This window comes from Lissotriton vulgaris, unplaced genomic scaffold (assembly GCF_964263255.1).
Source record: "Lissotriton vulgaris unplaced genomic scaffold, aLisVul1.2 SCAFFOLD_1449, whole genome shotgun sequence".
Lineage (NCBI taxonomy): Eukaryota > Metazoa > Chordata > Amphibia > Caudata > Salamandridae > Lissotriton > Lissotriton vulgaris.
In genome coordinates, this window is record NW_028249667.1 from 108,103 (window position 1) to 252,281 (window position 144,179).

Consider the following 144,179-nt stretch of genomic DNA (forward strand, 5'->3'; position numbering starts at 1 on the left):
ATAGAGCTCAGCAGGACTTGGCAGAATTGGGCTCCACTGCCCTGCAGCTTTGTTCGGCCCTGGTGACGTCACTGGTGATCTTCTACCCCTCTAAGAGTGTCCGATGCCCCACCTCCACCATCAAGGACTGCTCTCAATGGACACTACTAAGGACATGCATTGGAGATGCCCAAGAAAGACTGGGTGTAGTTTATCTTCCTAGAGTCAGCTGATCTAAAGCTGCCTTATGGGCGATTCTCTTTTGTTGTGAGAATTTTGACTCATGCAGCTGTGTACCTGTCATGAAGTGGTGCCAGCACAGAACAGGCTTGGTGTGATCTGTGCAACTGTCATGAAATGGGGTGTCAGCACACGCTTGGCGTGATCTGCGGAACTGTAATGAAATGGTGTGCCAGCACAGATTTTGCGTGATCTGTGGAACTGCCATGCAATGGTGCCAGCACAGGCTTGGTGTGATCTGTGAAACTTTCATGAAAACGTAGACCAGTGCAGGCTTGGCGTGATCTGTGGAAATGTCATCAAAGTGTGCCAGCAGAGGCTTGGTGTGTTCTGTGGAACTGTCGTGAAATAGTGCCAGCATGGGTTTGGTGTGATATGTGCAACTGTTATGAAATGGTGTGCCAGCACAGGCTTGGCGTGATCTGTGGAAATGTCATCAAGGTGTGCCAGCAGAGGCTTGGTGTGTTCTGTGGAACTGTCGTGAAATAGTGCCAGCATGGGTTTGGTGTGATATGTGCAACTGTTATGAAATGGTGTGCCAGCACAGGCTTGGCGTGATCTGTGGAAATGTCATCAAGGTGTGCCAGCAGAGGCTTGGTGTGTTCTGTGGAACTGTCGTGAAATAGTGCCAGCATGGGTTTAGTGTGATATGTGCAACTGTTATGAAATGGTGTGCCAGCACAGGCTTGGCGTGATCTGTGGAAATGTCATGAAGTGGTGCCAGCAGACGCTTGGTGTGTTCTGTGGAACTGTCGTGAAATAGTGCCGGCATGGGTTTGGTGTGATATGTGCAACTGTTATGAAATGGTGTGCCAGCAGAGGCTTGGCGTGATCTGTGGAAATGTCATGAAGTGGTGCCAGCAGAGGCTTGGTGTGTTCTGTGGAACTGTCGCGAAATGGTGCCAGCATGGGTTTGGTGTGATATGTGCAACTGTTATGAAATGGTGTGCCAGCACAGGCTTGGCGTGATCTGTGGAAATGTCATGAAGTGGTGCCAGCAGAGGCTTGGTGTGTTCTGTGGAACTGTCGTGAAATAGTGTGCCAGAACAGGCTTGGTGTGATCTGTGAAACTTTCATGAAAACGTGTGCCAGCGCAGGCTTGGCGTGATCTGTGGAAATGTCATGAAGTGGTGCCAGCAGACGCTTGGTGTGTTCTGTGGAACTGTCATGAAATAGTGCCAGCACAGGCTTGGCGTGATCTGTGGAAATGTCATCAAGGTGTGCCAGCAGAGGCTTGGTGTGTTCTGTGGAACTGTCGTGAAATAGTGCCAGCATGGGTTTAGTGTGATATGTGCAACTGTTATGAAATGGTGTGCCAGCACAGGCTTGGCGTGATCTGTGGAAATGTCATGAAGTGGTGCCAGCAGACGCTTGGTGTGTTCTGTGGAACTGTCGTGAAATAGTGCCGGCATGGGTTTGGTGTGATATGTGCAACTGTTATGAAATGGTGTGCCAGCAGAGGCTTGGCGTGATCTGTGGAAATGTCATGAAGTGGTGCCAGCAGAGGCTTGGTGTGTTCTGTGGAACTGTCGTGAAATGGTGCCAGCATGGGTTTGGTGTGATATGTGCAACTGTTATGAAATGGTGTGCCAGCACAGGCTTGGCGTGATCTGTGGAAATGTCATGAAGTGGTGCCAGCAGAGGCTTGGTGTGTTCTGTGGAACTGTCGTGAAATAGTGTGCCAGAACAGGCTTGGTGTGATCTGTGAAACTTTCATGAAAACGTGTGCCAGCGCAGGCTTGGCGTGATCTGTGGAAATGTCATGAAGTGGTGCCAGCAGACGCTTGGTGTGTTCTGTGGAACTGTCATGAAATAGTGCCAGCATGGGTTTGGTGTGATATGTGCAACTGTTATGAAATGGTGTGCCAGCACAGGCTTGGCGTGATCTGTGGAACTGTCATGAAATGGCGTGCCAGTGCAGGCTTGGCGTGATCTGTTGGAACTGTCATGAAATGGTGTGCCAGCGGAGGCTTGGCGTGATCTGTGGAAATGTCATGAAATGGTGTGTCAGTACAGTCTTGGTGTAATCTGTGGAACTGTCATGAAATGGTGCCAGCACGGGCTTGGTGTGATCTGTGGATCTGTCATGAAATCGTGTGCCAGCATAGGCTTGGTGTGATATGTGGATCTGTCATGAAATGGTGCCAGCACAGGCTTGGTGTGATCTGTGGAACTGTCATGAAAACGTGTGCCAGCGCAGGCTTGGCGTGATCTGTGGAAATGTCATGAAGTGGTGCCAGCAGACGCTTGGTGTGTTCTGTGAAACTGTCGTGAAATAGTGCCAGCATGGGTTTGGTGTGATATGTGCAACTGTTATGAAATGGTGTGCCAGCACAGGCTTGGCGTGATCTGTGGAAATGTCATCAAGGTGTGCCAGCACAGGCTTGGTGTGATCTGTGGCACTGTCATGAAATTGTGTGCCAGACCAGGCTTGGAATGATCTGTGGAACAGTCATGAAATGGTGTGCCAGCACAGGTTTGGCGTGATTAGTGGAAATGTCATGAAGTGGTGCCAGCACAGGCTTGGTGTGATCTGTGGAACTGTCATGAAATTGTGTGCCAGCACAGGCTTGGCCTGATCTGTGGAACTGTCATGAAATGGTGTGCCAGCAGAGGCTTGGTGTGATCTGTGGAACTGTCGTGAAAGGCTGTGCCGGCAGAGGCTTGGTGTGACCTATGGAACTGTCATGAAACAATGTGCCAGCACAGGTTTGGCGTGATCTGTGGAACTGTCATGAAATGGTGTGCCAGCACAGGCTTGGCATGATCTGTGGAACTGTCATGCAATGTTGCCAGCACAGGCTTGGTGTGATCTGTGAAACTGTCATGAAATGGTGTGCCAGCACAGGCATGGCGTGATCTGTGGAACTGTCATGCAATGTTGCCAGCACAGGCTTGGCCTGATCTGTGGAACTGTCATGAAATGGTGTGCCAGCAGAGGCTTGGTGTGATCTGTGGAACTGTCGTGAAAGGCTGTGCCGGCAGAGGCTTGGTGTGACCTATGGAACTGTCATGAAACAATGTGCCAGCACAGGTTTGGCGTGATCTGTGGACCTGTCATGAAATGGTGTGCCAGCACAGGCTTGGCATGATCTGTGGAACTGTCATGCAATGTTGCCAGCACAGGCTTGGTGTGATCTGTGAAACTGTCATGAAATGGTGTGCCAGCACAGGCATGGCGTGATCTGTGGAACTGTCATGAAATGGTGTGCCAGAACTGTCTTGGCGTGATCGGAGGAACTGTCTTGAAATGGTGTACCAGCACAGGCTTGGCATAATCTGTGGAACTGTCATGAAATAGTGTGGTAGCACAGGCATGGCGTGATCTGTTTAACTGTCATGAAATGGTGTGCCAGCACAGGCTTGGCGTGATCTGCGTAACTGTCATGGAGTGGTGCCAGCAGAGGCTTGGTGTGATCTGTGGAACTTTCATGAAATGGTGTGCCAGCACAAGCTCAGTGTGATCTGTGTAACTGCAGATAAATAGTGCCAGCATGGGTTTGGTGTGATGTGTGGAACTGTCATGAAATGGTGTGCCAGCACAGGCTTGGCATGATCTGTGGAACTGTCATGCAATGGTGCCATCACAGGCTTGGTGTGATCTGTGGAACTGTCATGAAATCGTGTGCCAGCACCGGCTTGGCGTGATTAGTAGAAATGTCATAAAGTCGTGCCAGCAAAGGCTTGGTGTGTTCTGTGGAACTGTCATGAAATGGTGTGCCAGCACAGGCTTGGCATGATCTGTGGAACTGTCATGAAATGGTGTGCCAGCAGAGGCTTGGTGTGTTCTGTGGAACCATCATGAAATGCTGTGCCAGCAGAGGCTTGGTGTGACCTATAGAACTGTCATTAAATTGTGTGCCATCACAGGTTTGGGTTGATCTGTGGAACTGTCATGAAATGGTGTGCCAGCACAGGCTTGGCGTGATCTGTGGAAATGTCATGAAGTGGTGCCAGCAGAGGCTTGGTGTGTTCTGTGGAACTGTCGTGAAATAGTGCCAGCATGGGTTTGGTGTGATATGTGCAACTGTTATGAAATGGTGTGCCAGCACAGGCTTGGCGTGATCTGTGGAAATGTCATGAAGTGGTGCCAGCAGAGGCTTGGTGTGTTCTGTGGAACTGTCGTGAAATAGTGCCAGCATGGGTTTGGTGTGATATGTGCAACTGTTATGAAATGGTGTGTCAGCACAGGCTTGGCCTGATCTGTGGAACTGTCATGAAATGGTGTGCCAGCACAGGCTTGGCCTGATCTGTGGAACTGTCATGAAATGGCGTGCCAGCGCAGGCTTGGCGTGATCTGTTGGAACTGTCATGAAATGGTGTAGCAGCACAGTCTTGGTGTAATCTATGGAACTGTCATGAAATTGAGTGCCAGCACAGACTTTGCGTGATCTGTGGAACTGTCAAGAAATGGTGTGCCAGCACAGGCTTGGCGTGATCTTTGAAACTTTCATGAAATGGTGTGCCAGCACAGGTTTGGCGTGATCTGTGGAACTGTCAAGAAATGTTGTGCCAGCAGAGGCTTGGTGTGATCTGTGGAACTGTCATGAAATGGTATGCCAGCACAGACTTGGCGTGATCTGTGGAACTGTCAAGAAATGGTGTGTCAGCACAGGCTTGGCGTGATCTGTGAAACTTTCATGAAATGGTGTGCCAGCACAGGTTTGGCGTGATCTGTGGAACTGTCAAGAAATGTTGTGCCAGCAGAGACTTGGTGTGATCTGTGGAACTGTCATGAAATGGTGTGCCAGCAGAGGCTTGGTGTGACCTGTGGAACTGTCATGAAATGGTGTGCCAGCACAGGTTTGGCATGATCTGTGGAACTGTCATGCAATGGTGCCAGCACAGGCTTGGCGTGATCTGTGGAACTTTCATGAAAACGTGTGCCAGCGCAGGCTTGGCGTGATCTGTGGAAATGTCATGAAGTGGTGCCAGCAGAGGCTTGCTGTGTTCTGTGAAACTGTCGTGAAATAGTGCCAGCATGGGTTTGGTGTGATATGTGTAACTGGTATGAAATGGTGTGCCAGCACAGGCTTGGCCTGATCTGTGGAACTGTCATGAAATGGTGTTCCAGCACAGGCTTGGCCTGATCTCTGGAACTGTCATGAAATTGGGTGCCAGACCAATCTTTTAGTGATCTGTAGAACTGTCATGAAATGGTGTGGCAGCAGAGGAGTTGTGTGATCTGTGGAACTGTCATGAAATGGTGTGCCAGCACAGGTTTGGCGTGATCTGTGGAACTGTCATGAAATGGTGTTCCAGCTCAGGTTTGGCGTGATCTGCGGAACTGTCATGAAATGGTGTGCTAGCACAGGCTTGTCGTGATCTGTGGAACTGTCATGAAATGGTGTGACGGCACAGACTTGGCGTGATCTGTGGAACTGTCAAGAAATGGTGTGCCGGCACATGCTTGGCGTGATCTGTGGAACTGTCATGAAATGGTGTGCCAGCACAGGTTTGGCTTGATCTGTGGAACTTTCAAGAAATGTTGTGCCAGCAGAGGCTTGGTGTGATCTGTGGAATTGTCATGAAATGGTGTGCCAGCAGAGGCTTGGTGTGACCTGTGGAACTGTCGTGAAATGGTGTGACAGAACAGGTTTGGCGTGATCTGTGGAACTGTCATGCAATGGTGCCAGCAGAGGCTTGGCGTGATCTGTGGAACTGTCATGAAAACGTGTGCCAGCGCAGGCTTGGCGTGATCTGTGGAAATGTCATGAAGTGGTGCCAGCAGAGGCTTGCTGTGTTCTGTGAAACTGTCGTGAAATAGTGCCAGCATGGGTTTGGTGTGATATGTGTAACTGTTATGAAATGGTGTGCCAGCACAGGCTTGGCCTGATCTGTGGAACTATCATGAAATGGTGTGCCAGCGCAGGCTTGGCATCATCTGTGGAAATCTCATGAAATGGTGTGCCAGCGGAGGCTTGGCGTGATCTGTGGAACTGTCATGAAATGGTGTAGCAGCACAGTCTTGGTGTAATCTGTGGAACTTTCCTGCCAGCCAAAGACTTCCAAACTGCAGTACAAGCTCTAGTTATCCCTCGAATTGAATACGGCAGCATCGCCCTTTGCGGTCTCCCGTTAACCAGCACTGCACCCCTAAGAGCCTCTCTAAACGCTGCAGCCAGACTCATCACTGGATCAAAAAACACTCACACATCACCCCTGATCTGAAAACACTGGACTGGCTGCCTTTTGAAGCCAGAATACATATGAAAATCGCCTGCATGACACACAAGGCTCTACACCTGAGCTCTCCCAGATACCTCACTCAGAAGCTGTCAATCTCTGGCGGCTCTAGAATCACTAGAGGCACAGACAACCTTCTGCTAAAACCTCGAAGATTCCGGAAGGTAAAAACATATAAACGCTCTTTCTCAGGAATGGCACCCAGGATCTGGAACTCACTCCCCCCTGAAACTAGGCTCATCTCCTCCTTCACTCTTTTTAAGAAAGAAGTAAAAGCCATTTTTATGGCCAAATACACTTGACCGATTAGCGTGGTTTTCGGAAGACCCTACTCCGACCTGTATTACTTTGCTCGAACTCTATGCATGTATGATCATGTATGTTTATGTATTTCACCTGAATTATTGTTGCTACTACCATCTACGCACACATTTAAATCGCTGTTCGAACTTTATGACTATGTATCTCACCTGTATTATCGATGCTACTGACTATCTATGCACACATTTAACTGTTATATTTGTATTATTGATGTGTTGTTCTACCTATGTGTAACCCCAATCTCTTGCTGGCATTATCGATGCTACTGACTATCTATGCACACAGTTAACTGTTATATTTGTATTATTGATGTGTTGTTCTACCTATGTGTAACCCCAATCTCTTGCTGGCATTCCCAGCCGTGTAAAGCGCTCTGATATCTGCAAAGATCCTGTTCGCGCTATATAAAACTTTCAAATAAATAAATAAACTGTCATGAAATGGTGTGGCAGCAGAGGAGTTGTGTGATATGTGTATCTGTCATGAAATGGTGCCAGCACAGGCTTGGTGTGATCTGTGGATCTGTCATGAAATTGAGTGCCAGCACAGGCTTGGCGTGATCTGTGGAACTGTCATGAAATTGTGTGCCAGACCAGGCTTAGAGTGATCTGTGGAACTGTCATGAAATGGTGTGCCAGCACAGACTGGGCGTGATCTGTGGAACTGTCAAGAAATGGTGTGCCAGCACAGGCTTGGCGTGATCTGTGAAACTGTCATGAAATGGTGTGCCAGCACAGGTTTGGCGTGATCTGTGGAACTGTCAAGAAATGTTGTGCCAGCAGAGGCTTGGTGTGATCTGTGGAACTGTCATGAAATGGTGTGCCAGCAGAGGCTTGGTGTGACCTGTGGAACTGTCGTGAAATGGTGTGCCAGCACAGGTTTGGCGTGATCTGTGGAACTGTCATGCAATGGTGCCAGCACAGGCTTGGCGTGATCTGTGGAACTGTCATAAAAACGTGTGCCAGCGCAGGCCTGGCGTGATCTGTGGAAATGTCATGAAGTGGTGCCAGCAGAGGCTTGCTGTGTTCTGTGAAACTGTTGTGAAATAGTGCCAGCATGGGTTTGGTGTGATATGTGTAACTGTTATGAAATGGTGTACCAGCACATGCTTGGAATGATCTGTGGAACTGTCATGAAATGGTGTGCCAGCACAGTCTTGGCCTGATCTGTGGAACTGTCATGAAATGGTGTGCCAGCGCAGGCTTGACGTGATCTGTGGAAATCTCATGCAATGGTGTGCCAGCGGAGGCTTGGCGTGATCTGTGGAACTGTCATGAAATGGTGTAGCAGCACAGTCTTGGTGTAATCTGTGGAACTGTCATGAAATGGTGCCAGCACAGGCTTGGTGTGATCTGTGGAACTGTCATGAAATGGTGTGCCAGCACAGGCTTGGGGGGATCTGTGGAACTGTCATGAAATTGTGTGCCAGACCAGGCTTGGAGTGATCTGTAGAACTGTCATGAAATGGTGTGCCAGCAGAGGCGTGGTGTGATCTGTGGAACAGTCATGAAATGGTGTGCCAGCACAGGTTTGGCGTGATTAGTGGAAATGTCTTGAAGTGGTGCCAGCACAGGCTTGGTGTGATCTGTGGAACTGTCATGAAATTGTGTGCCAGCACAGGCTTGGCGTGATCTGTGGAACTGTCATGAAATGGTGTGCCAGCAGAGGCTTGGTGTGATCTGTGGAACTGTCGTGAAAGGCTGTGCCAGCAGAGGCTTGGTGTGACCTATGGAACTGTCATGAAACAGTGTGCCAGCACAGGTTTGGCGTGATCTGTGGAACTGTCATGAAATGATGTGCCAGCACAGGCTTGGCGTGATCTGTGGAACTGTCATGAAATGGTGTGTCAGTACAGTCTTGGTGTAATCTGTGGAACTGTCATGAAATGATGCCAGCACAGGCTTGGTGTGATCTGTGGATCTGTCATGAAATGGTGCCAGCACAGGCTTGGTGTGATCTGTGGATCTGTCATGAAATGGTGTGCCAGCACAGGCTTGGCGTGATCTGTGGAACAGTCATGAAATTGTGTGCCAGACCAGTCTTGGAGTGATCTGTAGAACTGTCATGAAATGGTGTGGCAGCAGAGGAGTAGTGTGATCTGTGGAACTGCCATATAATGGTGTGCCAGCACAGTTTTGGCGTGATCTGTGGAACTGTCATGAAATGGTGTGCTAGCACAGGCTTATCGTGATCTGTGGAACTGTCATGAAATGGTGTGCCAGCACAGACTTGGCGTGATCTGTGGAACTGTCAAGAAATGGTGTTCCAGCACAGGCTTGGCGTGATCTATGGAACTGTCATGAAATGGTGTGCCAGCAGAGGTTTGGCGTGATCTGTGGAACTGTCAAGAAATGTTGTGCCAGCAGAGGCTTGGTGTGATCTGTGGAACTGTCATGAAACGGTGTGCCAGCAGAGGCTTGGTGTGACCTGTGGAACTGTCGTGAAATGGTGTGCCAGCATAGGTTTGGCGTGATAGGTGGAACTGTCATGCAATGGTGCCAGCACAGGCTTGGCGTGATCTGTGGAACTGTCATGAAAACGTGTGCCAGCTCAGGCTTGGCGTGATCTGTGGAAATGTCATGAAGTGGTGCCAGCAGAGGCTTGCTGTGTTCTGTGAAACTGTCGTGAAATAGTGCCAGCATGGGTATGGTTTGATATGTGTAACTGTTATGAAATGGTGTGCCAGCACAGGCTTGGCCTGATCTGTCGAACTGTCATGAAATGGTGTGCCAGCACAGGCTTGGCCTGATCTGTGGAACTGTCATGAAATGGTGTGCCAGCGGAGGCTTGGCGTGATCTGTGGAAATCTCATGAAATGGTGTGCCAGCGGAGGCTTGGCGTGATCTGTGGAACTGTCATGAAATGGTGTGCCAGCACAGACTTGGCGTGATCTGTGGAACTGTCAAGAAATGGTGTTCCAGCACAGGCTTGGCGTGATCTATGGAACTGTCATGAAATGGTGTGCCAGCAGAGGTTTGGCGTGATCTGTGGAACTGTCAAGAAATGTTGTGCCAGCAGAGGCTTGGTGTGATCTGTGGAACTGTCATGAAACGGTGTGCCAGCAGAGGCTTGGTGTGACCTGTGGAACTGTCGTGAAATGGTGTGCCAGCATAGGTTTGGCGTGATAGGTGGAACTGTCATGCAATGGTGCCAGCACAGGCTTGGCGTGATCTGTGGAACTGTCATGAAAACGTGTGCCAGCTCAGGCTTGGCGTGATCTGTGGAAATGTCATGAAGTGGTGCCAGCAGAGGCTTGCTGTGTTCTGTGAAACTGTCGTGAAATAGTGCCAGCATGGGTATGGTTTGATATGTGTAACTGTTATGAAATGGTGTGCCAGCACAGGCTTGGCCTGATCTGTCGAACTGTCATGAAATGGTGTGCCAGCACAGGCTTGGCCTGATCTGTGGAACTGTCATGAAATGGTGTGCCAGCGGAGGCTTGGCGTGATCTGTGGAAATCTCATGAAATGGTGTGCCAGCGGAGGCTTGGCGTGATCTGTGGAACGGTCATGAAATGGTGTAGCAGCACAGTCTTGGTGTAATCTGTGAAACTGTCATGAAATGGTGCCAGCACAGGCTTGGTGTGATCTGTGGATCTGTCATGAAATGGTGTGCCAGCACAGTTTTGGCGTGATCTTTGGAACTGTCATGAAATTGTGTGCCAGACCAGGCTTGGAGTGATCTGTAGTACTGTCATGAAATGGTGTGCCAGCAGAGGCATGGTGTGATCTGTGGAACAGTCATGAAATGGTGTGCCACCACAGGTTTGGCGTGATTAGTGGAAATGTCATGAAGTGGTGCCAGCACAGGCTTGGTGTGATCTGTGGAACTGTCATGAAATTGTGTGCCAGCACAGGCTTGGAGTGATCTGTGTAACTGTCATGAAATGGTGTGGCAGCAGAGGCTTGGTGTGACCTATGGAAATGTCATGAAACAGTGTGCCAGCACAGGTTTGGCGTGATCTGTGGAACTGTCATGAAATGGTGTGCCAGCACATGCTTGGCGTGATCTGTGGAACTGTCATGAAATGGTGTACCAGCACAGACTTAGCATAATCTGTGGAACTGTCATGAAATAGTGTGGCAGCACAGGCATGGTGTGATCTGTGAAACTGTCATGAAATGGTGTGCCAGCACAGGCTTGGCGTGGTCTGCATAACTGTCATGGAGTGTTGCCAGCAGAGGCTTGGTGGGATCTGTGGAACTGTCATGAAATGGTGTGCCAGCACAGGCTTGGCATGATCTGTGGAACTGTCATGCAATGGTGCCAGCACAGGCTTGGTGTGATCTGTGGAACTGTCATGAAATCGTGTGCCAGCACCGGCTTGGTATGATTAGTAGAAATGTCATAAAGTGGTGCCAGCAAAGGCTTGGTGTGATCTGTGGAACTGTCATGAAATGGTGTGCCAGCACAGGTTTGGCGTGATCTGTGGGACTGTCATGAAATGGTGTGCCAGCGCAGGCTTGGTGTGATCTGTGAAACTGTTATGAAATGGTGCCAGCACAGGCTTGGAGTGATCTGTGGAACTGTCATGAAATAATGTGGCAGCGCAGGATTGGTGTGATCAGTGGAACTGTCATGACATAGTGTGCAAGCACAGGCTTGGCGTGATCTGTGGAACTGTCATGAAATGGTGTGCCAGCACAGGCTTGGCGTGATCTGTCGAACTGTCATGAAATGGTGTGCCAGCACAGATTTGGCCTGATCTGTGGAACTGTCATGCAATGGTGACAGCACAGGCTTGGCGTGATCTGTGGAACTGTCATGCAATGGTGCCAGCGCAGGCTTGGCGTGATCTGTGGAAATGTCATGAAGTGGTGCCAGCAGACGCTTGGTGTGTTCTGTGGAACTGTCATGAAATAGTGCCAGCATGGGTTTGGTGTGATATGTGTAACTGTTATGAAATGGTGTGCCAGCACAGGCTTGGCCTGATGTGTGGAACTGTCATGAAGTGTTGTGCCAGCACAGGCTTGGTGTGATGTGTTGGAACTGTCATGAAATGGTGCCAGCACAGGCTTGGTGTGATCTGTGGATCTGTCATGAAATGGTGTGCCAGCACAGGCTTGGCGTGATCTGTGGAACTGTCATGAAATTGTGTGCCAGACCAGGCTTGGAGTGATCTGTAGAACTGTCATGAAATGGTGTACCAGCAGAGGAGTGGTGTGATCTGTGGAATTGTAATGAAATGGTGTGCCAGCACTAGGCATGGACGGATTTTGCGGATTCGTAATCCGCGGATTTGCGAATTTGCGGATTTGCGAATTCACAAAATCCGCGGATTTTGCGAATCCGCGGATTTGCGGATTTTGTGGTGGGGGGGGGGGTCTTCTGTGCGAGTTCATGTGCCTCCTTGGCAGACCTGTGCCTAGCCTACTCATGTAACTATTTTACTATGGCGCCAGCAAGCTGTCAGCGCCGTTGTAAAATAGTTACAAAGTTAGCTTGCACAGGAAGCACTTAGATAAAATAAAGCAGCACCTGCTTCGTTTTATCTAGTGGTTCCTGTGCAAGCTAACTTTGTAACTATTTTACAACGGCGCTGGCAGCTTGCTGGCGCCATTGTAAAATAGTTACATGAGTGGGGGTTCAACTTTTGAACCCGTTACGTCCGCGGATTTTTTTTGCGGATTTTGCGGGAAATCCGCAAAATTCGCTGATTGCGGATTTCCCAAAAATCCGCAAAATCCGCGGGCGTAACGGATTTCCCGCTCATGCCTAGCCAGCACAGGTTTGGCGTGATCTGTGGAACTGTCATGAAATGTGTGGTGTGGCTCACTGGCTAGAGGCGGCAGACTCGTAAGCAGAGGACGGCCCGGGACCAGGGTTCAATTCCCGACGCGGCAGGGTTGTGGACCATGGTCAGCGGGCTCGATAATTCTCGCCTCGGTGCCTACTCCAGTCAGGGACCACACTCGGCAACTCTGGGCATTAGCTTGCCTCATCTTCACAACGGCCCCCCCAGACCGCTGGGGATGCTTGGTCGCACCTTAGAGATACCCATTAGGGTCCATCTCTCAGGGTGAGCCAGGACGGGTTCCCCAGCGGTCGAAGCGCGGAGATACTCCTCCGGGAGTCGATTCCTAGCGCTATATAAACCCACAATTAAATTAAATTGGTGTTCCAGCACAGGTTTGGCGTGATCTGTGGAACTGTCATGAAATGATGTGCTAGCACAGGCTTGACGGGATCTGTGGAACTCTCATGAAATGGTGTGCCAGCACAGGCTTGGCATGACCTGTGGAACTGTCATGAAATGCTATGCCAGCACAGGGTTGGCGTGATTGCCTATGTCTGTTTTGGTCCGTGTTTACTGGAGCGGTTTGTGAATGTGTGTGTGTGAGGTTCTGTCTGATGAAGTGTGCTTTAATGCTTCGAGGAGCTAGGCTGCGTTGGTGCCAGAGGGCCGGTGGGTGAAGCTGCAAGAACCGTCGTTTGTGTCACCTGCTCAACAGATTGCGCAAGCGCTTTCATTGCTGGGAGTCATTCCTACCACAGCGCACCCTGCCGAAAGCAACCGGACAATTCCTGTTTTATACCAATCATTATCCAGCAAGAAATGAAAAGCTGCGGTGACTCTGACATTAAAAAACGTGCACACACGTGCTGGGGAGCAGAGTCAAATGTCTTACCCACTGAGCTGACAACGTGACCGGAGGTGGGGGGGGACGTTGGAAGGTGTGAGACTGCAACAGGTGACCGAGAGAGGGCGCTGTTGTATTTTTAACATCATTGCTCAGTGACACCCGCTTAAAATGCTGCTGCTTTTTAGGTCGAGCCTGGGCAGCGCATGCTGTATTCAGGTATGGGCTTGAAGATCCGCCCATATTTTTCATTGGTTTGTGTTATTGTTCATTGTAAACTGTGGCTGTTCATTGGTCAACAGGCTTAGTAGTCCCTCCTTTGTACCGCCATGTCCCATTTTGTAATCTCCAATGGCAACACCCCCTGTTACATGTGTTGTTACTCGGTAGGCTTTCATTACAGCCTCCAAGCACTATTTTCTCAAATAGCTTTGCACTGCCTGCTGTTGCAGACAGGACAAGCTCTCTCCTAACGCTTTATAAAATGTTTTATAGCACAAACGCATTTGCATTGCAATAGAGCTCTCATTTGTGAAAGTTTAAGCTATTGGCTTTGTAAATGAGGATACTTTATATTTATCTTTTTTTAAAACAACACATAAATAAAAGGCATCGTCATTTACAATCCCAATAGCTCAAACTCTCGTAAATGCGAGAACTATTGCATTACAAATGTTTGTTCACGTTGACATATGTTTTTCATCACGGAAGCGTTTTATTTGCGGCACATGGAAACAGGAAGCACGTTTTTGCTTGTAATGGTTTTACTAGTATATATAAAATGTGTATTGCTGTGGTGTCCGCCATTTCTCTTTTCTGCAGTAGTGACTACTGGCTGCGATCCTTTTTCCACTACAATCCGTCTCTCTGGGCAACATGGAAGACAACTGTAGTGATCTCAGAGAACACAATGTAAAGGGTCAGCTTGTTCATGTAGCGCCTCGAGGAGGAGTGAGACAGCAGGGGATCACCTTTGGAATAAGCACCATTAAGAGAGTGACTTAGCTATTATTAGTGCAGTAGGTGAAATGGCGCCAGTGTCCAGAGCACCCTAATCACGGATGTCAAATGCGAGGAGAAGGGCTAGATTATTTATTGTATCAGAGCCCACAGATCTTTCTAGGCGCTATACCCAGAATTAGTCCTGGTGAGCTTCACATGTGAGGCAGTCTCCACAGCACTATTTGTGCCAATTGTTGTCAGTGGGCCTCAGCAGCCCCAGTTTTTGGGGAGTGGGACTCTTTTCAGTTGTTTCCACATTGTCCTGGTTTGGTTCCTAATCATTAAAGTGTGTTGGACGGTATCAGCAGGCTGCCCTTTACCCCTGCTTGCCGACTTCTGGTGGCCGAAAGCAAGGCTGGCTTAGCTGAGCAGGGCAGGCTGTGCATGTGCTCAGTACACTGTCAGCTCTTCCCTTCAATAGGTGGCCATGGTGGCCTGACTGTGAGCCCAGTCGTGTGCGCTCACGGCCATCAAACAGAAACTGAGATGAGTAGCAAGGCAGGGCCATTGAACCACAACACCCAACAACCACCGCCCACGGCAATATTGGTAAGCAGTGATATGACGTTGGTCACTGGCACCTATTTAGTTATTTATTTATTTATTTATTATGCATTGGATTGATGAACAGATGTCAATTAACTGAGAATACTTTGAGTGTATATGAAGAGTTAGGGCTGGAGGCGTGAGGGGTTAGGGCAGAGAAATGCTCTGCACTCTGTTGAATGTTCATGTTTGTGGAATGATTTTAAAGTTCTCGACAACAACTGATAGGGGTTTACCCCCAGGAGAGTGCCTTTTAGAATGTAGGCGCTCACTTTGAGTTTGGTCGGCAGGGTATTCTGTGTCCGCCAAACTGACAGTGCCCCTTCTAGCGGAAAAGTTAGACCATCTGCCTTACTCATTCACAATGGCAATAGCTCAAATTCTTGTAAATACGAGAACTATTTCACTTCAAAGAAGCGGCCGCCATTGTTCGTGGGTGCTTGAAAGTGAAAGTGTTCATGGCGAGGAAAGCATGCCTGCAGTAGGAGATACCCATTAAAGAAACGAATGCTTAAAGACTAAATAAGACACTCCATGTAGCAACAGAACAGTCGCCATGGGATGTTACAAATGCAGACAAGGCGGTACCAAAGAGGTACTAACAAACCTAATAACAACTCACAAGCCAGCGTTCATGAAGGACAATGACACAATCCAATGGCATATATAGGCGGAGAGTGGGCGGAGCTTCAAGTACATACTCCAATACTGCATGCCTCGCAGCAGTGCATGCACTGCCCAGGCTTGACCTAAAACAAGCATTTGCAATGCAATAGATCTCGTATTTGCGAGAGTTTAAGCTATTTTTATTGTAAATGACATTGCCTTTTATTTATGTTTTGGCTATTGAAACATAAATAAAAGTCTCTGTCATTTACAATGCCAATAGGTCAAACTCGCGTAAATGTGAGGCCTATTGCATTGCAAATGCTTGTTCTATGCTTTATCTCTCTCTTGTAAAAGAGACCTCTACAGTAATGCGTCTCTGCTTGTAAAGCACGTTTGTCCTCTAAAGCACTTCTTGTATTTTTATTAGTCTCACACCTGCATTTGCCACTGGCTCAGTAGGATGGGATTAAATTATTTGAAAACAATAATAAAAACAACAATCCTAGTGTCTGGTGTGGGTAAAATTAGTTGTAGATCTTCAAAAGCTTAAGAAAGATACTAGGTTAGTCACTCTCTCGGTCTTCCACCAGGTATGTAGCTATATCCATGGCACACATTACACCACAATACTTCTAAGCCACACAAGGGGACTGTCCCCTACTAATATGCCCCTTTATTTACCTCAATTCTAGTCCAATATGGTCAACACTCTCTCAATGAGCAGCAGCTATGGGTACACTGGGAAGGCACTGGCCATACTGGAGTACAATGGCTTTCATACTGTCAGTAATTCTCTAGTCCATCAGTCTCTAACTGGGCTGTACAGAGACACTCTGCAGTCTTTAACTTGAGTGGGTCTTCCCTGATTAGGATGGGTTATATGAATCCTTGCATGTCCTCAGAGAGTCTGTCTAGTTAAAGATTTGTAATAAATGCACCTGCCCATGTGATGAACTGGTGAGAGAACTGGGACGTAGTTCCTATGTGTGAGGCCTTGCAACTTAAATATTTAATGGGGCAGAATTGTTGCTTTACTATTTTTGTTTCAGCAGCAAATGTATTTATAATATTAATATCTTTGCGTGATTAATTAAAAACATTGCAACAGTAAAACAACAATACCAAACGTCTCCATGTTGTAAGACCATAATTAAAATTAGGTTAAAACCTTTACATCAGTAAAACAGTAATAGTCAGATTTTCCGAGCTGAATGCCAGCATTTGCAGTTCGTTTTAGCCAAGGCGGCGTTCTGATGAGGCTGTGGGATTCCGGTATAATGGGAGACAAGAACTAACCGGTTGAAGAAATGAGAGACCAGATCAAAACAATGGTGGCGGGAATACCCCTGTCGAAAACGCAGAGGAAGTGAAACTGAAAGCAAGAAAAGAGTAGGCAGGCAGCGAGCTGATGCAAATAGTGAGCGATAGGAATGCGCAGAGAGTAGGGTTCGCCAATGTGGATGCAGGGATTGTGCATACCGAGGTGAGCCTGTCCGAGCCAGAGCTGAGCCTGCACCGGTCGCTCTCCCCCAGGGTCTCCTTCCAGTATTTCCAGCTCTTCTGGTGTTCTCGGGTAGAACTGCGGGATTAGTGTGTCTGCCTTTTTCACCCAGCCTACCTGCGATGGAATCTCCGCTCTGCACAATGCAAGCTCAATGTTACGCAGCCCTTGTTCTCCTTGGCTGACCTCTCCTAGCAACAAGCACTGGCTGCGGGGAGCAGCAAACAGCGTCTCTATTTTTGGAAACAGGCTATGCCGAGCAGATTATCTTCACGTTCAGTTACAGCAGCCATAATGCTGGAGCAGGGCATGGCTGCAGAGAAGAAACCCAAAATGGGGGGTGTCCCCTCGCCGAGACCGTTATCCCCAACAACTCATGCACAGTTAGTCCGTTTTCGCGGTCCTGGAATAGTATTGTTAAATTAGACTCTTGTACGAGAAAAAACGCATTTAAATGTGTTTGGGGGGAACATTCTTATTGTAAGCTTGTCCATGTCCCCGGTTCCCCTGTGTCCTGGATGTTTTCACTTGAGCCGAATCTCAGAGTCTGCTTTACGAACATGGGCAGGGAACCCTAAGACCAAGAACCAAACAATAACTACACCGAGTCCAAAGCTTTGTGACAGACTTTTCTCTTTTTGAGTGGCCCACTTGGACGGGCTCGTCTGACTTCCTTTTGGCGTAAAAGGTTTCTTATCTTTATGTGGCCATGTTGGCCCCATAAAGATAAGAAATCTTTTACGCCAAAAGGAAGTCAGACGAGCCCGTCCAAGTGGGCCGCCTGAAAAAGAGAAAAGTCTACATCACAGAATGCTCTTTCCCAATGGCTGGCCACCGTTTAGCATAAACGGTGACGCTGGCCAATGGGAAAGAGGGGCGGGGCATAAAGCCCGTCACTGAAAAAACATAAAATGTTGCCAGCGAGACTGCGCATGTGCGCAGCCCACGCAGGCAAGACCTAAAAACTAGCTCTTATCTTTATGATGAAAATTAGGTTCTTATTTCACATGTGATCGTCCACAGGGGTTCGCCTTGCGGCGCCTCATGATGGAGGCATGTGGTACCCAGAATGCCTCGCAATGCTGCTCTGGGCTGCTTCTGTTTCCAGAGCCTCATGATGGAGGTACGTGGTACCCAGAAGACCTCTCCAGGCTGCTGTGGTCTGCTTCTGTTTCTAGAGCCTCATGATGGAGGTACATGGTACCCAGAAGGCCTCGCCAGGCTGCTGTGGACTGCTGCTCTTTGCATAGCCTCATGATGGAGGTACCTGGTACCCAGAAGGTCTCGCCAGGCTGCAGTGGTCTGCTTCTGTTTGCATAGTCTCATGATGGAGGTTAGTGGTACCCAGAGGGCCTTGCCATGCTGCTGTGGTCTGCTTCTGTTTCCAGAGCCTCATGATGGAGGTAGGTGGTACCCAGAAGCTTTGCCAGGCTGCTGTGGTCTGCTGCTGTTGTCTGCTTCTGTTTCCAGAGCCTCATGATGGAGGTAGGTGGTACCCAGAAACCACGCCAGGCTGCTGTGGTCTGCTGCTGTTGTCTGCTTCTGTTTCAAGGGCCTCATGATGGAGGTACGTGGTACCCAGGAGGCCTCGCCACGCTACTGTAGACTGTTTCGGTTTCCAGAGTCTCATGATTGAGGTACGTGGTACCCAGAAAACCTCACCAGGCTGCTGTGTTCTGCTTCGGTTTCCACAGCCTCATGATGGAGGTAGGTGGTACCCAGAAGGCCTGGCCATGCTGCTGTGGACTGCTGCTATTTGCATAGCCTCATGATGGAGGTAAGTGGTACCCAGAAGGTCTCGCCAGGCTGCTGTGGACTGCTGCTCTTTGCATAGTCTCATAATGGAGGTACGTGGTACCCAGAAGGTCTCGCCAGGCTGCTGTGGTCTGCTTCTGTTTGCATAGTGTTGGACTCCAGGGAGCTCACATTGGAGGCTGACCCTTTGGTGGATTCCAGAGGGTCTGAAGAAGCATTGGGGAGTGATTCCAACAAGAGTGGCTCAGGTAACTTCCAGTCCTGTGGGATGGAAGGGATTCAGTGTAGCTCAGCTAGGTCCCAGTATAGCGGGAAGGGTGTAGGGGCTCATGTCCTGTCTCAGAAGAGAAGGAGTGAGTTTGGGTTCTGTCCCAAGGTACCCGAAACCCAGTCTCAGGGCCTGGATGGTTTCTTAAGGGAACATCAGGTCGAGGGCCTAGGCTGTACTTGTAGGCCATTTGAGGAGGATCTACCAGTGGTTAGAGAACGTGGAGACTCTGTAAACAGAGCTCCAGTAGTTCTGGTGTCTGGCAGTACCGCTCCAGTTGGGAGGGTGCAGAGGTCCAGATGGAGGGGTGAGAGGGGGAAAGAGTCCCCAGTGGGAGAACCAGTGGGTCAGAGGCCAGCCAGCAGGGCTGCATCCCCAGGAAATGACCATGGTGATACCACTTTTGTCCAGGGGGATCTCGGCGTACTGTCAGATGGACAGGGGGCGGGAGATCTGCGCCAGACTGTCATACTACACAGGAAGTATGTGTTACCCTTGGGGGGCATGCGTGCTCCCAACGAAGTCCTGGTGCACGAGGCAAGTGTTCAACTGCAGGGTTGGGTCCCTGAGTTGGGAAGCCAGGTTCAGAGGTTGTCTGACCTGGAGAGCAGAACCACTGTAATCAGTGTCCTGGCCCATGTCGCTTCTAGGCGTACCACTCCAGTTGGGGGTGGGCAGTACTCTGGAAGGGGGTGCAGAGGGAGGGAGTCCTCGCCTCTGACCCCGGTTCAACTAGAGTGTTTAGACCCTAGGTTAGAGGGCCAGGTGCAGGGTGTCCCCCCTGACCTGGCACCCCAGTTGCAGGATAGCACCCCTGAACTGGTGGGGGAATTGTGCAGGTCACCTGCCACAGGTGCCCTGACAATTCTGGAAGGGGGTACCACTCCAGGTAGGAGGGTACAGAGCCCCAAGGAGGAGGAGAGGGTGTAGGAGAGCCCACCCCAGTCTTTGGTCCAGCCACCGGGTACAGGCCTGGGGCTGGTGGGTCAGTGCCAGGATATCATACCTGACCTGACAGGAGGGAGAGTGGACAAAGGGTTCCAAGCACATAGGGCTACTGCCCCCCGCTCTATAACGCCACAGAGGTTTGAGAGCCCTGAGAGGCATACGGCCTGGGTCTCATCCCTGACTACTGTCAGTGGCCACTGTAACTTGCTGTCTGGCTGTTGGGACACATCTGTGAGCAAATTAAGGTTAGAGGCTGCACAGGTGGTGTCCACAGGTGTAGAGAAGGGGGTCCCATGGATTGGCTTGGAGGACCCTGAGAGTATGGACAGAGGATTTGAAATAGGTTCAGATTGGCGTAGAACTGGAATGTGCCCCTGCTGTTGCGGGCCAGGTCCATATTCTATCGCCCTAAGCAGGGAAGCCCATCACAGTAGTGATTGGTCTACCCTGCGTTTTGGCTGGAAGAGGGTTGTCTTGGACTTGGCCCTCTTGGCAGGGTCATCCCTGAACTTTTTGCCTTCCTCCAATATTCTCTCTGACCTGTTTTTGTTGGTTTAATGACTCTGGGCACTTTACCACTGCTGACCAGTGCTAAAGTGCATATGCTCTACCAACTGAAAAGTGTATACATTGATTGGTTTCCATGTTTGGCTTATTTGGTTTACTGTCAGTCCCCATTAAAGTGCACCAGGAGTGCCAAGGCTTGTAAATACCAATACTGCTAGTGGGCCTGCAGTGCTGGTTGCGCCACCCACAGAAGCAGCCTTTTAAAATATGTCTAGGGTCTGCCATTGCAGAACCTGCGTGCAGTCTGGTACTGTCATGCTGACTGCGCAAGTGTACCTACTTGCCAGTCCCTAAACCTTCCCTTAACTTCATATTAGTCACGCCTATGGAAGGCCCAAGGGCAGGGTGCATTGTAAGCATAAGGTAGGACAAGCCCTGATGTGTGTGACATGTCCTAATAGTGAATTACAGCTATTTTCTTTTTTCACTATTGTAAGGCTACCTGTTCTCATAGGCCAGAATGGGCTGCTGGAATTATTACACTTTATAATCCCAGCAGGCTCAGGGAACATGGTAGAAAGTCAAGTTTAGTATGCCTGAACTCAGAATAATAAAATACTTCTTTTAGTAAAGTTTATTTTAATATCCTGTGTTTGCAAATGCTACTTTTAGAAAGTTAGCATTTGCTTGCCTAACCATTTCAGCCCGCCTCTCCTAGGATGTGTATCTGCTGTCTGGGTTGTGTGAGTGACAGGGCTGGGGATGACAGGTGGTGAATAGAGGGATTACACCAGAGTGGGTGGTGGGAGTGCCCCTTGACTCTCAATAGGGCTGTGCTCTGCCACCACAATGCTGGCTCTGCCCCCTGGGGAGCGACTCATGACTCTGCCCTGCACCTGGCCCAGGAAGAGGGAAGACTGTCAACAAAGTGCTCCTGACTGTACTTGTCATCACAATGCTGGCTCCACCTCCTGCGGAGCGTCTGATATACCTGCCCCACACACTGAAAGAAAAAACCAGAGCCTGGAAAACAAAGTGCTCAGAGACTGACTGGATTAGGCAAAGGCCCCCCTGGCCTGCGGGAACAAAATAAATGTCCTATAAAAGTAGGAGCCCTGCTCCTAACAAATCAGATCCTGTTTGCGCTAAGAAGAAACTCTGCCTGAAGAGAAGGACCTGGGAAAGCTGCATGGAGGACTACTGTCTCTAATCCTGAGAGACTGGCCTGTGGTGGGTGCCTTGATGCAAGAAGGAGAGAAGATAAAAGACTGAGAAAGACTTTATTTATTCAACTTGTGCATTCTTCTACAAAGATCTCCAAGGGCTTGCTTGTGAACTTGCCCCCTGAACTGCACCCCAGGAACAGTGGGCACTACCCCCTCCCTGAAGGAAGAAGCTGTGGCGTGTGCTGCTTATCCCTGCAGCGCTGAGTTAAGGAGAGCTGAGAGCGTTGTGCACCCTCGCCGCACTCTCTACAAATCTGTGCTTCTGTGTCCCCTGAGCACCGTGACTGTGGCCTGATCGTGTCGTCAGCCGCAAAGTAAAGATCAGCCCCCACACTGGTACAAGCACCGTGACTGCACCCGTTCCGAGCCGTAGCTCGCACCGTGAAGAGGGACCTGTCTGGTCGGGGCACCGCCGCCTACTGATCTACGTGTCGCAGGCTCCCCAGTAAAGACGGACTCTGCTAATGATTGTGCCCTCCTGACCCGTGCGCTGAGAAACGCTCCCCGCAGCTATTAAAGGGAATCTCTGTGGGGCATAGTACGGCTGGTACGTCGCATCCTGTTGACCATACCACCACCTGCACCGCCTGCAGCCGCTCCCCCTTCTGGGTTGAAGCGCACGCTGCGGGTACGCCTGCCCCCGGAACAATGCACCGTTGACCTACGCCGTTTCTACCAAGCCTCGCGCAATAAACAGACCACGCAGTGTCAGCGTAAAAGGCCATTTTATTAGACCAGAACTGCGTAATCTGTACATAACAGTAACATAAACATAATAATAACAACAAACCCCCACTCACACTCCCCTCTCATTCATTTCACTCGTTCCGCTTCATCACCAAGCCCTAGAAGCTCCAACCATGCTTTATTCTTGCCCCTCAATCACTTGTCATCCAGCCCACTCCTTGCGTCCTGCCATTCACGCTTCTATCCGCCCTACGAACTCCCCCCCCTAAGCGATGGGTGTGCCCGCTCTTGACCCCCCTTGTCTCTTCAAATCCTGCCAACCAGTGAACCCCCTGTAGGGCGGTTCACTGCCCCACCCCCCTTCCAGGTCCGCCAGTCCGCAACACACACTCCCGCATTCACTCCCTGCAAAACCAGATAGCCTCATTCCAAAAGTTGCTCACCACATCTCTCATCTCCATCATGTAATACGCATTGCCCAGCTGGGACAAGTGCACCCCGTCGTCCCTGAAAACTAAAGGCTCCTCCAGTCGTATCCCGCCATGTGCAATAACCTTAATGTCTTTGTCACCACAGTAGAGTCTCATTGCCCTATTGAGCTTCCTTCGTGCTTTCTCGATGGCCCCATGCTTCATAGCCCCTCTCCACACTTTCCTGGGGACCAACTCAGTCCAGGCAATGCAGGTCCCTGCAAGCCTCGCTTTCAAAACCTCCAGGTCCCGTTGCATGAGTTGTAAAAGTGCCAATCCGGACAGTTGCACCAGGTCATTCTCCCCCAGATGAATGATCAACAAATCAGGACATCCCCTCTGTGGGATCATCTTCGCGAGCCAGGGCAGTAGTGCCCCCCATCGCATGCCACTTTTGCCCCACCATTGTACCTCGTGCAAGTGTCCTTTCAGTCCCAGGTTACGGCCGTAAACCTGCTGCTCCGCATATTTGGATGCCCAATGCACGAAGGAGTGCCCAACAATCCAAGTCACCGTCTTACCGCCCGGTCCTCCCACGTAACCTACGAAGAAAAAGATGTTAGAACAAGAAAAACAGTCTGAATCAACCAGCATCCTGCCTGGGACCACCCTACTTCCTCACATACCTCTCACAACAGCGCGACTTCCATCGCCCAAGTCTCCTAATCCTATCCCAGGACCAACCCAACCTGGCCGCCGCTGTCGCAGCCCCAATCCGGAAAGAGTGGGTCCCAAAACCAGCCTCATCCATGCCCAACCGCCTCAAAGCCTTGCGCAAAACAGCCAACAACTGGCCCACCGTCACTCTTGCGCCAGATGCATGACAAAAAATTTCCCTACAACGCACACTCCCCGTCCCCAGGAAAGTCCGCCATTCCAACACCGGGCAAACCGCCCCGCCTGTCTCATTCAACCACACCCACTTGCCCCTGCCCAACTGATCAGTCTTGGAGCACCGCAGCCAAATACCCAAGCGCCCCCCATCCACTCGAATCTCCTCAAAGAACCTGCCAGCCCCTCTCCTCGTACCCAAAAGCTCAGACACCCGAAATGCCCCGAAAAACATCCACACCATACACAAGCGAAAAAGACCCACCTCAACCAGGTCATAACAACATTCCGGCAACACCCCAACCAGCCGGACCAATAACTCAAACGTCACCGCCTCCCTCAGTCTACCCCCCCCCAATCCATCGCTCCCTGCCCCAGCCCCGCAACATTCTGCTCAGTATCACATCCTTGGTCGGGTCAAAGCCCAGAAACAAAACACAGTAGAAAGATATCCCCGCCAATTTACCAGATATCGTAGCCGCGGTCAAACCCCGATCCATGCAATCCAACACATAACCTCTCAGCCCTTGTTCCACAGCCGACTCCACACCCACAACGCCATTCACCGTCCAGCCCATAAAAGCACTAAATTCAGACCATGCCAAACGATAAGTCCTCCTTGTGGTCTCAGCCAGCGAACCCTCCACCAGTCCAATCATCCTCACTCACCCAAGGCCCAGATGCCGGCAGGCAGCTCGGTCTTGCATGTATCCGCTCCCGGTGCCAGGTGTCGAAACCGCTGCCACTGCAAACGAGACAAAGCATCCGCAATGTCATTATTCGCCCCAGGGACATGCTTAGCCCGAAACACCACATTCAACCATAGACACGCCAACATGAACCTCCGTGACAGCCGCAACACTCTCAGGTCCCTTGCCCTCTGATGATTCACCAGCTCCACCACCGTCATATTGTCCACGTGGAAGAGCACAGACCTGTTTCGAAATTCCTCCCCCCACACCACCAGTGCCACCAGCAAAGGGAAGAATTCCAAGAAGGCAATTCTCCTGCCCTGTTTGATCCAGGAGGCCAGCCAGCTCTCCGCACACCACCTGCCGTCCCAGAAGACACCAAACCCTGCTGACCCAGCCGCGTCTGAGTAAATTTGGCATTGCCAGACCGCCCTCTCCTCGTCAAATTCCAAAGACACACCGTTGAAGTCCTGCAAGAAAGTAATCCATGTCCTCAAATCCGTCCTCACTCCCATGGAAATCCTGACCCTGTGATGTGGAAGCACTGCCCCCGACATGGCCATGCCGAGCCGCCTGCAGAACGTCCGCCCTGCCCGCACTACCCTACACGCAAAGTTAAGGAAACCCAGAAGTTTCTGCACTGCCCCCAAAGAAATCCGCCGTTCCCCCACAGCCCACTCCAGACATGCCAGGATCTCCGTCACTTTGGCCGCAGGAAGGCGCGCCAGCCACTGCACTGAGTCCAGTTCGATCCCCAGGAAGGTGAGGCAACAGCTGGGACCAGCCGTCTTCTCGGGCGCCAAAGGCACCCCAAACTGAAAGGCCAACTCCTGGAATCGCGACAGGGCCCTGCCGCAATCTCCGGTATCCGACCTCCCCAGGAAGAGGAAATCATCCAAGTAGTGAGTGACTTCACGACACCCACTAACATGCACCATGACCCACTGCAGAAAAGTGCTGAACAGCTCGAACAGAGCGCAGGAGATGGCGCACCCCATGGGAAAAACCTTGTCCACGTAGATGGCCCCCCCAAACTGCATGCCCAAGAGCGGAAAATCCGCCGGGTGAATAGGCAGTAAACGGAATGCAGACTTGATGTCACACTTCGCCAATTCCGCTCCCGTCCCACACACCCTCACCAGACGGATCGCATCGTCCACCGACGCGTAGAGCACTCTAGAATCCTCCACTGCAATAAAGTCGTTCACTGACTGGCCCTCCGGCCATGACAGATGGTGAATCATCCTGAACTCCCCTTCCTCCTTCTTCGGCACCACCCCCAAAGGGGATATGATCAGGTCCCGCAACGGCCAGTCAGTAAACAGGCCAGCCACCCTTCCTTCCTCTACCTCCTTCTTCAATTTAGCAGACACTACACACGGCAATTCTTTGGCAGATCTCAAATTTTCGGCCCAACGTCGCTCCCTGGGACCCTGGTAGCCCACCCTAAAGCCCTCCGTGAAACCCCAGAAAAGCCGCGCCGCCGCCTCCTGATCCGGGTAGCACGAGAGCCACGGGGCCATCGCCTCCACCCTAACCGGTGTAGGCGCCCTTCGGTCCAGGGTGGCCCCGCCCTCTGGCGTTCCTCCATTGCTCCGAGGGTGTGGTGAGCGTGAGGCACTGCGTAAGGGCATGCTTCCCGCCGCACTTCGAGCACTCGTGTTTGAATTTACAGGGGTACCGGGAACAATACCCTTTATTGTAGCTCCAACAGGCCCCGTGGCATAACCCCCTGGCTTGGACTGCTGCTCTGAGACAATGGTGCTGGGCACTGTTCCACCCCCCACCCCGCCTTGGGCGGGATGCGGCGGAAAAGACCGATACACAACCGGTAGGCCACTGGCCGTGTGTGTGGACGCAGTGGAGTGCGAAGACGCCATCCACTGAACCCAGAGCTCCTGATCCACCTCCCCCCAACTCTTCTCGGGATTCGCGCTAACCCTGGCTCGAAACGCCTCATCATAGCTCAGTCAAGCAAAACCCCCGAACTGCATCTGGGCCTTGCGAATGATGTCCATGTATTTGAAAAGCGCGATTGCCCTGTCCAAATACTTCTGGCAATAAACGCTGGCATAGATCAAGAACGCCGACGTCCAGTTCTCCATTGTCACCGGCACCCTAGGGCGCCTCGTCAGCTCCCACTCTTCTTCCTTAGACCCCTCCTTAGCCTGCACCTCCCTGTGTAGCAACTTAAAGACATCCACAAACTCATGTTTCCAGATCCGATCCTTGAGCTTCTCCGAGAGATGCGACCCCAAAGGCATCGCCAGCCCCATATATGGTAGGTTCCTAGGCACCTTCACTCCCTTCTCCTGAGGTACTGGTTTTTTCTCGGAACCGATACTACTACAATAACCCAGCGGTGTCAGGGCAACACCCAAAGACCCCGGATTCCCCAGTCTTGGCAAATAGAGACACGGGATACTTCTTGATGACGTCAAAGACCAAAGTTTATTGGTTGCAACCAGGGACAGAGGTCTACGAAGTACACACGGGTAGTTCAACAGAGACTGCACCATCTCAATGAACAAAACTCTTTTATGCCGAAAATTACGCTTCTGGCAACATCACAATTTACATTTGGTGCATACAAAACTGACCAATGAACAAGTAGCATTTCAAAAAGTAGCGAATCACGACAGTCAAAGTTAATCCCACTTTCCGTTGTCCAGCCCACCAAAACGATCGCACATATGCTAAGTTTCCTGTTCGATCAGGCCGGACAAACCCATCATAAAACCTTCAACCCAGATCGATGAACATGTCGTAAAGGAAAGGCAGAAACAGATGGAAAGGAGCTAGAGTAGTGGGAACGGTGTGCCATAAAGTCAGGGCACGTCCTGTTCTTTGATTTTGGTCAGGCCAGCTGCTGAACAAGGAACTGGCTCAGCGGGATTCGCCCCAGGCGAGGAGTCAGTTCGGCCAGGTCAACCAGAAGTCACCTAAGGCGTACGTGTCAAGGACTCGTTCGGCCACAATCATTGGGCCTATGTTAGGGCAACCATACAAGATGGCTGCCACATACAAAAATGGAACCCGAGGGTTCAAACTAAATCCTCAAATGCAGAGTGTTCTCCTATATCGATTCATACGAAAACACTCAGACACGTTACACTCGCCATTTGCGGTCTGTAGAGACCAAAATCGTCCATTTCCGACGATCTTTATAAATCGGGTTTCGGAACTATCGAACCCAATTCGGACCACGGAACCACAGACCCTCCTTTTGCCCTATCATAGGCAATAAACCCAGACCCATTTTAATCTGAATCCGGATCTATATTCATCAAGTCATCGATATGCTGTTGTAGCATCATCTTATTACTATGCATTTCTCTCCGGACAGGTTTCCGTACACACAAAGTAGCACAAAGGCCACAAATAGCCGGGGCACACTGTACACAGAGACAAAACATTAACAGAATCGCTAAAACCACACCAATGACCATCAGAATCTTCCAACCCCAAGTGGATATCAATCCCCATAACCATCCCATCAACGACCAATCCCCTTTGTCCAGATGGGCAGAATCGGAGATTTTATGCAATTTGGAAATGGCCTGGAGGACTGACGGAGCATTGTCAGGAATAAAAACGCAGCAGCTCGGTTGAATCAATCTACAAACTCCCGCTCGATCTGCCAGAATAACGTCTAGGGCAACTCTATTCTGAAGTGTCATAAGTCTATCCGACTGGAGCTCAGCAGTCAAGTTACCAAGGGCACCGGCGGTCTCAACTATGGTGGACTCAACCACTCTCGTAAGTTGACGAATGTTCCTACTGTTAGCCATAGGTCCCCAGAACGGCAGAAAACCCTTGAAGAAATCACCCAATTCTTGTCCTGCAGTGTCTTCTTGGCTAAAGACACCTCTAGCAATCCTCGTCTTGTGGTAATCTGCCGCAGCTGTAAAAGTGGGGGGGGTAACAGAAAGGAAACAAAACATGTGCCCGAAAAGTCGGCGGGCAACCATGTATACGCTTTGTCGTAACAAACAAAGTAAGTACCCTTAGCAGCTAAGAATGCGGGGGAAGACTGAGACGGAAACACATAAGTCTCAGCGCAAACGCTCTTCCCTAACTGAGCCTTCGGATTCTTACCGTTGCCATGTAAACAATAGTAGCCCTGATGGGGCACTATCCAGATCGGTAGGGGACTTTTCGCTCGCTGGTTAATACTCAGACTAACTCCATATCCAGTTACGTTCCGGGGTTTCGGCTCCTTCTGATGGGCCAGCATGTGTTGGTTCGGTCGGACAACTCGTGACGGTGGCCTACTTAAATCACCAGGGCAGTATCCATTCTCGGTCCCTGAACGCGGTGGTGTCCCCCTTGTTTTGCTGGGCGGAGTGCCATCTTCTGTCCCTTGTGGCTGTACATGTCCTGGGGGTGGACAATGGGGTGGCGGATGCCCTCACTCATTTTTTTCCTGCCTCCCTGGAGTTGGCCTTGACCCCGGTGGCCTTTCATCAGGTGTGCGTGAGGTTTGGTCTTCCCTTTCTGGACCTCTTTGCTTCCCGGCTCAATGCGCAGCTTCCCCGGTTCTTCTCCACTATATGGTTGTCTCTCATCTTTTGGAATAGTCTCTACTGCATTAGTCCCTTTAATCATGTCGACTATACCTCTAGCTATAGGACTATTCTTCGGATTATCTCTCGGTGAACGTAAGGGGTCAACACTGTGGGCATATATGAACATGGTTCTATAAGCTTGAATCGAACCATTCAAACTAAAAGGCAAGACCAAATAAGGAATTCCCTTATCGGTTGTATGAGGCATCAAACCACAAATCCAGCAGTTCGTTGTATTGATCACTAACTGATGCTGGTGCAAAAGCTGTATGAAGGAATTATTAGCAAATTCCTTACATTTGACTACCTCATATTCAGGCAAAGGGTTGATTTATCGGCAGCGTTCGATACCATTTCCCATAACATCCTGATCGAACGACTGACTGTGAGTGGAATCGGCGGGAGGGCATTGGACTGGGTTAAAGGCTTCCTCTCCAACCGCACCCAATGTGTCACCATGGGTGATTTCAGATCTGAAGAGGTCAAAATCACCAAGGGGGTCCCGCAAGGATCGTGTTTAAGTCCAACTCTTTTTAACACATATGTGGCCCCCTTGGCAGAAATAACTAGATCCTTTGGCTTTTGTCCAGTGTCCTATGCTGACGATACGCAGCTACTTTTCCCCTTCAAACATCTGACCCCTGAGATTATACAATCTTTCTCTGATGGGATGAAGGCAGTAGCACGATGGATGTCTTCCAATTTTCTCCAATGCAATGTTGGGAAGACTGAAGTGATGCTCTTCGGTAAAGCTAAGATCCAATGGTCTCCTGATTGGTGGCCTCCAGATTTGGGTCCAGTTCCTGAGCCCAAATCAATAATTAAGAATTTGGGGGTACGTCTGGAACCGGAGCTGACCATGAAACAGCATGTTAATGTCACTGTAGGATCATGTTTCCACGTGATAGGTCTCCTCCGCAGGATTTTCCCATTTCTCCCTGACTCACATAGAAGAACTTTAGTGCAGGCTCTAGTGATCAGCCGACTAGATTACTGCAATGGTTTGTTAGCAGGAGCAAATGAAGAGGTTTTAGATCGTCTGCAGGTATTACAGAACACAGCAGCCAGGTTGGTGCTCAATGCACCCCCCAGATCCCCTTCCAAACCTTTACTGCGTAAACTTCATTGGCTGCCCATACGCTTACGAGTAAAGTTCAAGACCTGCTGTACTATTCATAAAAGCTTTCATGAATTAGGACCTGCATATTTGACAAAAAAAATTGTCCCATATGTTCCTGCCCATACTCTCAGTGAACAGCTACTATTAAATGTACCTAAAATCAGTAAAACCAGGCTAGGTGGCAGGGCCTTGTCTGTGGTGGGCCCCAATTGTTGGAATATGCTTCCATTACCATTGAGACAATGTTCCGATCATCTTTGTTTCAGAAAGAATCTGAAAACATTTCTGTTTGGCTCATTTTAGTGAACCTCCTCCTCTTCTGATCTAGCCTAAATATATATTTTAGATATTTCTGCTACTCTATAGCTTTTATAGGCCGGCTGTCATAAGCGCGGAGATACTCCTCCGGGAGTTTATTCATAGCGCTATAAAAACCAGCAAATAAATAAATAAAGAATGAGAGGAAATAGTAGGTGAGGGTGTAGGTTGCACAGTGGAATTAGACGTTATTTTAAAAACAAATGCTACATAACCAACTATGAAAATCACGAAACTCAGTAGCAAAAATATGCATGATATCAAAAAGCATTTCTTCAACATTATTTTGCAAATGCGTTTTCTAAAAGTCAGTGTCTGCACAGGTCTCTCCAACTCAAAGAAATCCATCCTAAACTAAAGTTGCTGCCCGCGGTGGTTGGTTGATTCTGCTTGGGAGTGCCTCTGCTGCACCCAGGAAGACTGCCTCGGACCAACAGAACCCAAGACCAAGGGGCATATTATCAAGGGGGTTTATCTCCGCTTTTTTGGCTTTAAAAGCCAAGAAAGCGGAGATAAAATGATCTCCCTATTACCAAGCTGTCGCTAACACCAGTTAGCGACAGCTAGTAGGAGATAGCGACCATCTTGGGCCCCACTTTGCATGTCAGTGATATTTATCACTAATGAGATGCAAAGTGGGCGTGCCAAGATGTTAGAGACTGAAAACAGTCGCTAACATCGCTATCTCCTATTACCAACTTTTGGAGATATTCGCGCTAAGCGGGAATATCTCCAAAAGCTAACACCTGCCCTGAGCAGTTCTTAGCCATGTTATCCAATGGGAGGTGGATAACATGGCTAAGAGCATTTGCTCGATAATGCATGAATATCGCTGACTTTTCAGCGATATTCATGCATTTCGGCCGTTTTTTATCGCATTTGCGATAAACCTTGTTAATAGCAAGGTTTATCTGCGATAAAAATCGCCGATGTGCGGCGATAATTTTTGTCTCTAAACAAGTTAGAGACAAAAATTATCGCTAGTTGTTGGTAATATGCCCCCTAGTGTCTCAGGCTAACACTCCCAAGACTGGTAGCAACCGCGACCGTAGCAGCAAGAACCGGATGGCGGTTCAGAAAAACAAAAATACGTAGATCCTTGGTGGAGAGTTAACCTGCAAACAGTAAAAAAAAATCAACTTTATTAATTTTTATTGTCCTTAGTTCTCGATCTCAAATTGTATCTATTTCTTCCAGGTAACTCTTGATCAACAAACAAAAGATGAGGCTTGGTAGTGTCCAATTGATCTGCAGGAGGTATTGATGCTTGCAAAAGTCGATCACTCTACTGTTCTGAGTTAGTCCCAATCAAACGAGCATCACTGAACGCTACAAATTTCGGGATTGTCTCAGTTTCAGAATCTGCCAGACCATCCTGAACCCACTTGTCATACGGCAAAGGTAAGGGTGCTTTCTTCGTGTGGGAGCCGTGTATCCAGTGACGCTTTCCACGTACTCGCACCGCAGATCTTGTCGACAATAGGACCTGGAAGGGTCCAGTCCAACGGGGCTGATTATTCTTCGTACGCTGAAAGTTCCTAATGAAGACCCACAAGCCAGGTTCGATCGCGTGGCCTGGATCTTCTGTAGCTTGTGGGAGAGAGCCGTATACCTGTTGGCGTAAAACACTCATTTTAGTTGTCAATTCACGCAAGTAATCAAGCAAACAGGGTATTCGAGGTCACTAAACCTTGTCGGTCTTGGTACGCCCCAAATGTTCGCCGGGCGACCAAAAACTACCTCATACGGACTCAAACCCTTTTGTGAGTGCACAGTCATTCGAGTGGACAAAAGTGCTAATGGCAAAGCATCTGGCCATTGTAAACCAGTGCTCTTTTGAATTTTGGCCAACTTAAGTTTCAGAGTGCCATTATAGCACTCGACTAAACCAGCTGATTGGGGATGATTTGCAGCGTGGAATTTCTGCTTAATTCCGAGACCATCACACACTCTCTTCATCACATGACCCACAAACTCACTTCCGTTATCACTCCAAATGATTCTCGGCAAACCAAATCTAGGGAAAAACTCTTTTATCAAAGCTTTCGCAGTGGAAAAAGCAGTGTTGTCCTTAAGGGGGTAAGCTTCTACCCATCTAGAAAAAGAGCAAACAACCACTAACACATACTTTAAGTTGTTGCATCTTTCCATATGGATAAAATCTAGCTGCAAAGCCTCAAACGGATACATAGGAGGAGCAAAATGACCAGCTGGTGTTGGGGTTCCCTTGCCAGGATTATGCATCAAACACACCATACAATTCTTGACCAGATTCTCTGCACATCTAGGTATTCCCACATTCTGCCATACCGGAGCCAACAACTTGCAAATCCCTTTCACACTAATGTGTGCCAATCCATGCGCTATTGTAACAACTGGAAGCACATACGGGTTTGGCAGCAACCATATTTGATGTTCCGACAAATCAGTCCAACAACCATTCGAATCCAACCTACCCTTACTCTGAGGTTCCGTGACAATTGTAAGTGGTGTTTTCGACTCGCACGAATATGGTCGAGTCTGGTATCTATGAACCGCAAATGACGAGTTTAGTAAGAGTGCGCAGTTTCGCTGTGCTAACTTAAACCGTTCGTTTGTTATGTGGGTTTCTCATCTGTACCCACGGGTTCCATCTTAGATACGGCATCCATTTTGTCTCTTGCCCTCAAGTAGCCAGCGAACGGACGCTGTCCGCTTCGCGACCCTGGGACTCTCAAGATATTTGCGGAATGACACATGTTCTTTGTAAGTGTGTTTATGACGAGGGGGTTGCTACTGTAAAGCAGATGGCGCCGCTCGAGGCTCATCTTGCTGCACGGACTTATTGTCTCAGCCGTGCATCTCATTAGGCACGTCCCTTTGATGCCTGTATCTCGTGTTTCCCGTTACCTCCCCTTTGACACCCTTTCCGATCTCCCCACTGTCTCCGTCTTCCTCTACACCTGTCCTTGTTCCTATTTTCGATCTGTTTTACTGCTGATTGGAATTCGCTAATGGTGGGAAGATGGTTTTTACAGTTGGGAACCGCCAAATGTTTCCGCACTTATGTTCCGGACCTCATGTGTTTCAAAGTGACCAAAGCGACCCCTCTGGGGGATAATGGTGGGAACCGGGTTGTAAACTTTTGTGTTCAATGTTATCCTATGGGTAAAAACTGTATAAAAGGAGCGATCCACAGAACCAATTTGAAGCAGTCTCCCCAAGTTGCACGTGGTGTACTTGTCGTGATCTCTGTGTTCCCTGCAGCAAATAAACCTTGAATCTTTGACGTCGAAGGAAGTGTCCCGTGTCTCTGTGATCCGTACGCCGGAGCAGGTTACCCACAAAGGTTTCAGGTGTTGTGCCCTGGCACCGCTGGGTCTTAAAGAACCCAGTCCTTCAACTCTCTCTCCATTCATCCAACTCTTTCTCAGTAGCCTCACTCTGAATAATCTTCACGCTCTCAATAGTGTCTTCGCACATGCCCTTCTCTGGAACCCATCTCGCAGGACCCACAACATACATTCGACTCGTCACATTCCTAGCAGTTTCTTTCGCAACTTCATCCGCAAACGCATTACCACGACCAACATCATCCGTGCTCTTCTTATGGGCACTGCATTTTACGATCGCTATTTGCAAAGGTAGCGTAAGAGATTCAAGAAGTTCATTCACTAGCTGCCCATGCTGGATCTTTGTCCCATGCGATGTCAAAAATCCACGTGCACGCCACAATCATCCAAAGCTATGAGCCACTCCAAAAGCATATTGACTATCAGTATACACATTCACTCATTTCCCTTTCGCCAAAACACATGCTCTCGTAAGTGCAATTAATTCCGCCGCTTGCACGGAATTGTGTGGGATACGTGCAGCTTCGACAACTGTATGTAAAGTCGTCACAGCATATGCTGCAGTGGTATCGCCATTCAGTAATTTAAAACACGAGCCGTCAACCCACAAAGCATCATTACAACCAGGAAGAGGAGTATCTCTTAAATCTATCCTCCCTTTTGTCTCTTCTTCTGTTCTCAAGAAACAATCATGTTGCTCTTCGCTATCATCGTCTGTCTCAAGCGAAATCGGCAACATTGTAGCCGGATTTAGGGTATTGCACCTCTTGATGTGCACATGGCTTGCTAACAACGTAAGCTCATACCCCGACAACCGAGCACTAGTCAAGTGCTGTGTCTTCGTCCGATTCAACAAGGTATCCACTGCATGTGGAACCATAACCACTAACGTATTGTCCATAACTAAACCAGCAGATTGTCGAATCGAAACAGCCGCTGCTGCAGTTGCTCTCAAGCAACTCGGCAACGCTCTAGCCACAGGATCTAATGTTGACGAAAAGTACGCACATGGGCGTTGCTTCCCGCCAAATTGTTGAGTCAAAACCGATAATGCACATCCCTCTCTCTCATGGACATACAATGTGAAAGGCTTGCTGTAATCGGGAGTACCCAACACAGGAGCCGAACACAACGCGTTTCGTAGTTCAGAAAAACTCTTTTGGCATTCCTCAGTCCAAGGAATCGGATTTGGAGTATCCTTAACTGTAAGAGCTATCAAAGGTTTCGCTAAAAGGGAAATATTTGGAATCCACTGTCTGCAGTACGACGTAATACCCAAAAACGCACGTACTTCTCTCTGTGTCGTAGGGACACTCCTTCTCGCAATAGTTTGGATCCTTTCTGGGGTCAATTTCCTTCCCTCCTTCGATAAGAGGTGACCTAAATAGGTAACTTCTTGGCGACAGAATTGCAATTTCGAGAGAGAAACTTTGTGATGGCATTCAAACAAATGAGACAACAAGGACACAGTGGCTTCCTTACATATGTCTTCTGTATCTGCAGCGACCAACAGATCATCAACATACTGGATAAGGGCTGCACCTTCAGGTAAGACTAACAAGTCAAGTTGTGTCTTCAAAGCTTGACTATAAATCGATGGACTCTCGCAATAGCCTTGAGGAGCGCGCTTAAAGCGGAAACTTCGTCCTCCTAAAGAGAATCCAAAAATATCTCTACTCTCTATGGCAATCGGGATGCTGAAGAAAGCATTCTTCAAGTCAATCACCGAAAACCAGGTAGCAGAAGCTGGAATCAATGTCAATAATGCAGTAATGTCGGGTACAACAGGGAATTGTGGAACAACAATTTTGTTCACTTCACGAAGGTCGATAACAAACCTATATACAGGAGGCTGTGAAGAATCAGTCCTCTTCAAGACAGGCAAAACCGGACTATTACACACATTACCTCGAGTCTCTTCGATAACACCCTTGTCAATTAGATCATAAATGATCGCCAAAAGTGCTCGTTCGCCATCACTTGAAATACAATATTACGGAATGCGTGGTAACTGAGCATTCACTTTCAACGTCACAACATACGGAGGAATGTCTAACAAGCCCACATCATTTGGACCCGTAGCCCATAATGAATCTGGTAGCGAAGACAATTCAGGTGGAAGACAATCTTTCGAAACATATATCGGGGAAATCACATTCTCACCCAAAGTAAGATGTACTCCTGATGGAGAACAGTACAAGGTCGCATATAATCTCTTCAACAGGTCAAGGCCTAGCAAGTTCTCATTACAACCTGTAGTCAAAAGAAGGGGTGCTTCAAACCTACGAGGACAAATAGAAAGAGGCAATGGAACAGAAATCGGATTCATAACGGGGGCGCCAGAAAAACCTATAGAAACATTATTAAAGCCAGACAAAGGTGCGCCAGGGAGTTTAGAATGCATAATAGAACTCTTCGTAGCACCAGTGTCTAGCAGAAAAGGCTCTGACACACCTGATGCAATCACTTCCACGTAAGGTCCACTCTGGTCTACCGGAACTGAAACAACTCCCTCTCTTTGTCCATGGCTGTCCTAACAATCATTACCTTGCTCTTCGTCGCCTTCAGCACAGTAATCATCTACGTAGTACTGTGTAGACCTACCAGACAAATTCTGCTGTTGATCAAAACTTTTCATTGAATTCTGCGGAGGAAAAGGGCGCATGTTTTGTCCGCAACCTCTACCTCTAGGCGCTTGTTGAGCACCTCTACCTCTAACACCCGGAGCACTATTAGCACGTTGCAACAAAACCGGGCAACTAGTCTTGTAATGGCCCTCTTCTCTACAATACACACACTGATTAGGACCATACTGAATATGCTGTTGTTGAGGAGTCTCGTCTCTTTGCGAGTTCCTCGAATACTGTGGTGATTGCTGATAATCACGCTGATTATTAACACGAGGTGGATAAGCTTGTTGTAGAAGAACCTTAGTCTTCAATTCCTTAGTCTTCTTATCCGCTCTCTCTAACTCATCCTTACGCCTATTCTCGTAGTATTGAGCCGTAGCAAGAATTTGCGCCGAAGTAGAAACAGGCCAAGAACTCTCGGAATTCTTCAAATTAGTACACAACTCAGGAAGAAGATTGTGCACAAATTTATCAACAAATAATCTCTGGCCACCTTCGGTAGCCATATCCTGACCACTATGATCAACAAACGTTTCTTCGAAACGCGAGAAGAAGTCTGAAACAGACTCATCTTTCTTCTGCGTACAAGCTGACAACTTGTCCCAATTAACACGGACCTCAGGCATTAAAGTCTTCATGAAAGTGATAATTCTACCAGGAAGTTCAGCAATAACATCTTCAGGCTTAGCACCTCCAATTTGTCTATCGTTTGCTGCAACAAGATTCACCCACGAACCGCCTAATTCATTGTCATGATCTGTATATCGAATAACATTCCAAATGGACTGTGGGACAACATTCCCAAACAACATATCTATATCCGCCAAATTCATGACGCACAAACTCACAGTTTGCGTAAGTTCTTTATAATATCCAGCAGGATTCTTTCGCAGATCTGGTAAAGTCTGCTTAAGCGCTAGCACTTCTGCACGCTTCCATGGAATATGAACCCACACTCGCTGAAAGTGCGCAACAACAGGTGGATGAGCATTAGCATCAGCAGGTCTCCATATCGGAGGAACCTCTTGCATCGGATATTGACGCGCATGTCTCCTAACGGATGAATCTGGCTCAAACAGCCGTTCAGTAGGGACATCGCTTTGCAGCGACAGTAACGTTGACACCGCTTTCTCAATGTCGTGTAGACTCACAATCGTTCCCCTAGCAAACTCTGAACGTAATCGGGACAATTCTGCAGGAACTCTACCCAATTCGTCCATCCATTGTTCATGGAGGAACGCACACATAAGCTCAAAAACGTAACGCTGCTTTGGTGCTTCCCATTGTCGGAAAACATACATAATACCTTCTAGATCATACTGGGACTTATACGTCACCCATCTACGTGCCATATGATCCAAAACCACTCGCTCATCTATATCGGGCAATTGGCTACGCGACTGTCTACGCTCACTCACAGGAGACATACCCATTTGTCCCAACAAAGGAGTTAGAAAATTAGAAAAGGCAGCGGTCACCCGCTGTCTAGGAGAAGGAACAGTCGGAAAGACAAGAGGAGACGAAACAGTAGTGGAAGGATCCATAGTCGGAACAGGCATAGAGGCAGTAGTAGCAGGAAAAGGCAAAGTCGGCAACCCTTAAGAAGGCTGCGTATAAGGAACAACGGCCAACGAGGAAGCTGGCTGTGGAGGAATAACAGGAGGCAAAGCAATAGGTGCTTGCGCAACCACAATCGGTTGTGGTGGTGCCGTAGCATTCTGCGCATAAAGTGGTGGTGAATTTAACAATTGCGACATCAAAGGGTCTTTCACAAGCTCCTTATCGTCTTTCTGCTCTTTAGCCGGCAAGACTGGGTAGCATCTGTCTACCGCTAACTTCCTCACTCTAAGCATCTGCTCTCTGTTTTTCTCTTCTTCATCATCTCTGTATGCAACGGCAGCTTGCACCATTGACATACCCTTTCTATTCTTTTTGGCTAACTTAATTTCTTTCTGTTTGGCTTCTTTACGCCATATGCGGAAAGAGTCAAACATTGCCGGCCGGGCTTTCTTCTTGAACAACCTCACTTCAAGGTTATCTAAGACTTCTGTCTCAAAACTACCATAACGGGGCCACTGTAGGACACCGTCATTCTTCGTATATTTTACCCAAATCTCATTGTAGCTAATAGGACCTACTCCATGTTTCACATACAACTCATATGTAGGAGTTCCGATCGGAGGAACCGGACACGAATCCTCTAGCCGGGAATCCCTCAACGTACCACAACTAAACACATTCCTAAGACTGCTAAAACCAGGCATCTTGCTCACTAGTTTAGCTTCAAACAACAAGGGTAATCTAAAATCGATAAACTCGTGAATACACGAATCCCTTGGCTTTGGGGCCTGCAGGTACCAAATCAAAGCTATCCACTAAAGGATACAAAAACTAAGAACTAGGAGACGCTCCCTTTATACTTAACTGAGTTGTCGATGGCGTCACCAGAAGACCCATCAATCGTCTCGCTCAACAAACGTCTAAGGCTCCAAAACAGGGCGACAGTCAGGGCAGCAGTCCTTCGTAGCCGTCGGGACGCGGGAAACCTCGCAGCAAAGACCTTCGGAACCACGTCAACATACAGGGGTCGCTGAAGTGGCTGGCCAACCTCTGGAATTTCCTCACGAAGCTCCTCACGAACCTCTGGCTTGGACCGGTACCACTGAAGTCGCCCCACGTTGGGCGCCAATTGAGGTACTGGGTTTTTCTCGGAACCGATACTACTACAATAACCCAGCGGTGTCAGGGCAACACCCAAAGACCCCGGATTTCCCTGTCTTGGCAAACAGAGACACGGGATACTTCTTGATGACATCAAAGACCAAAATTTATTGGTTGCAACCAGGGACAGAGGTCTACGAAGTACACACGGGTAGTTCGACAGAGACTGCACCATCTCAATGAACAAAACTCGGTCTTTTATGCCGAAAATTACGCTTCTGGCAACATCACAATTTACATTTGGTGCATACAAAACTGACCAATGAACAAGTAGCATTTCAAAAAGTAGCGAATCACGACAGTCAAAGTTAATCCCACTTTCCGTTGTCCAGCCCACCAAAACGATCGCACATATGCTAAGTTTCCTGTTCGATCAGGCCGGACAAACCCATCATAAAACCTTCAACCCAGATCGATGAACATGTCGTAAAGGAAAGGCAGAAACAGATGGAAAGGAGATAGAGGAGTGGGAACGGTGTGCCATAAAGTCAGGGCACGTCCTGTTCTTTGATCTTGGTCAGGCCAGCTGCTGAACAAGGAACTGGCTCAGCGGGATTCGCCCCAGGCGAGGAGTCAGTTCGGCTAGGTCAACCAGAAGTCAACTAAGGCGTACGTGTCAAGGACTCGTTCGGCCACAATCATCGGGCCTATGTTAGGGCAACCATACAAGATGGCTGCCACATACAAAAATGGAACCCGAGGGTTCAAACTAAATCCTCAAATGCAGAGTGTTCTCCTATATCGATTCATACGAAAACACTCAGACACGTTACACTCGCCATTTGCGGTCTGAAGAGACCAAAATCGTCCATTTCCGAGGATCATTATAAATCAGTTTTCGGAACTATTGAACCCAATTCGGACCACGGAACCACACTCCTCCTTACCATCCCCTTTGTCCGTCTGCACCCCCAAAGACACCGACTTACCATCCACCTTCTTACCATCCTCGGGTGGACCGCCCGATGGCTTCTCCGCCTCCCGCACCGAACCATCACCCACTCCCACCGACCTGCAAGTCCTCCTCCGCCCCTCCCCCCCCGGGGAACGTCTTCCCAGGCCGCCCACCAGGCTCCCTCACCTGTGAGTGCCGTGGTCCGCTCCCGGGGCCGTCCTCTGGACTCCGTCACCTGGACCGCCGCCGTCCCGGCCTTGGTCTTCGTCACCACCTTGTCCTGCAATACACCAAGGTCGCCGTTGTCCGCAGCACCTCCTAAGCCTTCCAAGTCATCCCGCACCTCCCCGTCCTCCAGCTCATTACTCTCCGCACCATAATCCAACTCAAGCACCGGTTCCAGAACCACACGCAAATTGTCCACCTCCTTCACCGCTCGCTTCACACCTTTCTGCACACTTCCCCGCACACGCACGCCAGACTCCACACGCGCTGCAGGAGCCCGAGTCCTCGATGGAGGGACAGCTGCCGCGGACTGCCCTACTGCTTCCGTCCTGCGTCTTGGAGCCGTCTTGCGCCCCGCCAGGCACCCCCGGGCTCTGCCGACAGCCGCCGGCTTGGATCCCCTCCCACCCCTCAGGTCGCTCCAACCTGAGCGGGCACCATCGGGCCTCAAAGCCGTCCTGGCCGTCCCTACTCCTGCCATACTCCCCTTCGGGGGGTTGTCCAGCGCTGCCTTCCTGGCCCTGACTCTCCGTAACTCTTCCTCCAACTCCGCTTCCCTTTCCTCCTCAGAGGTCGGGTGGGAGGGCCCTCAACCTCATGGCCCCACACAGCACCCACCCTGGCCCTGGTCTCCTCGGCCCACCTGACCTCCTGAATCTGCTCCAAGATCCTTTCACCCCGGGCCCTATCCTCCCAGGAAGTGACGCCCCAGATCTGGGGGGAGGGGGCGGGCAGTAGCCAAAGAATTCAGCCTCCGGGGGGAAGAAACCCGCCTGAGAAAAACCAGGAACCCAACCAGGCCCCCCTCCCATGGGAACCAGGGTGGAAGGCCCACCCCGGCCCCCCAGGTCCCCCACCGCCGCCTGCCTCGCTGGGGCAGGGGTGCCAGCCCTGGAGCTGGTAGACAGTTCGATTGGGCCTCCTCTTCCAGTCCCCCGTCCTCCCTCGCGTTGTCCCCAGTCAAGCCAGCCCCAGGGGTGGTAAGATCAGCCTGCCCGTCGAACTCAGAGGCCCCGTCCCCACCCGGGGCTCCCTTTAGCACCAGAGCAGGCCCAGAAAGGCTGTCTGCCTGCCCCTCCCCCTGCACAGCGCCGGCCGGCACCTGCAGAGGCCCCAGGGGCGGGAGCGCGGGGGGCGCGGCCCTCACAGCAGCCCCCGAAGCCCCAGGCAAAAGCTCGATCTGAGGGTAGGCCCGCGGGGGCAGGCTCTTCCTTTCCCGCCCCTCGCCGGGTCCCTGGGCGCCCCGCCTCCCTCCGATCGTGACCCTGCCCTGCCGCGTCAGGCTCGTCCTCCTGACAGCAAGACCACTGACTCATTGTCAGTGAAATTGCTATCCCACCCTCGCAGCTCCACCATTAAGTGAGGTGCCCCTGCCCCTGCACTCTTCAGTGTTGGTGATTGAGGCCCTCCTCCACCCGCAGGTTTCCCTGCGCCTCATCCCTGGTGGTCCAGTGGACCTCTGTCTCCTTTCCTTCTTTCTGCTCCTTCACTCGTTTTTCCCCCCTTTCTATCTTTCACCTTTCTGCACCTCTGCTCTTTTGTGCCTTATTTCTGCCCATTTTCCCTTTCTCTCCCTCTGCTCCTTCACTCGTTTTCACTCGTTTTTTTACCCTTTCTATCTTTCACCTTTCTGCTCTTTTCTGCATCTCTGCTCTTTTGTGCCTTATTTCTGCTTATTTTCCCTTTTTTTCTTTATCCCTTCTTTCCTCCCTTTACCTTTCCCCGCCGCTGCTGCCCCCGCGGCCCCTCCCCCCCCAGCACGACCGGCCCAATCCAGCTCCCCTCCCCGCCTCCCAGCTGCCCAGCCCTCCCCGACCCCTACTTAATGGCGGCCACTGCGCGGCCGCGGGCTGCGGGCGCGCCGCTGGTGCACCGAAGGCGCGTCAAAGGCAAGCACGTCTGCGCCCGTCTGCGACCCGTCCGCAACCAGCTCCAGGAACCCTGGACCTCCACCCCGCCAACGCTACGACCCAGCAGCACTCTGTGAGAAGTTGGCCCGATATGCAACGTTCGCTATTCTAGCGACTGCTATGTATCGTTCCAACGACCCTTATGGTGTTTGGTTGTAAGTCAACCTATAGACCAGCTATCCTAGTAGCGTGGATACGAGCAGTCTAAGGCTAAAGACTCGAGAGGGCGTGTTAAGCCAGCTGTTTACCACACATGTACCCCTTGAACACCAAGTGAAAGGACACCACACAAGTGTTATGAAAATAAACAGGATATTTATTAAGATTCACAACAGCCCTGTGCTCTTTATGAGGACAGGGTACTAAGCACAAACCAAATCTCTTAGGAAAATACTTCAAGTGCACAATTAAAACAAGTGTCCGAGGACACGGAAAGTTTAAGGTCTCGGGCGGACCCGATAAGGCAAGTCGGAAGCGAGGGACTCGGGACCCTAGAGTAAAGAGGCTATGCAGGCACTGAAATGCCGAGTTACCTAGCCACGAGGGCTGCGGCTGCACAAGTCTTACAGGCGTCGGGGTCTTCGCTGACGAGCCAGGAGCCGTAAGAAAAGGAGTTGCTGGCCGGCGACCAGTGATGAATAGTTCGTAGAGATCCAAGCCTGGATCAGAGATTGATGATACCTGAAAGCAGAGGGGACCAAGTTCGTACTACTAGCCAGTAGTCAGAGGGTACCAGGAGGGCACCGGTTGGCCGTCACCTCGACCAGGTGAGTGGGCGACGCTAGGCTCTGCAGCCTCACGGACCAGGAGGCGTTGTCGGCGACCACGGTGGAGGTGTGAGCTGTCCCACGAAGGATGATGCTGTCGGCGTCGCTGGGCCCAGGATGGGGCAACAAGCCTTGGCAGATCTTATTTATTTATTTATTTTGTGTACTTATTAAGCGCGACCTATCACCCAGAGGGCATCTTGGCGCTTTGAACTTCGGCAGACACACAACTCACTGCTCAAACAGTTTTCGGGAACAAATGCGTTTTCAGCGCTTTCCTAAATGGTAGGTAATCCTTATGGCTTCTCAGAGAGAGAGGAAGGGAGTTCCATAATCTGGCCGCCGCAACACTAAATGAGCGGCCACCCATCCTGACTCTCTGGAACCTCGGGACCACCAACAAGCTGGCTGAGGATGAGCGGAGGGGCCGCGAAGCAGCATACCAAGCAAACATGTCGCGAAGTGGTATTGGGCCCTGTTGGTGTACAGCCTTGAACACCAAACACGCGGCCTTATACATCACTCGCAAATGCACCGGGAGCCAGTGCAGGTCTCTTAAAGCCAGAGTGGAAGAGCTAGATCTAGCCCGCGAGAGAGCCAGCTTGGCCGCCATGTTCTGCACCCGTTGTAACTTCCCTACCAGGTTTTTGGGGGCCTCCAGAAGCAGCGCATTGCAATAATCTAAACGACTTAAAATAGTACTGCGAACTACCTCTGGCCTGGCCTGGGCGGGGAGAAGGGGCAGAACTTTGCGCAACATGCGTAACAGCATCATGCACGTAGAGATAGTTTTGTTTACGTGCAGGTCAAGCTGTAGGTTCGGGCCAAAAATAACCCCCAAGTTGCGGGCTGATTCCGCCGCCGCTACTGGTTCCGGGAAGGCAGTGGGCCAGAAGTTCTCTGGAAGAGCCCGCGGAATTCGGTCACTGGAGCAGTGGAGCACCTCCGTCTTAGAGCTGTTAAATTGGAGGGAGTTGGCTCGAAGCCAATCTGCTGTAGCTGCCATACAGCGATGGAAAGTTTCCAGTGAGACCGCGTTGTTACCTTCCAGAGAAAAGACCAGCTGGGTGTCATCGGCGTAATTAAAAGCCGAGACACCGAAAGATTTAATAAGCTGGACTAGGGGGCGAAGATACAGATTGAAAAGTATCGGGCTGATGGCCGAGCCCTGTGGAACCCCCTGTCCCACTTTCCGAGGCTCAGAGCGGAAAGGAGGAAGCGAGACCAACTGTTGCCGGCTACCCAGATAAGAAGCCAACCAATCTCTTGCGCTACCTGTGACCCCGCACTCCTCCAGTCTTCTGATGAGGGTTTGATGGCAAACCGTGTCGAACGCGGCCGACATGTCGAGCAGCACTAAAAAGGCTGCCCGTCCACTGTCGACACGCGTCCGGAGGTTGTCCAATACGGTAACCAGTGCTGACTCCGTCCCATGCCCGGGGCGGAAGCCAAACTGTGCCTCGTCAAACCAACCGATGTTTTCAAGAAAACCAGAGAGCGAGCGGGTCACCCATTTTTCCATGATCTTAATAGGAAATGGGAGCAAAGAGATAGGCCTGTAGTTGGAGAGACAGGCAGGGTCTAACGTTGGCTTCTTAAGCAGTGGAGATACCACTGCTAACTTCCAGCAATCAGGAACCCAAGCCGACTCCAAGGACTGGAGACAGATGGCATGCAACGGCGGAAAAAGTTCTGCATGGAAGATCTTCCAAAATTTGGGAGGTAGTGGGTCGAGCGGAGAGCCCGAGGCAACCGTTTGTGCCAAGCAGCAGAATTCCTCATAAGAGGGACGGGGAAACTGTCTTAGTTGGGGTCGACTGGATAGAATATCCGGAACACCCAAACAAAGACCAAGGTCACTCGAGTGGGGTCGACTGGGTGTTCCGACCGGAGCTCCCAGATTGGGACCAAGTGAATCCACCTGGGGTCGACTGGAGGGATCACCCGGAGCTCCCACTCCAAGCGAAACCTGTAAAAGGCCTGCGTCATTCGGCTGGGGTCGACTGGGTGACCCGCTCGGAGCTCCCGGGTCAGGACAAGACCCGACTGACCGAGGTCGACTGATCGGGCTAACCGGAGCTCCCAGACCGAGGTCTGCTGGCAGAGGGTTTTTTAAGCCCTCTAGGATCTTGGCAGTCTTCTCCTCAAAGGCACCCGCCAGTGCATCGCACAGGGTTTGCGACGCCACGACCGTGTTGGCCACACAAGCTGGATGAGACAGGTCCCTGACGATTTTGAACAGGGCTTGCGATTTATTAGGCGCCTTGTTCAAGGTGGATTCCAAAAAGGCCGCCTTGGCCAACCTGATCTGCGCCTTGTACCCCAGCAAAGCAGCCCTAAACGAGGCCTTTGTCGATGGCAGATACTGCTTCCTCCACGCCCGTTCAGCACGTCTACAACCCAGTTTAAGCAGTCGTAGCTCTTCCGTATCTCAGGGCCACGTGGTGGGCCTAAGGTGGCGTCTTGTGTGGACCAGGAGGGTCCGGGTGCTTCTCGCAAAGATGGAAGCAAGGGCCGGTCTGGAGCAACCAGACCAGCAGTGTTGATTGTCGGATGTCGTCACAGAAGGGCACAAGCCAGCGGCTAGTGGCCAGACAACGTGCTGAGCAGCGAGCAGAAGGGCCCCACGCAGATCGTGGAGATGCTGGGAGACTGCACTTCGGTGCTGGAGCGGCTCATGGTCGGGGCTTCTCGGACCCCAGAGTACTCACCAGAGAATTGCTTCGATGGTCGTGCTGGTTAAGAGCGTGCAGGTTCTGATGATGGCCGGTCCCTCGAGGTCTCGTCGCACCCACAGATCACAGCTGAGCTGATGACGTGGGTAGAGGTCAGAGGTGCCAGGGAAGCCGGTTCTCGTCGAGCTGGGCCGTCGGATTCCTTGAGGAAGGACTTACAGCAAACCGCAGAGTTCTTAGATGGTGCCCGCTGATGCAGGGTGACTACTCCTTAGTCACAAGGGAGAAATCTTGAGAAGAGTCTTGAATGTCCTTTCGTAGAAAGTAGTTCTTGATTCAAAGATGATCTAATTTGGAAGGGTCCCCGCTCCGGCCTTTATTCTAAAGAAAGGGGTGGGTACATGACTAGGTCCTGCCCTAAGGGTGGGACCAGGAAGGGGGGTAGTTACACCCCTCTCCCCTGCCGGACTTTCCCCAGGCCAGGGCTGGTGCGCCTGGAACTGGTTCTAACCGGCAGATGCGTAGTGAGCACCGGGGTGCCACTCCGCAGTCACCTTCTCGCAAAAGCCCTACCTACCCAGAATACACAAACCCTGTCTGGGACGGTGCGAACACCGCCCTCGACAGGAAACCCTTTGTCCAAGCTCTCCTCGCTGGAAGGACTCCCAGCAGCAGGAGGTCAGACTCGTGTCTGTGGTGGCAGCATCCATTTTGTGGAGCTGAGGCTTTAGTTAACTTTAACCGGGGTTCACAGTTCGTACATGTCGTGTCCCTCTAGAAGGGCGGAATGCTAACCTCGTCGCCAGAATTGGTGAGGGGGCAGCATCCCGATTCGTATGACACCTTACTCGACATGCCTTGATAACGCGACACCGAAGTTACCGCTGTGGTACGCGTTATCATGGAACAGCCATTGGATCTTGACTCCGCAAGCTGCAACCGGGCTCGGCTCGGGCCAGAACCTAGTTCACACGAGCCCACGCACTCTGCATTCAGGATTGTTAAGGCCTGCCATAGGAGTGACTGATAGGAACTCGGGTGTCCATTGTATGGTTAGATATAGAGCTACTATACCTAAAGCAAAGGGTGATTACACGACTTTGCCCCAGCTGTCATGCAGCCAGTTGTGTCAACTTCAGGAGGCCAGCCAGGGGTGGCATAATACATGCTGCAGCCCCTGGCGGCCCTGGGTACACCTATGCCCTGCGTTACGGGGTCTGATAAGGTGGCCCAGTACCAATTGGTAAATGCACCTAGGGTACATATCGTAATTTAGAAAGAGAACAGCCAGGCTGTGGGTCTGATTGGCAGGCCCACAGCCAGAGAAAGTCGTAAACCAGTGAAACAAAAGCAAAAAATCTGGGTGATCATAGGATTGCAGACCCTACTCTCCTACATGACCCACCCCCAAACGTCGGAACAATAAGCTAACCTTGACCAGGTGAGTCTTCTTGTTCTAAGTGGAAATATCTGGAGAGCCCATCGGCATTGCCATGATCAGTACCAGGTCTATGTTCCACTGTAAAGTCCATCCCCTGTAGGGAAATGGACCACCTAAGCAGTTTGGGGTTTTCACCCTTCATCTGGTTTAGCCATAAGAGGGGCTTATGGTCGGTCTGAATCTTGAAGTGAGTGCCAAACAAGTATGGCCTCAGCTTCTTCAGGGCCCAAACCACAGCAAAGGCCTCCCTCTCAATAGCTGACCAATTCTTCTCTCTAGGGGTCAGCCTTCTGCTTATGAAAGCAATGGGCTGGTCTTGACCATCAAAATTCAGTTGAGAAAGAACAGCTCCCACACCCAACTCAGAAGCATCTGTTTGGACAATGAATGGTTTGGAGTAGTCCGGACTCTTAAGGATAGGCGCCGTGCACATGGCCTGCTTTAGGTCATCGAATGCTTTTTGACAGCTCGCTGTCCACTGAACCTTCTTTGGCATTTTCTTGCTTGTCAGTTCGTTTAATGGTGTCACGATGGAACCATAGTTCCTGACAAACTTCCGGTAGTATCCAGTCAGGCCCAAGAAATCTCGAACCTGAGTCTGGGTGGTTGGAGGAGCCCAGTCCCTGATTGACTGTATTTTGCTCTCCAGTGGCTGAACCTGGCCTCCACCTACAAGGTGGCCCAGGTATACAACCTGTGTCTGCCCTATCTGGCACTTGGTGGCCTTGATAGTGAGGCCTGCTGCTTGCAGAGCCTCTAACGCTTTCCGCAGGTGGACCAGGTGATCCTCCCAGGTGGAGCTAAAGACAGCAATATCGTCCAGATACGCCGCACAGAAGTCATCCAGCCCAGTAAGGACTTGATTCACCAACCTTTGGAAGGTGGCAGGTGCATTTTTCAGACCAAAGGGCATCACCACGAACTGATAATGCCCACCAGGGGTTGAAAATGCGGTTTTAGGCTTGGCGTCCTCAGCTAACCTGATTTGCCAATACCCAGCTGTCAGGTCAAACGTACTTAAGTAGTTGGCCGAAGCCAATCTATCGATAAGCTCGTCTGCCCTTGGTATTGGGTGGGCGTCAGTCTTAGTGACTGCATTGAGACCCCTGTAGTCTACGCAAAACCTCATCTCTCTCTTACCACCCTGGGTGTGAGGTTTCGGCACTAGAACTACGGGACTAGCCCAAGGGCTATCCGAGGGTTCAATGACTCCCAGCTCCAACATTTTCTGCACTTCACTCTTGATGCAGTCTCTAACGTGATCAGGCTGCCGGTAGATTTTACTCTTGATGGGCAAGCTGTCACCAGTGTCAACCTCATGGGTGCACCAATCGGTCTGACTGGGTGTTAGAGAGAACATATGTCTGAAAGACTGAAGAACCTGTTTACAGTCTTTCTGTTGATGTTCGGAGAGGCTGCCACAAAAGACAACACCATCGACCGATCCATCGTCAGGATTCTGAGTGAGCAGGTCGGGGAGAGGGTCACTCTCCTCTTCCTGTCCCTCATCTAGGGCCATGAGCAAACTCATGTCCTTCCTGTCGACATATGCCTTGAGCCTGTTGACATGAAGCACCCTGTGGGGGCTCCGGGGAGTTCCCAGGTCGACCAGGTAGGTGACCTCTCCCTTTTTCTCCAGGATGGTGTAGGGCCCGGACCATTTGTCCTTGAGTGCTGCTGGGGCCACTGGCTCCAACACCCACACCTTCTGTCCGGGCTGGTAAACAGTCAAGACAGCCTTTTGGTCATGCCAAGCTTTTTGGAGTTCTTGGCTGGCCTTAAGGTTTTCAGATGCCTTCTCCATGTATTCAGCCATCCGCGAGCGGAGGCCAAGCACATAGTCCACTATGTTGGCTGCAGGCTTTTTGAGAGGTCTCTCCCATCCTTCCTTCACCAAACATAGGGGTCCTCTCACAGGATGCCCGTACAAAAGTTCAAAAGGGCTGTAGCCAACCCCCTTCTGTGGGACCTCTCTGTAAGCGAATAAAAGGCAGGGAATCAGGACGTCCCATCTACGCCGAAGCTTTTCAGGTAGTCCATGAATCATCCCTTTCAGGGTCCTGTTGAATCTCTCAACAAGCCCATTGCATTGTGGATGATAGGGTGTAGTGAACTTGTAGTTGACACCACATTCCTTCCACATAGCAGTTAAGTAGCTCGACATAAAGTTTGCACCTCTGTCGGAGACGACCTCCTTAGGGAAGCCCACTCTGGAGAATACTCCAACTAGGGCTCTTGCCACAACAGGTGCTGTAGTGGTCCTAAGGGGAATAGCTTCAGGATACCTGGTGGCATGATCCACTACCACCAGTATAAACTTGTGTCCTGATGCTGTTGGTGGTTCCATGGGACCGACAATGTCGATCCCCACCCATTCAAAGGGCACCCCCACCACAGGCATTGGTATAAGGGGGGCCTTTGTCGTGCCACCTGACTTACCACTGGCTTGGCAAGTGACACAGGAGCGGCAAAACTCCTTGGTATCTTCGTTCATATGAGGCCAGTGAAAGTGTGAGACAAGCCTGTCCCACGTTTTCGTCTGGCCTAAGTGACCTGCTAAGGGAATCTCGTGGGCCAAGGTAAGTAGGAAACCACGCTGAGACAAGGGTACAACCAGCCTCCTGGTCATGCCAGGCTTGGGGTCTCTTGACTCAGTGTACAGGAGTCCATCTTCCCAGTATACCTTGTGGGTACCTGTGGCGTTCCCAGCAGCCTCAGCAGCAGCCTGCTGTCTGAGGGGTTCAAGAGAAGGGCAGTCTAACTGGTCCTTCCCCAGGTCTTCCCTTGAGGGTCCCCCTGAACCCAAGAATTCAACTTGATCAAGTTCGAACTCCCTAGGCTCAGTTTCCCTCAATTCCTGTAGGTCAGCCTCCTCTGAGACTTGATCCACGACCTGGGGCAAGGGGGAAGGCGCAGCCTTAACCCTACCGCTCTTTTTCTTGGGAGGTGTCTGGTCCGTTGTTCCAGGATCCAGCACCTGTTCAGTGGGGCATTTCCTGACCTGTGACCTGGTCACAGCGAACACATGTGCTGGCAAGCCTAACATTTCCATGTGAGTCCGGTGCTCCACTTCTGACCATTGTGATGACTCCAAATCATTGCCCAACAAACAATCCACTGGGAGATCTGGACTAACTACAACCTTCTTTTGGCCAGTTACCCCTCCCCAGGAGAAAGCTACAATTGCCATACTGTGATTGGTAGTGACATTGCTTGCATTGGTCACCAGGAATTCTGTACCTGGCATGATCTGTCCAGGGTCCACAAAGTTAGGTGTCACCATGGTGACACTGGCACAAGTGTCCCTATAGGCCTGAGCCATTTTTCCATTTATGAAAGGCGTCTGTCTGTATTTGCCCAAAGTATTGGGACTTACGTCAGGGGACATATCCACATCCCCTGTACTGACAAGGACAGCCTGAGTGAGTGTGCCAACTAAGTTGTCACGCCCCTCAGAACCCAGGGTTAACCCTACTAAACCCTTGGGAGGCGCACTACCACTGCTGGCTGTACTAGGGGGCACAGGTGCCTTAGGGGCTGCAGTGGCAGGAGTCTGCCCTCCTCCTTTCTTGGTGCACTCACTAAACCAGTGAGATTTACTTTTGCAGTACTGGCACCATCTTTTGGATTGGCCTTCTTTCTTCTTTTGGGGAGCCTGACCCCCACCCTCTTTGGGTTGTTGGGGACCTGTCGAAGACTTCTGGTCATTTTGTTCCCCCTTAGAATCTTTACCCTTCTGGTCTGCTTTCTTCTGACCACCTTGATTCTGGCCCTGGTTCTGTTTAACTCTTGTACGAACGCATCTGTCTGCCTTCTTTCCCAATTCTTGGGGAGAGGTCAGATCCGAGTCGACAAGATGCTGATGCAACAACTGGTTCTGACAATTGTTTAAAATTTGTTCTCTCATCATCAAATTATACAATCCTTGGTAATCAGTAACCTTACTGCCCAGCAACCAGCCCTCAAAAGCCTTAGTGGCACAATCGACAAAGTCAGACCAGTCTTGAGACTGCGTCTTCTGGGTATCCCGGAACAGCACCCTGTACTGCTCCGTGGTTAGGCCAAACCCTTCGACGAGTGTATTCTTCAAGACGTGGTAATTATTAGCATCCTCTACCCTTGTGGTGAGGAGCTTGTCTCTTCCTTTACCTTCAAAGGAGAGCCACAAGATAGCTGCCCACTGACTCTGGGGAACACCTTGCACAGTGCAGGCCCTCTCCAAAGCAGTAATCCATTTGTGGATGTCGTCCCCTTGTTTAAAGGGGGGCACTATCTTACCAAGGTGTTTCGTATCAAAACTCCTTTATTTATTTATTTATGGGCTTATATAGCGCTATGAATAAACTCCCAAGGGAGTATCTCCGCGCTGTAACAGGCCGGTGCAAGACTGAAATTAGGGAGCGCATAGTTAAAAATGCTGTAAACAAGGGACACTCTAAAATGAACCAAACAGAAACGTTTTAAAATGTTTTCTGAATTGACAGTGGTCATTACATTTCCTTAGTGACAACGGAAGTGAGTTCCACAATTTGGGACCCACAACAGATAATGCTCTTCCACCCAACCTGGTTTTCGTGATCTTGGGAACGTTTAGTAACAATTGGTCACTAGATCTAAGGGCACGGATGGGAACATAAGGAATAAATTTGTTCGCCAAATACTCAGGTCCCAGTTGGTTAAGGCCCTTGTGTATAGTACAGCATGTTTTAAACTTCACTCGTTGACGTATTGGCAACCAGTGAAGCTCATGAAGTAGTGGTCTGGAGGGGGATCTAGGGGGTGCATTTAACACCAGCCTAGCTGCCGTGTTTTGCACCACCTGCAAACGGTCCAGAACCTCCTCGTTTGCACCTAGTAGAAGGCCGTTACAATAGTCAAGCCGACTAATGATCAGAGCCTGAACCAGAGTTTTCCTGTGAAAATCAGGGAGGAAAGGGAAGATTTTACGAAGGAGGCCAATCACATGAAAGCACGCTCCTACAGTGATATTAACATTTTGCTTCATGGTTAGCTCTGGTTCAAGCCTGACGCCCAAGTTCTTGACCGTAGTTTTTGGCACAGGGACTGGGCCCAATTCGGAGGGCCACCATTAAGGAGACCATTGAATCCTGGCTTCACCAAAGAGCATCACCTCTGTCTTTCCAACATTGCATTGTAAAAAGTTGGATGACATCCACCTTGCAACTGCCTTCATCCCATCGGAAAAAGAATGTAAAATATCCGGGGTGAGAGATTTGAAGGGGAAGAGCAGTTGCGTGTCGTCTGCGTAGGACACCGGACAGAAACCAAAAGCTCTGGTAACATCTGCCAAGGGGGCCACATAGGTGTTAAATAGCGTTGGGCTCAAACATGAGCCCTGTGGAACCCCCTTGGAAATGCTAACTTCCTCCGATCTAAAGTCACCCATGGTGACAGATTGGGTGCGATTGGAGAGAAAGCTTCTGATCCAGTCCAGTGCCCTACCGCCGATTCCACTCGCAGACAGTCGTTCGATCAAGATGGTGTGGGAGATCGTATCGAACGCTGCCGATAGATCCAGTAACACCAGGACAACAGAATAGCCTTTGTCCTGGTATAACCGTAGATCGTCAGTTACCGACATTAAAGCTGTTTCAGTACTAAATTTAGGTCTGAAACCTGACTGCGAGGGATCGAGACTACCAGAATGTTCTAGGTAGGTAGATAGGTGCTTATTGGTGTGCTTTTCGATGACTTTTCCTAAGAAAGGTAGAAGGGAAATAGGCCTCAAGTTGGACATGTTAGACCAAGGAATCGATGTATTCTTCCTAATAGGTCTAACTAGGGCTTTTTTCCAGGCCAATGGGACCACTCCAGATGCAAGTGATAAGTTTACCAGTCTCTGCACAACTCTGCACATACCTATTGCTAGGTATAATGCTGCCACCAGTGGGGACTGCCCCACTTAACTGTTGCTCTCTAGCAAAGGCAAGCCTCTCTTTGGCCAGGGCAAGTTCTTCCCTTTCAATCCTCAGATTAGCTGCCCTTTCTTTAGCTTCGTATACTCTCCTCTGAGGGGACGTCATCCCTCTTTGAGAAGAGTTGTGAGAGCCATTGGTTTGAAGGGATCTGCCAGAGTCTCTTGACAGAGATCTGGCTCGTCCATTCCCAATGTTAAGCTGACCTGATAGTGGCCCCAGGGGTCCCCCAGTACCACTGTCATGTTTGCTTAAGTTGGACCTGCTTAGTCTAACGACTTCTACCTGTCCCTTATCTGCCTCATCCCCAGAGGGATCCTCATCCTCATCATCCTCCACATCTTCGTTCTCAGTTGCGAGGTGGATGAGGTCAGGATCGTCTCTGGTTCCCTCGAGGGGAGGCATGTCTCCTTCTGGATTAGAAGAGCTGGGAAGGGTCTCAGCTTTTCTGGCATCATAAGTCTCCAAGAGACCAATCAGAAAGGACGTTGTGGGGTTAGACCCCTGCTTGATCTTCCTGGAGTGACACACTTGTCTTAACTCCTTGAAGCTCAGCACAGTATATCTTGAAGGGATGACCTGTGGAGGGTCAACTGACACAAGGGGAGACTCAGAGTTTCCTCCTTTGTCCGACATACTGTTTCTAGTGTGGTGTAAGTGATGCACCTACCTACACTAGGTGTTTGCCTACTGATCCCTTGCTAAGAGTTGCAGCCAAGGTGTGCTAAGCCTTGAGGAGCTACAACAGCTGGTTCAGTAGAACTCAGAGTATTCTAAGCTTTAGTTATATGTACTAACAGTACTTATGTGATCTTTCAACAAGATATTCTTAGGATACGTGTGGTAAAACAACAGCAAGCTCAAATCCCAACCGCTGCTCACCAATGTGAGAAGTTGGCCCGATATGCAACGTTCGCTATTCTAGCGACCGCTATGTATCGTTCCAACGACCCTTATGGTGTTTGGTTGTAAGTCAACCTATAGACCAGCTATCCTAGTAGCGTGGATACGAGCAGTCTAAGGCTAAAGACTCGAGAGGGCGTGTTAAGCCAGCTGTTTACCACACATGTACCCCTTGAACACCAAGTGAAAGGACACCACACAAGTGTTATGAAAATAAACAGGATATTTATTAAGATTCACAACAGCCCTGTGCTCTTTATGAGGACAGGGTACTAAGCACAAACCAAATCTCTTAGGAAAATACTTCAAGTGCACAATTAAAACAAGTGTCCGAGGACACGGAAAGTTTAAGGTCTCGGGCGGACCCGATAAGGCAAGTCGGAAGCGAGGGACTCGGGACCCTAGAGTAAAGAGGCTATGCAGGCACTGAAATGCCGAGTTACCTAGCCACGAGGGCTGCGGCTGCACAAGTCGTACAGGCGTCGGGGTCTTCGCTGACGAGCCAGGAGCCGGAAGAAAAGGAGTTGCTGGCCGGCGACCAGTGATGAATAGTTCGTAGAGATCCAAGCCTGGATCAGAGATTGATGATACCTGAAAGCAGAGGGGACCAAGTTCGTACTACTAGCCAGTAGTCAGAGGGTACCAGGAGGGCACCGGTTGGCCGTCACCTCGACCAGGTGAGTGGGCGACGCTAGGCTCTGCAGCCTCACGGACCAGGAGGCGTTGTCGCCGACCACGGTGGAGGTGCGAGCTGTCCCACGAAGGATGATGCTGTCGGCGTCGCTGGGCCCAGGATGGGGCAACAAGCCTTGGCAGATCTCAGGGCCACGTGGTGGGCCTAAGGTGGCGTCTTGTGTGGACCAGGAGGGTCCGGGGTGCTTCTCGCAAAGATGGAAGCAAGGGCCGGTCTGGAGCAACCAGACCAGCAGTGTTGATTGTCGGATGTCGTCACAGAAGGGCACAAGCCAGCGGCTAGTGACCAGACAACGTGCTGAGCAGCGAGCAGAAGGGCCCCACGCAGATCGTGGAGATGCTGGGAGACTGCACTTCGGTGCTGGAGCGGCTCAGGGTCGGGGCTTCTCGGACCCCAGAGTACTCACCAGAGAATTGCTTCGATGGTCGTGCTGGTTAAGAGCGTGCAGGTTCTGATGATGGCCGGTCCCTCGAGGTCTCGTCGCACCCACAGATCACAGCTGAGCTGATGACGTGGGTAGAGGTCAGAGGTGCCAGGGAAGCCGGTTCTCGTCGAGCTGGGCCGTCGGATTCCTTGAGGAAGGACTTACAGCAAACCGCAGAGTTCTTAGATGGTGCCCGCTGATGCAGGGTGACTACTCCTTAGTCACAAGGGAGAAATCTTGAGAAGAGTCTTGAATGTCCTTTCGTAGAAAGTAGTTCTTGATTCAAAGATGATCTAATTTGGAAGGGTCCCCGCTCCGGCCTTTATTCTAAAGAAAGGGGTGGGTACATGACTAGGTCCTGCCCTAAGGGTGGGACCAGGAAGGGGGGTAGTTACACCCCTCTCCCCTGCTGGACTTTCCCCAGGCCAGGGCTGGTGCCCCTGGAACTGGTTCTAACCGGCAGATGCGTAGTGAGCACCGGGGTGCCACTCCGCAGTCACCTTCTCGCAAAAGCCCTACCTACCCAGAATACACAAACCCTGTCTGGGACGGTGCGAACACCGCCCTCGACAGGAAACCCTTTGTCCAAGCTCTCCTCGCTGGAAGGACTCCCAGCAGCAGGAGGTCAGACTCGTGTCTGTGGTGGCAGCATCCATTTTGTGGAGCTGAGGCTTTAGTTAACTTTAACCGGGGTTCACAGTTACGTACATGTCGTGTCCCTCTAGAAGGGCGGAATGCTAACCTCGTCGCCAGAATTGGTGAGGGGGCAGCATCCCGATTCGTATGACACCTTATTCGACATGCCTTGATAACGCGACACCGAAGTTACCGCTGTGGTACGCGTTATCATGGAACAGCCATTGGATCTTGACTCCGCAAGCTGCAACCGGGCTCGGCTCGGGCCAGAACCTAGTTCACACGAGCCCACGCACTCTGCCTTCAGGATTGTTAAGGCCTGCCATAGGAGTGACTGATAGGAACTCGGGTGTCCATTGTATGGTTAGATATAGAGCTACTATACCTAAAGCAAAGGGTGATTACACGACTTTGCCCCAGCTGTCATGCAGCCAGTTGTGTCAACTTCAGGAGGCCAGCCATGGGTGGCATAATACATGCTGCAGCCCCTGGCGGCCCTGGGTACACCTATGCCCTGCGTTACGGGGTCTGATAAGGTGGCCCAGTACCAATTGGTAAATGCACCTAGGGTACATATCGTAATTTAGAAAGAGAACAGCCAGGCTGTGGGTCTGATTGGCAGGCCCACAGCCAGAGAAAGTCGTAAACCAGTGAAACAAAAGCAAAAAATCTGGGTGATCATAGGATTGCAGACCCTACTCTCCTACACACTCCACACACTCAACCCAGGCTGCAACAACAACTGCAAGCTAGCATCACCAGCCGACACCCATGGACCCTTCAGCTGTCACCGCTGCCGGCACACCTGCAGCACCGCCAAGAACACGGATGCAGCACAACCCGCCCACAAGAACACAACCGAACCGAAGACCCTGCAATGCATCCTCCTCAACGTCCGATCCCTCCACAAACACGAAACAGAAATCTGGGACCTCCTCGACAGCACCACCCCAGACGTAGCATTCTTTACCGAAACCTGGACCAACACCACCTCGGGACCGGACATCGCCATCGCTATCCCCCAAGGATACAAGATCTCCAGGAAGGACCGCCCCATCCACCCAGGAGGAGGAATCGCCATCGTCCACAAATCCAGCCTCAGCCTGAGCACACTCCCTGACGAGTCCACAGAACTGATGGAACACCTTCACTTCAAGATACTGGCCAGCCCCACCGCCGCCCTCCGAGGAACCCTCATCTACCGACCCCCTGGACCCCGCGGACCCTTCGCCAACTCCATCACGGACATTATCTCCCCGCAGGCCATCGCATCCACCAACTACACCCTGCTGGGAGACCTCAACTTCCACCTCGACAATCAACTGGACCCCAACACCACATCCCTCCTGGACAACCTCCACAACATTGGACTCCGCCAGATCGTGACCGAGCCCACGCACTCAGCAGGACACACCCTCGACCCCCTTTTCACTACAGGAAACTCCATCACCTTCAGCCACACCACCAAACTCCCATGGACCGACCATCGTTGCGTCCACTTCACCTTCAGAACACCCACCATCCACAGACACCAGCACCTGCTTCCACAAAGAAACTGGACCAAAATCACCGATGACCAGCTCACCTCCTCACTCAACAACTCTACCCCAACCATTGCGGAAAACGACGACCCCAACACCGCAGCCCGAACCCTGCATAGATGGATCTCGGACAGCACCAACACCATAGCCCCCCTCAAGAAAAACAATACCCCTGCCAAGAAAGCCAGATGGTTTATCACCGAACTTCGAGAGTCCAGGCGCACATGCCGCCACCTTGAAAAGGCCTGGAGAAACACCAAATCCACAGAAGCCCACAACAACTTCAGAGCCGCCACCAACGCCCACCATCAACTCATCAGAGAAACGAGGAAAAAAGCGATTGAAGACAGTATCTCCACCCACGCACACAACAGCAAGGAACTCTTCAGCATCATCAAGGAGTTTGCCCAACCCACCAGCGAGTCTACCGACATCCCTCCCTCACAAGACCTCTGCGACAAACTCAGCATCTTTTTCCACCACAAAATCAAGAGCATCTACGACAACTTCGACGAAGACAACCAACACACTGAACCCTCACCAACCACCCCTGACACCCGGAAACCAGCGATTGATGACTGGACAGCCCTCACCACCGAAGACACACTGAAGACAATGAAGTCAATCCACTCAGGGGCCCCCACGGACCCCTGCCCCCACCACATCTTCAACAGAGCCGCCAACACCATCGCACCGATGCTCCGCCAAACCATCAACCGCTCCCTGGCGACCGCCTCGTTCCCCGGCGACTGGAAACCGGCCGAGGTCAACCCCCTCCTAAAGAAACCCTCAGCGGACCCCACCGACCTCAAAAACTACAGACCCATCTCCCTGCTCCCGTTCCCAGCGAAAGTCATCAAGAAGGCCATCAACAGCCAACTCGCCACATTCATTGAAGAACACAACATCCTCAACTCCTCCCAATCCGGCTTCAGAAAAAACCACAGTACGGAAACCGCCCTCCTCGCCGCAACAGACGACATCCGCACCTTACTGGACAAAGGAGAAACAGTAGCCCTCATCCTCCTCGACCTATCAGCGGCGTTCGACACAGTCTCCCACCGCACCCTAATACGCAGACTTTACGATGCAGGAATCCAGGACAAGGCCCTCGACTGGATCTGCTCCTTCCTCTCCGGCAGGACGCAGCGGGTCAGACTCCCCCCTTTCCCCTCGGACCCCACACCGATCACCTGCGGAGTCCCCCAGGGCTCCTCCTCAGTCCGACGCTCTTCAACGTCTACATGGCTCCACTTGCCCCCATCGTCAGAACCTACGGACTCAACATCGTGTCATATGCAGACGACACCCAGCTCATCCTCTCCCTATCCAACGAGCCCAACACCGCCAGACGCAACTTTCGAGAAGGCATGGAAGCCGTCGCCAAATGGATGAAAAACAGCTGCCTTCAACTAAACACCAACAAAACAGAAGTACTCATCATGGGCCCAAACCCCGACGCCTGGAGCGACACCTGGTGGCCCACCGCCCTCGGAAACCCGCCAACCCCCATAGACCACGCACGCAACCTGGGAATCATCCTGGACTCCGAGCTCAAAATGGACCGCCAGATCAACTCTGTCTCATCTTCCTGCTTCCACACCCTCCGCCTCCTTCGTAAGACCTTCAAATGGATCCCTCTCGAACACCGAAAGACAGTCACTCACGCCCTGGTCACCAGCAGACTCGACTACGGCAACGCACTCTACGCCGGAATAAACAAAAACCTCATCCGCAAGCTACAGAACATCCAGAACGCCGCCGCAAGACTGGTCCTCAACCTGCCAAAACACTGCCACATCTCCCAGCACCTGCGCACACTCCACTGGCTCCCCGTCGAGGCGAGAATCACCTTGAAGATGCTCACCCACGCACACAAGGCCCTCCACGGCACCGGACCAGCATACCTGAACAGCCGACTCAAATTCCACGCACCCCAAAGGACCCTACGATCAGCCCAGCTTTCCTACGCCGTGGTCCCCCGCACCAGAAAGACCAGATCGGGAGGCCGCTCCTTCTCCTTCCTCGCGGCCAAAGCATGGAACGCCCTTCCGCTCCACCTCAGACAGACAACATCGCTCCCCATCTTCGCAAGAAACCTCAAAACCTGGCTCTTCGACAGACCCCCTCCTTGATGGAATGGAACCTGCACCCCCCATCCCCCCCCCCACCCCTAGCGCCTTGAGACCCTTACGGGTGAGTAGTCGCGCTTTAACAAACTCCTGATTGATTGATTGATTGATTGACACGCTACTACTGCAGCCTTAACCCTGGCCGAGGCAGCGCGCGTGCCCCTGGTGGCCCCCACCCACGCCTGATCTAAAACCCCCGGCTGGATAAGGTCCTCCCGCCCGGCCCTCGCGAGCAGCAACAAGGCCTCCCGGACCTCCTCTGATGACACCCCCAACATCTTGCCAAACACCACGCTTCAGGCGGGAACAACTGAACCGGCTGTCGTGTAACAGCCCCGACGCCGATCGTCCTAACCCAAAACCTGCAGACTACGCTAAAACACTAGAAAACCAGCCCTAAACTAACCTCCCTTTTCAGCTCCCTCCCGATGGTGCCAGGCGCAGGAAGAGGAAGTTCCCTTCCTCCCCTGCGCCTAAATACCCACCCCCTAACTCCTCCCCTTCCCCCCTACCTGGCCTATCAATGCGCGAATGACCCCGGGGGAAGACTAGTCTGCGGCTCTGCTTCCCAGCCTGGTACGACTCGTACCACTGTTTTAACCTTGCCGAATGTGTACGCGTCTCACGCGAGATGCGTGAGACTTGGTAAGGCCTTCTGCCGGTAATCATACGAGGCGCACAGGGGCACTCCGAGGCATACAGCCTTAACAAATATTGCCAGAACGAGCCGCAATAACAATCTTAACAGTGCCTGAAGCCCAGTGAACCGGCTGTAGAAGTATTTAACCCCTTCTAGGCCCCGACCTTTGCAACTGAGGCCTATATCTTATGGTTGAACATTGTGGCATTGCTTCTGAAGTGAATTGAGCCATTTTGAAGTACTGAATATTACAAATACGAACTGTGGCATCATTCTAAAGAGTAACTGGAACGTTTAAAGATTGTATGTACAAACCTGCTTAAGAGTTATATAACTGATATATTTTTACAGAACCAACAGTCTTGTGTCATTGTGTGGTGGGTTAATGAGTTATTGTGTGTGTTATTGCAAATGCTTAACCACATGTGCTCCTGAGATTAGCCTTGACTGCTTGCGCCCCACTACCTAGAGGGTAAGCAGGGGTTATTTCTGGAGAGTAATCCCTTGCCCTGAGTTAGAGGAGAGGGTCCATGCTTGTCGCAAGTACATACCTGTGCCAACCAGCGACCCCCAATTCTAACACATAGCCTCATGATGGAGGTGGGTGGTACCCAGAAGGCCTGGCCATGCTGCTGTGGTCTGCTTCTGTTTCCAGAGCCTCATGATGGAGGTAGGTGGTACCCAGAAGCCTCGCCAGGCTGCTGTGGTCTGCTGCTGTTGTCTGCTTCTGTTTCCAGAGCCTCATGATGGAGGTAGGTGGTACCCAGAAACCACGCCAGGCTGCTGTGGTCTGCTGCTGTTGTCTGCGTCTGTTTCCAGAGCCTCATGACGGAGGTACGTGGTACCCAGGAGGCCTCGCCACACTACTGTGGACTGCTTCGGTTTCCAGAGTCTCATGATTGAGGCACGTGGAACCCAGAAAACCTCACCAGGCTGCTGTGTTCTGCTTCCGTTTCCACAGCCTCATGATGGAGGTGGGTGGTACCCAGAAGGCCTGGCCATGCTGCTGTGGACTGCTGCTCTTTGCAGAGCTTTGCTCACAGTTTCCCTGATGCCCCTCCAGTCTCTGTCCACGTTCCCGCGGTCCAGCCTGGGCTGAGGTGGCACATTCCGTGGTGTGGTTTGTGTGGACGTGTCTGCTGCAGGCATATGTTTCAAAACTCAGCTTTTTGTGTTTCACTCTTTCTATGATTCCATCTCTCTGGAAAGATATATTCTGGGGTCCGGGAAATGTAGGTTATTTAATGAGTAATGCAGATTTTTCCATACTAACGCACAAGAAAGGCATCCTTTCATTAAAGATATGTGGGCTGACATCAAGCTATACATTTTGAAGATGAGGAGGAGGGCATTCATAGAGCACATCCCTATATACAAACAAACAGTGGCAAAGCCAATAGGTGCAGCATGGCTAAAATTAATTTTAAAAAGTGCTATGGTATGCACGAGAGACTGGCAAAGCAACCACCAATTCTGTGCACAAGAGCGTCAAAGGGGTGCTCATAACTGCTGTGCACAAGCGCTTAAGTCTATTGCTACTGCTGTGCACGAACACCTAGCAGGGTAGGCAACACTATTATGTGCAAGAGTCTGGAAGAGGGGGCTTCACTACAGTGCATTAGAGCCTCTGAAGCCTCTGCCACTGCCGTGCACAAGAGCCTGGAAGGGGGGCATCACTACAGTGCACTAGAGCCTCTAAGGCCTCTGCCACCGCCATGCACAAGAACCTGGAAAGGACCACCACTGGCACCTGTGCAAAATAGCATGGCATGTGAGCTACTGCTAAGCACCACGGTGAACAAGTGACTTCCAAGTGAGCCGCAATTAGTGAGAACAAGCAACTATCAAAAGAAGCATCCACAGTGAAATGCAGCTTTCCAGGGGTCCACCGCCACTATGTGCAAGCAACCACAAAAGGAGCCACCATGTGCACAGGCCTCTGTCACAGATAAAACGATCACTACTGTGCAGAAGAATCCGCCAACATGTCAGCCACCACAGAGCAGAAGAGTTTTCCAAGTGTAAGACTTCACCAGTGCACAAGAGGCTGACAATTCCCTCTCACTACGATGCACCAGGGCCTGGGAAGTGTGATTAAGATGATTAAGATTGCGAACAGTCTTTTGTCTCCACTGGTGGTTGGTCAAGGCGTCCCTCAAGGTTCGATCCTTGCTCCCACTCCGTTTAATCTTTATTTAGAACCATTAGGGAACCTCCTAAGCAAATCTGGAATCCTCTACCATCTCTATGCGGATGACACCCAAACATACCTCAAGGTGTCTTCCCCTCATGATCTCTCACTACTCAGCTCTACACTCAACGCTATTCACAACTGGATGTTAGTGCACCAACTCATTCTGAATCCCTCCAAAACTGAATTCCTCCTCTTATCTAGCTCTCTCTCCCCACCTCTTGTTCAATCCTGGATGGATCAGTTGAATTTACTCAACAGTAAACCCATCATTGTGGACTGAGCTAAATCCTTAGGTGTCATACTTGACAAAAGATTCAACCTAATCTCACACATCAATTCCATGGCCAAGAGCGCACGTTATCAGCTGCGCCTTTTATGGGGGATTCGTCGGTTCTTCCCGGAGAATGACCTAAAAACTCTGGTCCAATCGCTAATTCTTTCTAGATTGGACTATTGTAATTCTCTTCTTTGCGCCTTGACGCCTTCGGGCAAAGTTGCGCTTTACAAATCGCCATTCAATCTTCTGACTGGCCTTCCCAAATCTCACCTCTCTCCCCTCAAATCCGTCCTCCATTCACCAGCTCGCTTCATTTCAGGGTTCAAACAAAGTGACCACATCACTCCTATCCTGTCTTCTCTCCGATGGCTTCCCATTGAGTCTAGAGCTAGCTACAAAACGGCGTGCATCACCCACAAAGCTTTACACTCTCCCTCCCCTCTCTATCCGGCGAATAAACTGAAATTGTCTGGAGGCTCAAGACCTTCTCGGAATGCGGAAAAGTTCCTTCTTGAGCCCCCCTCCTTCAAAAGGGAAAAATTGATGGCACAATCGTTCTCAGGTAATGCTGTGAGAATCTGGAACTCGCTTCCTCCTTCGCTCCGCTCCGTGACATCACCTCCATTCCAGATCTTCAGAGCGGACCTCAAATCTCTTTTATTCCAAAGACACTTTCAGAACTAATTCCCTCCTTCTCAGACCCCGCCAGGAAGTTATTTAGTCATTGTAAATTTGTCACATATATTTATATTTTTGTTTGTACATCCTGTGCTTGTTGCGTTTGATATTGTGTTCCTTTTGCCTGCGTTGTTTTGAGTCTATGGCCTGCTATTTTTCGCCAGGAAGTTCTTTAGTCATTGTATAATTTGTCATTTATATTCATATTTTTGCTTGTACAGTAGGTGCTTGCTGTGCTTGAGATTGTGTGCCTTATGCCTGCGTCGCTTTGATTCTATGGCATGCTATTTTTATTTGTTCCATTCCTGTAACAGTTCTCTCATGTAACGTAACTGGTTCTATTGTACAGTGCTCTGACACCTTCAGGTAAAATCTGCGCTTTATAAGAATGCATTAAATAAAATAAATAAAAATAAAAAGAGAACCACTGCGCTGTGTCACTGCTGGTCACTACACACTTCCGGTCGGGAGCCGGGCGGTTGTGCTCCGGCTCGGCTCCCGGTCCGCGCGCACTTCTGGAGCATCTAGCGTCGGTTCCCTGGAGCACCGGGGGCTGAAATTGGTCGCAAGGCTCAGCGGAGTATGTAGGATGTAACTTGGGAGCACTTACCTGCCATGGCACCTGCGGGAACTTCCTCGTCCGACGCTCTCGGCCCGCGATTGAAAATAGCGGCTGATGATCGCCTTTGAACACCGGCTCAGTGGAGGGCGACGCTTCCAGGCTCTGGGTTCCCCATCATCGACTCCCGCACCCAAGGTGAGCCGATCTCCAGAGGGGACTTCGTGAGGCGCTACCTGTTTTGCTGCGAGGGGCCCGTCCGACGGGGGTGCCATGTGGTTGCCTGACTCTGCAATGGTGGCGCCTGTGACCCAGCAGCGCTGATAATTCTCGCTGCTCACTGTGTGGACTCCTGGGACCTGGTGTTGTGTGGAGGGCCCTGGGGGTGGCAGCGCGACTTCCACCACGAGCCCTTGCTTGCTGCTGTGAGCTCGTCATATGGCTCTGTCACACGGGACCCATGCCTGATTCTAAGATGGCGCCTACAATACACAGCTACCGCTGTCTCTGCCTGCTCATCAAGTGTGCTGTTACGACTGTGGGGGTCTTGTGCTGCCGGCTAATCCTGGAGGGGACAGACATCTTGCACACCATGCTCCCCTGTGCCCTGCCCTAGCCCAGGACCCTCAGCCCTCCCAGACACCGGAGCTCACATTGTGCTTAACTGGACTCTGGTGAGAGGCCCCTCCTTCCCTTTGCTTCAAACTTTGCTGCCTTCCATCTCTGCCTGGGTGCCTGTGGTCTCTCTCCCCTGACCCTCCTCTGGTCTCCGGATTGATCTCCTCTGCCCCAGCTCCTCTTGAACGATGAGGCTGCGACTTTGCTACGGACTGCCTTTCTCCCCCTGGACCTGCTGGCTATGCCAGCCCTCTTCCTGAACTTTCGGACTTGGACCTTCGTGCTCCCCGCCATTTTCTCTGTATGACTTGCCTCTTCTTCTAACTTTCTCTTCCGCCATTTTAGTGATCTCCCACTGACCTTTCGACTTTCCTATTGTCTCTCCTGTTGCCTCTGACACACTCCTCACTGTCTTTTTCACCACTCTCTGCTTCCCTCTCTTGTTTATCTCACGTGCCTGCCTTCTCTGTGACTCTTAGAGTATATCCAGTCCTTTCCCTTCCCTATGTATATAGAGATAGCTCTAATCACTGGTATATACTGTAGAACGTTGTGCTCTCCACCATTCCTATGTGACTCTTAGAGTATATCCAGTCATATCCCTTCCCTATGTGTATAGAGATAACTCTGACTAGTCTCCCATGTGATTGTTAGAGTATATCCATGTGTATCCCCTCCCTATGTTGATAGAGATATTACTAGTATAGGCCTAGAGTATATCCATTTGTATACCTTTTTGTAACGCTTGTAATCCTAAGTCCGTATGCTTTTAACTGGTTCCTTTGTAATGCAAAAAATGTGCAATCATTTTACGCATGTAACCGTCAGTCCTTATGTTTTCCACTGGATCCTATGTAAAGCGCTCTGACACCTTCGGGTAAAGTTCGTTATCTCTCGTGCCTGCCCTCTCTTAGAGTATTTCCAGTCCTTTCCCTTCCCTATGTATATAGAGATAGCTCTAATCACTAGTATATGCTGTAGACCGTTGTGCTCTCCACCATTCCTATGTGACTCTTAGAGTATATCCAGTCATATCCCTTCCCTATGTATATAGAGATAACTCTAACGACTAGTCCCCTACGTGACTGTTAGAGTATATCCATGTGTATCCCCTCCCTATGTTGATAGAGATATTACTAGTATAGGCCTAGAATATATCCATTTGTGTATCTTCCTTGTGTGATTCTATCTCTTGTACATTTGCAATTTTTTTCTGTTTGTACCTTTTTGTAACGCATATAATCCTAAATTTTTTTTATAACGCATGTAATCCTAAATCCGTATGTTTTCAACTGGTTCTTATGTAAGTCAAAAATTTGCAAATCTGTTTTTCCGATTGTAACCATCAGTCCTTATGGTTGAAACTGGGTCCTATGTAAAGCGCTCTGACACCTTCGGGTAAAGTTCGCGCTATATAAAATCGCATAAATAAATAAAATAAATAAAGGGAGCCCACAAAGTGCAAGAGAACTTGATGGAACATTGGTCGCCCCTTGTACACGAATTCCACAACGGCACAGCAAGGTAAAGATGCCTAAGACCCGTTGAAGTGAGCCCCACCCCCTTCAAGGCCTCCGCCACTGCCAAGGGTAATGGAATGTGAAGAGGACCCCACCACACACAAGAGCGTACAAATGTGCACCCCCATGCACAGTATCCTGCTATGGTTTGATTTGTTTCTGTGCACTAGCAAGGGGCACGCGTGCCACCATTTTGGAGGAGAGCCTTGCAAAATAAGGCTACCAACTGGAGCCACTCACAGGCATAAGACCCTGCAAAGGTGCAGACCGCTTTGCGCAAGAGCTGGAGAGAAGAATGTGGCGTAATGGCTAGAGCTACCGACTTTGGAACTGAGAACCGAGTAGTGGGGGCATTGGGTGAAAAAAAGGGGAGCTGGGGAGGGCGGGTGGTTTTGGTTGAAATAGCCAGTGAAAGGTGACAAAGAAAAGGATAACTCCACAGATACCAGGAGGAGAAGGAGAGGGACTACAGAGTGTATGCACGTAAGTTAAATACAAATAAAACAAAAAAGGAGTACCTGCGGCCAGTGGAAGCACATCGACCATATGAGGCATTTCTTGGTCCATGATCCATGGCATGGATGAAAATGCCAAAGACTTCAAAACCCAAGAGGAAGCCAGAGGCCAGGAGGAGCACCTGACCAATGGGAAGCAAGTAAACAAGAGTGACGTGGGAGCCAACCAATGGTAGGAAAAATAATGTAATGATTAGAAGGCTGTAAACCCCTTTTAAGATTTTATTCACAAGACATTTTGCAAGCACAACACAGGTGAGGTGCAGGCGAAACTAAAAAACACCTCTAGGCACTTTTGGGTGACTCCAGTAAGTACTTAAAATGATCAAACTACATATACCCTAATGGCCAGAGCTGACGACTTCGGAGATGGGGGCCAGGTTCCAGGCCCAGTGTCTGTTCATTATCCTGTGATTCTGCTTAAATCACATAATCTACCCATGACTAAAAAAAAAATGAACCCAATCTCATGTAATGTAATTTGTAGCTCATGTAAAGCGCTCTATTACCTTGGGCCGAGTTTGTGCTATATGAAGCTGCAAAAAAGAGAGTGAATTCTTAAGGCCAGTCCATACTCATTCATAGGTGGACGCACCTCCGGGCACTTTGGTAATTCCTGTTGTCTGACAGAATATTGTGGGCAAAAATATCGAGACACAAACATTGTATACTAGAAGCGTATAAGTATTTTGTTTATACTTTTCCCACATCAGGTTTCTTTAACGTGTCTACAACTGATGTTCTCCCTACACTGTGTCCTGAAGATGGTCTTGCATACTCACTAAAAGACTGACACGTCAATGTCGTATCCAGTACAACCTCTTCATAATGGACTACAAGTTGACGTTGCACCTGAGACAATGGTTTTGTCCCATGGACTCTAAATAAAACTGTTGCATAGTTGCCTGTTGGATCAACAAGGGTGTGCTTTTATTTGACCTGATGGGAGTACTCAGATCAACAAAGGATAAATAGTTAAAATATATATCTTTTCTCTTTACACCCGTGGTGACAGAGCAGGCTGCATATTTCATATTGATTGTATTATATACTTTTATTTGTTAACTGGGATCAGATTCATTAGCCTCAATCAGAAAACTAAGGCATCTTTTTGTAAATGTCTCCTCCAGGAGTCAGCTTGTGTTTTGATCTTTATGTACCAAGTCTCCTGGGAGATTATTGGGTTGCCCTATTGTTCATGCATATGTGCAAATACAACATATAGTTTGTTGAACCATCCATGTAGTCATGCATTTATGGAAACCAGGGGTGTTGTGAACCCCTCGCTTTAGCAGCTTAAGTGGGGGTAGTCAGTGCTCCCCATGGCCTGTTAGTTGTGCATTGGCCTCTTTGCTGTGGAGTGCTGAGAAAAGCTTTAACAAGCATTGGCAAAGCCAATAGGTCTCGCCTTTGGAACCATTATAAGTGTTAAGTTATCCAGCACAATATCCTTGGTGCAACAACATCCACTGTTGCATGGTTAAACACTTATAAGGTCCAAAAGGCAAGACCTATTGGCTATGCCAATGCTTGTTAAATTTTACAGCCATGTGAGAACTATATGGTAGTTCTGCTGGCCTACACCACGAAGTGGATAGTAGCCACATGTCTTGGTGCGTTGACTTCCACAACTGTAATTGATTTTTCTAAGAAAGAGTTTTCCAGGTAAGCTATTACCAAAGTATTTGTGACAGACAAAGCTACAGAATTTGTTTTACCAAAAATGTGAGAATTTCTAGATAGGTTGTCGATTTCACATCAGAGGAGAGCAATTTATTTCCGACCGGCAAATGATCTTGTGAAAGTCATGAATAAGATGGTGAAAGCATGTGTGCAGAGAGCTTTGTAGTGCAGAATGTCTCTGGTGGAAACACGGAAGAGACCTGTGGCCACATAGGACCAACACCTACTTCGGTGGCCGGGATTTCACAGTTTCAGAGCATAACAACAAAGCAGAAAACAAACTAGCCCAAGTTGGTTATCTCTGGGAGGTAAAGTTCTGTGCTCTGGGCGAATGAAGTGAATGGAAAGGGCAGAGTTCATAAGGAAAAGTATAGGAAACTATTTGTTTCCTATCATGGAGTCAAGTGTGGAAAAGTGAATGTAGGCAACATGGTATGCTTGAAGAAACCGAGGTTCCTGAAGAAGGAAACTACAAGCTTCATGGGTCATTATAAAATAACTGAAGTAAGAAGTAATGTCGTACTGTTGGAAACAGTTGACGTATGGAATATGTCACAGCTGGTGAGAGTCAAGAGTGAATTGAGTCATAAAAGAGACATCTGGGGTACGACATGGCACAGGGTGGGTTCTGCAGAGAAATGGATGGGGAGTAGAGAACATGGTTCTGGACTGAGCGAGGCAAAAAGAAACTGGAATGGATGAAAAACTTTGTCCAGCGTTGAATCTTTAATTACGGTGGAAGTATAATAATTTGGTGTGGTGCCTTTAGTCTTAGATTTCATGTTAAGGAAAATGAATGTTCCTTTCCATTTCGCTTTTCTAGATCGTTTTTCAATCTGTATTGAATTCACATGTCAATCTGTGTTTATTCATCATGTTTAGTGACAAGGAGGAGGTGTTAAGATTTGACCTGATGGAAGGGTTAAAACACGGACACCAGCAGATTTCATGATGGACTGGGGGAGTTCATTGTGACAGTATGCGGGGAACGTTGAAGGTATTCAGACCTGCAAGTCGTTTGTAGGGATTTATTTAATCAGAAGACTTCACCTGCAGTCTGAGAGTTTTATTCACACTAAACAAATATTGCCTGGTAAGAAAACGATTTCAGCATTGTGTAAATCATTATCTAAATCCTTCCTGCACCAGACAAACAATCAAGTAAAACTAGCTGGCAATGGGCAAGCCAGCACGCTACGTTGCAGTCTGTGGAGAGATCAAAACAAGCGGTGTTCACTTTTCAAGCACTTGCACTCGTGCTTGTGAATGCGTGCCGCTGCTCGCTCCCGCAAGGTGGATGCCGCCACAAGTATGAGTGCAAGTGCTTGAAAAGTGAAGACCGATTGCTAAAGTTCCTCTCCTACAGCACTGCATGTGCGAGCTGCCTAGGCGAGACCTAAAAATGCTTTAAAAGATTAGCAGGACTAGCCTTGGGGATGGGGAAGTCAGGGGTGTCTAAGCGGGCCAAGTTCAGTGAAAGGCATAAAGAAAGGATGAAATCGTGCAGAAAGAACAGAGGGCAGTGAATGGAACATATGGGAGAAAAGGAGGTAAGAAAGAAAAAAATGTGAGGAAAGAAAGAATGACGGTAGAGGGAAACTGTACAGTAAGAATTGGATATTTCAGAAACGGTCAAAGTAAGGAAGTGTGAAAAGAAGGAAATATGAAAGGAAGGAAGGAGGGTAGGGTCTAAAGAACAAAGGAAGGGTGCAAGGCTGGAGGATTGGAAGGATGAAAGGCTGGATTGAAGGGTGAATGCATCAGTTGGTGAAAGGATACAAGAAACGGAAAGTGGATGGAAAGGTAGAAGGATGAATGGATGGGAGATAAAAAGTATGGATGGATTGAAAGGTGAAAGGCTGGATGGATTAATGTGTGAACGGATGGATTGATGGCATTTCAGTGGATGATTGGAATAATGAGGCTACAGAGGTGTAAGGAGGAATGGGACGTTGGGAGGATGAAAAGTTAAGAGTGATGAATTTAAGAGAGATGGGAACTACTGTAGAACATTTATGATTTACCTGCTTTGCTCATCCTGTGTCATTAGAAGTTTGGTTCAAAGTGGGGGGGGGCATTTTCATTGTCTCATTACCTCCCTAGTGGCAAGTTGAAGATTTACACAATTGAAGTCAGGTGGTCTTACATTCTGGTGATCCAGTCTTAATATATGTGTGTATTTTTGAGGATTAATTCCTCAAAGCTACTTAATAGATTTACACCAAATCAGAAAAAGCACTCTTTCAGGACCAAGATCTAGCTTTCTATCAAGTTTGGTGTTAATTTATTCAGCGGTTTGCGCTGTAGCCGTGTCTAAAGTTCCCATGGAAAAATGAATGGGGAAAACGTGTTTTGGGATCGCCCCACAGGACCCCGTTCGACGGATTACCACAAACATTTTCATGCACAAACTAGCCAAGAAGTAGCACTTTTTTGGAATGTTTCATGGAGATTCCTCCAACAGAGCAAAGTTATTAGCAACACAAAAACGTCATGTCCTACGTGGTCCTAATTATAACTACCCAGTAGCAGTGCTTAATTTGTGCAGGTGGTTTCTGGTGCTCGTATAAACAAAGAGATTCTATCAACGTGTAGTGGTTTTATTTTTATTTTTGTTTATTTCCGTGGTGCAGCTCTCTCTTAAACAGTGGAAAGATGAGAGCATTTATGTGCTTTTAAAATACCCCTCACACACTAAAAAAATCCAATAGTGTCATGCTTCATCATGGGGGTCTTCCCGTCCCTCTACGGGGCGGGGCGTGCTGCGACCAGCGGACTACGCGGGAGCACTGAATAATGGTGACAAAGGCTATGTGCTGGTGCAGAAGTGTCAGTGAAGTGTAGGGACCTAACTAGTGAAAGTGAGAAAAATGAAAAAGGTTAAAAATTCCCTGGCTAGTAGAAAAAAATTATTTATATAAGTGCTCGTCACTGGTACTTAATTACCAAGCACTTATGACAGTCTGCCACATAGTAACGCTGTTTGTTTTATTTAGAGATGAGTAAAAGAACAGTTTACTAATTCAATGTACGCTAAAATGGCTCATTAATACTTGCCACCCAAGCTGTTCTTATAGCTTTAGGTTACTGGAATACTCTGATTTGTCACACTTAAGGGAGTGTGATGGTCAGTAGTTGTGTTGGCAGGGACAATGTGTGGGGCACGCTTCAATGACCTCCTGACGAGGGTTTGGGCACTTTTTTTTATGTTACAAATGAAGTGGTGCTTAGTAGTGTATACATACATATTCGTCCTAAAAAGTTTGTGAGGCAACGGAATAGGAGAATTGTGGTAATACCTTATATTTTCCTGCTTCCAGAATGTGCGGTATTTACTCCACACAAATTCCGCCAGGTAAACTACATTTGTGGGGTAAAAAAGGGCGCACAAACTGTAATCCCGATTCAGCCACAAATTCCTGCTCAAACTGGAATCTGCAGGAGTACATTTTCGGTAGTGCGAGGACTTTCAGAGATCTCAGCCTGTCACAGACTGCCAACCTCTTGTGGTTCCGTGTGAATTCACAAACATCTTTAGTCACGCTTCAGACAGACGAGGGGACATTCAGGCGCAGCTGTCTAACAACCCAGCTCTGCGCACAGCTTTGCTCTCGCTGTCTCACAGGCCTCCCCCGCTCCTTTATTTTGGGGGTGTTCCCGACCCCTTTAAAGCCGGTAGAAGGGGGCGCCGAGCCCCGGCTGCACCCCAGACCTCTTCGCATGCGAGCCGGCGGGTGGAGGCCTCCGCTGGGGCTTACAACATGAACCAAAGCGCGGCATTCTTCTGCTAATTAAAAGCATCTCGAGCGGCCGCGGTATTCGCCAGTGGGCACGGCATCTGGGTGGCACGGGGCCAGGCAGCTGCCAACCTCTGGGACGGGGAGACAGGAGCGCCTGGCACGCGTCCCAGCGCACGTGGCTGGCGTGCCGGTGCACTGCGCGCCTTCTTCCTGGCACTGGCCCGTGATGCAGTGTGAACCGCGTCAAGGAGTGTGACAGGAGCCGCTGACAAAGCCGGTAGGCCTGCCTTCCATTCCCTCTATACACATGCAGGGCTGGCGAGGCAGAAAATCGGCGTCACAATATTGTTTGACATAATATAATATTGTGGCTTACATCTATCATTTACAAAAATGTTGAATCATTGGAGTTAATATCTGGAAATCTATCTGCAGTTGGACAATATTTTTGTAATCAATTTTTAGGGCACAATATTTATGTCAGACAACGCTATAGGAAGGCGCACATGCGCAGAGAACGTGTCTACTGGACCTGGGGTCGGACTAGCCTATGAGGCAATCAGACGCTGCCTGAGGGGCGGGTCTGACTGATCCGCGCATGGGTCGTTTTCTAGCAGCATGTGGGCCTGGTTTATGGCCAGGTGGGCTCTTTTTTACTGTTGATTTCCCTGACATTACCACAAGCATTGCCTACAGGAAGTACAAATGCATGCTGTTTTCTGTATCCTGCTAAATACCCATACAGTGTGGGTCTGATTCACAAAGAGCCTCCGCGCTTGTGGCGCAGGCCCCACAGTCGTGGGAGAGTCTCCATCAGTGGCTGATTTGTAAAAAACATAAGTGCTGGAGCTGGCATCAGGGGGCAGCTTGCGCCATCCAATTTCTTCTGTTTGTGCCGCATAAAACATAACCAACTACTACCTGGGAAGAGGAGTTGGCCTAATGGCTAGAGCGGTCGACCTCGAATCTAGGGAATCAGGTTCGAGTCTCGGCAAGGATGCGCAACATCCTGTGATTCTGGGCAAATCACTTAATCTCCCCGTGCCCACCATAAATGGTATGTCCTTAACTGGTGCTCATGAAAAGCGCTGGTGTTGATGATTATGTGCCAGTGCTCAGCACCGCAAACCACCGGCTCAAATTAAGCACTGGGCTCTGCACTCGGGGGGGAACCTCCACAATGAGAATTCTGATTTTCACCCCTTCCTGAATCAGGCTGTGTGTCTTGATAAGTTTAAAACTGGGCTGATTTGCACATGTGGCCCACTTTTTCAGCTATCTGGGTCGCTGATGGGATCCATTCTTATTTTGGTTCACCGACCTATTATTCCCAGCCCGACCCTGACTGGACACAGAGGCATAAACAGGCAATACATTCAAGCGTGCATGCACATGACGACTGCATGCCTACAGTAAAAAGTACTGTTTTAACAGAATGAAAATGTATGCAGGCGCACATGCAAACACATTACAAGCATCAAAGCGCCCCAGAAAGCATACCACACAACAATACTGACACACACATGCATGCAGAAAAATATATCAGCAAAATAGATTCTTTCGGAAAAAAATGTTTCCCTTAAACCATACATGGTAAAAAAACAAATCAGTATTTACAATGCCAATAAAAGCTTAGTACCCTTCAAACTACTTATGCAACATTAATGGATTTCCACCTCAAAATGTCCCCGCGTAAGCCATACAGTCAAGCGATGCCTTGATATGCAATGCACTGCAAGGGTGTCTCAATCACTGCTTAGGATCCAAAAAGCCACGAAATGGCGTCTCATACCAATGCGCCCGCATGAGGGTGCTATTCATTTCTTCCTCTGTGCAGTGTACGCCCCATAACAAAACAGTAGAGTAGATGCACCCCCGTTGCAGCCCCTTGAGTGCTGATTGCTGATATATACATATGGGGGAAATTGGGCTAGCGGATGCCTGGGAAAGCCAGTCTCAGCCACCCAAGCAAGTAGTTAAGAAGGCCTATTGGGAGTGAGTGTCTAACGAAGTAACACGAAATCTGAAGCATGGTTCCCTGACGGAGAAATTCCTAGACTCCAAGCCCATTCACAAATTGGAACCCTTCCTAGACTTCATTGAATCCCCTAGAGATAGGGCATTGTATTTGAAGTTTAGGCTTGGCACACTACCTCTGAATGCTTTCACTGCGGGGTGGACACCCTTGGGAGAGAGGGTAGGAGGTTGCCCTGGTTGCGCTTCCCCCTCAGAACCTATCCCCCACTTCCTCTTCTCCTGTCAAGCATATGGCCAGGCGAGACGGAGATGGTTGAAACCTGTGTACTCCAACTTAGGGACTAAGCATCATAGGGAGGCATTGCGCATTCTTACATCAGACACCTCTGTGCTCAGTGTAGTATGTGGGACAGCTAAATACCTGGGATGCGCTTGGCTAGTTAGATCCAAGCTCCTATAGGCACATCAGTTGCAGATTATGGAGCCCCTGCAATGCCCTCTGCTTTGTTATGGTTTTCAGTGTGTCATCAGTGAGGTCATGAGTGATGCCACTGACCATGTCATGAGTGATGTTATATGTGACGTCATCAGCAGTGCATTGCTGGCACGCAAGTTATAGTTAGCTGAACTAACTATAATGGGGGAATTTCAATGGTTTTGTATAAGTGTAATGTCCAGCTAACTATAACATGTGTGAAACCTGTGTTTTTGTCAGTGAATTTCTAAGGTTTTTTAAATGCTAATTCCTAACTATAACTGGTGTGAAACCTATGGTTTTTTCAGTGAATTTCATAGGTTTTTTTAAATGCTAATTCCTAACTATAACGTGTGTGAAACCTATGTTTTTTTCAGTGAATTTCTAAGGTTTTTTAAATGCTAATTCCTAACTATAACGTGTGTGAAACCTATGGTTTTTACAGTGAATTTCAAAAGGTTTTTTAAATGCTAATTCCTAACTATAACATATGTAAAACCTATGTTTTTTTCAGTCAATATAAATGTAAATGTATGTATGCTTGTAAAGCTCACTATCACCTTTCAGTCATCCTGGCGCGGTATACTGCTGTGGAACCCTTCCTGGCTTTCCCTGTGAGATGCCCCCTACTGGGCACCCCCAAGGTGTAGCCAGGCATCCCAGCGCTTTCGGGCCGTTGTGGAAATTAAGCAAGCTATTGCCCAGAGTTGCAGAGTGGGGCCCATGATTAGAGTAGGCACTGAGGCGAGAATTATCGAGTCCGTGGACATTGAGCCCAAGATATATATATATATATATATATATATATATATATATATATATATATATATATATATTCTTTCATACCATACTTCACGATCAAAGAAGGCGCTGACTCCGTGAATCTGAATCCAAACTTTATTCTTGATCAGTTTCTGCTTAGACGCGTTTTGGCGTTTCCGCCTTGCTCACTACATCTGCCTTTCAGTTGAAGACGTACATTTATGCACAGAAACATGGGTGTGTCATTCAATTAGCGTTACAGGTTAGAACCAGATGTTGCCATGGTTACATTGTGGCTGAACCTGTATTGAATAGTCTTTTCACACTTTTTTGTACCCAAAAAGAGCAATATTTTAGAAACATTTTACATATGTTCATATTTCACCAATTACATGTATTCGTATGTTTATGATCTTCTCGTCATGCAACATGTTAAAAATAGTCACAGCTGAATTAAGGTCATGTTTTAACCATTTGTGATAACAATAGTGAAAGAAAAAAAAGGTTAACACAATGTGCTACATATTCTTGTTGGTCCCTGCCATAGATGTTCCGATTTAAAGGTCCTGCAATAGTAGCCCATCTGGTTTGCCTGTGTGTTACTCTCTCGGTTAGTGCCGCAAGAAGACGCTGTGGACATGTGTAGGGAGACCTTGCAGTTTCCCGAGAGGAGCCACAGGAGCCGAACACACTCTACGTAGTACATGTGCCCTAGGTAAGTGGTTATAGAGTGCGGCTCTGTGTTAGTAAATTTTACGAGATACGCAAATGCACTCTCCCGTGTTTACTAAGACAGCCTCTCTGATCTTGTGTTGGCCCCAAAGGGTAATCGCGGCCAGGCATAGCTCAGGATCTCGAGTGAAAATGCATGTTTGTTATTAGATGCCCGGCGATAGTTGAAAACGTGAGCCACATGAATGTGTTAGAATCGCTCAGGTTTGTTAGTTATAGTGACACAGTGGTTTTCGAATTCCATTGCACAGTGGGAGTTTTGGCTGGAGGTTGCCGGGAGGACCCGGTAAGAACATCGTGCATATGGTCCTGCTCTAAATGGAGTAAGTGGCTCAGGGGGCAAGTAGTAGATATGTGTTATTGTACTGGTGATTGTGATAAATCTGAATATAACTTGGTGATGTGTTCTACTGACATACTAATATGTCTGTAGTGTGCTCTTTGGTGTCCATGTGCAAACCCATGAGTTGTGTAGTACGTGAACTGCAGATGTTATACGAATGGTACTAGGGGAGAGGAAACAGGCAGAGATTGTTTTGGAGGTGAACACTTAAGGCTTTGTCCGCATTCAGACCGAATGGGATCTTGGAATTCAAAAGTATGATACACCTTGACTCCAAGCGGCGTAACGCCAATGGGCGGTTACCTCCTCTTATGTTTTTTGGAATGCTGTCTATGACAAAATATTGGATGTTGTTAGCATTGCCTTTATGTGCCTCATGGATGTGCCTGGCTACTGGGTACGCCGGGTCATTGTTAGCGATTGCTCGCAAGTGCTGTAAGATCCGCACATGTGCTGGATGGATTGTAGAACCTACATATCTCTTACCACATGTACACACTAGCACATATACCGCAAAATCTGTTTTGCATGAGAATGAGTCCCTCAGCATGTATGGTTTGTTCCTAAACGGAACGTGAACTTTGGTAGTATTCACGCCGTGTGTGCACGCCTTACAATTATTGCATTTTTTGAAACCTTTTTGGGAATCTAGCCAATTTTTAGTCTTTTTAAGTGTTGGTGCATTGCAGAAAATCTCATTCCTCATTGACTTAGCCTTTCTGAATGTAATTAAAGGACTTTTTCCCACTGTTTCACCTATGCTTGCATCTCCACGTATATATATATATATATATATATATATATATATATATATATATATTTCGTTAAGTCCGATGCAACGCAGCAAAGCGCAGCCACGCCACGCCACACAGCAAAAGTCGGAAAGATCGAGTAAAGCCACAGACTCCGTTCTCCTGTTGTTAGTGCATTTATTCGTGGAGAATAAACAGCCCACCAGTCGCCATGACGCGTTTCGCCTCAGCCGAGGCTTGATCACATGTCATGAGAAGGAGGAAGAAGGTACTTTTTAAATAGCAAATTTAGTCACATGATTGATAGTACATCCTGTTATTGTTAAAGGGTTACACACCAAAAGGTAATGCTGGGCGCAGTGCCCTTATTGATATTCCAAAACACAGCTATACCAATATGTAAAGTGCATATCAATACTCTACATTTAAATGCGAAACCAGTCAGTCAACATAACAAAATTTAGTTTGTGACGTGAGGCAAGAATAGATGACGTATTTCATCATTACAAGCAGAGTATTTCTAAAACTAATTCAGTTTATCGAAAAATATAAATCTATGTATACAAATATATAAATATATCTCTAATTTCATATATTTACATCATGTGCAAAAAATGTGCAATTATTTACATCAATTCTACTTGTAAACATTCATTTCAAACATTGCCTCGTATGTCCCGTGTCTACTCTATCAATTCATACCGACACTTCATCAATGTATTGGGACTGCTGACTGGTAGACCGTATTGTTGGAAAAAAGATCTCAGTTTTTAGTATAGTGTCATAAATCATACCCAAGTGGGTGAGAAATGCACATATTATCAGTCCAATATTCATCTTCTGCTCAATCAACACATCATCCACACATACACACACCTACTTGCTCCCTTTCTTGGCTCAGGTTATCATTCTTCTTTAATTCAAATTCAAAGTGCAGGCCATTTATCAACGCTTTTTATTATGACAACTAACCCGGCCGAAGGCACTATGACATTTGCACACTTGCTCCCTTTCTTGGCTGCACTTATCCATTATTACTCAACCCATAACATGCGACTTAGGTTACCTCAGGTAAGGTAGATAACAAGTGCACTCTTTCATTACAGTCTTACACCAGTCCAAAACAAGAACTAAATAAAGACACCTGCAACTTTCAAATGTTTATTTCTAACACCGTAATCTCATGCCCAGTATCTTAGATAATACAAGCAAACATATTATCAGAAACAAAGTTGTCAGCATTGTTACTATTCCATAAAAAATATCTAAGAGAGAGAGTACCCCACTATCACCAGGGATCAGGGTACAGAGACAACCAGTCTAGGAAGAATCCCTGGGTACATACTCACGAGGAAATTTACTCTATCTCAACAGTCTAGGCATTCAAACAATCGCATTCCCACCAACACGGTCTAGTCAATCACAGTGATGGTAAATGGTCAATTTCCACACTAAAAATGAACGTTCACAGTCTTTTTAATAAAAAAACATACAGAAATATGTATAGATTAATCTAAAGGCCACACTGTAGAGGGAGTTTTTCTTCATGATTATATAGTATTTCTGTCTGCCGTACCTGTTTTTTAATATGTTTTTGATATATTAATTGTGATATATGAATTGGTGCTTGTCTAATGTGTACATCGAACTGTTTTTTGAATATCTGTTTTTTTAATGCATAGATTCAAAGATTTTTCTTTGAATTTTTAATTTGTTTACGTGTATACATATTTCTGTATGTTTTTTTATTAAAAAGACTGTGAACGTTCATTTTTAGTGTGGAAATTGACCATTTACCATCACTGTGATTGACTGGACCGTGTTGGTGGGAATGCGATTGTTTGAATGCCTAGACTGTTGAGATAGAGTAAATTTCCTCGTGAGTGTGTACCAGGGATTCTTCCTAGACTGACTATTCCATAAAATACAAAGGGAGAAAGCATCCTGTAATAGAAAAGGGAAACAGATTTAAAATATACCTACATTTCACCCTCCCTACTTAGCAGGTTAGTTTATAAGTACAGAAGATCTCATACGACTGCATAGGCAGACCCATACCTCTATCACTCAGCAATAGTGGATCACATTGAATTCTACACAAACAGTCAAGATATGAATGTTCTCCAACTGTGTGTAATCATGCCTGCACAGTGCATTACTAAACAAACCAGTATCAGAGATGCCACAGCGGCATATGTCTTATGGCTCGAACGTGCGAAGATCATTCCGAATAACACACACAGTATCCAAGATAACCTTGATGTTTCATGCTCTCACTATACATACTAAAGTAACGAGGCAGTCCACAAATGTAGTGTATCAAATTATTCTCATATGAAGCAAAATACTCACCATTCTGTAAACAATATTGGAAGTGCGTGTTGTGTGCAAAGCAGAGAAGGAAAACTAAAATGGCGTTTAAGCTTCTAATAAACCCATGCTAACTTAACACGGTGTAAGTGCAAGGCTCAGCCCATGACACCTTTCCTTGACCAAAGCACATAATATAAACGTGGGCGAATTACGAACGCAGAGTCCAAACCTAAAAAGCAGAGTCAAGTTCAATTTTGCAAAAAAAATTATTCGATCTTTGATAAAAAGCAGTAACTAAATAATAAAGAATATGTAGAAAAATCAAAGAGTCTTAATCCAACAACGTATAAGCACAGTATGTAGCAACAGCCTCCAATAGGAAGTAATTGTTCTCATCTGAAAACATTTCAGCAATCCAATTCAATAGTGGGGAGGAACGTACATGTTCCTCAATGACTGAAGCCTCTATAACCATCGGAGGAAAACTCGGGTCATCTTCAATGTAACTGCGTGCCAAGAAGTCATGCGCCGCTGCAAAAACATTCCAACGTCCCATTATTCCATGCATCGCTGCTAAAGCCATAATCCCGCCGCCAGAACAGAGCAAATCATGAACCACTAAGGGGCTCATCAGCTGGTCATAATCCGCTTTGGGAGACACTGTACTGCAGAGACACAAATCCAGGGCCCAGTCGAAATCGCAGCTCAGGCAATGAAAGACAGGTTGAACGCATGTGAAAAAGGAGAATCGAAACGATAATCCATAAACTGCACTCAATGTAGCCAGAGGCAGCGGTCCGTAATAACTAAGCAACAACAGGGACATATTCACGTCTGCTGCAAGATGTGCATCCATATTTAAGTAAACAAATTAATACAAGCACACCGGCAACTAATGATAGCATTACCAACAATCCACCAAAGATGCTGAAAAAAATCGAATGAAAAAACACCGACAAGACACCAAATATAGTTTCTACAGAAGTCACAAGGCTATTGCTTATAACTTTAAAAAAGTAAGCTAACCCCCTACTCGAGGACGCATTAAAGATAGTCTAAATTAACTCCCTAAAATTCCGGGGCACGTCTGTATTTATCAAAGCATGCACTTCTGTGCGGGTGTTTGCTACATGAAGGACAAATGTTTCTCAAGCAGATGTAAGAGCGACCTCTTTTTGAGACAATAGCGCTCTTATACGGCTCATTTGGTTGACTCTGCTTTCAAGGTCGGAAACGACGGCCAGATAGAAACATCCAGCTTCCCATGCAGAGGAGTAAACACAACTTTTTTATGGCATATCACACGCTCAGTTACCGTAATCATGTAAGCGATGCCTGCTAACATCGCACAACAATCTGCATTATTTCAAAGTAAATAACTTCCGTTTGCCAGTAAACTGAACGTTGTTATGATAGCAGGTGTCTGAGTGCCTTTCAAAACTCAGGCCAAATTAGCTGCATCTTGATTACAAGAGCCATGCAATTGTAGGTGTCCACAAAGTAAGGAGTGATCTGGTGCTATTGAGCAATCCTCGCCATTCTGACAAACTTCTTTTCCCTCCCTCAAGCACCTATATATAAATGGTAATAACCAACCTTCATGGAGATAAGCGCTCCCTAAAGATCCATATCTGCCTATAGCATAGTATTTCATACAAACCTCAAACTTAAACAGGCTAAAAAGTAACGTTATTATACCGTGGATAAGCCACACAGCTGAATCGGATTTTCAATGAGTGACCACTTCTAACCATTCTCATAGCGCGCCTTGTGCTCTGATTTGACAGTGAGAGAGTGATAGCACCATAGTTTGTCTGCTAATCATTCTCAGCATACGCTACGAATACGCTCCGAGGTTACGCGTCGCATCAAAGCTTACGTATAACGTCACGTACTGCGCCCCGTACGCGAAAGACGCAAATGTTTTTAATGGTTTAAAAACATATATTTATGTATTTAATGAACATACTAATAGAATACATTACGTAGGATACTTATGAACATAGTTTTTTTTAACTTTCAACAATAGTTTATAACTTTTAAAAGCAATTACACAAATCGCGCTGGAACATCATATGAACCCACATCGTAAGCGTACGCAAAGCCATGAGACTTTAAAAGAAGAGATTTTTATTGGTTTATAACACTTCCTGTTCCAACTGTTGAAAGTTCCGTCCCATTTTAAGAAGAAGCATCTCTTCTGAGAATATTGTCAAATAGAAGGAAAATTACCATAATAACCACACGGACACAGAGATAAGAATATGAGGATTTAGACTTGCGGCAACTCCCGTGTCCGGCTACGTTCCCAGAAGGCAGTGGCCGCACGCTCTGGTAAACTAGAGCGCGTCGCCACACAAATGTTTAAGGAACAACAAAGGGACCCCATCCCCCCGGACTCAAAAAATAACATTTGGGACCATGTGGGGAACCCGAATACCCCCCACGGTCCCAGCCAGATCCCCGTGTCGTTCGAAAGCCGGCACTGCTTTGTCAGAGAGACCAGTTTATATGCTCCGCTCGCTAACAAAAAGCAATCTGTTTTCCTACTTAAAAAGACAGCATATTAACTTGCTCTCTCTTTCAAATAGGAAAGCGGTTTGCTGTACTAAAGTGGGAGCCGCGACGCTCCCGCCCTACCATAGCAAACTTATGGCCATAAGTTGGCAGGGTATGCTCAGACGTGAGTCCCTTGCTCAGTTTGCCACTGGATTCGAGCAAGCCTGGATGAAGACGAGGCCCTAAGTTGGCAGGGTATGCTCAGACGTGAGTCCCTTGCTCACTTTGCCACTGGATTCAATGCCCTAAGTTGGCAGGGTATGCTCAGACATGAGTCCCTTGCTCACTTTGCCACTGGATTCAAGTTAGCCTGGGTGACGACAGGTGAAATGCCAGAAACCGGTACCAGGATGCTTGTACAAAGTCTGAACTGGGGTGGCGGAGTGAGCTAAACAATGGTGATGGATTAAACTCATATCAGTTGACTGAGGGTGAGTGTTTGATTTGCTCAGGCGCTCCGTCCATCATCCCCTTTTGTATCGCTTTGTTCGCCCTAAGTTGGCAGGGTATGCTCAGACATGAGCCCCTTGCTCACTTTGCCACTGGATTCAAGCTAGCCTGGCTGATGACGGCTGAAATGCCAGAAACTTGTCTCAGGATGCTTGTTTCCGGTCCAGGGAAGACATGGCTTTGGCAGTTCGGGCTGGACTGTTCCCATGAGGCACAGGGTCAGACTGATTTTCCTATGGCAATGTCTGAACTGATGTGGTGGAGTGAGCTAAAGAATGGTGATGGATTAAACCCAGATCAGTTGACTGGGGGTGAGTGTTTGATTTGCTCAGGTGCTCCGTCCATCATACCTTTTTGTACCATAGCAAACAGCAGTGTCCCGGGGGTAGGTACCCCGGGACACTGCAGAAGCCGGCCCTGGGAGGTGTCGGACCCCAGGGCCATCAAGAGCTCCAGGAGGGAGGCCACGCGACCCCCTCCCAACATTAAAAAGCCCCTATAGATGATGGTCCCCGCGGCTGGGGGGTCACGGACCCCCCAATTTTAAATATTACTGCCCCAGGAATGTGGCGGTCCCTGGAGCATGTGGGGGGCCGTGAACCCCCCCGCATGCTTCAAAATAAAACCCCGGGTGTGGCATTTCCCGGGCTCGGGGGACCTTTCAACCCCCATTATAGAAAAAAATTGCCCCCAGGATTTGCCCCTCCCCCCAGGAGCTAATTAAGAATAAAACGGACTTCTAGTTTTTTTTTTTACTTTTCCACCGCATACGAGTACCATACGCGTACCCTGCGGTTTTTTTAAATTAAAAAAAATTAATTTTGGGGGGCCTAAAGATCCATGTGCGACCCCCTCAGCAGGCCTAGAGGGTCAACATTTTTCTACCTTGCCCCCTTTCCTTATTTTTCAACTTTCATTTACTGTTTTCTTGTGACTCGCTGCTACCGAGGCACAAGATTGCCGCCAACACTTCCAGGTTTCGAGAGTTGACAGACAGTTGACAGCCAATCAGCATACAGCTCGCGCTCGTAATTGAACGGATCTCCGTCCGCGTGTAGAACTCTGTCTCCAGATATCGCTATGATTTTACTTGTCATTTTCTCAGAAACTACTGAACGGATTTACACCATTCAACAAAAAGCACAATCTGCGAACCGAACTCTACCTCTCTACCAAATTTGGTGTAATTCTGTTCAGCCGTTCGGGCTATAGCCCTGGCTAAACGTCCCTATGGAAACTTGCATGGGGAAAACACGTTTTGGGACCCCCCTTTTTTCTCGGCCCCCACTTGACGAATCACCCCCAAACTTTCAGGGAAGGAGTATAACCGAGCAGGCCATTTTCTTGGAGAAATTTGCGAAGATTCTCCACTGGCGCCAAAGTTATTCCAAATAGAATGTTGCGGATTTCCTATGGAAAGTAGGTCCTAACTATAACTACCTACTGGCGTCCGCCAGTAGGTAATATATATATATGTCATGTGAACAAGGCTCCTTGGAGCCGAAACGTCATACAATGTGCTTGCACTCATTAAAATAATTGCACGTACTGGGACCGTGTCTGCGTCTTTCTATGGAGCAGTGGGGACACCTCGCCCTGTGGTGATCGAGCGCTGATTCTTTGGATATATATATATATATATATATATATATGTATAGCCAATACTTATTACATTGCTTTATTATGAATATGAAATATAATTATTACTAATACTGCATCCGTCAGATCAATTTCATTGTTTTTATATTTCAATCTTATCAAGAATGTACTATGAATTCAATAGCTACATTGATTAGATTTTTTCACTAAGAGGGTGTCATTTACTCATTTACACTAAACATTAATCATTATTGGTTGACATCAACATCATTGGACCGACAATGTTACATGATGATTTTGGGCACTTGCCCTATATTGCGTATTTTGCACATTTATGTACTGATACAACAACATATATATATATTTTTTATAGGAGGATATAAAGAATATAAAAAAGTGGACTTTAATACTTGTTACACTTGCATTGTATTTAAAATGATGATTTTTTCCAAAAAGAAAGAAGTTGTTATATAATTTTGTATTTACAAGAACGCAAACCTTGTGTGACATATATGTAATTGTTTTAAGGCTTATTCCGATATACGAATATTTCTTCTTAAGTCTGTCTTTTACCTTTATGATGACCAGAATGGAGGGAAATGATGGTGTATTGAGTATAAAAGTCACGCGGGATTTGATGCATGTCATGTGATCAAGACCGGGGTGACCCGGTCGAAATGCGTCATGTTGTGTGGAGAGGAATAAACGCACTTTAAAATCATCAGTTCTGAGTGGTGGTCCGTTCCTGATTGCTGCAGCAACTTGTGGACAAGATTTGTTTAAATATATATATATATAACTGAATTTGCATGTCCATCATTGAAGGACGCAGACCAGCCAACGTAGATACATTAGATTCAATGCCATCTCTCAGCTTTGCCTAGTCAGCCCTAAGAAAACACATTTTGATTGTTGGGGCACCCAGTTTACCTTAAATATACTTACTATGCACAGTAAAGACCTGTGTGTGGTTAAGGCATATGCCTTGCAAAGGCTGCGAGGTAAAGACATTTTTGATTGAGGATGTTCAGTTTACTCAAAGGTGGTTGGAAATATGTTCTTTGCCTGAAGATCATTGTTATTCTGTTCAAAGATGTTTCAAGATGTGTAACGCGGTTGAAGCGGATTGTTCAAGGTGTTTGAAGATGGAGGATTTGTTCAAAGGTGGCTGAGGACGTGCAATCTGTTCTAAGATATAATGAAAGATGAGCTCGTTGTTCTAAGAGGACTAAGGACGTGCATTTGGACCAACACAATGAAGAATGCAAAACAAGTCCTAAGATGGGTGAACTTTTGTAGCATGCTTTAGGCTGGATAAGGTTGTTCACTGTTTTGTTTGAAGCGGTGCACTGTACTTCAGAGGGACGGTGGGGAACTGTTCAAGGTGCGTAGGGTGGGTGATTGTTGTAACATAAGATGCCTTTTCACTACTTTGTACTCCTTCGGACTGTCACTTGGAGAAAGAGATGGACAATTATTGTGATTGGGTGAGACTCATGCATCAGTGTACCCCAGTCCCCTAGGACTGTGGTGTTGAGATGAAAGATTGTATTTGTGCCAAATGTCATAACTGTCGCCTGTGCTAAATCCATGATTGATGACTGCCCTGCAAGGCTGGTGTGTAGAACCGAGCAAAGTAGGGCTGCTGATGGAGAGTGACTGGGTGTTCATGGTACTATGCACGTCATATTGTGATTGGCTCCTATCTGCGTAAATGTGGATACCGCGCATGCCCATAGCAAGCTGGTTGATAGAAGCCAAACCTCGAACAAGGATGAGGCCCGCCCTATAAATACACAAAGTTGGTTTTTGAGGGGGGTTTATGGGATGAAATCCAAATTCAAGGTTAGTGAAAGACACAGATAATCTCTTTTAGAGGAAAGACCAAATGAACTCTAAGAATACGTCAGTCGCGGAATGTGGTGAGACCACAAAGCGTGCAGAATGTGGGGAGTGCGCTGTGTCAGACCATGCTCGTCTCCTCAGAGCATCACTCAAGGACACAGTGGGATAATGAGTGAGTGCACGTGGGCACAGTCACTTTGTGCACTATGGCAGTTTGTGTGCGTGTGTGGAGTGGACTAGTGCCCACACTTGTGAATGTACACACAAAAGCATGTGGTTGCACACATTTGTGTGTGTGCGCGCACACACACCTCTCTCTCTCAGTCTCATCCCATGAAATCGAGTGACACTGCTTGGACATGAAGTGTCTATTTCTCTGGTTCTCCCACCTCAGTACTACTTGCATCCACCTTCACAACGCGCTGCTCATTCGAGTTGGTGGTCTCCTAACTCGTAGTCCACTTTCACATCCAGGAGTTTCCTCCTTCAACACTCGAGGGCAGAGTCTGACTGATCACACAGTAGAGCAGGAGATGGAAGTCATTCTCCTCCTGTGTGCCTTGAAGTCTCCCCAGATCTAGCACCGATGTGAGGACCCCTCCACACTGCGCCATCCTGCAGGTCAGCCAGAGTGGGTCCCCTCATTCGTTACACCTCTTGATGTCGGCTCTCTCTCGTTTACTCCTTCCTTCTCATTCTTTCCCTCTTTCGGTTTCTCTAAGCCTCTCAGTCACTCTTCCCTTCCTTGTCCCTCTAGCTCTCTATCGTTCTTGTGTTGGGTTGTCTATGCTTGTTGGCTGGTTGTTACTGTCTTGCTAGTGAGGCAGATGCTCTTGATGGTGAGTCCGCCTGGTAGGGCCCGCCGATGGTGGACGGAGGTGAATGAATCCGCCCAGCTCCTTGGAGAGCCGTCTCTGGATGGAAGCTTGCATGTTGTTGCAAACAAATAAAATCTCTTTGGTTTTAGCCATGTTAGGTTTCAGGTAGGCGCTTGACATCTAAGCCCCTATCGCAAACCAGTGCTGGTGGAGATCTTCAGTCGGAGTATAGACGTCACTGAAGGAAAGTTCAGATAGAGTGTGCACGGCTGACATATTGGCCGATTTCAATTCCATGGTTGGCAGGATGTCCAAGAAACTCCATGCAGACATTGCATGTGACGCGGAAAGAATGGATGGTTGAGGTCTCCCATGGGTCACCGGTAGGAGCTGAGATCTGAAGGTGCTCATCTGTATGAGCTGCTGTCGATCGGAATGATAGAAGAGGAATTGTTGTAGAGCTGAATCCTGAAATAACATCTGTATGGATACAATGTTGATCAAGGCTTGGTGGTTCACTGTATCGAAGACTCCCTTCAGATTGAGGCGTGTCAGAATACCATGGACAATGACGTCATTGATCAGACGGTGTAATTTACAACAAGGATACTTTCTGCAATGTGCTGAAATGTTAGACTGGCAGTGGTGAAGAAGTTGTTTGTTGATATAGGTCTTTGGTTAGGAAATTACAGTTTTCACAATTATCTTTCAGAGTTATAGCCGGTGTCTGATGGGTTGGTAATTAGCAAAATACGAGTTGAGGGTTTCTGAACTTAGAGGTGAGTATATCAGCCTTGTTTGAAGGGAGTAGTTCAGGATGGAGTGACTGCCTGTCCTGAGAAGAACTTCAGAATGGTGGGTGCACAATGTCATGTTCATACAAGGTGAGCTTCGGGGTGGTGAGCATTTCCGTGACGTCTGTGGTGAGAGTTGTCCACTTGGCAAAGCTTCAAGTTCGTGAGGGAACCCTTGATGGCCTGCCTGGTGCTGTTGATGTGATGCTGTTTCTTCCATACTATAGTCCCATATAGTGCTGTTCAAGTGCTCCACCGATTAAGCTCCCAGGTAGCAGTCTCCCGGATCACCATGGACTAAGGGCCTGATTCACAAAAGTACTTACGTGTAGGGAAGTTATGAGTGCGGAGTCTCCGCACTCGTGGCAGAATATGTACGGCGTGCTCTCTGCAGTGCGCCCTGCAGACATTATGCCAGAGTGTGAGGATTCTGCCACAAATGCAGAGATTCTCCTGCAAGTGTAGCAACTCCGCACTCGTGGCAGAATCTGCACGGCATGCTCTCTGCGGTGCGTCTTGCAGAGATTACACCGGAGTGTGAGGATTCTGCCACGAATGCAGAGACTCTGCCTCAAGTCTAGCGACTCCGCACCCGTGGCAGAATCTGCACGGCGAGCTCTCTGCAGTGCGCCTTGCAGAGATTACGCCAGAGTGTGAGGATTTTACCACAAATGTAGAGACTCTGCCGCAAGCCTAGCGACTCCGCACTTATGGCAGAATCTGCACGGCGTGCTCTCTGCAGTGCGCCTTGCAGAGATTACGCCAGAGTGTGAGGATTCTACCACGAATGCAGAGACTCTGCCTCAAGTGAAGCAACTCCGCACTCGTGGCAGAATCTGCACGGCGTGCTCTCTGCAGTGCGCCTTGCAGAGATTACGCCAGAGTGCGGAGATTCTGCCACGAATGCAGAGAATCTGCCGCAAGTCTAGCGACTCTGCACCCGTGGCAGAATCTGCACGGCCTGCTCTCTGCAGTGCGCCTTGCAGAGATTACGCCAGAGTGTGAGGATTCTGCCACAAATGAAGAGACTCTGCCGCAAGTCCAGCAACTCCGCACCCGTGGCAGAATCTGCACGGCGTGCTCTCTGCAGTGCGCCTTGCAGAGATTACGCCAGAGTGCGGAGATTCTGCCACGAATGCAGAGAATCTGCCGCAAGCCTAGCGACTCTGCACCCGTGGCAGAATCTGCACGGCGTGCTCTCTGCAGTGCGCCTTGCAGAGATTACGCCAGAGTGCGGAGATTCTGCCACAAATGCAGAGAATCTGCCGCAAGTCTAGCGACTCCACACTCGTTGCAGAATCTGCACGGCGTGCTCTCTGCAGTGCGGCTTCCAGAGATTACGCCAGAGTGTGGGGATTCTGCCACGAAAGCAGACTCTGCCGCAAGTCTAGCGACTCTGCACCCGTGGCAGAATCTGCACAGCATGCTCTCTGCAGTGCGCCTTGCAGAGGTTACGCCAGAGTGTAAGGATTCTGCCACAAATGCAGAGACTCTGCCGCAAGTCCAGCAACTCCGCACCTGTGGCAGAATCTGCACAGCGTGCTCCCTGCAGTGCGCCTTGCAGAGATTACGCCAGATTGCGGAGATTCTGCCACGAAAGCAGAGACTCAGCCGCAAGTCTAGCGACTCTGCACCCGTGGCAGAATCTGCACGGTGTGCTCTCTGCAGTGCGCCTTGCAGAGATTAACCCAGAGTGCGGAGATTCTGCCATGAATGCAGAGACTCTGCCGCAAGTCTAGCGACTCTGCACTCGTGGCAGAATCTGCACGGCGTGCTCTCTGCAATGCGCCTTGCAGAGATTACGCTAGAGTGTGAGGATTCTGACACAAATGCAGAGACTCTACAGCAAGTCCAGCAACTCCGCACCCGTGGCAGAATCTGCACGGCGTGCTCTCTGCAGTGCGCCTTGCAGAGATTACGCCAGAGTGTGGAGATTCTGCCATGAATGCAGAGACTCTGCCGCAAGTCTAGTAACTCCACACTCATGGCAGAATCTGCACGGCGTGCTCTCTGCGGTGCACCTTGCAGAGATTACGCCAGAGTGTGGAGATTCTGCCACAAATGCAGAGACTCTGCCACAAGTCTAACGACTCCGCACTCGTGGCAGAATCTGCATGGTGTGCTCTCTGCGGTGCGCCTTGCAGAGATTACGCCAGAGTGTGAGGATTCTGCCACAAATGCAGAGAATCTGCGCAAGTCTAGCGACTCCGCACTCGTGGCAGAATCTGCACCCCCTCCCTGGGAGCTGGCAGCCCACCAGCTGCATGTCCAGACAGTGACGTCCTGCAGCAGGTCCTCAGAGATGCTGCAAGGATTGTTCTTTTCGTGATCTGTCGCAGGAACCTTCCGAGGAGAATCGACTGTCGCCGCACAGGTGACGAGAAGCCAGCCACCCCAAGAGGTACCCTCAGACTGTGCTGAGCTCTTTATATGAGTGTTACTTTACCCGAAGGTGTCAGGGCGCTTTACGAAAGGACCAAGTACATAAGGACTTCGGAGTACATGAGTTACATAAAAGATACAAACAGAAAAACTCTAAATTCACATAAGAATGGTAGTAAGTACAAAGGTCTACTACGGATACTAGTGGTTAGAGTTGCATATATACAAGCTGAAAATACACTCAAGGAAAAGATACAAACAGAAAAACTCTAAATTCATATAAGCATACGTCTATGGTCATTACTTGTTGGTTCTCCTGCAAACATCTGACTATCAGGGTCCAAGAACCTTACCCTATGTTTTGTTTCACACTCATTTGCAGCTGTAAGTGTGCCTTGGTGTGAGGATTACTCATAACAGGTTGCATTCCCACACTCGTTCATAGCAGCCAAGTCACATATAGGGATGGCGCTTTCGTCCGGGGAGCACATAACTGCGCATACACTCACCCTTGCTCTGGCACGAGTGCCACTCTCACCCATACACCCGGTGATGACATATCTTGTTATATCATACTCTTTCTAGGAAGGGCTGGGGCACCTCAACTCTCCCCAGCAGGAATCCAGGACTGTCTGCGGGTGTTGTAGATTGTAGATATCTTTATGTAGCCCTTCATAATCATATTGAAAAAAAGCTGGAGTGAATTACCACCTTTACGCTGATGACACCCAAATCTATTTCAAAATCAAGTCTCCCAGTGACATCCGACACCTCAATGCTACTCTAACTGAGATCCAAACTTGGTTCAACGCTAACCACTTAAAGCTCAACCCAGATAAAACGTAACTAATCCTATTCTCTCCAAAAAGCAACCATCAACCAATCCAAGATTGGCTCAAGAATCTGGTTGCCCTAAACTGCCCCCTCGTTCTATCCGACTCAGTTAAGTCTCTAGGCATCACCCTTGACAAGAACTTATCAATGGAGGCCCACATCAAAAACTCTGCTAAAAGTGCTCTTTTCTCTCTAAGACACCTCAAGAAATTGAAACCTTTTCTTTCTCATGATGACCTCAAGACCGTAGTTCAATCCCTAATTTTCTTTAAAATCGACTACAGGAACGCCATCCTAACAGGGACTCCAAAAGCTCACCTAGCCCCTCTAAGGGCAGTGCTGAACATGGCCGTCGACTCATATCTGGATAAAAAAGATTTGTACACATCACTCCAGCTCTCAATGCCCTCGACTGGCTTCCCATGGAAGGGAGGTGTATTTACAAGCTGGCCTGAATCACACACAACACCCTTCACTCTCCGGCCCCCAACTACCTGAACAACAAACTGGTAAGAGCAGGTCAATGCAGAATGCTGAGAAGCTCCAACTCACTCCTTCTTATTCCTCCGAAACTTAAAAAGAAAACCACCCAATACCAATCGTTTTCTGGCAACGCTCCCAGGATATGGAACGCTCTCCCTGGAGTCTTCAGATGCAACCCCTTCTTCTCCTGTTTCAAAAGGGACCTGAAACTCCATCTCCTTGACAAATACTTTCCTGACGAACGTGAACTAACCTAGACTTCAATACCCAAGTTGACTCCTCTATCTCTTGACATGATTCAAGGATAGTGGTGACCGGACTGTGTTAACCACCATTGTATGTTCCTCTCCCTCTGCTGCAATGTTTACTTATTTTTCATGCTGGATTTTTATTTATCTCTGTTTTGCTTCCTTACTGCCTGCCTACTATGTAATGCAACTTCCTTCTGTTTTTTACAGTGAGCATGTAAAGCGCTCTGATACCTACGGGTCAAGCTAGTGCTATGTAAAACTTTAAAAATAAATAAATACATTCTGCAGACATGGTCATTGTAGACTTGTCCCAGCCATACCACTCACTCCATCCAAGGGCTACATTTGTGCAAGAAGGAGTGCCGGTCCCTCAAAGCTCTCCTTAGAAGCCCACGACAAGTGCAGTTGTACATTGGCGCACAATATACCAGTGCTTGTCATTTTAATACCACTAAACACCTCTTTAATCCACTACCAGACACTCCCTCTCCCTTTATGTCACTCCCGCGGGTTCCTGCTTTCGCCTTTTGTAACATTTCTGCCGTCTTTGTCTTCCTCCATCTTTTTCGGCTGTCACTTATTTTAGTCTCTTGCACTCAGAAAATAAATGTTGTGGAAAAAATAGCTGCCGGTGCTCCCTACCGGAAACCACCGGCGCAATGAAGCACTGATAGCACCAGCATTCTACATCCGTCCATCTCGAGGACTGAAGAAGGCTGACAAGGAAGTGACGTGCTGAGGGAGGAAGTGGGCGTGAGCCAGTCTGCACTGGGTTGCACATTCATCAGTAAATGTGTGTTGTGTGTCTGTGTGCGCGTCCAAGAGTACAAGTAAGCGCGGGCTTGTATGTGGGTGTGTGTACATGTGTTTGATGGGCAATAACTGGCACATGGTGGCATTATCTGACACGTCTCTGTGGGCACCTGATGACCTTGAATGGCACATGGCAATCAAAGGTATCATATCAGAACACTGACTTGTTAATAAGAGGGTAACAGGGCATTTCATGGCATTGTCTGGCATAGAGTCCAAGTGGCACTCATTGGCATAGATGGGGTATTTGGGGACACACGTGTATTACCTTGGACATGTTACATTTGAATGTTTGTGGGTAGCATGTAAAGGGCACCTGGGCACATGATGGCAATGTCAAGCATAGGTGGTACAGACTGGAGATGACGTATGTTTGGATAAAGAAAGAAAGCTATTCATGACTGGCTGATCTTTTTCCCACACGTGATTACTGACCAACACTGAATAAGAGGTGTTCAGAGGCAAACGTCATGTTTTAAAAAAAAAACAACCACTGATGTTTGGAGCCAGCTTCATGAAAGAGGCAGCGGATACTTTGTCTCAGATGAGGAGGCTTTAGAAAACATTTCCAGCTGATGATCGGGTGGCAGTGGGTGAGGGCTTCACTTACCCATGCCTCACGGAGGGTGGCAGGCCCACAGCTCTTTGTACGCTCTGTCCCTTCCTGCCGTTCTTGCCCTTTCTCCTGAAGGGCCTCTGTTTTTGGTGCACCCTGAAGGCCCCTCAGTTAGGGACATGTAGTCACCCAGGACCCACTGCCAGGCAAACCGGTTGAAACCTGCAGACTGGGCCTATGTGGCTGGGATTTTGCACGCTTTAGAGGCGTAACTCAAAAGGGATCCAAAAATAAAGTAAAGGACGTGCCATATAATATCACCTACAATCTAAATATAACAGGATGATGGGAACATTAAAAGCTGCATAGACATCACAGTGGTTAAGGCATCAGCAGTAAAGCCATCCCTTGGTAGAATGAGGTTTCCCGGATTCAGACAGAGGATTGTAGGAACCACCAGACTTTATCCAGTGTAAGAGTGCAGAGGCCGTATTATGGTGAGAAAGCAAAAGACACCAAACTGATGGACAGAATGCAGAACAAATCAAAACTTTCACCCCCAGTCACAGATCTGGGTTTAACCCATCGTTCTTTAGCTCACTTCGCCACCTCAGTTCAGACCTGGCCATATGCAAATCAGTCTGACCCTGTGCCTCATGGGAACAGTCCAGCCCGAACTGCCAAGCCAGGTAATCCCTGGACCAGAAACAAGCATCCTGGGACCGGTTTCAGGGTTTCATGGTAACATGCATTTTCACTGTTTGCGCCGAGCACACTTTTAAACAGGTGCGCCAGGCGTATACAGGGAAAGTGCGCCCTATTACATTGAATGTGCTGCCCCCAGGGCAGCCGCGAACTTGTGCTGCCTTAGGAGCAGGGCATTCCTATGAAAAACGGAGCGGCTGCTTTGAAGCCGCTCTGTGTTTTCACAGTGCAAGCGGCAACACACCTGCAATTTTGAAGGGGATTAGAGACTGTCAGTGACTGCACCCGCCTGCAAGGGGATGTCTGGGGGGTCAAGAGGACCCCCTTTGCCCCTCCAGAGGGCTGCCATCAGGGGGTACACTGACAGTGCACCACCTTTTAAATGGCACACTCAGTGCGCCTCCTGAGAGCTTCTTTGCCTCTGCGCCTGCAGAGAGGCAAAGAGATTCGGGCAGAGAGGCAAAGAGATTCCCTCATTTGCATGGGACACAGCCCCATGCAAATGAGGGTACACCCCCTGCAGATAGCACTGGCGCTTTATGTGCACCAGCACTGTCTGTATTACAGAAGGGGCCACAAAAGCGTCTGCGGCCCCTTCTATAATACCAAAGTGGCCCGGTGGGCCGCAAAGCAGGCGCAAACGCCTGTTGCGACCCCGGGGCACTTTATGTAATACGGCCCTGGGTGTTTCATACTGACACAGGTCCTGGAGAGAAAGTTGGGTCTCAAGGGCCCCTTGCCTCTTCCAGGTAGCCTGCTCCAGGCATCAGCATGATTAGAGTCACACACACCGCTTTTGGGGTTTCAATCAGCGCTCCAGTTCAGCAGAACACACCTCATAGAAAACAACTAAAGCGACACCGTAAATATCTAGGCGCTGTTTAAAGGGTTTGCCGTCTTTAAGACTGGAGTCTATTGAGGACTTCTAGGGGTAATGTTCTCCCTAGAGTGCGATGATAACCACAGTCATCAACAACTCTGGCGGTAATGTAGTGTTCTTATATGGTTGTATGACAGAACCCTGCATGCGTTTACCATGCATGCCTATACAAAGCAGGCAATACAACAAACGCATCATTATCACACGTTCCTCTACCGCGCAATTCTTTACAGTGACTTTCCTTGGGGGCGCTGGACTTTGGAATTATATTATTTACTATTCCAACTACAGTCTGCGCTACAGTAGGGAAGGTGTTGGGCTTAAAATCCAACACCAGTCCAGTAACACACTCCCTACAGCAAGTCGTTGTAAAAACTTGCGGGGTAAAGGAACGCGTGGTAACGACTCAGCCGTTGTATTGACCTCTTTGCAAAGGCACATCGTGGTTCCGGCTTCGTAGTAAAGGATGCTTCTCTTCTTACAAACTACTTTTAAGGAGGTTTGAGACCTAAGTCAAAGTCTAATCATAAGAAATGATTCTGTATTCCACTGGATGTTGATAAAATATTTCACTACCTCCAGCGCACCTTGTGCTTGCGATAAGGTGGCCTCGCAGGCTGCCAGAACTGACTTCTTATGACAAGTGACAGTATTTCTTTTGGATACTGGAATACCAGGTTTGCCTCCCTTTAGAGTTATCAGGGATACACAATTAGAGTAACCCCTAAAAAACCAAGGGGACAAGGTTTTCTTAAAATCAAAAATAAATACATTTTCCCCTGGTTGAAAATGTCTTCAATCACCTATCAACATACATTACTTTTTTGAATTATATGTACTTACCAGTTGTGCTGAAAGCCATTACCTCTGTAAAAATGGTATCTAAAATTATAAATATACCAGAAATGTTTGATGATAGGCAACTGGATTCAATATATTATATTGTATATTGTTGACTTTTTGATTATACATTCTACACTGCTCTAAACCCTTGCTCCGTGCATTTTACGCTATACAGGATAATGGGAAAAAAATGAAATTAGTAAATTGAAGAAAAAAATCTCAGTGGAACTGAATTGCAAAAACAGGGCTACTGAAGGGTCGTTAAAGAGAAGTAACTGAGCAGAAAGAGTTAAGTTCCTTCTGTGAGATAAATGTGAGCACAGAGTGGCATGTTAGAATAGGCCCTGGCCTGAAGCCGCAATGGGCACTACACAAACAGGCCTGGCACGCTCCGCTGGCTCTCACGGCTGTGCACTCTTTCCTCCCCGTTGCATGGGCCTGTGCTAGGAACAGAAGGCTGAGCCGTGACCCCGTGACCCCGAGGTTTGCACAGGTGTTGCTATTGAGAGTGTCGGATAACAGCCCCTTTCTGTCCGGCTTTGCTCTGGAGTTTTCCGACCCAGGGTGTCAGCGAGATCACACAAAGCACAGACATTCAAACACGCTGGCTCCAGGAAACAAAGCAAGGCCATCAGCTATTTAACCCCAAGCAACACGTTTCCAAATTAAATTCCAGCAGGTACCAAATATAGCAAGTTTCCGAGCGGGCGACAGCCCTGATAAGGGAGCCGGTAGTTTACCTGAGACAGAGGCTGAGGCCTCTGGCCGGACAGACAGTCTGCACTTGGGCTCAACACAACAGCAGAATATTCATGAGCACAGACATTCCCGCCCCTGGACCCCAGAGGCTTGGGGCAATAGTGCCATTGGTAGGGCACAAGTGGGTGTAATTAACATACAAGTGTGTGAATGCGTACTTACAGTGGCGGCTACCGCAAATAAAACATGGTGGGGCATTAAGGCGCATGACTCACCATAAATTCAGAAGCACACCCTTTGCCGCATTTCGGATAGCTTTCCACGAGCAGGAAAAGAAAAGATTTCATCCTGCTTGTAGACGCTCTCCAACCAATCCTGGAGCCGCTCTTGTGATGTAAAAGCAGCTCTAGGATTGGTGGGGGCAGGCTTACCCAGCGCTCATCTGAGGTTGGGGCCTGTGCCAGCAATCCTCAAGTTATTTCACAGTCTTTGGATTGCTGTCGGGCTGGCCGTGGCAAGACGGCCGGACAATCCGACATGCGCACTGTAGACCAGTGCTGCCATCCTGCATGTGCAGGATTCAGACCCACCCCTGACCTCGCGCTGTTCACAGCATGAGCTGGTGCGTTGGCAAATAAATTAAAGGGCATTGACATGCCATTTTATTTATTTGTGTTTGCCTGCAGCACTCGCAGCAGGCGGGCGCCGCTCCTCCGCTCCCGAGGTGGAGCCGCCTCTGCATCAGGCATGCAATACCCATTGGACTGAAAGGGCTTCAGCCCCCCCGTCGTGTGTGGCAACTCGGGATGAAACACTTCCCGGGCACACACACAGCCGCACCCGAGCACTTCACAGGTCTTTTAAAGACCATTTTAATGTTAATGAGGCCTTGCTGTTGTTTCACCCCTTTTAAGAGCCCCTGCAGCTCCACTCTGCATGTTGCGCAAAGATTCAGCCCCCCCCCCCGAAATCTGTTCCTAGCCCCCCCGGTCCCCGAAATTTGGCTCTAGTTGCGCCTCTGCTCTGCATGCTTACCTTTCTTCAGAAAACATAAGAAAAGCTCGTCCTTTTTAGGTTTTGCCTGGGGCACGGAGCTTTAGCTCCGCCCCCAGGGAAATATGTAGTTTTCAGTAAGGGACACTTGAATCCGCCCTCTGTTCCATTGGCTAGCTCCATAAATGGAGGCTAGCCATTGGAACAGAGATCTGTCCGTCAAGGCCGGACCAGATTCGGGGGCGTTCCCGAGATTTTTTCCCTCTCCACCCTTTTTGCCTCGTCATCGGGCGGTGGGCGGGGTTTATTTTATTTTTTTTGTCCGTGTTTGTTTTGGCCATTCTGCGGCCGGAGGAAGTCCAGGTGAGTACTGGTTTTATCAAGGCTTTCCTTACTGGACACGAGAACTACGAATCGGAGTCCAGGTGAGTGCTTTGCTTTTTTCTTGTTTCTTGTTCTTGCCTTATGTCTTCCCGCCCCCCTCCCGCTCTCCGTGCCTGTCCGTGTGTTTGTTCCCGCTCCCCCCCCCACCCCAAGGTCCTGCGAGGCTCCCGTGTCACAGTGGAGCCCCGCCTACTTGGAAGGCTGCAGGGAGAAGAAGCGGCCGAGGAGAGGATCAAAGTCCCCGAGGAGAACGCCTGGTGAGTGATATGGGCTGGGGGGAGCTCTGGTGACGCTGTGGGGCATGCGAGAGGCACAGTGTTGGCAGGCAAGGTGAGCGGCACCGTCTGGTCAGAGGGCCGCTTCCACAAGAGGCCCCTTTTCTTCCATCGTAACGGCAGCAGACGAGCGGCCCTGTGGCAGCGAGCCGCCCGCTCCGCCAACGTGGGGCATTGTTTGTTTTAAGAGCCTAGTGACAGGCTCCGGGGGCATTTTCATTTACAGAGAGCCCAGAGGGGCTCAGCGGGCACCTTGGTGATGTCGAGCCCCCAGAGGGGGGGCTCCAACGACGGCCGCATTTTTGTTAAGAGCCTGCTTTGACTTGTAACTGGGGTGATTGTTTGGGTTCTAGTGCTACAGATCACGGTGGGCCTGATTCCCGTGCTTGTCGTGTGGATGATTACCTGGCTGGTTCTGCGGCTTGCTATTAGGATGTTTGCTAGGTGGGTTCTTAAAGGGAATTTAGGTGGATTCTCCTCATTGAATGTGGTTTCCTGACGATGGCTTGGCTGGGTTCTAGATTTTGACCTTATGATTACTTTGCAGGATATGGTACATGTCCTTAACATGATTTATCAACTAAGTGTCCTGTTTTGCAATGATTTCACTGATGGGTCTGGTGTTGTCCTCTGCTTTGTGTCCATCTCATTGTGTGTCCTTCTAAGGTATTCTGGAATGTGAAGTGTGGTGTCAGGTGTGTCTGTGCCGTTCTGCCCTCCGTTACAATCATCCCCCCCCCCCTCGATTTTGGGTCCTTCTGCCCTCCGTCTGCCTAGTGTTTTGTGCCGTTCTGCCTACCCTTAGAATCATCCCCCCCTCGTTTTTGTGTCTGTCTGCCTCGTGATTTGTGCTGTTCTGCCCTCCGTTAGAATCAGCCCCCCCTCGTTTTTGTGTCCTCCTTCCCTCTGTCTGCCTGGTATTTTGTGCCAATCTGCCCTCAGTTATAATTGTTTCCCCTCGTTTTTGTGCCGTTCTGCCCTCCGTTAGAATCATCCCCCCCCCTTTTTGTGTCCCTTCTTCCCTCTGTCTGCCTGGTGTTTTGTGCCGTTCTGCCCTCTGTTACAATCATCCCCCCTCTTTTTTGTGTCCTTATGCCCTCTGTCTGCCTCGTGATTTGTGCCGTTCTGCCCTCCGTTACAATGACCCCCCCCTCGTTTTTGTGTCCTTCTTCCCTCTGTCTGCCTAGTTTTTTGTGCCAATCTGCCCTCAGTTATAATTGTTTCCCCTCGTTTTTGTGTCCTTCTGCCCTCTGTCTGCCTGGTGTTTTGTGCCGTTCCTCCACCTGAACTGAGCCCTTTAAAATAAGGCCATGCTCCAAAACATACCGCAGCCCCCTGCCCTGAACCATAAAAAACTGCCCCCTACCTCCGTGAAGTACTCTGACTCTGCTCCCTACCCTCCCTTGGCGCCTAAAACTGTCCCCTGCCATGCACCCTACAAAGCCTCGACTTAGTAAACTGTCCGTTCTCTGTGTGCTTCGAGGCCGTAAAATGTAAGCCTAGGCACAAATGGATGGTTGGATTTGTAGGGTAATGTTTTATTTAATGTGATTTTATGTAGCGCGAACTTTACCCGAAGGTGTCGGAGCGCTTTACATAAGAACCAGTTGTCAAACCTAAGGACTTTGATTTACATGCGTTAAGTAAAAGATACAAACAGGAAAACAATTGAAATGTACTAGATGTAGTCACACAAAGAAGAGACTGTTGATTCTCGTTATATTTCTATATACATATGGAAAGGATATGAATAGATGTACTGCAAGAGTCACATAGGAATGTTAGAGTAGAAAGGTCTACTGCATATACTAGTGAATACAGTCATCTCTATATACAGAAAAAATGAGTTATATTTAGAGGGGTCGGAGTGGGACGCAGTGGGTGGATGGATGCATGATGGATGGATGTATGCATGATGCATGGATGTATGGGTGGATGCATGGATGGGTTGTTGGTGTGATGGGTTGGTGGATTGCATAAATTGTTGAGGGATTGGCTGTATATATGCATCTATCCATCCACCCATCCATGCATCTATCCATACACCCATCCATACACCCATCCATGCATGCACCCATCCATGCATCCACCAACTCATCCATGCAAGCATTACAACAAGAGCCCGCAGCTCTCCTTCGTCTCTCCTCGCAGACCCCTTCCCTGAGCCCGCAGCTCTCCTTCATCTCTCCACGCCCCCCTTCCCTGAGCCCGCAGCTCTCCTTCGTCTCTCCTCGCTCCCCCTTCCCTGTGCCCTGCCCTGCTATTGTAAATGACAATGCCATTTATTTATGTTAAAAAAAACATAAATAAAAATAATGTCAAGAGCAATGCCAATAGCTCTAACTTTAACAAAGGCAAAGCCATTACATTGTAAACACTTGTTCTTTCTTCCTGTTAATTGGGTGGGGTGGGTGAAAGCACAGGTCTGCAAGAGTATTTCTTCGTCTGTATCACATAAGCGGCTGTCACAAAGGCATTTTGGAGAGTGTCAAGCAGTACCCTTTTTCATACTCTGACATACCTTTTTGAATTAGTCCAAACTCATCTAAAATGGGAATGTAAATCCGTATTTGTAAAGATCGAACTACTCACCCTTACGGGGCTCAAGGCGTTGGGGGCCATTGTGGAAATTAAGTGAACTATTGCCCAGAGTCACATGGTGCTGAGCTGAGCTGCCACCGGAGCCGGGGATCAAACCAAGAACCCTGTGCTCCAAAGTCAGCTGCCCTGGCCGCTGCACCACACCTCTCCATAAAATGGGAAGATTCATATACAGTTAGTACAAATAGAAAGGACTGTGCCCTCTGTGCACTTTTACTAACAGGGTTGTCTGGGGGCATGGCTTACGCACCGACGGGACATGGCGGACCCGGCGTGAGCTCCGTACCGACATGGAGCGCGACTGCACTTGTAGAACCTCCTGTGTTGGCTGTGGAACCTGTGAAACGCCTGAACCATGTACCAAGATGTGGAGCGTTTAGGGAATGGTCCGGTTGCAGCTTATATGCTGTTTTTCGTCTTCCTCGCACTGCCGGAGTATCTCGTCCTGTTCTGGTTGCGGCCGGCCGCCATTTTGTGCCGCTGTGCCCCCGACCTCTATAACTTCTACAACAATACCCGGTATGTTCTTTTTGCTTCTTTTTACTGCGCTGCCTTACAAAAGCTCATTCCACCACTATGTAATGGCTTAAGTCGCAGTTTATTTTATTTTTTATGATAAACCTTGATGTGTGCTGCCCTGCTGAGGTGAACGGCCGCCATTTTAGGCCATCACAACGGAGCCTTTTTCTTACTGCGCTGCCTCATATAACTCTTTTTACTAACATGTAATGGCTTAAGTCGCAGTTCCTTTTATTTTACTCTTTATTTTATTTGCTCTATTATGTGTTGTGCTGTTCTGCTGAGGTGAAAGTCCGCCATTTTAGGATAACACACCGGAGCCTCTTCCCTTCATTTTGCTGTTGTGCCTGAAATGTCCATGACTAGCTGCATACCTGAAGTATCACATCTCTTTTGACTGGCTCTTCGTTTGCTACAGATTCTCTATGTGGTTTGGTGACAATTGCTCTTCTACACCTTTTTGCGGAGTCTTCTAAATTGCCTCACTCCAAACAATATTTTCTGTTTCCTCCTACGATTATCAATGCCATACAACAGAATACTTTCTTACCTTACAAGCGGATCTTTCTTTTAAGGTTTACTGGATATTTCTATGCTTTACTGTGGTCATTCAAATGGCTTTGTTTCACCTGATACTTCTGTGACTATTTATGGTACATCTAACCTACTATAGATTTTACGTTTTCATTTTTACTTTTCATCCTTGAAGTGCGCTTCCTGTGTCTAGTGATTCATGGAGGATTTTTCTACATTTTGAAACCCCCTATTTATTACAATAAGCCCTTTTTGTACATTTTTCAACATGGCGCATGATTCTCATACTACGAAGGCATCCGTCTAGGGGATGAAACAGAAGAGACCCAAAAATTATCTACCGTCTCCTATACTCTCGTCCCAAAATCCAGTCCTGGACTCTATTCTAGATGAAGTCCGTGGCCTCCAACCTTTTATGACTGCGACCAATGAAAAACTAAGTCAAATTAAGGAAAGATGGGTTGTTATGGAAAATAAAGTTCTGGACTTGGAACAACGTGTCAGTGACATACAGGATATCTCGTCAAAAATTCCTTTATTGGACCAAGAAATTCAAACCATTAAGTTGCACACTAAGGACCTTGAAAATCGTAATCGTAGAAATAACCTACGCCTTTATGGTCTTCCAGAAAATATTGAAGGATCTGATATGGTCTCATTTTTACAGAAATTCCTACCTGACCTCTTAGAACTTCAACCCACAATGAATCCTCCTAACATACAAAGAGCTCATCGCCTAGGTCGCCTTAACCCTAATGCTACTAAACCACGTGGCATTATTATGCTTTTTCTTGAATTTGCAGAGTTGATGCATGTGCTGAAGGCTGCTAAACTTAAGCGTCGTCTTATATGGGCTGGTCATAATCTCTTTATCTCCCAAGATGTCTCAAATGCCGGTAATGCACGTCGCAAAGAATTCTTGGCTCTCCGTCCTCAAATGAGACCGCTTCAAATCCAATATGGAATCCTCCATCCTTGTCTTTGCAAGATCACCTACAATGGTCGCACACGCTCCTTTGATGACCCGAAGAAACTTGGTTTATACCTACACACTATTTCATCCTCTGGAATGGACACTAATAATTAACCATTTTTTATTTTATTTTTATTTTTTAATTATCTAGGTTCCTCTTTTCTTTCCATCATTGTACATCTGTTCCATGACCTTGTCAATATGTTGTTCCCTTCCTACCCTATGAGGTTCTTTCTCTTTTCTCTCTTCTTTTCTATTAATTGCTGAGGTCCGTGTCCCTTTGGCGTCGGTTTTCTCCCGATGCTCAGATGTTTCTTTTCTTTGCAGACCTGGCTGTTCTGCCTTGATCTGTTCACTTACTTCTTCTTCCTTTCCTTTTTTTCTTTCTTCTTTCTTCTTTCCTATCTCCCTTTTTTCACTTTCTTCCCTACTACCCTCACTTATGTTATTTGCTTTTTCCCTAAAATGGCGTGTATCTTTCTTAACCGGTCTTTTTCTAAATACATTTTTTCCTGTTTTGCAATGATATTTCTATTTGGCTGTTACCTGGATTTTGTGGATGTTTTGGTATTCTTTGTATTATTTTTTGTGTATTCTCTATTTATGTGGTTTGTTTTTTCTTTCAGATGTTCTCCTGAAGTGTTTCTCATCCCTCCGTGTTTTACCTTCCTTACCCTCCACTATGTGTGAATTTGTTACGTGGAATGTTCGTGGTATCGGGAACCCAATTAAACGTCAAAAGGTATTGTCTCATCTATCCAAACTTAATTCTCAAATTGTTTTCCTTCAAGAAACGCATTGTACTGAAGTTGAATCTCTCAAGTTAAAGAAACAATGGATTGGTCAGATTGTTCACGCTTCTACGTCCAACAAAAAAGGTGGTGTTACCATATTGTTCCATAAATCTTTATCTGTACAAATTTTATCCACTCAAAATGATGTAGACGGTCATTGGGTGATGGCAAAGATTGTGGTACACAACAAAACTTTAACCTTATTGAATATTTATGGCCCAGTTAAACCTGACCCTCAATTCTGGAATTATTTTACAATTTTACTTTTCTCAATTGATTGTCCCAATGTTATTGTTGCTGGTGATTGTAATCAGTGGTTAGACCCTTTTTCTGACAGGCTATCGAAATGTAAATTCAACCTAGACAAAACGCACAAAGCTTTTCAATCTGCCATTACCTCTCGACCAATGTATGATGTTTGGAAGACATGTAACCCTGATTTGCTTGAATACACCTTTTACTCCAATGTACATCACACGAGGTCTAGAATTGATTATATTCTGGTTAGTCAATCCTTGTTACTGTCTATTCAAGCCTCTGCTATTGGTTTCAATTTTATTGCTGACCATGTTCCAGTTCATGCTACATTAGATCTTTCCCTTACTTCTTCTCAATGTAGTCGTTGGAAATTGAACAGTTTTCTATTATCCGACCCTGTTTTTGTTAAAAATACTACTACTTATATTAATGAATTTTTTACTTTTAAAAACCCTATTGATACTACTGTTCCTAATAATTGGGATGTCTTCAAGGCTTCTTTCCATGCTTTCACCATCTCTTATGTCTCTAGCAAAAAGAAAGTGACAAGGAAAAAATATGAAGATCAACTGCGTCACCGCAAAGACTTAGAACATATTTTTTCACCTCTAGATCATCCTCTGCCCTTCATCAGTTGATTAAAGCTAAATCGGATCTCAATGAATTGGCAACGGCTGAGGCTTGTAATATTCTACTTAAGATTAAATCTAAATACCCTGGAGGTCAAAACAAAGCTGGTAGAATGTTAGTTAATTATCTGAAGATCAAATCAGAACGTAAAACAATCGGGCCTATCATGAACAAATCTTCTAATAAAATGGTTTCATCAGATGAAGATATTGCTGATGTTTTTCATAATTATTATCAATCTCTCTACTCTGATGACACATTTCCCTCAACTCAGAATTTAGACACTTTTTTTTCCGGTCTTCCTTCTCCACCTTCCTTACCAGACGAATTTAATGCATTAGAAGATGATATCTCTTCTCAAGACATAATTAATGCCATAAAATCACTAAACAAGTCCAAGGCCCCAAGGCCTGATGGCCTTTCCGCTGAGTTTTATACCACTTTTACTCCCATTTTTTTCCAAAGCTCCTGGCACTTTTTAATTCTTTTATTGAAGATGCAAAGGGTTCTGGATCCTTTATGGATGCATTGATTATTATAATTCCTAAACCTGACAAAGATCATTCCTACTGTAAAAATTATCGTCCCATATCTTTAATAAATTATGATTGCAAAATTTTCGCAAAAATTCTTGCAATAGAATAGAATAGAATAGAATAGAAGCCATTTGTAGAGCGCCTGGTTACTCAAAACAGAGTGTCCCCGCGCTGAAAACTGCAAAGGAACCTGGAGAAGTGAATACAGGGGAAGAAGAACAGGGCCAGGGGGGAGAGAGGGGGATCAGATGCGGGGGAAGAGGAGAGTTTTCAATTTTCCTCGGAATCTTGTTTCTTGAAACTATACTTCCCCTATTAATTAAAACCAATCAAGTAGGTTTTGTCAAAGGTAGATTTGCATTAGATAATGCAAGAATGTTTGCTAATATTATCTCTTATGCCAAAAAATATAAATCCCCCCTTGCCGCCCTATCTTTGGATGCCGAGAAGGCCTTTGACCGTATCAATTGGCAATTTATGTTTGCAACTCTCCAATGGTTTGGTTTTGGGACTTCTTTTATTTCTTTCATTAAATTATTATATTCATGTCCCAGAGCTAGTATTTTTTAACCCTGGGCGAAGAACTACGCTCCGCTCGCGGAGTTTGCGGAGTTTCGGCAACTCCGCGCTCCGCGGAGAACGCGAAGTTGTTGAATACTACGCAAACTGCTGCGTAGCGTAGTTCTCGCGCGCTCAATAGCATTTTCGCGTGCGCGAGGATGCTTGTCGGTAAGATCGAGTTGCCGAACACGCAGAAACTGCAATCTGGCACAGAATAACTCGCGAACACGTTAGTAGTGACCGGAAATAATGGGACGCGAGCTGGCGGGACAAACCTCATGGGTAACTTCGCGCGCTACACATCCCGAGCATGCAGGCAATCAATCAATCAATCAATCAGGAAATTTGCATAGCGCGCTACTCACCCAGAGGGTCTCAAGGCGCTTGGGGGAGGGGGGTCCGCTACTGCTCGAACAGCCATGTCTTGAGTTGCTTCCTGAAGCAGAGGTAGTCTTCGGTCAGGCGGAGGTGGATGGGGAGGGAGTTCCAAGTCTTGGCTGCCAGGTAGGAGAAGGATCTTCCTCCCATGGTGGATCTTCGGATGCGTGGCATGGCGGCGTAGGCGTGGCTGGTCGATCGTAGCTGACGGGTGGGAGTGTAGAAGGTCAGGCAGTTGTTGAGGTACCTGGGGCCCAGGTCGTGGAGGGCCTTGTGTGCGTGGGAGAGGAGTTGGAACGTGATTCTCTTGCTGACGGGGAGCCAGTGAAGGTCTCTCAGGTGTCCGGAGATGTGGCTGTGTCGGGGGATGTCCAAGATGAGTCGTGCGGAGGCGTTCTGGATGTTTTAGAGACAAGGCGCTGGAATGGATCATCTCCTTCCTCGACGGAAGAACTCAGAGAGTCCGCCTACCACCGTACAAGTCAGAGGCCTCCGAAGTCATCTGCGGCGTCCCTCAAGGATCCTCTCTGAGCCCCACCCTCTTCAACGTCTACATGAGCCCCCTCGCGGCCATCGCACGCCAACACAACCTCAGCATAATCTCCTACGCCGACGACACCCAGCTGATCCTCTCCCTGACCAACGACCCTGCCACCGCCAGAGCCAACCTACACGAAGGGATGAAAGAGGTAGCCGAGTGGATGACGACCAGCCACCTGAAACTGAACTCTGACAAGACGGAGGTCCTCATCCTGGGCTCTTCACCCTCCGCCTGGGACGACTCCTGGTGGCCTCCCGCCCTGGGCACCGCACCCAAACCGACAGACCATGCACGCAACCTGGGCTTCATCCTGGACTCCTCCCTCTCCATGACCAGGCAAGTCAACAACGTCTCCTCGGCGTGCTTCAACATCCTACGCATGCTACGGAAGATCTTCTGGTGGATCCCCACCGAGACCAGGAAGACCGTCACCCAGGCCCTCGTCACCAGCCGACTGGACTACGGCAACGCCCTCTACGCCGGTACCACCGCCAAGCTCCAGAAGAGACTCCAGCGGATCCAGAACGCCTCAGCCAGACTCATCCTCGACATCCCACGAACCAGCCGCATCTCCGGACATCTGAGAGACCTTCACTGGCTCCCCGTCAACAAAAGAATCACCTTCCGCCTCCTCACCCATGCACACAAAGCCCTACACGACCAAGGCCCGAGCTACCTCAACAGCCGCATCAACTTCTACGCTCCCAAACGCCACCTCCGATCAGCCAACCACGCCCTCGCCGCCGTCCCCCGCATCCGAAGAGCGACTACAGGAGGAAGGTCCTTCTCCTACCTGGCCGCCAAGACCTGGAACTCCCTCCCGGCCGACCTGCGCCTGACCCAAGACCACCTCTCCTTCAGGAAGAAGCTGAAGACCTGGCTGTTCGAGCAGTAGCGGCACCCCCCCTCCCCCAGCGCCTTGAGACCCTACGGGTATGTAGCGCGCTCTATAAGTGTCACTGATTGATTGATTGATTGATTGATTTTCTGGAGTTTGGCTGTGGTTCCGGTATAGAGGGTGTTTCCGTAGTCCAGTCGGCTGGTGACGAGGGCCTGTGTGACCGCCTTCCTGGTTTCGGTGGCGAGCCATCGGAAGATCTTTCGGAGCATGCGTAGGATGTTGAAGGATGATGATGAGACGGCGTTGACTTGTCTGGTCATCGAGAGGGAGTAGTCCAGGATGAAGCCCAGGTTGAGTGCGTGGTCCGTTGGTTTGGGTCTGCTGCCCAGGGCAGGGGGCCACCAGGAGTCGTCCCAGGCAGAGGGTGATGATCCAAGGATGAGGACTTCCGTCTTGTCTGAGTTCAGTTTCAGGCGGCTGTTCCTCATCCACTCGACTACGTCTTTCATCCCTTCGTGTAGGTTGGTTCTGGCGGTTCCTGGGTCGTTGGTGAGGGAGAGGATTAGCTGGGTGTCGTCGGCGTAGGAGATGATGTTGAGGTTGTGTTGGCGTACGATGGCTGCGAGGGGGCTCATGTAGATGTTGAAGAGGGTGGGGCTGAGTGATGATCCTTGTGGTACGCCGCATATGACTTCGGTGGCCTTGGATCTGTACGGGGGGAGGCGGACTCTCTGGGTTCTTCCGGTGAGGAACGAGATGATCCACTCCAGTGCCTTCTCTTGGATTCCGATGTTGCTGAGGCGCTGCACTTGGGGGCGGTGGCAGACCGTATCGAATGCTGCGGAGAGGTCCAGGAGGATGAGGGCCGCTGTTTCCCAGTTGTCGAGCAGGGCTCCGATGTCGTCAGTGGCTGCGATGAGGGCGGTCTCGGTGCTGTGGTTGGCGCGGAAGCCGGACTGCGAGTGGTCGAGGCTGGTTGGGCGAGCGCAATTGGTGATCCACTGTGTGAGGTTGTTGGCTGCTTGGTTGGGTTCCGTTGAGCTGGCGGGAGGGTTCTGGCTCAGCGAAGTGGTAAGCTGGTCGGTGGTGATCTTGTTCCAGTTCCTGCGGGGAACCTGTTGCGGGTGGTGGTGAGTCGTGGTCTTTCTGAAGCTGAAGTGGACGCAGCTGTGGTCTGTCCAGTGGAGTCCGGTGGAGTGGCTGAAGGAGATGTACTTGCTGGAGGAGAAGACTGGGTCAAGCGTGTGTCCGGCGTAGTGGGTGGGGGTGTTCACCAGTTGCATGAGTCCGAGGTTGGCGAGGTTGTCCAGCAGGGTGGTGGTGGTGTTGTCGTTGTTGTTCTCCAGGTGGAAGTTGAGGTCCCCTAGGAGGATGTAGTCAGTGGAGGCGAGGGCGTGCGGGCTGATGAAGTCTGCGATGTCTTCGCTGAATTGTGTGCGAGGTCCTGTGGGTCTGTAGATGAGGGTGCCTCTGAGTGTGGTCTTGGGGTCGGTGTGTATCTGGAAGTGAAGATGTTAAGCGGCTGTGAGGGTGTCGTCTGAGTTGGTCGTGATGCGGATGGTGTTCTTGTGGACGATGGCGATGCCTCCTCCTGTCTCATTGACGCGGTCTCTCCGGGTGATCTTGTATCCGTCCGGGATGGCGAGGGCGATGTCGGGCGCTGAGGAGGCGTTTATCCATGTTTCCGTGAGGAAGGCGACGTCTGGAGATGTGGTGTCGAGCAGGTTCCAGAGTTCCACGGCGCTCCCGAAGACGAAAAATGGCTCGCAAATGGGTCAAGCAAGCTACTACGCATGCTCGCGGAGCTATGCGTAGTTCGCGGAGTGCAAGTGCATCTTCGCGTAGCTCGTGGAGTGCGGCTACGCGAACTACGCCCAGGCTTAGTATTTTTGTTAACAATCATTTTTCCAAATTTTTCTCTTTGTCTAGAGGTACTAGGCAAGGCTGTCCTCTCACCCCCTTACTTTTTATCCTTTGCCTTGAACCTTTTTTAGAACGTATCTGTGTTAACACTCAGATTAAGGGTTTTCAGCATAACTCCATGCAAACTAAAATGTCTGCATACGCAGACAACATATTAATCTATATGTCCAACCCCACTGACTCCCTCCCTCCTTTTTTGAATGAAGTACGATTATATTCCAGCATTTCTGGTTATAAGTTAAATCTTTCCAAAACAGAAGTCCTGCCACTAAACTCCATTTGTTACCAGTTCATGTTTGACAATACTGAATTTGCATGGTGTCCTTCTAAACTTAAATATCTTGGAATCTGGTTTTCCTCCTCTTTACATACCACAATTAAGCTCACACATAATGCTTTAATCTCCAAACTTCAGTCACTTTTGCTTAACTGGTCAACCTTATTTTTATCATGGTGGGGCAGATTAGACACCATAAAAATGATGATTGCTCCGCATGTTCTATACACACTTTCTATGCTTCCTGTTAAAATTCCTTTTTCCTATTTTTCCCAAATCAACTCTATCTGTACAAAATTCCTATTGAACAAGAAACATCCACGTATTGCTCTTTCCAAGCTTATACGCCCTAAGGGAGAAGGTGGTGTACGCTTTCCAAACTTTAAATTATATCACTCTGCTTTTTTACTCAAACAATCCTTTGCATTAGCCTATGACTTTGGTGATACTCCTCCTCCCACTTGGATTGTTTTTGAGCGCTCCCTCCTTAAGGATTTTTCCTTTCAGGATGTCATTTTTATGTCCAACAGCACTTTTTTATCTGCTAACCCTATCTTAAAATATTCCCGAAACGTGTTATACAATACCCTCTCTACTGGTTTTACACTGCTCCAGTGTTTCCTATATTCCTCTTTATGGTTTAATAAATTTTTTAAATATAAGGGTAAATCTTTCTATTTTAAATACTGGAAGGAAAAGGTTATCCTCTATGTACATCAGCTGGTACATCTCGGTTCTGTTCTCCCTTTTCATACCCTACAAGTTCAATATCAACTACCTGACTCCTGCCTCCTTAAATATACCAATATTTCCACTGCTCTACAATCTCACCTAGCCACTCTTGTCATTCCTGATGATACACCCTCTCTCACCCCTTCCTCTCCTTTATTTTCTTTTTTTCCCACGCATAGACCTAAAGCCGCCCTTGTATATAAGTTGCTGTTGTCTTATGTTGATGATAGACCCAAATCCCACATTGAAACTGCTTGGGAAGCTGATTTATCTGTTTCTCTCCCTATTGCGACTGGGGATAATTTGTGGTCTAAAGTGTTCAAAGTTTCTGCTGCTGCTCGTATTACCCAATCCTTGTATTTTATTTATAATAGAGCCGTTATTACTCCTGTTTGTATTTCTAGATTTTCCCCATCTTCATCTCTGATGTGTTGGTCCTGTTCTACTGTTATGGGTACACTGATTCATCAACTCTATGATTGTTCTAATGTTTTCTCATTTTGGAAATCGGTTTGGAATATTTGCATGACAGTTTTTCAATGTGCTCTTCCATTGTCATTACAAAATGTTTTTTTAGGCTCTTCCTCTCCTGATTTTGTCGCCACATCCCCTATTTCCCTGTTATTTGATCTTTTCATTGCCCTTGCTTTTAAAGTTATCTTATCTTCATGGAAAGATAGCTCTAAAATATCTTTAGTAACTTGGTGGAATTTTGTTTGCGATGAACATAGGATTTATACTGATTCCTCTATTTCCCTTTCTCAGAAAATTAAATCTGACCTGTTTATGGTTACCTTTTACTACGTATCTCTCTACTTCTACTCCTATTTTCTAGCTTCCCTTCTTTTTCTTTTTATCTTTCCCTTTCCTTAGACTTTTTCCGCATGCGTTTTTAAACTTCCCTTCCCTTCCCTTTCTCCTCTCTTTCTCTTTCTTCTCTTTTCTCCTATCCCCTCTTCTCTTCTCCTTTTCTTTTTCTCTTTCTCCATTTCTTCTCTCTTTCGATTCATATCCTATCACTATGTTATTTGCTTAGTTATATTTCGTGAACTATTCTATGTATATTTTGTATTTTACGCTTACTCCATACATATGTATTGGTTTGTATTATTTCATGTAAAACTTCAATAAAAATCTCTTAAACAAAAAAAAAGACTAATAGGGTTGTCTGTTTCGGGGCCGACTCACAAAGTCTTCTTAGAGTAGGTAAGAGTGCCGCAGTTGTAATACTTCCTGCAGTCATGAATTCTTCTTTAAAGCGCCCCCTTGAGTCTAGTTGAGGCATTATCGACAGCTGGAGAGGAGGCTGCTACCTACTGGCAGATGTTCTGCGACTCTACCTCTGTTAATGGCTCTGTGTGGATTTGTGGGGGGGGGGTTATCTAAAGAAAGGTGTTTGAAACTCTCATGCAAGAGATGGTCCATTTCCCTTGTCGTAAGTTGGTTATTGAGGGCAAAACAGGGCTTTGTGTGGGATGAAAAAACTGGGGATCTCTCAAAGGGGCGTGGCCAGTGTAATTAGGGGTGTGGCTTTAAAACACTTACGCTAAAAATCTGGGCTTAGCATAGTGTGCTGCCTGATTGGTATTTTGCTGTTTCTGTCATTGCATCAAATATGTGATACAACAAGTAACATCATACCTACAACAAGTAAGGACTATTGGCTTTGTCATTGGTTATTAGTTGCATAAGATAAATAAGCTGCAACTATGGCGTGTTCCATTTAATATTGAAAAAGCTTCCAATTAAAGCCCTGGTGACGCCACCAGAATGTTGCTGCTCTTGCGTTTTAGAAAGAGAAGGGAAATCCTGAGAGAAAATGACTCTTTAAAGGATTTACCTTCCCCTAGAACGCTCACCTGGCATGATGTCATGCCGTAACGTCTCCACTAGTAAGAAGTGAGCAGTGTGAGCAGCGCACATCGATGTGCCTGCTGTTATTGAAACGGGTCTCTATCGGGCTGTTTTGAGCCGTGGCACTTTTTTCCGGACTGCAGTGACAGCAAACTGCTGTCACTGCAGTCCGGAAAAAAACACAAACCACCTGTTCCAGGGCTCAAAACAGAGTCCGATAGAGACCCGTTTCAAGCCCCCCTTAAAAAAACTGCTGATGTTCAGACCCCTTAAGACCCGGCCCACTTAAAGGCCTTGGACAAAATATCGATCGTAATGATACATCTCATCCACACTGGGCTTGGTGCAATGTTGTCTCAATGTGATAGAGTGAAGGTAGTGGGCTTATATCTCGAGGGTACTGCGAGGAGCCAAGAGACACTATTCTGTGATTAAAAAAGAGCTTTTGCATGCACTGAGCATTGCCGAACGCTTCTGTAGAACACACGGTTTGTACTATAAGCTGATCTCAAGCTGTTGGTAAATGTATTTCCGCCCAGAGCTGGAAGGACTCGTAAAGCTAGACTTGGATTCTCCAAAGTCGGTCCTGGAGGGACAGATTAGCACCAGATTTTTTTGCATCCCCATTTAGATAAATATTGTTATCTTAAAATCTGTTATGGATCCGGCCCTCCAGGGATGTCTTTGGAGAAACCTGAGCTAGACCAACTACAAACAGCTAAACTATAGACGAGAGTATGCCGGGGGAACAACGTCAATGAGGATTGCTCGTCTCTATTACATCTTCAAAAGGGTAGATCAAGCAACGTGAAGTTCAGGGGTAAAGAGGCTTGTAGGTTAAGGATGTGGATGCGAGAATAGGATCTTTCCTTATAGGCTGAGCTCAGAGGAAGATTGAAACAGGGAAATGGAAGCAGATGCTACCCCTAAGTTGACATTCAGGCAGCCTTGGGAGGTTTGGCCTGAGGTACACAAGCTCCAGGGTGATTTGTAGTCATTTTCTAAACTCCAAGATGAAGTTTCTGAGGAAGGTAGAATGATATTAAGTGTTAAGATCTTTCTCCCATTTGACCTGAGGAGTCATATTGTAGAATGAAGGACCAGGGAGTGTCAGTAGCCAAGCATGGGCAGGATGATAGGTGGGCAGGTTTGGGGAGGGAGGAACGAGCTCTGGACTATTCTTCCAAATGACTGGCATTAATAGCGGAGAGATGCTGTGATTGTTTTTTTTAGGGGATGTTTTTTGACACCAGAGTTTACCCGGGTATCTGGCTACTGATAACAAACCACAATGTCTAAGAATAAAAGTGAAGTTCTTGTGCAGAAGTGGGAATCAGCTCAAGGGAGTTGGGGTGAATCTTCCTAAGGTCAATGGGCTGGTTAAATACTTTCATGGGATCATCAGGAAATCCTTTCATTTGGTTACAAAGAGAGTGTTGTGTTGAGAGACACAGGAAGGTTTTCATCTCCTCGCTATGTGCTGCGGAACTATTGAAACATTTCTTCCAGTTTGGTGTTGGAACCTGCCCAAGCTGGGTTTCGTCCGTTTCGTGGTGCTGGTAGCACCCATTGCAGTCCAGAGTGAGGTGAGAACGATCTTGGACCAAGGGGGGACCAAAGCTCTAGTATTATATGTATCATTGGGCTTTGACCCTGTGTGCTATGACACTTTGCTGACTAGGGGGCATATTACCAAGGGCAATATCGCCGCATTAGCGGGACTTTTTCCCGCTAATGCGGCGATAATTTTATCGCCCTATTACCAAGCTGTCGCTAACACCAGTTAGCGACAGCTTGTAGGCGATAGCAGGCATTCAGGGGCCCACTTTGCATGTCAGTGATAATTATCGCTAATGACATGCAAAGTGGGCGTGCCAAGATGTTAGTGACTGAAAACAGTCGCTAACATCTCTAACTCCTATTAACAACTTTTAGAAATATTCACGCTAAACGCGAATATCTCCAAAAGCTAACGCCTGCTAAAAGCAATTCTTAGCCATGTTATCCACAGGAAGGTGGATAACATGGCTAAGAGCATTGTCACGATAATGCATGAATATCGCTGATTTTTCAGCGATATTCATGCATTTCGCAGGATTTTTACCGCTTTTGAGATAAACCTGGATAATATCAAGGTATCTCAGCGGTAAAAATCCTCAGTGCTCGGCGATATTTTTTTCCCTCTAACCAAACAATAGCAATAATTATCGCTATTGCTTGGTAATATGCCCCTAGGTTTTTAGAAGAGTGATAGAGTGATAGTCAAGATCAAATGTTGAAATGCTTCTGTCCTTTCTAGAAGATCGCAGTCTCTTTCTATGGCACTCATCGTTCCTTCTCTCACTCATAATACCAATTAATTTTAAGTCCAACTTCATTAAATTTCTTTATGGCTTCACCCGGAGTTCTGATCAAGGAAGTTAATATAATGTAACCGACCCCCCCGCCGGCGATAGTGAGGCTATGGAGCAGTCAGGGACACACGAGGCACCAGACGGATAGGGGGAGGATCCTTTCCCGCCCCGCCTGACTCCAAAATGACTGAAAATCGTGGCAGAGTTGCTTGAAGGTGGCTAGGCAAGGAATATGCCAGTCCCTAATAAGGCGCCCAGAGCGTGATTTCGTTGTTCACATCAGGGGTCTCCACAGCTCAAAAGTCTAGCAATAGGACTGGTTTTCCACCTTGTCCTGCGACAACCTCACTCTCACTGAGAAAATTGCACAGGGCATCAACTGAGTGCCCTACTACGCGGGTCCTACACATTCTACACACCTGACCTTAAGATGGTTGTCATGGCCTGGCCCCCGGAAGCATTGCTATTGAGTGCATATCAATCATCAGCAATGTTTAGCTTCCCAGTAACTCTGGGATGGGTGCTGCCAATTGGTATATGACCCCCGGACGGAAACCTTGATCACAGTACATTCCACAGAGCCGGAATCAACATGGCCCTTACCTGATGGAACTTAGATAGAACTTCTGATGGACCTTTAATGACGCCCCCTGGGCAGATACCAAAACTGTTTGTACTCACCTTGATGCGCGAGCAACCTTGGCTGATGCCGGTGGAGCTGTCATATGCAGCTACAGAGGAGTCTGGCTCTGTTTGCACCCCCTCGGCCGTCACCTACCCAGCTGGACATCTGACATTGTTTTCCTCATTTTCCCCGTTGTGTTTTCCTTCACTCCCCCTCTTCCTCCCCCTGTGACTCTTTGATTTAATTGATGTAACTATGTAACCTGTAACTCATGTAAAGCGCTCTGATACCTCTGGGTCTAGCCAGCACTATATAAACTTTTCAAATAAAATAAAACCTACAGGTGTTGTCCACATGACACCCAGGTTATCCTTACATTGAGTCGCCCAGTGTGTAGTTCCGTAGTTTGAGGGTCTGGTTTGGTGGTTCCGAACCCGTTCAATAAAGGTCGTCGGAAATAGACGATTTTGGTATCAGCGGACCTCAAATCACGAGTGCGGTATGTACGAGTGTTTTCGCATTAATCGATCAATGAGAATACTATGTATTTAGGGATTTCGTTTGAACCTTTGGGTTCCATTTTGTGAATGGCAGCCATTTTATGTGGTTGCCCTCACATAGGCCGATGACTACGGCCGAATGAGTCCTTGAGACACGTACACCTTAGCTGACTTCTGAATGACCTGGCCGAACTGACTCCTTGCCCGAGGCTGACCTCGCTGATCAGTTCCTTGTTAAGCAGCTGGTCAGATAAAGATCAAAGAGCATGACGTGCCGGAGTTTACAGTACACTGCACCCACCTTTCTATCTTGCTTCCAATCTGTTTCTGCTCCTTCCTTTACGACATGATTACTGATTTGGGCTAAGCGTTTTATGATGGGTTTGTCCGGCCTGATTGAACAAGAAATTGGAATGTGCTTGGTCATTTCTGGTGGGCTGGACAACGGAAAAGGGGATTGTCATCATGTGCTACTTTTGAAATGTCACAAACTGATTGGTCAATTTGTATGTAACCGATGCCACCTTTGGAATGTGATTTTTGGCATAAAAGACCATGCTCCGCTCATTGAATTTGTGCAGTCTCTAGCGAACCACCCGGGTTGTGCTTTGGAGACCTCTGTTCCTGGTTGCAGCCAATAAACTTTGGTCTTTGACGTCATCAAGAAGCGTCCTGTGTCTCTGTTTGCCGAGGCAGGGGAACTCGAAGGCATCGGGCGTTTTCCCTGGCGCCGCTAGGTTCTAAAACCTGGTCCTTCAAGTGGATGTCTCTGCTAAAGGTTTTTTGCACTGAGAATATGTGTTATGAAATCACGCAGCGCAGCAAGCTACCTTTCTGCACTGCATGATAGGGAAAGGGCAGTAATATGCTGTACTTAACATTAAACAGCGCATTCCTGTCCTCTCCCCCTGTGCTGGCGCACAATGTGCTGCCTAGCGCCAACGGAGGCATGCTTGCACCATGGTGCAAGGGTGCCTGCATTGTAAGCAGGATTGCTTTTTGTGCAGGAACAGACACCTTTCTGCTCAAAGCAATCCTTTGAGGCATTTTCCTCTTTATATGTGCAGAATGAAGCAAACATAGAAATAGAAAAAAACAAAGAAATAACGGTATACCTTCATGTTACGCCTCCTCACCTGGGAGGGCGTAGCATTTTAACGCATTCCAGGTCTATCACTAATGGTAAGTCTGGGAATGCGACAAAATCCAAGGGTGGATGCGTGGGAAAGCCCAGGCTCCTCCCATGGAACGCCTCCCTTGTGCAAAGTAACGCAAGGCAGCGATTTGCGGCGCGTTGTGTTGCTCTAGATTTATCAAGCCACACAGAACAGCCTTCCATGGCTGATAAATCGACGTAGTAATTGCGTCACGCTTGTGCCCCATTGCATGGCGATGCATCTCTTGAATAAATATGCCCCTATATCTGATTGGTCTGCCAGTAACTGCTGAGGACTGAACTCAGGTAAAACAGAGGGTTTGTTGAAGTTGGACTTCCCCTGGTCGTCTAGCTGGTGGCCTGACCTCTGCTCCTCCTAAGCCAGTTCATGAAGTCAGTGAAAAATGTAGGGCTTATTTCTGATTCCTCTGTCCCATTCCAACAGCAAATAATAGACCTACTGCTACTTCTTTTTAAAACAAATCTAAGCTTTTAAGTGAAAATTCCATTCCTTCCTGTGCGCTTTCCAGCTGTCCGGGCGCTGGCTGGATTACAGCTTGGTTGTTGCAATGCTCTGTATTTTTGTCCTCAGACACACACAATCCCACATCTTACTTCTGAATCTTCCTAGACACACATCTATAGTAGCATATATGTTGAGTTGAGAGAATCCTCCCTGGGTGATTCATGTCAATCAATCAGGCGGTTTAAAGCGAGCTACTCACCTGTGAGGGCCGGTTCAGCCGAATAGCCAGGTCTTGAGGTTCCTCCTGAAGGTGTGCAGAGAAGGGGAGCATCTGATGTTGACTGTGAGCTCCTTCCAGGCTTTGGCTATGAAGCAGGAGAAGGCTCTTCCACCTGCTCTGGTTCTGTGGAAGCATGGGGTCTCTGCCAGGGCGAGGTCAGCGGAGCGGAGGTTGCTTTTGGGTTTTTGGAAGGAGACTCTTTCGTTGAGGTATTTGTGTCCGATGTTGTGGAGGGATTTGTAGGTTTAGGTGAGTAGCTTGAAGGTTACTCTCTTCTCGACGGGGAGCCAGTGGAGGTCTCGCAGGTGTTGGGTGATGTGCTCATGTCATGGGATGTCGAGGAAGAATCGGGCCATGGTGTTTTGGATGGTCTGGAGTTTGCGTTGCAGGGATTTGTTGATTCCAGCATGGAGGATGTTTCTATAGTCCAGTCTGCTTGCTATGAGTGCATGTAGATGTTCAAGAGCATGGATCTGAGCGATGATCCTTGTGATACTCCTCAGTTGATCTCTGGTGGTTTGGAGAGGAAAGGCAGGAGTCTGACCCTTTGGGTTCTGCCGGCGAGGAAGGAGCAGAACCAGTCGAGTGCACTTCCCTGTATTCAGCATTGTGGTGTCGGGCTACGAGGGTGTGGTGGGAGACGGTGTCGAAGGCTGCAAAGAGGTCAAGTAGGATGAGGGCTGTGGTATGGCCTTGGTCGAGGAACGTGCAGATGTCGTCTGTGGTGACGATGAGAGCGGTCCCGGTGCTGTGGTTGCTGTGGAATCCGTATTGGGAAAGTTCGAAGATGGAGTACTCTTCGATGAAGTATGTCAGCTGGGAATTGACAAATTCTCGGTGACTTTAGGGTTGACTTCTGTCCATTTCCAGTCGTCTGGGAAAGTGCTGGATTCGAAGGTGGCGTTGATGTGGCGTCATAGCTTGGGCGCTATGGCAGCGGAGGCTCTGTGGAAGATGTGCGGAGGGCAGGGGTCCATGGGTGCTCCTGAGTGGGTGCTCTTCAAGGTTGCTGTGGTATCTTCAGTGGTGACGGCGGTCCAGGCAGTGATGGTGGACTGGTTGTCATCGCTGGAGGGAAGGGTGGTTTCCGGAGTCTGCTCACTGAAATTGTCCTAGAGGGCTTTGATTTTCAGGTGGAAGTAGGAGCCGAGCTTGTTGCAGAGATCTTGGGAGGGGGTGACATCTGTGGCTTCGCTGTGGGGCTTGGTGAATTGCTGGATGATGTTGAAGAGTTCTTTTGAGTTGCTGGAGTTGGTGAGGATTTCGTTCCTGATGAAGGTCTTCTTTGTGGATCTTCTGCGATGGTGGTAGTCTGTCATTGCATTCTTGTAGGTAGTCAGGTCATCCATAGTTTTGCTGTTTCTCCATTGTTTTTTGAGACGTCTGCAGGAGCATCTGGCTTCTTCGAGGTCGGTGGTGAACCAGGTGGCCTTCAGGAGGCGTTGTCTGCCGGTGGGGCAGAGGGGTGCAAGCTTGTCTGCGCAGTTGGTGATCCAGTGGTGTAGTTCCTTTGCTGCAGAGTTGGCGTTGGTCGAGGCAGGGGGAGGTCGCTGCTGAGGGTTGAGTTGAGGTGCTCCTCTGCGATTTTGCTCCAGTTCCTTCGTAGAGGCTGAGGAGAGGGTTTGAGAGCAGTGGCGGTGTTGAAAAAGAAGTGGACGTTGTTCCCACCTGCGGAGCTGGGGTCGAGGGTGTGTCCTGCCTTGTGGGTAGGGGTGGTGACGTGCTGTTTCAGGCAGATGTTGGCGAGGTTGTCCAGGATGGCGGTGGAGTTGAGGTCGCTGAGCTTCTCTCTGTGGAATTTCAGTCTCTGATGAGTATGTAGTCCATGGAGGCGATGGCATGGGGTGCAATGAGGTCAGCAATAGTAGTGGTGAACAAAGCACAGGGTCCAGGGGGTCTGTAGGTGAGGGTGCTGCGAAGAGTGGTTCTAGGGCTGGTCTGGATCTGGAAGTGAAGGTGTTCGGTGGTGGCAGACGAGTCGCTTGTGGTGGAGGTGGAGAGTCAGAGGGAGCTCTTGTGTGCGATGGTGAGTCCTCCTCCTGGGCGGTTGGGGCTGTCCTTCCTCTGGATAGTGTATCCGTCGGGAATGGTGGTGGCGATGTAGGGCGGAGGAGGCGTTGGTCCAGGTTTATTTTATACATTTTACATAGCACTAGCTTAACCCATGGGTATTAGAGCGCTTTACATACATGCATTACATCGCAGGACATAAGGATACATAAATATATAAGCAAAACATAATAATTAGCCATACAGTGAAGGGGGAGGGAGAAAACGCAGGTCGTTGAAACAGTCAGATAACCATCTATCCTTGATGGTCAAGTGAGAGGGGAGTCCACTCGGTTATTGTAGTCTTGGTTGGTTGACTTGGTTGGTAAAGTATTTGTTGAAGAGAGAAGGAGTTTCAGGTCCCTTTTGAAGCAGGAGGAAGAGGGGTTGCATCTGAGGTCGATAGGGAGTGCGCTCCACCTCCTGGGTACGTTACCAAAAAAGGACCAGCACTGGGTCATTTTCCTTTTCAATTACGGAGGAATGAGAAGAAGTGAGTTGGAGCTTCTCAGAGTTCTGGCTTTTCCTGCTTTTACCAGTTTGCTGTTTAGGTAGTTTGGGGGAATGTGAGCTAAGGGCCTTGGGTGTGATGCAGGTCAATTTGTAAATACATCTACCTTCCATGGGATGCCAGTGGAGGGTGTTGAGGGTAGGTATGATGTGTTCACATCACGGTTTCCGTGACAAAGGCGACGTCTGGCGACAGGGTGTCGAGGAGGTCCCAGATTTATTGGCATGTTTGAGGAGGATGCACTGTGGTGTTGGCGACTGGCGTGGGGGCAGTAACTGTGGCTGTACGGAGTGTCGTGAACGTTTCGGCTGCAGTGACGGCAGGGGAATTGTTCGCTGTGGACAGCTGACAGTTGTTGTTTCTTCTGGGGTTGAGTATGTGGAGAGCAGCTGAGTCATAGTGGTGGGTGGTCAGAGACCCAGAGTCCCTGGCGCTGGACGCGGGCGGGTCGCGGACCGGTGTATGTGCATTTTAAATTGAATTAACTTTACATAACATAACATAGGCCCTCACTTAGAGAGACTGCACCGACAGCCAATAAGAACATGTATTGTATGGAAGAGTCACTGCATTTGCTGTAAAGACCTAAACAAGCATGGCCTTCTACTGTTTCCTCACTACTGTGCCTGGAGGACCCTGCACTCAGCACCAGCACCTTGCAGACTCCAACAGTTCCTAAGGTGTGACAGGGCGGTCTTTCTCCTGTCTGACAGGGAGACACTGGAACAAGCTCTCAAGCACCACCTTTATTTAATAAAGCAATGTGCCCAGGACCACGCAATCGGTTTAAAAAAGAGCCAGGATTATCGAACGGTTCTTCTGGTTCCATGACCCGAAATGTATGTTTGCATGTGGCAGCGCTCATCGCATTCGACGACTAGGGAAACAAAGCCAAGTTGCTGGGTTTCATACCCAAGCTAGTATTAAACTCAGCAGCCGAACTGGGGACAAGCATGAAGAACACAGAGCACACACCACCAGCCTTAAAACCTTTCATTTTTCATCATCAAAGAGGAATCCTGCATACTTAAGATGGTGGACATAACCTACCTTCAAAACCACTGGAATTATGCGGCAGGGTTGACAAAATTATGCGGCAAGGAAAGGCCAATAATGAAGTGTAATGCAGCAAATTTAGTAATAGTATATCTTCATTTTGTTGTCATTTTATATTTGTTAGCAATGTCTGTGCTTAGAATGCATCTCATTAGAACCTGTTTAACATCCAAATATAACAATAAGAAACGGAAAAGTGACCAGTCAACCTTTGCAAGGGGCCTTTTACCGCTCAGCAACACGTGTTACTGCATCGTTAGTAACCTTTTAGCCATTAGAGCTGGAATAAAGTATTTTTTGTTATTAAAATCTGAAAATGATGCAGTAGATGATGGATTGTGTGGCAAATGCACAATTACCCAGAAAACACTGCATCCTCAAAATCGCATAATTCCAGTGGCCCTGCCTATAATCCTGTTCAGTATAACACCTTTCGCTCCCTAGCACAGAAACTACACATTATAAGAGAAAACAGAAACTCGAGGTACCTTAAATCCCAAAATTCAGAAAGTGAAAAAACTCGTAATCGTTCCTTCCAAGGGGCAGCCCCAGGATGTGGAATAACATCCCATTGGAACTGAGGAAGACCGTGCAAACCTTACATTTATTATTACCTGCGATAGTGTTGTCTCTAACGGTGTAAATTCCTCAATCGTCATACCGACGTTGTCCACGCAATAGAAAATCTCAGATTATCGAATAACTGTAGCGAGACCAGAGCCTGAAAGCACCTGGACTAAATAAATGAGTGCTAAGAAGGGCACCCGAGCCGCACTACTGCAGGTTTTAACCCGCCTGGGCTGCACTGCTCGGCTGCCCTGTCCGTGCAGCAAACAGCGCGCGATCCAACTGCGCCATCTAGCGGCCTTTTGAGCGCTGCGAGCAGACGACCTTTACTGAAAATAGAATCGACTACTTGTGTTGGGCAGCACCAGCGTCGGATTGGTAACTGGGGCATTCGGGCAATGCCCGAGGGGCCGGGGTCTGAGTTCCGCCTGAGGGCTGCATTTGAGCAGCCTGGGGGGCCATTTGGGCGGCGTCTCTGTTGTTCGACTATACCTCCAGTGGCCCAGTGGGTGTCTGAGTGGCCTTTCTGGAGGGAGATGGGCACTCATTACCTCCCATATAGCAGCAACAGGAAGAGGTGTCACCCCTTTTCTTTCGCTGAGCCTCCCATTAATGTAGGCATACTGAGCGGGGCAGGGGGCCTGAGAAGAAGTGGCCTCACTTCTTTTAAGGTGTGTTTCACTAGTGTAAACTGATGCGTGCATTTTTTTTACCGCCCCCCCCCCCCCCCCACCCCCTTTTATGTAAAATTACGCTGAAAGCAGTGATTCGAAGGAAGGCATTATGCAAATGTGGGCCGATTTTTTATGCGTGCCTGGACGATTTTTAATCCCAATCCAACCCTGGGCAGCACCCGGTGCCATGCGTTGGAGAAATATATCTTATGCCATGCAAAAGAAGGCAAAACGCCTCCCTTGCTTATGTATGCATTTGAAACACAAAAATGGCCAATACAGACTTACGCTCGAAGTAAAGACTTACGCGTGTGTAGCATACACATTAATTTTCATAGGAGCCACGCGTACACGTGGCAGGCAGCAGCATAACGCATACAACTGGGCCCTTATTTAAGAGGCCTTGCGTCAGTTTTGCGCCGCCGGTGCGTCACTTTTTGTGACGCAACAGCGGCGTAAAACATGCGCCTTGTTGCGCCATATTTAAAAAGTGACGCATCTAGGTAGATGCGTCACTTTTTAAACCCCTGCTCCACATTATACCTGCTTCAGGCATAATGTATGCAGAGTGGGCGTTCCCCCGCAAAAAGCCTCGTAATAGTGACGCAGTGAAATCTATGAGATTTCACTGCGTCACTTTTAGGATGCTGTTGCGTCAAAACCTTGCGCCTGTCTCACAGCAGGCGTAAGACTGACGCAAGCCCTTTCACATGGGGCTTGCCCCATGTGAAAGGACGCATTGCTGGAGTTGCGTCACTTTTGTGACACACTCGAGCAATGCGTCACTTTTGCGCTTACAGATACGTCTGAAATACTGACGTATCTGTAAGTCCTTGCGACATGATGCGTCATACATTAAATATGACGCATCATTGGTGTCGCAAGGAGTGCGCAGTGAAAAGTGACGCATCGCTGTTTTCACGCAGCGATGCGTCACTTTTCATAAATGAGGCCCCTGGTGTTTAAATTATACACAGGGAAAAGACAGCACGGTTTGCTGTCAGACATGCGGTCAGATCAAGCAGTTGCTGACCACGTGGGCCCGGAGTCTAATTGCTTTTTTGATAGTGGCCCAAACAATTGCGAGTTTCTTGGCAAATCTCTTCGCCCTCCGTGTCTGAAACTGTGCAAGTGCTCATGTAAATATAGAAAAGCCGCATGCATGGCGCGCTGTCTCGGTAAGCCGTCCGTCCCACCGACGCATCTTCTTTGGATAATGCAGTTTTAATTAGATCCCTCACAGAAGCTTTAGTCCATCCCGAGGTCCGTCCTCGACACACTTCTGCTGCAGACTCGGAGGGGGTGGGTTAGAACTATATAAAAAAATAGATTTGTAACACCTTTTGCATTTTCAGGTACAAGTGAAAAGCATGTTTCCTTTATTCTTACCCCATATCTATCTTTGCATAACTGATTGAAGCCTTTGCGAACATTCAGGTGATTTAATTAAGTGACAGAACTGACAAAAAAGTTGTCCTCTTTAACAAAACACGTGGGCAGGTAAATGATCAACTGGCCTAAGCTTCTGCACAGGTAAACATCACCTTGTGCCCAGAGAGATAATGTGATGGGGCATGGCAAAAAGGGTTTCAGAGTGTAGAAGTCCAACACAGCAAACATTTTGGTATATTGAAGATTCATGCACCACACAGACCTGGGGTAAGTTTCAGATATTAGGCCTGGAGTCAGCTCTGGGCAGAGGCAGCCCCTTCGCCCATGGATAGACCAGCCCACCGCTCTCCAGCTCCCCATCAAAGACGCTTTTCAATACCTGGGCAGCTGGGCCATGGTGGGAGAGTGGCAGGGCTGGGGCAGACAACAGCAACACGAGCCAGCAGTGCCCTCCTGATGTGTGGTGGAAACATGTCTGCAGGGACCCTAGTCCCTGGGGAGGCCCCCTGCACTACCATCCTGCAGGACCCAAGATACAGTGGTAACCCCTAAGATGCGCTTAGCTGAAGATTGCCCTGCACATACATGGGGTATCGTTGTGAATGCCACATGAGACCCCTTTTGTCTGGAGTAAATCGAGGGAAGGTAATCCCTGCCCGTCAAAGTACTCGTAGGGGCATATTCTCAAGGAGCTATCCCTGACTTAACAGCACTTTATCGGAGCCAAAGTCGCGATAAAGTTATCACCCCATTCACAAACTGGTGCTCACAGCCCATATCACCAGTTTACCTGCGATAGCAGCCGCAAAAAACATCGCCACAGACGACTCCGGCAACTATCGCTAATGAGATGCAGAGTAGACATTCACGTGCAAAAAGCAGTGACAACACCACTCCGCAACATTCTCAACGACCAGCCAGGTCGGCGATACGACCACAAAACATGCGACAAGGCGCGTTAGCAGCAGGAAACTAACACCTGCTCTGACCTGGTGCAAAGTCGGAACACAGCCTGCACCACAAAAGGGAGCCCACACCAGAGCCACACCTGAAGGGCAACAGATGCCATGGCGCCACTGATCATGCAGCTCAGAGTCCCCACAGGACCACAACACCCACCGCCACCACACCCAGGCCCCCCCTGACCCCACCCCAGGCAAAGACATGCCACATCAACTACACAGAATCATGTACCAAATAATCCACCTGAAGTTGCACAATCACATCTGGTGACATGCATGTGTCGTCACAAAAATGAGCATCACACATTCACCTTCAAATTAACAAATTAAACTTTATTCAAATAAACACAGAACAGAAAAGAAGACACATGGTGGCTCCGCTAGTGACCATCTGTAGGACACAGCCTGCAAGACAAAAATCATGATGAGAAGGTGTGTCCTGCGCACATCAACGGACAGAGAGAGAGCGTAGGAGATTGGGAGACTCAGAGAGAGAGAAAGAGAGTGATAGACGGACAGAGCGGGGGAGAGAGTGATAGACAGACAGAGAGGGGGAGAGAGACATAGAAAAAAAGAGAGGGACATGGAGAGAGAGTGCCAACACTGCGCACCCAGGACACACTGCTCACCTGCTGCCACTGGTGTCTCCAACCACATGCCGGTATGTAGTGCAGTTCACCAGGTCCCACATCTGAAACATCCGTCATCTGAAACAGAGTCCATATACAAGAATGGCAAAGTACATACAATTTCACACAACATCATCGCCTGTCCGCACCAGGCAGCTGCGCCCCAGCCCCTCCCGCCGCCCAGTGGTGCATGCCCACCCCTGCGCACCCAGGCAGCTGCACCCCAGCCCCTCCCGCTGCCCAGCGGTGCATGCTGTGCAAATTTCTTGCCGCCATTACCCCAGAGCCCACAGGCCACGCCCACTGTCGCGAGGCCACGCCCCCCTCACCTAAGTTACTTAAGCCGCGCTGATTACAAGCGCGAGTCAGAGGACACCTATCTCCTGAGGCGGTAGCCGGGAGAAACGCTCGACAAAACTTTTAAAAATTGAATGTGATACTGTTTTTTTACTTGCCTAATCTCGTCTTCCTGGGCACTTTTCCTTTGTTATCACGTGCTGGGCATCCCCGCGCAGCGGATCTTAGCGCTGCTGCGGGTTACAAATTTCTTGCCGCCATTACCCCAGAGCCTACAGGCCACACCCACTGTCGCGAGGCCACGCCCCCCTCTCCCCATAACAATGTGCATTTAACCGGACGCGCAGCGGGCGCGCCGTCTGCGTGCCAAAGACTTACGCGTGTGTAGCTTACACATTCATTTTTATAAGAGCCACGCGTACACGTGGCAGGCAGCCGCATAACGCATACAACTCGTGCTTAAATTATACACAGGGAAAAGACAGCAAGGTTTGCTGTCAGACATGCTGTCAGATCAAGCAGTTGCTGACCACGTGGGCCCGGAGTCTAATTGCTTCTTTGATAGTGGCCCAAACAATTGTGCATTTACCGGACGCGCAGCGGGCGCCGTCTGCGTGCCGAAGGCACGCCAAAGGCAAGCCCGTCTGCGCCCGTCCGCGCCAGGACGGGTCTAGGGACTAGGCAGAATGGCAAAAATCTTAGCTATTCCTCCATGGAACTTCGCTCTTTACAACAATCTCGCCTCCTGCACGGTCGCTCCCCACGCTCCCTTGGCCCTGGAACGAGTACTGGTATTGTTAGCCGCTTGCATTGATTCCATACAGCGCTGCTTGCATTGATTTCATACAGCGCTCTTGCACAGAACTGTTATCTTTGTAATTTGCTGCCTGAATACTGGTTTCGCATTCTACACGTCTTGAAATAACATCGCGCTTCTGCACGCAACTCGTTTCTGCAATTACTTGTGAGCTGCTTGTCATTTGTTTACATAGCGCTTCTGGCTGGACCCACCATTGGTCTGTAATTGTGTGGAAATAGCTCTGCCTTTACTTCGACTGTGCCCCGGTTTCGTTTTGACTCTGTTAGCCACCATTTTGTTGTTGTTGTCATCTCTCCTGGCCCGCCTCTACCTCCCCGCGACCGCCTCCCAGCTGAGCCTCCCACGCTCCGCCCCCTCCACTATCCATTTAAGGCAGATGTCCCAACGTGCAGCGTCCACGCGCTGTGGCCGCGCCGAAGGTGCGCCAAAGGTAAGCCCGTCTACGCCTGTCCGCGCCTGGACCGCGCCCAGCGCCAGAGCCCCTGGCCCCCGCAATGCCCTGACCACCCGCATTACATATGACGCAGCCACCCTCACAGCCCTCAACACCGGCCGACCTCCAAACTGCTACCAAGCCGCCCCCAAACATACCCATGGACCTTTCACCTGTAATTCATGCAAGTTCGCCTGCGTTAGAACCCTCACCAAACCCACCACTTTCAAACATACTCCTAACACCAACCAGCTGAAATGTATCCTTCTGAACACCCGCTCAGTCCACAGTCACGCCGTCCAACTCTGGAACCTACTCGACACTACAGATCCGGACGTCGCCTTCCTCACAGAAACGTGGATGTTATGTTAATGTTATGGAAATTTGTATAGCGCACGGCTGCCCCAGCCAAGGGGCGTCCCGGCGCTGCGAGCAGACCAAATGCAGAGTGAAGGTGCACAGATAGAAGACAAATTATTGGAAAAGGTGGGTTTTGATGGCCTTTCTAAAGGCTAAGAGGTTTTGCATCCCTCGTATGGTTTCAGGCAAACTGTTCCATAGCTTGGCCGCAAGGAAACTGAAGGATCGGCCACCAACTCTGGCCAGTCTGGTGCGGGGAATGGTCGCTAGATGTTGTCCCTCTGAGCGGAGCGATCTTCTAGGGGTGTACACAGACAAAAGGGGGCTCAGCAAAGGGGGAGAGGCGGTTTTAAGGATTTTGAAGGCTAAGCATAGAGCCTTAAACTGGATCCTTTTTCCCACCGGAAGCCAATGCAGTTTTCTTAAGGTTCCTGAGACTGAAGAATGGCGAGGGAGGCCGACCAAAGCCCTGGCAGCCGCGTTCTGGACTCTCTGCAATCTGGTGGTTTCAGCCAGATTCGCTCCCAAAAGGAGAGAACTGGCATAGTCCAGTCTAGAAAGGATTGTCGCCTGAACAATGAGCTGGCGGGTGCGGCAGTCAAAGAACTTCAGAATGGGCCTGATGTTGCGTAAAATGCCGAAGCACGTGGCAGCCACTTTCTTGGTATGGGTGGTATACTTTAGAGCCGAGTCGACCCAGACACCCAGATTTTTAACACAGTCTTTTGGCTTGGGGGGTGAACCTAGGATGTCAGGCCACCAGTTATCTCCCCAGGATGCGGTGTTTTTTCCCAGGAGGAGAATCTCGGTTTTTCCGGCGTTTAATTGGAGAAAATTCGCCGTCATCCAGTTGGTGATGTCAATGAGTGTCTGTTTAAAGTGATGGGCTTCCAGACCACTGTTGTTATTCAGAGCCACCACCAACTGGGTATCATCTGCATATGATACCAGTGCCATTCCATTCCTTCTAGCCACCTCCGCTAACGGGCGGACATAGATATTGAACAGGGTAGGGCTAAGGGACGAGCCCTGCGGCACTCCCTGTCCAATGCTATGCTCCTTCGAGATGTAAGGGGGGGTGGAGACTCTGAAGGACCTGTTAGACAGGAAGTCTCTGAACCATCCCAAGGCTGCCCCTGTGACTCCAATTTCCTCCAATCTCGTCAAGAGGACCTCGTGTGACACCGTATCGAAGGCAGCACTGAGGTCCAATAGGACCAGTGCTGCAGTTCCGCCGGCGTCAAGAATGAAACGGAGGTCCTCAGAAACACTGAGCAAGGCTGTCTCGGTGCTGTGACCAGCTCTAAACCCGTGTTGGGAGTCATCCAGAATGTTATTGGTGAGGAGGAAGTTGGACAGGATGTTGTTGACGTGTGCCTCGGCCACTTTGGCAGGCCAAGGGAGCAGGGAGATCGGCCTGAAGTTCTCCGGGAGTGAGGGATCTAAGGTGGGTTTTTTTAGAATGGGGGACACCCACGCCTGCTTCCATTTGGAAGGAACACAGGCGGTGGAGAGTGACCGATGGATAATGTCACGGACGTGATCTGTGATGAGATCGTGAGCTTCACAGAAAAGGTCCGGTTTTAGAGGGTCTGCCGGAGATCCGGATTTAATCTTTCTACAGATTTTTGAGAAATTCTCACGGTCAAGTGTAGGAAGGGAAGTGAGGGAAGGCCTGGTAGGATCAAAGGTGACCGGTGACTGTGGGCATTTGGGGAAGGTGTCGTATATCTTCTTGATTTTATCTGTGAAAAAATTGGCCATGTTATTGCAGAGGTCGGGCGAGGTAGGAATAGTGTTAACAGATTTTTTTGCTGTGAGGTCTTTCAGAATTTTAAATACCGATTTTGAGGTATTAGAGCTATTGTTAATTTCACTGGCATAATATGCCGCTCTTGTTCTGCAGACCTTACGGTGGTAGGTTTTTTGGAGCAGGACATACTCTTGTTTAAGGTTGGCATCGTAGTTTTTTCTCCAGCATCTCTCTGCCTTCTTACATTCCTTTTTCAAGGTAGCAAGTTCTGAGTTATACCATGGACTCGCCGTGTGGGTGCGGGCCTTGGTCCATCTGGCAGGGATAAGGGTGTCGAGTGCCTGGGTAATCCAGAGGCAGAACTGATCATATCCTGCATCCAGGTCCTCACTCGGAAGTAGGGGCTTTAGTACCAGGAGATCATGTAGATCTTCAAGGCGGAGTTTTCTCCATGGCCGTTTCTGAACTGGGGGAATGGGTGCTACTACAGGGCTCGAGTTGCAGGGGATAGTTAGCGTCACTAAGTAGTGATCAGTCATGGGAAGAGGTATGTCTGAGGACCCGCCGGTAATGTTGGAAAAAATGGGGTCAAGGAGGTGTCCTGCTCTATGGGTAGGGCCCCTGACAAGCTGATTAAGTTCGAAAGCCGCAAGATCCGCTAAAAAAGTTGCCGCTTTAGACTCAGTATTCTTGTCGAGATGTAAATTGAGATCGCCTATAATCGTGAAGTTGGCAGACTTAATAACATTAGTGTTCAGGTATTGCAAAAGGGAGTTAGTGAAGGGAACGTCAGCGCCAGGAGGTCTATAGACCAGAAGGCCAGTCGCACAGAACTGGGGATTGACTTTAATCGAGAAGCGAGCGCTTTCGCTGCCTCTAATGTCTACTTTATCAAGTTGACACTCAAAGTGGGATTTAATTATGAGTGCTAGCCCGCCCCCTCTCGTGCCCCTGTTCACGGTGTAGATAGAATAGCCTGTGGGTGTTACCAGGTTGCAGACCGAGTCCATCTCGTCAAGGAGCCACGTCTCAGTCATGAACAGGGCATCAAGAGAGTGGTCAGTTAAAAGATCATGTATTTCAGAGTGATGTTTGTACATAGATCTGACGTTAAGGTGACCTAGCCTGAAGGTGTGGGCAAGGGGGGCTTTGGGTTTACATTTAGAAGTAGAGCACAGTTGGGAGGGAGTAACAAGGGGGTGGCGTATATGAGCAGGGTTGCGTCTGGCGCAGGAGCATGAGGAATGCTGAAAGCTCAACAGCTCAGATTTGGAGTAACACATCTTCTTACCGCCTTAATGCCAGAGTGGGGAGCAGAGTGCCTGGCGCCTAGCGCTACCTTAGCGCGGACGGGCGCAGACGGGCAGCTCTTTGGCGGGTCTTAGGCGGGGCTGCACGCGACCGCTGCGCGCTCAGGAAGTTGTGAGGGCTAAATAGCCACAGGAAGTTGGACACTAGAGCGCTAACCGCTCTGCATGCTGGCCGACCGGAAGTGTCCCAACGAACAGATGCAGGGAAACGGATCCTACAGTCAGTATTATGGCGTGTGGTGCAGGGGAAAGTGAATTTTAAAAAGCACTAGTCAAAGTACACAATTCAGAACAAATTAAAAGGACGTTTTAAAACAGCGCGTTAGCTTACACTGCCCAGGTCAGGTCGCAAAGCGGGTCAGGGACACTGCCACTGTCTCCTTTCCGCGATGCGCTGCAGCCCCTGTTCCGCCTAAATAGCCACAGGAAGTTGGACACTAGAGCGCTAACCGCTCTGCATGCTGGCCGACCGGAAGTGTCCCAACGAACAGATGCAGGGAAACGGATCCTACAGTCAGTATTATGGCGTGTGGTGCAGGGGAAAGTGAATTTTAAAAAGCACTAGTCAGAGTACACAATTCAGAACAAATTAAAAGGACGTTTTAAAACAGCGCGTTAGCTTACACCGCCCAGGTCAGGTCGCAAAGCGGGTCAGGGACACTGCCACTGTCTCCTTTCCGCGATGCGCTGCAGCCCCTGTTCCGCCTAAATAGCCACAGGAAGTTGGACACTAGAGCGCTAACCGCTCTGCATGCTGGCCGACCGGAAGTGTCCCAACGAACAGATGCAGGGAAACGGATCCTACAGTCAGTATTATGGCGTGTGGTGCAGGGGAAAGTGAATTTTAAAAAGCACTAGTCAGAGTACACAATTCAGAACAAATTAAAAGGACGTTTTAAAACAGCGCGTTAGCTTACACTGCCCAGGTCAGGTCGCAAAGCGGGTCAGGGACACTGCCACTGTCTCCTTACCGCCTCTTCAGCTTTAGACGTCACCATAGCCATCCCGGACGGGTACAAGATCATCCGTAAAGACCGCACTACAAAACAAAAAGGAGGAGGCTTCGTCATCGTCCATAAGAACACCATCCGTGTCTCAACCAGCTCCGACGACAACTTCACTATCGCCGAACATCTTCACTTCCAGATCCACACCGACCCCAAGACCACACTTAGAGGCACCCTCCTCTACAGGCCACCAGGACCCTGCACACAATTCAGTGAAGACATCACTGACTTCATCAGCCCACACGCCCTCCACTCAGAGGACTACATCCTACTGGGAGACCTCAATTTCCACCTGGAAAATAGCAACGACAGCAACACCACCACCCTTCTAGACAACCTTGCTAACCTCGGACTCAAACAACTTGTAAACACCCCCACCCACTACGCAGGACACACTCTCGACCCTATCTTCACCTCCAGCAAGCACATCCCCTTTAATCACACCACAGCTCTCCCTTGGACGGACCACAGCTGCGTCCACTTCGAATACATAAAAACCACAATCCACAACCACCCTCAACCAACACTGCGAAGAAACTGGAACAAAATCACCATCGACCAGATCTCCACATCGCTTCTTCAAAATCCCCCTGCCTATTCATCGAACCCTAACCAAGCAGCCATCAACCATCAACCTCACACAATGGCTAACCCACAGCGCCGACAACCTAGCACCCTTGAAAAAAAGTCAAATCAAACTAGGCAGCAAAAACGCCCCCTGGTTCAACGATGACCTTAAGAAATCAAAGAAACTCTGTTGTTCCCTTGAGAAAGCCTGGAAAAAAGAACCAAACATTAGGACCAGAGACACCTTCAAAACGCCACCCGAAAACACCACCAACTCATCAGAGCAGCCAAGAAATCCGCATTCAAAGACCGACTAGACAACAACGCCCACAACAGCAAGGAACTATTCAACATCGTCAAAGAGTTTACCAACCCCACTGCCAACTCCAACGACATCACTCCCTCTCAAACACTTTGCGACTCCCTAGCTTCATTCTTCCACAACAAAATCGCCGACATCCACAACAGCTTCGACAACCATCCCGGGGACCAACCTACCCATCCTACCTCCGAAACTAACCCCCCCAGAACATCCTTTATGACTGGAACCCAATCTCCACTGAGGACACCATTCGCCTGATGAACTCCATCCACTCAGGATCCCCCACAGACCCATGCCCCCAGCACATCTTCAATAAAGCAGACTCCATCATCGCACCCCACCTCCGAGACGTCATCAACTGCTCCCTCAACTCCGCCAAATTCCCGGAAAGCTGGAAACACGCCGAGCTCAGTGCCCTTCTGAAAAAACCGACAGCAGACCCCACGAACTCAAAAACTACCGCCCCATCTCGCTCCTACCGTTCCCAGCCAAAGTCATTGAGAAAGCCGTCAACAACCAGTTCGCCGCCTTCCTCGAATCCACTAAATCCCTCGACTCCTCACAATCCGGCTTCCGAGCCAAACATAGCACCGAAACCGCCCTCATCGCAGCAACTGACAACATTCGAACACTACTGGACAACGGAGACACAGTCGCCCTCATCCTCCTTGACCTGTCCGCAGCCTTCGACACAGTTTGTCATAGCACCCTGATACAACGTCTCAACAACATCGGAATTCAAGGAAAAGCACTAGACTGGATCACTTCGTTCCTCACCGGAAGAACTCAGAGAGTCCGCCTCCCACCGTTTAAGTCAGAGGCCACCGAAGTCATCTGCGGCGTGCCACAAGGATCATCACTCAGCCCCACACTCTTCAACGTATACATGAGCCCCCTCGCGGCCATCGCACGCCATCACAACCTTATCATCATCTCCTACGCCGATGACACTCAATTGATCCTTTCACTCACCAAAGACCCAAACACCGCCAAAACTAACCTACATGAAGGGATGCAAGAAGTAGCCGAATGGATGAAGCACAGCCGGCTAAAATTGAACCCGGACAAGACAGAAGTCCTCATCTTAGGAACTTCCCCTTCCGCCTAGGAAAAGCACCCATCCCAACGGACCATGCACGAAACCTGGGCGTCATCCTGGACTCCTCACTCTCGATGGCCAGACAAGTCAATGCAGTTTCTTCATCATGCTTCAACATTCTGCGCATGCTCAAAAAAACATTTCGCTGGATCCCCATCGATACTAGAAAAACGGTAAACCACGCACTGGTTACAAGCCGCCTGGACTACGGAAACACCTTATACGCCGGTACCACCGCAAAACTTCAGAAAAAACTCCAACGCATCCAAAACGCTTCAGCCAGACTCATACTAGACATACCGCGCAAAGACCACATCTCCGGTCACCTGAAAGACCTCCACTGGCTTCCTGTTAATAAAAGGATAACGTTCCGCCTCCTCACCCATGCACACAAAGCCCTCTACGAACTTGGACCCGAATGCCTCAACACGCGACTATCCTTCTACACTCCCCCCCCGCCAGCTTCGTTCTTCCAACCAAGCCCTCGCTGCTGTTCCACGCATCAACAAAACCACCATGGGGGGAAGATCCTTCTCCTACCTAGCGGCTAAGACTTGGAACTCCATCCCCATTCACCTCCGTCTCACTCAAAACCACCTAGCCTTCAGAAAACAGCTTAAAACATGGATATTCGACAGGTAATCCTCCACCCTCCCTCAAGCGCCTTGAGACCCTCTGGGTATGTAGTGCGCTATATAAATTTCCTGACTTGACTTGACTTGGCGATCCTGCCTAACGGCCAATAACATCTGCCTCCTCCAGCTAGGCCAGGCCTTCCCTGACAAAATAGTCTTTGGCTCTCACTACACTAGGAATACCTTGATATCCAAAGACCTCACGCTCGGCTGTCTATACTTGAACACGCGGTCTATGGTAAAACACCGACTGGACATTTTTCTACTCCTTAATTCAGACAGACCGGATATGTTATTTAGCACCGAAACTTGGCTTACCCAAGACTCCCTACCGGATGCTCTTGCTGCTCTCCCGGCAGATTATTACATACTGTCAGTGAATACAGAATTGGGAAAGCAAGGGGGTGGCGTTGCTGCCATTATCCACAAAGATTATACGTTTATTACATTACCTTCTCTAGACCTACCAGATACAGAAAACCTTTTAATTAAAACTGATACAGACAAGGGAACCATGGTGTTGGCATTGGTCTATCGCCCCCCCAAGGTCATGCCCACCTTCCCGGTCTCCCTGAGCGAGCAAATGGCTGGCCTAGTTGTCAATTATGACAAGGTAATGCTGATCGGGGACTTAAACTACTGGTTTAATGACCCAGCGGCAGGGCCCCAGGCCATCGAACTCTCTGAGCTCCTCCTCCATTTGGATTTTTCTCAATCAGTCCTGACCCCCACCCACGAAAAAGGACACATTCTGGACCAAATCTGGTCCCATAATGTTCCTCTGTCTATCCCGACGGCAACCCCCTACATTTGGTCTGATCACTATTTAATCCAGTTTTCCTGCACTCTACACGGCCATTCGAAGGCCTCTATCCCTGTGGGAGGGGTAGTAAGGAAATGGAGATCGCTAAACAATCAAGATTTCGTGTCTTCCCTGTCAAACTCAATCCCAGAGCCTACTCACAATATTAATCTCATGGAAAAAAATCTCTCTGACTGGCTCCTGGCAGCCTGTAATGAGCATGTACCGCTCTCCAAATTCGCCCTTGCCCGTCGTATGGATGCTCATAGGTGGTTTACGGCAGATTTAAAGAAACAAAAATTGGAACTGCGTCAATATGAGAGGAAATGGAGACATGGGTACTCTGATGTGGACAGAGTGTCATACACGACTGTGGTATTCCATGACCTGATGTCATCTGGAGTCTTCCCATGCCACTCAGTAGAGTGTTAGTAACTTAGAATGTTTTCCCTTGACTGTGACTGTTACTGCTTGACTGATGATGAAGACATCTCTTGCCTCCTGTGGTTGTTAAGCTGTTCTTCCTATGAATAAATCTACTTGGACCTACTTCTTGTGTAGTTTGATTTACTACATAATTACTGGCGACGTTGGGAGCAGTGGATTTTTGAAGACAGCGTTCACTCATCTTCCGTATCTTCAGTTTCATGCAAAATTTGATTTTGCCAACTAAAGAACATTTTGTTTACTATTGCGGAGAGAAGCTTCATTCATCAACTTTCAAAACAGCATTTTGAACATTACTACTCAAACGTAAGTCAGCCTGCTGGATTTTCGTTTCTACTTTGCACTCCTACTTTGCGCATTCATTGTTTTTCGACTTGTTTCCTACTTCTCGACCGCATTCATCGAGCGGTTTTCAGCTTCTACACTTCATTTTCTATTCTCTGTGGCATTGTGGCATCGTTGTGCTCGTTTCAGTTTTAAACGTAAAGGCTTTGAAAGTAAACATCGAGGAACTCACCTCGGGCTCTTGTCTCGAGCTTCCCGGTGTTCGTTTACTCTTGCGTTGCATCTTGGGATACGAGCGTCACTGCGCACGTCATCGCGCACTATTGCACGTTCACAGCGGCCATCTTAGTGCAGTTTGAAGCAGTAGCTTCGTGTTGTTCTTGACTTTTACGAACAATTTACTATTTTCAGTCCGGAAATCAAATACTTCACTGTAATTTGATTCTATTTCAAATACCTCCGGATATCAAACGCTTTGCTGCAAATTAATTTCGTTTTAAATACTTTTCTGCAGAATTTTTTTTTTTTTTTTACAGTGACTTGCACATCTCTTTGAAACAATACGCTGCAAAGTTTTCAGCATTCTGCAATTTTCCTCGGTCATTCCTACGTCCTTTTGAAACACCTCAGTGCAAATTTCCACGGTGATTTGCACACCTTTAAAAAAAAATATATATATATATATATATATATATATATGTATATACAAACGTTTCTTATTTATTCATACTGTTCTAGAATTTATTTTTAGTGTACTAACATTAAATTTTATTTACAGGATGTCTAACATTGCAGCACCACCTCATTTTCTTCAAGTTGCAGGTGATCCTCCTATAGAATGGGATCTTTGGTTTCCCATGTTTATTGCATATGTGGATGTTCTAGAAAAGGAGGATTGTTCAGCAAAAAGGAAACTTGCTCTTCTAAGACATTGTCTTGGTGGTGCAGGAATAAAAGAATTTGATAACCTACCACCTTTGGAGGATGCTAGTGACATGGATATGTTTAATAAAGCTTCTAAGCAAATGAAGATTCGTTTTGGTAGGAGGATAAATACTGTGATGGAAAGGTTCAAATTCTATTCTCGTGAGCAGAAATCGGATGAAACAATTGAGGATTACGTTGCAGCACTACGTTCACTTGCCTGCACTTGTTCTTTCGAAACTATATCATACGAACAAGTTCTCAGGGACCAAATCATGGTGAAAACAAAAAGTAAAAAGATCCAAGAAAGGCTTTGGTTGGGGACTGAGACTACTCTTGCTGCAGTAGTGAACATAGCTAAAGGTATAGAACACTCTGAAATATTTGTATCTGAAATTAGAGGGAAAAATCTGAAGACACATGTTCCTGAGGTTGAAGAAGCCATTGTTAAAAGTCATTCCAGTCATCCTACTTCGAACACTCTTAATACTAAATCTACCTTTAAGAAAGAATATGTGAGAAATGCTAACGATAATAAGAGTTTTACTAAGAAAAGTACAATATTTTGCTATAGATGTGGTAGTTCCAACCATGTTGGCAACTACAAAGGTTGTCCTGCCTAGGATAAAATCTGCATCAAATGCAAAAAGAAAGGACATTTTAGTAATGTGTGCAGATCTGGTCAAAGAATTAATTATATCCCCCCTGAAGAAGAAGAAGTTCTTAATAGTCTGAACTGCATACTTTCTGTTGATGAGTGTATTCAAAATAATTTTCCTTCTTGTACAATTCTTATGGATGACAAACCTATTGAGATTTTTGTCGATTCCTGTGCATGGTACACCATTATTGGTAAGAATATTTTCGAACAATTGTGGCATCAAAGAGAACTCTTGAGTCCAGACATATACCCCGGTGGGTACACGGGTTAAAGATTGCATTAGAGGGTTTCTTTTGGGCCAAGCTGTCTTTTAAGGACTGGGATATCAGAGCAAAAGTTTATGTTGCTACCAAGGGTGTTTCTATTCTTGGTTGGCCTCATCAACGTGCCTTAGGGATCAAGTTAGATCCAAATTCTGTTCCACCAGTTTATGTTGACGAGCCCCGGTCTGAAAAACATATTACTGACTCTTTAGTAAACTTGACCTTAGATGCATCCAGCAATACTGATTTCACTAAGAGTGTACTTAAGGATTTTCCTGAAATTTTTAATGACAAACTGGGTAAATATATCGATTTCAAACACAAAATTGTCTTAAATGATAATGCGGTTCCTGTCAGGCATAGGGTAAGAAATGTTCCTTTAAATTGAGGGATAAAATTGGTAAATACCAGGAAAGAATGATCCAACATTCTGCTAAAAAGAAGTACAATACTTGTCCAAAATATTGTTAAGGCACCTTCTCCTAATTCAAAGGAACAGTTACTTTCTTTTTTAGGATTGACTGAATTCTATTGTAAATTTGTAAAAAATTATTCAGATATTGTGCATCCTTTGAGGATTCTTTTAAAAAAAATGCAAAGTTTGAGTGGGGTAAAGAACAAGAGAATTCCTTTGAAATTTTGAAACGCAAAATTGTTGAAGCCCCATTTTTGAAACCCTACTCAGTGGGTAAGGAATGTATCGTTTATGTTGATGCAAGCAATGTTGGCTTAGGGGCTGTTTTAATGCAAAAGGATAAATCCGGTGAGTTTGTTGTATCGTATGCTTCTCGAGCTCTACGTGACGCTGAAAAGAACTACTCAACTATTGAGAGAGAATTGCTTGCTTGTACTTGGGCTTCTCAGCATTTCAGACAATTTTTGTGGGGGATAAAATTCTCTTTGAGAACTGATCATAAGCCTTTGATCACTATGCTAGCTGCTGGTGGTGGAAGAGTTCTTACTGCTCGTTTAGCGAGGCTAGCAGCCAAATTACAAGAATATCGTTGTGAGGTTGTGTATATTCCAGGACGCTTAAATGTTCATGCAGATTGCATGTCACGTTTTCCAGCAAGTGTAGATGTAGGTGACAGTGTTGATTGTGATGTTGCGTACTCGTTTGCAGATGTTAATATAATTTCTGTTCAAGAGAGTTCTTTGATTCTTTCAGAGAAGGATTGGTCAGAAGCTATGGAGAATGACGTTGTCTTGAATCAATTTAAGCAGTTTTTGATTAGAGGTTGGCCTGAAGAAAGGAAACTTTCTGGTGAGTTGGGATCGTTTTATAAAGTCAAGGATGATTTAATGTTATGTCAAGACATTATTGTCAGATCTGATAAAATCTTACCTCCCACAAGATTGAGAGAAACAATCTGCAAGTTGGCACATGAAGGGCACATGGGCATGTCCACCACCAAAAGAAGGATCAGGGAACACTACTGGTGGCCTGGTATTGATGCTATGGTAGATAGTTGGGTCAGGAATTGTTCCCCATGCTCTTTGAGTGACAAATCTGTGAAGAGTATGTCTGTTGATATTACTCCTACTGAGTACGCTAATGGTCCCAGGCGAAGGTTAGCAATTGACATTATTGGACCTTTCAGTTATCAGTCTGGTAAGGAAATGTTTGCATTAGTTCTAATTGACTACTTCTCTAAGTGGCCTGAATTAAAAATTGTTCAGAAAACTTCCTCAGAGCAAGTAATTGATTTTCTTGACGAGATATTTGCTAGGGAAGGTTTACCGGAGGAACTGATCTCAGACAATGGCCCACAGTTCATTAGCAACGAGTTCGAGGTTTTTCTCAGAAATTGTGGTATTACTCACAAAAGAACCTCAAAATATTTTCCGCAAGCCAACGGCCAAGTTGAGAGGTTCAACAGAGTCATCAAAGAATCTTGCCAATTGGCTGTAAAAAGTGGTTTGAAGTGGAAGAAAGCGCTTCAAGCAACCTTATTAACTTACCGGTTGTCTCCCAATTCAGTCACTGGTCTGTCTCCTTTTGAGTTATTACGAGGGAGGAAACCAGGTTCTCGACTCTTACCCTGGTGGTTAAAAGGTAATTCTCCCTACGAGGTAGATTTTAAGGAATTGAGGGATAAAATTGGTAAATACCAGGAAAGAATGATCCAACATTCTGCTAAAAAGAAGTACAATACTTGCAGTGTAAAGATCGGTGATCGAGTTTGTGTTAAAATGGGTGGTTTGTTTCACAAGAAGATTTCTAGATGGTCTGATCCTGTCAAAGTAATTGAAATTTTTAGCAAGGCTGTCAGAGTTGAAGGGGGGAAAATATGGAATTTGAGAAGGATTTCTTTATGCAAGCCTTTTATTACCTCTTTCTCTTAAAAAACTACCCTTTCAGAGAAACTTGCCTCAGACCATAACCCTGATGGTTTCTCTGATATGCATGAGGCTTATGACAATTTAGAAAAGGTGACTGTGAATAATTCTGATGTTGTGATTAACTCTGATGTTCGACCTGTTCCGTGTGTCGCAACAGACAACCAATCTAATGTAGAGTGTGAAGATATTCCATTAAGACGCAGTGAACGCGTGAAATGTGCTCCTTCAAAGCTCAAAGATTATATTAGAACTTAAATTCTTATTGTACTATCCTGTTTCTGTTAAGGTTTTTTTTTTTTGTTTGTTTTTTTTAAAGGGGGGGGGGGGTGTGGTATTCCATGACCTGATGTCATCTGGAGTCTTCCCATGTCACTCAGTAGAGTGTTAGTAACTTAGAATGTTTTCCCTTGACTGTGACTGTTACTGCTTGACTGATGATGAAGACATCTCTTGCCTCCTGTGGTTGTTAAGCTGTTCTTCCTATGAATAAATCTACTTGGACCTACTTCTTGTGTAGTTTGATTTACTACAACGACTGCCCGCAGGAACTATAAGAACTCCATTTTAACCACTAAGGCAGCATTTTTCTCTGAGAAAATCTTGAATGCGCACAACAAATCAAGAGAAATTTTTAGGGTGGGGAACGATCTCTGCAACAATGTAAGAACTCCCCCCCCCCAAGCTCCAACACAAGAGCTCTGTAATCAGCTCAATAATTTCTTCATGGATAAGATAGCCACCATAAAAGAAAGTATTCCGGAAAGGCCTAGTACGGTAGCTATTGAGGACATCTGTAGAAACCCATCTGAATTCGAGGTTTTTCCCCCTATTGATCAGCCTAGGTTAGTGGAACTGATGAATCGTGTGAAGTCCGGTTCACCTAATGATTGCTGCCCCCCTTACGTCCTAATGGACGTTTTCTCAGCACTCCCGCTAGGCATACTCCCCCTCTTGAATGAGTCCCTAGCACAGGGAAGGGTCCCCATCACGTTTAAAAATGCAACGTTGGTCCCGTTAATTAAAAAACCGGGGGCCGAACCGGCTAATCTTTCTAATTACCGGCCCATATCCCTTCTTCCATTTGGAGCAAAGATCTTGGAAGCCCATGTGGCAAGCTGCATCTCCAATTTCATCGAAACATCGGATTATCTGGAGCCCAACCAAGCCGGCTTCCGCTAGGCGCACTCAACCGAAGCCGTGATTCTCGCAGTTCTGGACACTATGAGGTCCAACGCCGACAGGGGTATACATCAGGCCTTGGTTCTCCTGAACCTGTCGGCAGCGTTCGACACGGTGGATCATACCATCTTATTACACCGTGTCGAACAGGCTGGTCTACGAGGCTCGGCTCTCAGTTGGGTGAAATCATTCCTGAGCAATCGGACCCAGGCAGTTAAACTCGGGAACTTTACCGCGCCCAAATTGTTTACCACCTGTGGTGTCCCGCAAGGTTTGTCATTGTCCCCCCTCCTGTTCAATCGATATCTTAAACCCCTTTTACATTCTTTAAAGAACAGGAGGGTAACGATCTATAACTATGCTGACGACCTGCAGCTAATTTTCCCACTGGACTCTACTGACTCTGCCGTGGAATTCCAGGCAACCATGCTGCACATTCAACGGTGGATGGAGTTGAACCACCTAAAACTCAATCCAGGGAAGACCGAGTTAGTACTCCCGGGCAAAAGTTCAATCAGCTGGGGCCCCCACTACTGGCCGTCAACAATGGGATCTCCTCCCTCCCCCTCTCTCTCGGTGAAAAGCCTCGGGATCACCATTAACTCTGATCTCTCTCTGAAAGGCCAGGTGGGAGCTGTGATTTCCTCCAGCTTCCTTCAACTGCGCAAAATCAGAAAAATTGCTAATTTACTCACTCACTCTGCGCTCATTCAAGTGGTACTCACCCTGGTCTTGTCCTGATTAGACTTCTCTAATTCTATCTACTTAGGCCTCCCCTTGTTCTTGTCTAAACGCTTGCAAATTGTGCAAAACCAAGCTGCCAGATTGATCTTCAAGCACCGTGGTGGGAGCTCGGCGAAACCATTGCTGGCTACTCTCCACTGGTTACCCATAGCCCAACGGGTAATATTTAAAGTAGGATGTCTGGCCTTTAAGGCTCTTCACGGGAAAAGCCCCATGTTCATCAATAACCTAATCGTCAAGCATGAGCCTACCCGCACTCTTCCTTCTGCCCATCTGTCCCTTCTTACCCTACCCTCCTTCAAACGGAAGCGCCAGGGCGGGTGTCAATGTGCTTTTCTTGCCCCAAAGGTGTGGAACTCTTTCCCTCTGTCACTCAGGAAATGCACTAATCTTATGGAGTTTCGGGGAGCCTTGAAGACCTGGCTATTCAAGCAAGCTTCGGGATAGGTCAACTGCTTTTCAATCTTTCCTCACTGCTAGCGCCATGAAACCCCTGGGTGCCCGTGCGCTTAAAAAGTTTAGAATAACATAACATAACATAACATAACATAACATAACATGCCCGCCACTGCGCACCCAGGCAGCTGCACCCCAGCCCCTCCTGCCGGCCAGCGGTGCTTGCCCGCCCCTGTGCACCCAGGCAGCTGCACCCCAGCCCCTCCCACCGCCCAGCGGTGCTTGCCCACCCCTGCACACCTAGGCCTCACTGCTCACCTTCTGCCACCGGGGTGTAGAAAAGAGGACCCACCACGTGCCGCTGCCAGCTCCAAGTTCAGGGCCCACGGACAGGGCACCCTCCACATCATGCAGCCCGCTCTGCAGGCCACCAGGTCTTACATTTACACAGGGCATCATCGCAGGTTGCACACCCGCTCAGCCCTTCAGGTGCCATTAACTCTGTGACCAGGGAGGCCATGCCACGTGGCGGTAGGCCCGCGCTGCCCACTGGCTCAGGCGTACACTGCGGTCCAGCAGGGCACACAAAACCTGAGCTTTCCGGACCCCCGGGTCAGGGAGGGCATCAACGCAGGCTGCACACCCGCTCAGCACTTACGGTGCCCCTACCTCAGTGCACCAAAAGTCACCGTCCCATGGCGGTGTGCCTGTGCGGTGTGCCTGTGCTGGCTGCAGTGCATCCGGTGCCACCAAGTCTCTGCCCCAAAAGTCCTGGACCCTCTATGATTGGGTATCAATGTGCGGACGCCATCATGACACCTCCGGGCTGGCGGAATGTGATGTTGCAGGCCCCTGGGCCCACATGCACACCACACGGATACACCCCGAGAGAGGTCGGAAATGGGTTCGAGCATGTGAGGCCTTTTGATTGCCCGGGTCACGTGTCCTGTGGCACGTGTGCTGGATGGGTGTGGTGTGGGTGTACACCAGCCGTGAGGTAGTGGCTGTGGCGTGCTGACAACTAAACCTGTGACCAGATCACTACAGGGAAGTCCTGGCACATATAGCAATGTCGTCACCCCCTGTGAGCCTAAGCGTAGTGGGCTGGCCTGATGTATGCCAGTCCAGCATGAGGGTTTGAACGATGACCCAGGGCTCTGGGTGTGGTTCCGTACAGGGCTGGACAAGGAAGTAACAAATGCGTGTGACGCTGTTGTGGCATCGGCGCCACCCGTACAACATTCGGCAATGCGTCACGCTGTGACCCAAGTCCAACGACATGAGCCACATGGACGAAAGAGGAATTCACTGACCCTACATTCATCCATACTACCACACTTGACAGACCATGGACATGACACATCTGTGTGATTATAAATGTTTAATGCACATTCAGTGGAGTGTTGCATCTGGAGCAGTACAGGGACATGCAAACCCCACTTTACAGTGTTGGTCCGTGGATGGCCAGTCAGAGTCCTTCAGGGAATGACAAGTCCAAAGGAAGAGGAAGTGTTCAGTCCGCAGTCTGAGTGCTGTGTCATGAGCGATCATACAGAATACGGCAGTCCATGACGAGGTCCAAGGTGAGTTTTGCAGCGTCCATCGGGGGACAGTGGAAGGTGATGATGCAGAGGGCAGTACCAAGCTGAAACCGGCCATATGGCGGAGATGAATGCTACTGCGTCCTTCTTACTACGAAGGAGGTTTCATTCGCATCTTTGTCCTCTGCTGTCCCATGTGCCTCACGTGTGGGCGGTTGTGTTCTGTCTCCAGCTCTCTGTGGCATTGACACCTCAGGGGCTGGAGGTGGAATGTCTGCCACACTGTGTGGCACTGACACTTCAGGGGGTAGAGATGCGGATGTGGTGGTAGCAGCAGCATGCATCAGCGCCAGGCCTTGTGGCAGCAATGCCATGAGGATGGTTTTGAGGTCATTCAGGAACCCAGCTACCACTTGCTGGTGTGCAGCCGTGGCAGCCGCACTTTCTGCATTGGCAATCTCCATGGTCTCCATTAACCTCCGCATGTGTTCCAACTCACGGCTGACATCGCTAGAGCCACTCTGACTGGACAGTTGTTCTAGTCTCTGAATCAGGGCTCCAGCGATGTCAGCCATGGTCCATTGGAGAGCATGGAGCGGACTGTGGATGTCTGTTAGGGCCTGTGAGTGGTCCCAGATGGGACTTAGACACCCAAAAATGGCATCTAGTTTGTCTGCCATGTGGTCGAAGCCCCCCACACCTGTTCAGCCAGCCTCCCCTGGCACCCAAACACAGGGAGTTGGAAGGCTATGTGGTCTTGGTGGGGGTCCTAGGAGGCAGCCTTGGTTTTGGGTGCTGCATGCTGTGTGGTCTGTGCAGGGGGTGGGCTGTCCTCGTTGCAGCTTGGCTGCCCTGCTCCTGAAGGTGTGTTGCGGAGGCTGTCAATTAACTCCTGGAGGGTGTCGGAGTTGAAGCTGTGGTGGTCCTCTTCGTCATTAGAGAAGAGAGGGACGGTCTGCTCTGCAGGAGGTGTTAATTCTCCCTCTGCAATGTGAAGGGGAGATGCAGTTTAACATTGTGTTCACATGTATGTTGTTGCATTGTCCATGTTTACATACAGACTGCATGACTGTGTACATCGTGGCTGTTTGGGAGGAGCTGCCTATTTGATGGGGGTCAGTGAACATTTCAACAACAGACGTGTGTGTGTCTTTGTACTTGTACATTATCAACTCACATTTCCCTGCAATGCCACTTGTGATTGGCCAGTGTCTACACCCTGTAGGCACCAGTTGTGTCCTGTGTTCTGTTGTAGACGTGTTGCGGTTTGTGCCACATTGTTGTCAATGTTGATGTGCTCTGCATGTTATGTGTGTGTGCTGCATTTGGGAGAGTGGCCCCTGCACCTCTGTTTGTGCTGCCCCTTCTCTATTTCATGCGATGTGCCTTTGACCTCTGTGCTTATGTAGATGTTGCATACTTGGGTACATTGGTCTCTTGGTGGGAGTTGGGGGTCTGGGGCCTGGTTTGTCCGCAAATGTGCTCTACTTAATTGTGCATGCGTGCCATTGTGCCCGTCTCCCCGCGTCCCTCCAGTCCCTGGTTGTTACTCACCCCGGTGCTGTTGTGTCCGGTCATGTTGAGCAGTGTCCGGTTCCCGACTCCTGCCACCATCTCCCGACTGATGACTGTGGACACCGTTTCCTCCATGTCGTCCAGC

The 144,179-nt window shown here is 48.4% G+C and overlaps 1 protein-coding gene across 1 annotated transcript; it reads right to left on the reverse strand.

The window, feature by feature from the left end:
• Positions 1-22,754: 22,754 nt before the first annotated feature.
• On the reverse strand, positions 22,755-66,270 carry LOC147663501 (uncharacterized). Its single transcript, XM_086950405.1, has 2 exons — positions 66,222-66,270; positions 22,755-23,368 (listed from the first exon to the last, which is right to left on the reverse strand). Exons 1-2 carry the CDS (start codon positions 66,268-66,270, stop codon positions 22,755-22,757), a joined length of 663 nt encoding a protein of 220 aa, XP_086806531.1.
• Between the last annotated feature and the right edge of the window lie 77,909 nt (positions 66,271-144,179).

What these genes read in the sequence shown, in the direction of transcription:
- LOC147663501 (XM_086950405.1), bottom strand. Translation starts at nt 66,270, where the DNA reads ATGGACCAAGAAATGCCTCATATGGTCGATGTGCTTCCACTGGCCGCA. An exon ending in TGTGCTTCCACTGGCCGCAG is followed by an intron (nt 23,369 to 66,221) that starts GTACTCCTTTTT and finishes TTTTCTTCGTAG; the next exon opens with GTTACGTGGGAGGACCGGGC.